Source organism: Hippichthys cyanospilos, chromosome 12, assembly GCF_059441005.1.
Source record: "Hippichthys cyanospilos isolate Australia breed blue-spotted pipefish chromosome 12, RoL_Hcya_1.0, whole genome shotgun sequence".
Taxonomy (NCBI): domain Eukaryota; kingdom Metazoa; phylum Chordata; class Actinopteri; order Syngnathiformes; family Syngnathidae; genus Hippichthys; species Hippichthys cyanospilos.
Window position 1 is genome coordinate 5,700,412 of NC_142380.1, and position 127,683 is coordinate 5,828,094.

Consider the following 127,683-nt stretch of genomic DNA (forward strand, 5'->3'; position numbering starts at 1 on the left):
GTGATAGTTACAGTACGAATGTTCAAATGTTTTGCACACACAGTTAACACAGGTCCTATGTATATATATATACTGTATATATAAAATCAAACTGAGAGCAGCTGCAGCACACCAGAGGAGAAATGATTAACTGATCTTTTTTCCCTTTTTTTTTAAAATGAGAAAAACACTGGCTAAGTTCACTTGATGCGAGTTGCATAATTGCTGAGGCAGCACAAAACACATCCCAGATGCAAATGTGTGCAAATACGTGATGCGCATCAGACAAGTCGACCATACGCAAAAGATGACATGAAGTATGATATGTGAAATTTCGCACGCGCCTGTTTGTCTCCAATACAGAAATAATGTAGCGCTAATTGAGGATAAATGAACAGCAATGGAGGAAAGCGTTGAAGCGTGGCGTCCGTCTCCACGTCTCCCCTTTCATGTTGCAGCAAAAATATTTCAAGTGTACCTGGAGACATAATGGAGTGTGTCCCGCGGCCTGTAGTAAAAAGCGAGGAGCTAGTTCAATGGGGTGGGGGGTGGGGGGGTGTGTAAACATGACAAATGCCTGCCATTGATTTCGACTTTAATTACTCTGTGCAGCTCTGACAAAGCCCATCTGACGCTGTTGTGAAATGTAAATGGAACAAATGACACTTGGTTGCGCACAAGAAACCCAGCGCGTCTGCAGTTTGCATTGTTTACTTTGTTAATATCCAAATTTGCGCATTAAGGTCAAGTGGAACCCCCAAAGTGGAACACGATCCATTCAGTGACGCAGGTTGCCTTCAAAGTTGGGCTCGTTACTGTAAACACCTCTCGTAAGAAATATGCTAACTGTTCATTGGTCGCAGGCCTATCATAAAACCTTTACTATCTCTACAAGCAATATTTCCAGTGACTTTTTAATAATCCTAGCTGTCACACCAGCACAAAGTAGATGTTGAACACCGTGTAATGAAATGAAATAGTATACAACTCAAGTAAAAGCTGTGAGAATCCAGAGAGGCCGGTGACGAGATGTGACACTGCGCTGGTCATCAACCTCGATGACCTTTTTGTTGGCGTCTACTCGAAGTGATTTGCGTGCAACGATCGGACACCCTTTCTTTTGCATGACTATCGGGTATTTATTTTAGTAAACAAAAAAAAATGCGAAGAAACAGCTAATCCTTTAGACGGTCACTTGGCTGAAGTCTCACGAGATTTCAGGTGATTTCGAACATGAGCGTAGTTTTCAATAAAATGAGAATTTGATAATCTGATCAATTTATGGGGCTGCAGAAAGTAAGGAGGAGAGACACATTCTTATTATGTGTAAAGTTATATATACTATAAGAATATTATCTATAATAATGGTAAAAGTATACCTCAACCTGCATCCTTGTTAACATTAACAAAAGAAAAACAATAATATAAATCAACAACTGGTAATACGTTTTACAGTGTTTATATGGGTTACAGCTTAGTCTAAAGCTGAAAAAAAAAATAACCAAGTGCGTCAAAGTGCCTATAATATTAAAAAAAAAAAAAAATCTTATTTTATTGCAATTACACTTTACAAAAGCAAAGCCGCTGTAAAACTAAAATGACAACACAGTCGCTCAGAAAACAGGTGAGCCGTGATTGGTTGAATCCTGTACTATGCTGAAAGGAAATAGCAAAATGGCCTCACACTGAAATGGATAAAACAGGGTGCGTTTTGCCGCTTCATTCATATTCTACAAATGTTAATAACACCACTGAGTTTAGATAAGTGGGGGTGCATAAAACATAATTGCAAGGGGTGTTTAATACCACTATTTTGCAGACCGATACCAACACGCCAGCTCTTTTGAAAGAAAAATCCATCTATTGGAATCATAGCATTTTTCTTTTAGACATCAGGAAATGAATGGCAATTTTCTATCCTTCCAACTGGTCATTTTCTGTGATGTGATTGTAAAACTGCTCCAAGACAACAACCAACACAAGTATCTTATTTTAGTATCAAGAAAATATTGAGCTTGAGTCCACTCCCACTGAAAGATAATCATTGATATATGCAGTATTTTTCTTCCACATCATTCTGGCAGTATTTTAGTGTAAGCGATGGAACGCTCCGGTAGTGTGATAACTAAGTGCTCATGCCATGTTGAACTTTGACATGTTGTCACCATCCGTGTGAAATTTCAGCTCCCTAGTCTCTTCTTTCAATGGCCGCCTTTGATGTGAAATGCTTTTGATGTAATGATCAAGGGAACGGACCAAAAAACATACCAAAAAAATCATCGTGTTTCATGAAAACCATGACGATGCGTTCCGCACGTCCAGAGGTGTGGCGAGACGCTGACCACACCGATGAAAAAGTTGTGGCCGCGCCCCCGTCGTGATTAAAGTAAGCGATGGACTTCTCGCAGCCGACTCATTTTGTATTTGCCGAGGACTATTGTTGTGGCATCAAGTTTTGTCAAGTGCGAAGCCTTTTCTTTGCTCGGCTAACTCTTATCTGGCTAATGGGAGTTGCGTGCATGTGTGTGTGTGTGTGTGTGCGTGCGACTTGTAATTCTTAAATTGTCTCACGCCAACAACTTCCTTAAAGTTGCTGCACTTGGGTGCGTGCCGGCTTAAGCTCCATTGCCTTTTCTTGTTTTGAACTAATGCATTCTTGATCACCGTTTAATGAAACTATATACCACATGGCGATTTCACATTAGATAAGCCATGTGAAACCCCCATCAGCAAAGAGGGATCTGGATGAAGGGGTGGGGTGCGGCGGCAAGGGAGGGGGGGGCTGATAATCCCGCAGATGAAAACCTTACAATGAACAGGGCTTCCTCTTGCAATTGCCGGGGTCTTTTGAATCCCGAATTCAAATTGTATGTTTATCCCGGAGCCGCGGCGGAGGCCCACAGGTAACAAGCGGCGGCGGGCTGGCGGCATCTCTCTGCGACACGCATCATCAAATACATCCAGACAAAAGACTATAACAACTGTGAGTTGTCATTTGTGGGAAAAGCACTTAAACAAGATTGACCACGGCTTGTAGCTTTAATTGCCCACAGCTCTTTTGTCTGCATCTCGAAGGGGGAAGCGTTGTAACCGGCGGCGTGCTAATCCACAAACAAACAGAGCTGGCGTTTTTTTTTTTGCAATTTTATTTGGCCAATCCTTTCGTCACGCGCTTCGTTGTCGGCGTTTTGTCACATCACCTTTGCTTCTTCCTCGCTGCTACGCGAGCCTCTGCTAGTTATGGATATCCCAACGCAAGTTGCTCATTATGAGTCCATTTTGAACTCCCTTGGGAAGAAAGAAACCCTGCAAGGGGAAAAATAGAGCACAAAATGCTTAGTGCGTTCCGCAATGAACAATAATACAGTCAACAAGTTTTGAGTGAAACCGAATACCTCAAAAACTGTCCAAATTGGAGATCCGCGTTTGCATGTAGCAATCTATTTACCCCTAAAAACGCCAGTGACGTTAAGGGATCTTCTCAAATAGTGGGGTCCCCCGGGGGGGCGTGTGGTGCTTCCAATACTCACAGTATAAAATTACATTTACTGATAGCTGCAGAATCCCATTAAAATCTCACCTGGCCCCATTTGAGAACCCATTTGAGGCTCAAAATGTTCTACAAAGTTTCCTAAAACAAAGTAAGGTCTATTTTTGGATCTAAAGTTGTAGTACTCTATTAAAAAAAAAAAAAGACACAAAAGGAGTGTGTAGACTAGAGCCTCAAAATATTTGCTTGCTGAGAAGTGTACTTGGAAGGAAGAAGAAGCGCCTCAACCAAAGTCTAAACCACGGGTGTCAAACTCAAGGCCCGGGGGCCAAACCCGACCCGCCACATCATTTTATGTGGCTCGCGGAATGCGAATTATGACTTAAATATTCTGACTAAAATACCAAATTTTCAAGTTGTCTTTAACTTTAAAACGTTTTTTGGGACGCAACAAGCATTTTCTATGACTAATCACACTTTTGAACAGTTTTAACTGGCCTCTGATTTCAAAACTAAGTAAATGTGTGACAATCGTATTTAAATTTGATTTAATTTCAGAGTCATAACGGCCCTTCGACGTAAACAAGAAGTACACTTTGGCCCACGGTTGAAACATGTTCGACCCTGGTCTAAACTGTGAGGAAGACATGCTAACAACTAGGGCAGCATGCTAGCACTTTAGAGGTTCCACTGCATGCACACAATGAGACGTACCTGGTGATTTTCTTCCGTCTTCCACGCCGCCATCGGAGGCAAACGCCGGCCGGTGAAGGCACACCTTTTCTGCGATTTTTGTCGGGAGGCTTTTCTTGAGCGTCTCCAAGTGTTTTAACTCTTCTCTCAGGTGACAAATTGTTTTCAGGCTAAGTGAATTAAAAACACGGTTGAGGGAAAAATGTGAAAGCCGAAGTAGCGCGGCACGTGAAAAAGACAAAACGAGCAATCACGACCGAGCAACTTTTTTCTTTTTTACTTTGTTTCTTGTTTTAATTTACTTAAAGTAGACATGTGATGGAAAAGTGACTTTGTAATTGCTTGTATCCAAATAGTTGGCCTGCCCAGCTCATCAAGTGTGAAATTAAACAACCACGTCGTTCGTGTTAAATCTTTTGTTATCTTCTTATTTCTAAAAACACGCCTGTTGAAACCTTCCAAATTTTGCCAAATTCTGAAGTTACAATTAGCCGGTGATGGTTCTCCAACACCCCGAGTTGGGTTTCGAATCAAAGCTCTGCAAAACACTCGAGATTGTCACTTTCCTAATAGTGACTTTGTAATTGCTTATATATATATATATATATATATATATATATATATATATATATATATATATATATATATATATATATATATATATATATATATATATATATATATATATATATATATATATATATATATATATATATATATATATATATATATATATATATATATATATGTGTAGTGAAGCACTGTTATGCAAAAACTTCCACATCCTCAATAAGTGTCGTGCCCATGTTAAAGCCAAAAGGTAAGCAGAGCTGCATTGAGTGTTTCAGGGTACACAGAAAAGCAGCAGCTTGATTCCCCTGCAAAGTTGACAATGTGGCATACCAGTGGGCGGGGTAGGAATTTGTATTTTAAAACAGTGTAGCGTGTGAAAAGAAAATGTCTTCACTTGCCCCCCCCCCCCACACACACACACACACACACACACACACACACACACACACACACCGTGCTCTACTGCCACAAGTGGAAGCCACTCTAGTCACAAGAGTCAGGCTCCACCACCGGTTGTCATGGTAATGAAATCTGTCCTTGCCATTGGTCCGTCAGATCCTGGAGCATGGCTTTCTCGGCGCTCATGTGGACCACAGACAGAACAATTTCAGCATGACAAATATTGGGGTCCTAAATTTGCTGATATATGATTGGATTTTTTTTTTTTGGGGGGGGGGGGGGGGGTAACTCTTAACAACTCTTAACAGTTTCACTGGATTCTGAGAAATTGACCTTGTTGAACAGACTGCCTTCAATATGGTTTGTTTATAACTTTTTCTCCAGGCGTCTCGTCGGTATTTTTGATGAGGGCCAGATGTTCAATAAGGTTTGTGGCCTTTCTGACGACACTGTTCATTTTTTTGACAGCGGTGATAGTGGACAGCTACCAGCATTTATATACAATTATGAAACATGCAAAACATGCGCACCAGCATCACTGTGTCCGTACAATCAAGTTGGCCCATCTCGTCCAATCAGATGGGCAAAAAGTTAGCAGTGGTTTTCTTTTTCGTGTGCTTCTTTTTTGTGATGTGCTTTTTTGTCTGTCCTTGAATTGCAGTTGTGCTCGGCTCTTTTGTGCTTTTGTTTTTTTTAATCTTTTGTGATGTGTTTTAACTTTTTTTGTTTCTTTGTATTTTCCAATTGCAATTCCTGATTTGCAGCTGCGTTTAATCTTTTTAAATGTGATGTATTTCTTTTCTATGCATGTTTCTTACACGTGTTTTGTTGGCGTTTAGTTTTTCTATGTTTTTTTTTTCTTCTTACATCTTTTGTAAGGTGTTTTTGTTTGCGATGAACTTTTTGTGTGCTCGGTTATTCGCTTTCGCGATTTGCACTTCGGGGCAACTGTAATGTACTTTGCACCAAAAGAAAACAAGAAAGCACCTTGAAGTGATGCAGCGTCTGCGCCTGGCCTGCTGAGCCCGCGCTTGATCATTTCCAAGCTGATAGGAAACATTGAGCTCTGTCAAGCAGACTTGAATTTCGGTGTATCACAAACAAACACGTGTCACTATTTAATGAAACAAAGCCCCCTGAAATATACGTGAAGGTAGAAGCATCGCGGCATGAACATCGGGAAGCAGCAGATGTACTTGGAACAAACACTCGCTCTATTTGATTAATTTGACTCTGCAAAGTAATTACAAAGAATTATTTGGCTGTGAAACGTCTTCTGCGACTCCGTACTCTGGCTTGGGAGTGTGGTCGTATAGACTGACATGTTTTGTTTTGCAAAGTGTCAGGAAGAGGGGAGTGAGCTCCAGGCAAAGCCAAGGTGGGCAAAGGGCGCCATCTTGAGGTAGACGGTACATAAAGACGTGCCAATCGTTTTCAGCGATTTGTGCGAGAAATAATGCATGCAAGTACCAAGTCATATTTCATGTTTAACCCTTGATGATTAAAACACCAGATGATTAAAACAATACAAAATTCGAAATGCAACAATTCTGGAATTTCTATGTGATTGCAGCTGGACACATGAGAGTTTTTGTGCAAAAATAATCATTGGACCATAAAAACATAACAATTTCAACTTTTGAGATATAGTTTAGTAGGATTTATTACATTGATTTTCCTGCGCTTTTGCAACATTCCATTGAGTGGCGGTCAAACTGTCAGCAAATCTTTGTTGACTTGTGTTTCACCTCAAGACAGTAGGTGGCGGTAGAGACCAGTAAATGGCTATGTCTTAAAATGTCATCATCACGTCTACAAAGACAGACCATACCATGTTTGATTTTTTTGTGGGTGTGAATAAATTTAACCCACGTATGTATGGATAGAACTGATGTCACTGAACAATGTGAGTGGTTAAAGGGAAAAAAATAACTTTAATTATGATGCCTTTAAAAGCATTTACAAAATTGGGGAAAAAAATGGAATGTGTATAGTTCACAAAGTGTGTGTTGTAAGTGTGATGCAGCTTCCGAAGGCTGCGTCAACTGTTCTGTTCACTTTTATAAATGCTTCATGAATTTTCCACATACAGTACTTGTGGATAACACTGATGGAGACACGCGATATCCGAGGCTTCCGCAAAACTTGATGGGCGGGTCATTTGAATCAGGTGAGTTCGAGGAGGGAACAATGGAAAACAGATTGCCGATGGATGACTGGATGAGGGATCTCCGGGACCCAGAAATAGCCAAGTCCCACAGCGATCTCGCTTAACGCTTAATTAACTGGGCTTATCAAAAATGAATGAGCTCAGCAGGGCTTGTTGTCACTGCACAAAGCGAAAGTGAATATCGACTTACTCGTCAGTCAAACGAGTGGCCTATACGCTAAGTGACCCTTTGCTTGACGCGGTTTTGGTTTACGCTGAGCTGAGTCGGCAAGTGGTCCACCACCCCCTAAAAGTTTCACGTGAATTATAAGCGCCATCAAGCTTCCTCAGTCGGTTGCTTGGCAACAAGGAGCTGCGCGCTAGGGTCCGGAGGCGTTCAAGAGCATTGCCGACGGTTGGAAAAACAGGAATCAACAACCAATACGGTTTGTTTAACTGAAACATTTTGCCTGTTAGTCAATTCTATTCTATTCTATTCTATTCTATTCTATTCTATTCTATTCTATTCTATTCTATTCCTTGTGCGTATATTTCTATTCGTTACTCAAAAATGAATTATTAACCATTATGAGTCTGGAATCGCTTGTCAAATTGACATTGTTTTTTAGGGGGGACATATGAAAAACCAACTACTGCATCAACATGATATGAGTTTACGCACCGAACTGTATTTTCCATTGATGATTCTTCTTGTTTTATTCTTAATTCTTGCAATGTGTTTTGTGTTCAATAAAGAGCAATACAGCACAAAACTAAAAGGATGTATCAAGTTACTCAAGTAACAAGGTACTGCACGCGCATGTTCGGTTTCCGGGAAAAATTATTCACAGTCGCAGTACTTTTACTTAAAAGTCGATTTAACAAAAATATATATTTTTTTGTCATATGACCAGTTTTGAATGTCTCATTTTGTGATTTTTTTTTTAACGCATCAATGAAAACGTTTCCAGCTATGGTATGTATTACGTCATTATCAGTTAGTGGAAAAAAAGAAACATCTGCATAGTTATCTTTTACTTCAAATGAGAAGACCTCCATTTCTGTTCCAAACGTGAAACGTTCTGCGGACCCCCCCCCCCCCCCTTTTTTTTTTTTTTAAAAAAAACAGACGCACAGTGACGAAATTCCGCATTACGTCATCTCGCTAGGCTACCCGTGCGCGTGTGCGCGCTTTGCAAAGCTGCAAGAAGCTTCCCGACAGCACTAGCGAGGACGACGAGGGGGGCGGGGGGTTGCACGGCCGCTCGAGGTGATGCGTCGCCCGGCCACGGCCACGGTCACGGCTACGGCCACGAAGGCAACCTGAGAGCGGGCTGCAGCCAGGACGGCGGGCCGTGTCACCGGCGAGCTTCCTGGAGGGACGGACGATGTGGCGTCACGTGCCCCCGAATTCATCGTGGTAAGTTAAGTGGCCGTGCAGCCGCAGCCAAACGGCGACCTGCATTCGCGCTGGAAATGACATGTACTTTGGCGTTGATGTAAATAGCGCGTTTCGTGTTCGGGATAGTCTTGCCAGGTGTCTCGCGCTGAGCACGTGACCAATAAGAGCCTGTTGCCTGCTTGCGATTTTACCTATTGAGCACAATGATGGATTTTTGACATGCATGCAAGTGCATAGGCGGGCCATTGCTTGGAGCTCTTATTTCTAAATCTCTATCGTGCATCAAGTGACTATGTTGGGGTCTTGTCCCGTGCATGCATGCTGGCCACCTGTTAACTTAGTGCCTTGCCACAACTTCAAATTCAAAACTTTCCGTCTTCAATTAGGCATTTTCTGGGCCATCCATCCAAAACAAACACGTCCACTCGGCTTAGTGTTAAACAATGCAAAATGTCTCAGATAATTTAACGGCATCCGCGTTGTTGCTCGTTTCTTTATTTTTACTGTCATTTTTTTCCATCACTTGTAAGAAGCCAGCTTGAGCTGCTGTTAACCACAGCTCACACTCAGATGCTCACATGCCTTGCTGGCGTAGTTCCATGTAAATCATTCTTTACACATTTCCACCGTGAATTGTGGATGGACGTCATGTTCAAATAATGACAATCCAGACATGTAAAAGCCACCAAATGTTTCTTTTTGGCCCAACTATGACGGCCATCACTGATCATATGGCAACTTTCTATGGATAAGTTTGTGCCCCCCCGCATAGCTCAGAGGATGGTTCTGGTGTCACCATGCTAAAATAACTCCCGGCCAATGGGTGTCAACAGCTGCCATGTGCCGCAAACACCCAGCGAATCCAAGCTGGCGTAAGGGCGTTTGTGTACACAAATGTCACACCGCCATGTGCTCGACAGATGACAGGATTGAACTTTTGTACACAAACAGACCCCTTGCACCCTTTATCTAGCGGGCAGAGATGGTTACTGAAAGAATGGACAATTTAGACAGCAACTCAACCTCGAAAGAAAAAAAAAATTGCATGCGCATCAGTACTCGTGTGACTGTGGTTTTTGGCTGGTTAAGAACAAACTTCCCAATATCATAAAAAATACGATTAGTAAGAGAGGAGTCCTTTAATGTTTTAGCATCTACAAGGAGGAAATCTGAACAAAATTAGAGTGAAAAAACTCACTTGGATCATTCATATTTCTGTGTGACATGTGAAGTTGCCAACAGGGGAAAACACACCCCAAAAAAATAATTCAGAGGTCAAATGTTATATCGTATTAAGTGCCGTTTCGAATCACTTGAACTGGGAAGTCCATTTTTGTTCCCAATGATATATTCTTTTTAGGTTCCTTCATATTTGAAGCTTCAAAGACACAAGTTCCTGGTTGTGTATTTTGTGCATTGATTATTAGAAATGTCATAAGATTGACAGAAACCGTGTTTTCAACCGTAATTATGGGTGTGTTACGGTGGGCCTGTCTCATCCAATGCTCCCAGCGTGAGAGAGAGGGGTTGCTCGGGGTTGGGGGGTGAGAGAGAATAATGCGAGTTGGGTGCATGCCAGGAAGAGGCTTTGGGGTCTTGCAAAGGGAGCGCCAGCAAAGCTGCACAAGAATGCGGCGCCTTCTCATTCGCCGGCTAAAGATAGCGGCGGCGGTGGCGGCGCAGGGCAAGGCGGCCTCTTCGCTCGTGAAGACGGGGACTCGGCCTCTTCCCGTCACAGCTTTGTAATAAGTCAAGACGAGGCGAAGGGAAGGAGCGGCGGTATGGTGTTTTATGAAAGGTACCCTGCGTGCGCACGCCATGATATCTTTGGGCTGCTTGAAGGTCCGCTCAATCTGCGTTATTTCCAGTTTACCAAAGGTCTCCTGGCTGGGGCGTGACGCGCAAGCACCGGTATCGTAAGCGCATAAGTTTGCATTCATATTGGCTCCGCGTGACAGGTGATAAATGGGCCGTGCCGGGCCGGGCCAGGCCAGGGAGGCCGTGGTCTGACGATGAATCAAAATCAGATTTAATCAACCGGATACTGATTTGAAATCATTTCTAAATGTAAACTTAACATTCATTGCTTTTGCGAAGCTTGCTTAGCGCCTACATTGGAGTAGGGCCTCGTCTCATTTTGCCATGTGTGCAAAACCTCCTTTGGCTCCTTTTCAAATGCTCCATCTATAAAACGACAAACGAATCCAATGAGTTTGATTTTATGGGCAACTCTCTTAGAAAGACGGATCAGATATTGACTTTGTCGTTCAATTTTGCACTTGATGGGGTGCTCGGGCTGGCACTAAGTTAATTCCATATTAGCTGTTAAAGGGTCTATTTATCAATAGAGTATATGCCCCTTAAGGTCTCCTGGGATTAGGAATGGGCATGTGTTGATGGCTAAGGATTCTGTGTCTTATTTCGACTTTTGAAGCCTGCGAAGCAAAATGGCGTGTGCCCCTCTGTTCGTACTGGCAACAAGTTGAACTATATCCACCTTCAATTGAGGATTTCGTTTACGACGTTACGGAGATTAGGATTAACAACTGTACCTGATTGTTGAAAAGAGTTATTTCTTTCTTGATTTGACAAGATTGCGGGGTCACTTTTTGCATGCGGTGAACTCCTGTTTTCATGTTTAAAGATCCACCGAATGTAGCTCGAAAAAGGTAAGTTACTCAACAAATGACGAACGACGGGTTCCCTCTGGAAATTGCCAATTTTGTTTAGTGTATTGTACTGTATGTACTGTATGCGCAAATTTCGCCATGGAATTATGAGAGTTTGATCTGCGGTCGTGCTTCCAGTCCATGCTTTTATCAGTTGCCTTTGGAGTCTTGCGGGAATCAAGGCGAAAACATTCTGTGGTCAGTCATCACGCCGGGGGTTTTATGAGGACGGCGCTAAAAATCAGGAGTGCATAGATTGAGTTTTACTCTCTCTCTTTGTCAGAATGATTGAAGACTGCGGGTGGAGCAACATGGCAGACAGAAGGCAACTGCTTGTGGAGATGAGTAAGTTCCTCTATCTATGCCTCTTTGGAAAAATGGACGTTTTTCCAAAGTCAGACAATTCTGAAAGGATCCAATTGGCGTCTTATCCAGAGGATGACATCACTTCCTTTACCAAATGCCACCTTATACCTGAAGCTCCCTAAAATGATCAAATAAGCGTTTTTCATGCGTGCCATTTTCTTTGAACGTCATCGTTCTTTGGACCCCATTCATATATTGGGGTGTCATCTTCAAAATGCACAATTTTTAGAAATGACATTCGTTTTTGAAAAACACCTAAGCCCACTAAGCAATGTGGTGGTGCTACACGCAAAACCAAAGTCCATTTTTGCGTTGTATTTGGGATCAAAAGTTTGAGAACTTTTCTAGTTTTCAACCAACCCAACAAGCATTTTTGGGGTATGCTTGCCTGACCCAGGGAACTCTGAGGCACATGTGCCAACCGCTAGTACAGCAGGCTGCCCTCACTTGAAACAACCGCAACATTCCACAGATTACGCTTGAATGAACCCAATCTTTGCGCTTGCTGTTGACGCCGCTCTCACGATTGTGTCAAATCAAATGAAAGAAATATCCGCTTCGGAAAGGAATAAAAATGCAGGGAAAATATATGAGTGTGAAAACGTGAACTCAATGACTTTTTAAGCCCTTTCACAATAAGAGTTGAAAAGCCCCGGTGAATTCGAGTTAATTGCTGCGCATCTAGTTGTGGGTCCATTAAAAATAACGTCACACAAGAGTGAGAGGCGATTTGGATGGCGCCTCTCCTCCGCCGCACTTCTCAAAATGTTTCCTCTAAATCCGGGAATACGCATTCAGATTTAAACATCTTCAAACGAGATGACGTGGGAGAAAAATTGGCGTGTTTTTTGTCTTCTTTTGGAGACACCCATCGTGGTCGCTGCGGACGTTGATCCTCCTCTTCCACGAAACACTCATAAGACATACAAATTGCTTTTTAATTCCTGACCAAAAAGACTTGAGCTTCGGTTGTGTTAGCTTTCATTTTCCAATCACGGAGGCCGCGCATGGGTAGAAAATGCTAATTAAAACCGTTTAACAGCTCTGATTGTTGACGGATCATCTTCCCAAGAAAAATAACTCCAGAGACCACTTCTCCTCAAATGGTACTATAAAAAAGTTATTGGGTCATGTTGAACTTTGATCTGTTGTCGTCATCTGGATAAAATTTCAGCTCTTTCTCTTTGATGTGACATGGATTTGATATAACGGTAGCGTCCGACAAATCTTTTTGCATCAGGCTCGATTGATTGTGTGCAGATACACTCATCAATATTGAATAGTTTTACAACAGTCAGCCCAGATTGCTTTCTCTCTAATTCGAATCGGTCACAGCTATGCAAGCGTATTTTTGCCGCGGTGGAAAGTGGCTAGCATATGATCTCGCGTCAATGGCAATGGTGAGAAGCAGGATTGGTAACACATTTTTTTGGTGGGTAATTTACCAAAAAGTCTTTTTCAGGGGCTCAGGATTTGGACTCTATTCGATTGTCGACGTACAGGACAGCCTGCAAGCTGAGATTTGTGCAGAAGAAGTGCAACAGTGAGTACAAGGTGTCTCGTCGATGCCCCGTTGCCGCCACCTACCCTTACCCCCACTTGCTTCCCAGTGCACCTGGTGGACGTCTGGAACATCATGGAGGCCTTCCGAGAAACGGGCCTAAACGCAGAGGAGCCGAATGCCGAGCTCCCCGCCGACCGCCTGCAAGCCGCGCTGTCGGCCGCGCTGCAGCAGCTCAACAAGCGCATGCCCACCACGCACCAGATCGACGCCGAGCGCTCCGTCAGCCTGCTGCTCAACTTCCTACTAGCGACCTACGACCCGTGAGTCTTACCTGCGGCTCTGCGCGTAACGGGACGAAGTACTCAAGGGTCAAATGTTGTTTTGACTTTGGCTTAGGCTGAATAGGCACTTTTCCCTTTTCGTGTGCGCATATTGGCATATTGTTACCATCTGGGTGAAATTTCAGCTCCCTAGTCTTCTTTCAATGCTCTGTTGAACTGCCTTTGATTTAAATGTCATATAATTGGGCAAAATATGAGGTGTGTATAGGGTTACCTGTGAGCACTTACAGTATCTCTAAACTTCGATTGAATCGTAAGCGTTCAGTGAATCGGTTTTCGTGGCTCGACGATGCCTTTACTGCGGCGGTCGAGACACTCTTGACTCATCGTGTCAATTCATAATGACACACCTCGCTTGGCCGTCACTATCACATTACATCATTGGCCAAGCAATGCTGCTGGGAATTTGGTGTGTGCAGGAGTCAATATGTGACTGAGTTGGTAGAACGTTCTGCGATTTCTTTCTTCATGTTTTAATCCATGCTAACTGTGTCGAGCAAAAAATAAAGGGGTCAAATGAAAATGTACAACATGGATTCCCGTGTATCACAGAACGTGACGGGAGTCAGCATCATCACTGCATAATTTGCAATGCCAGGTTGAGCCAGTAAAACCAGTAAAAAACATACCTGTCTTGAATTTAAAAAAAATATTTTGCACTCAAAACAGTTCTTTGAATGTGCATATGAAACTGGTGGAGTTCAGTACTTCTAACAAGGTTAAGAACAGCTTTGAACATTTTCATTTGTCTAACGGAGAGCTGCGGTTATATCCTGGAAGTCTAATTAAAGTGAAGCCTGTTTTTGTGACGTTTGTTTTTGTAATGTGTGTGAGCATAACATTTTATTTTTATCATTTGTAGAGATGGCCATGGCAAGATATCTGTCTTTGTTATGAAGATGGCCCTAGCAACCTTCTGTGGAGGAAAAATTGTGGATAAATTAAGATGTAAGCAGCATTTTTTTTTCACTTGTAATTCTAAAAAGTCATTGGATATGTGCATTGAATTTCACAAACTGAGTTCAACAAGGTGCCATGTTTTGTGTTTACGAGAGGAGGTCATACCACGTAATACTATAGACGACTCCAAATGTCATACACAAAAATGCATTTGGGCTCGTACGAAAGCGATGACATCATCTCGCATCTGGGCCGGCCGAGAATAAAAAGTGATGAATTCCTCGCTGTTTTTGTTTTTTCAACAGCTGCTTGTCTTCACTTCGTGGGCTAATTGCACTGTGTGCTGTGCTGTAATTATCCGCTAATTATTTTTACTCCTCGGTGTGATGTTGCCCCACAGATATTTTTTCGCTAATATGCGATGCGGGGGGAATCATGGTGCAAGCACACTTTGAGCATTTCCTGAAGGAAGTTCTCAAGCTGCCCGCGTCCGTTTTCGAAGGGCCCTCGTTTAGCTACACGGAGCAGGCGGCCAAGGGCTGCTTCACGTCACAGGTGAGCGTCCAATCACAAAGCGTCGTCACGTACCCCCCGCCCATCCCTCCTGTCACTCGCTTTGCATTGTGAGCAGAAAAAGGTCTCAATCAACGTTTTCCTGGACACATTGATGTCCGACCCGCCTCCTCAGTGCCTGGTGTGGTTGCCGCTGATGCACCGGCTGGCCAATGTGGAGAACGGTAGGCGGCACACACACTGGGGAGCAGCGGAAGAAGCTCCGTGTGGCATGTGGATTGTGCATGTTTGCTCTATGCCCGTGTGGGTTTTCTGCGGGTGTTCTTCCTGTGCCCGTGTGGGTTTTTCCAGGTATTCCGGTTCCTTCTCACATTCCAAAAGATGCAGACTGGGTACAATGTATTGGACTATTTATGATCATTTGTGAGTTTTTATGACAAGTCCCAGAAGTCTTTCCTTTATTCCCCTTAAGGATGCGTGCTTTTAATGGAGGAATGGTTGTCTGCGTAAAAATCCACGCGCGACTGGCATGACGTAATCTCATCCGGGGTGTCCTGATATGACCGTCAATACATCCTGTAGAAAAGGCGCTGTGGCAAAATGTGAGTGTTGACTCCTGCCTTTATTTGTGCGTGTGCAGTCTTTCACCCGGTGGAGTGCTCCTACTGCCACACGGAGAGTATGATGGGCTTCCGCTACCGCTGCCAGCGCTGTCAGAATTACCAGCTCTGTCAAGACTGCTTCTGGAGGGGGCATGCCGGCGGTTCCCATAGCAACCAGCATCAAATGAAAGAGTATACTTCATGGGTGAGGGAGGCGAGCGGCGGACGGACGTCAGGGTGGCACCACTACCTCGTGGTCACGGCGTTTTGTAACCTCCATGCGGGGCGCGCCCCCATTGTCCACTTTCTTAAGAAATCGCCAGCCAAGAAGCTATCACATGCCCTCAGCAAGTCTTTGAGCTGCGCATCCGGCAGAGAGCCACTTCATCCTGTCTTCCCTGACACACCAGAGAAACCGCTCAACCTGGCCCATATTGTGTATGTTTTACCTCGTCTTCTTTTCCCTCATACTTTACATATATATGTATCGGATTTGCACATCTGCAGAAACCAATTTTTACGTAGTCCCTGAGGTGCTTTCATGTACCTCCATTTGAGAAGCTCTGTTCTATCCTTGTCCTGATAAATCGGTACCAGTCACTGCCTCCAGTAAGTCTTTACTGACTCCAGTCAATCCCGTGGGTCAGATAATCAATGAGGCTTAATTATGGCCGTCTACAACAATGTTACTACTGTTGGTTTCTCAGTTCTGTGTCTTTGTGTGCGAGTCTCCCTGCTTTTCTGCTAAATCAGATGCCACCCCCTAACTGAAATAGTATTAGAAAGCCAAAGTGTTCCCATGAGAATTTAGTAGGAAATCCCATAAAAAGTGAAGCTTAGATGCTTAAATGCATTTTGCATCTGCAGGCACACAATTGGACTTTATTGTGAGAACTCACCAGAGACTTCAAGTGGATGGAATTTAGCCGCCTATTAAACTCAGCAAAGGCCCGATTATCAGATGGCTGTAATAGGCTTCACACGATCAGGATTTAGGTGAATTAAAAAACTAAAACCAATACCAAAATTGGATCATAGATGGATCATTTACAGCGTTCTACCCTCATTGGTCGATGGCAGGAGAGCAGGGCAGAAGTTGTAATCTACTTCTATCCCAACTCCCATGGTTGCGCAGGGGGCCAATCACATGTCTTGTAGGCATGCCCGAGAGCTGTGCTTCCTCAAAGTCACACACACACTTGAGTAATGGAACAACTACAGAGCGTTGTAACTCTCTTACCTAGATTTCCTTTGTAATAAATTGGAATTTCAAGTGTAGGCTTTAATTATATTTGATCAGCTACAGGCTTCACTTTAATTAGACTTCCAGGATATAACCGCAGCTCTCCGTTAGACTAGAGCCAAAGAAAATGGGAACTGGAAGGGACAACAGTACAGTTACTCTATAAAGTTTAGTAAATTTGTGTACTTCAGTAATATTTCTCTTAAATTTGTAAAGAATAAATACTTTTCACATTTAAAAAATGTAGGTACCCACACACACATGCATGAAAATTCCGTCGGGGGAGGTGGTGGGGGGATCTACTTTGTGGTTTTTCACGTATTGCATGGGGAGGATCACTGTAGCAATGAAAGCTTACAAAATTGTCTTCATGTTGAAATGATGGGAGCAGCTTCATGTAATCAGCCCATAGCCAGGGCTGATATTAAAGTAGTGATTTGCCGACATGTTGCGCCAGCCTTTTCATGACAACAAAAGAGTTGCTCCCTCAAAAAAACAGCAGCAAAGCAAGCAAGGTAACATGGGAAACAAATGAAAAGGGTTTTTTTTTGGATTCAGGCCATCTTTGAATGGCTAGCTGACTGTTCAACTAGTTGAAGTTTGCAGTTAATGAGCCGGCTTTTCCTTGTTCCGCGTTTTGAAGGTGTCTCTTTGCCGCTTGTGATTTTTCCCTTTTTTCTCTGCTTTGCTCTCTTAGAGACACGTGGTGAGTGCTTCTCGGCTTCTTCGACACCTCCCAAAGAGTGTCCCTTAGAATCACGGTGTACTTTTTCTTCTAATCCTTGACCGTCAGCCACCGCTCGCCCACTCCTCCTTCGCTTCTTTCGCTCCTCTCCCCCCTTCGTTGCACGTTTGCCGGCCCGATAGGACTTGCCGTCGTCATTTTTGTGCCTGTGGTCTCCCCCAGGCCGCCGAGACCGATGAGCGTCCCCGGCGAATGCTCCTTTTCCCGCTCCATGCCAACTTCTGGGAATCCCTACTCCAGCAAAAAGTGAGTACAACTATCCCTGCCCCGCCTTTTTTTTTTTAGACCTTTTGGGCTGATTCCAAAAGAATTGCACACTCCTCCTGCTTTGCATTCCAGCAGGAGTCACGATATGGCTCAGCATCTGTTGAAAGGCAGAGGGTAAGTGGTTGCACAGAACTGCCCCCCCCCCCCCCCCCTCCCCTCCTGCGCATGTGTGCACTACCTGACAAACACGAGTGTTAAGAGCACAACAATCAAAACTTTTGTCCTTGCATTAATGTGACCTTCACCTTCCGGCTGATGACGACACCCAACATACGGTACATTTTGGAATGGATAGTCAAGTTCGGCCCTCATGTTTGTGTTGAAGGGTGTGCACACTTTTGCAAGGTGATGTGTTTTATGTTTACTGTTATATCGGTTCCATTGAGTTCCACGGGTCAATTTAATGGTGAAAAGGGGTTTTGGTCTTATTTCTTTCTATCCAAAGAAGCTAGCATTTGAAGGTATCAGCACATCATAATCGTGTGGGGTTTTATTTGTGTGTGTGTGTGTCTTGAATAAAGAGTGCACGGCAAGCAATCGTTTCAGTTGAGTCCGATCTTATTCAATAGACGTGTTCTTCCATGAAACACTTTTCCCTTTCGTGAATGATCCAAAAAGATGATGTGATGAGTCAGCGGTATTCTCGACGAACAATTCATAATGCATCAAATCTTACCCTGCCAAGACTGCCAGTGCCTAGACCCAAATTTAAAACCAGGATTCCAAGTTCGAGCAGTACAGTGGACAGTTGATACTGAATGAATCACAGCATTTTTTATTTTTTTTTACAATGAAAAAAAGTTCACCTGTGGGCACTGAAGATTTTATGTATATTTGGAATTCTTTACCATTTTTTAGGGCAGTGGAGGAGACATGAGATGAGCGGTCCGGTAGCTAGCTTGTGCTTTGGCGATGTTAGCCGTTGAAGAAGAGGCTATATGAATGCGCACACTATGGAACGGAAGCGTAAACTTGTTTAGTCTTGGCTTTCTGGCAGAAACACAGCTTGGCTAATCAACATTGAAACCTTTCTCACTAGCAGGAAGTGCATGTGAGGTGTAGTCTGTGAATCTCTGTGTCACTTTTCCAGTGTTTCAGCCAATGAATCCTATTTGGGTTTTTTTTTTCTATTGTGTTTGTGAGGTTCCAGTGCAACCTGGATGCAGTTGACAGACTGGCCGATGAGCACATTCTCATTGGCCTCTACGTGCAAGTGCTTCAAAAGCACCCCAAAACATGGTTAGTGGCTGTGCCTCTCAATGAGCGCACTGCATGAGTCGGGCAAGGAAGGACGGTTTACAAATGCACAACAAGTTGCCCTTGCTGACCATTGCAGGGGTTTTTTTTTTCTTTTGAAACAATCTTACTTTTGGGGCCTTTTTTTCTACAACAAAATGTGACTTCCTTGTCCTAAAAGAATGATTTGTTTGGCTAACATTTAAACTATTGTCATGATAGAACTGACCTTTTTTCAGATATTTTTCATTATATAATACTTTGATTTTTGCATTTTGTAAAATATATATATATATATATATATATATATATATATATATATATATATATATATATATATATATATATATATATATATATATATATATATATATAAACTTTTCAGTCTATTTTAAAAAATGGGACTTTTTGTGTTTTACTTAGAATACAAAATTATAATTCTTAAAAATCCCTCCTCATTTAACATTGTTAAATTCGAACTTTTTTTAACCACTACGTGTATTTTTCAGTAAAAAAAAAATATTATCAATCAAATCCTCTAAAAATATTTGTATTTTAAAGAAAAATAACCTTTTTTTCCTAAATATATGGCTGCAACTTTATTTTGTCAGTCTTTTTTTTTTTATGTAGACGATCAAATCACGTCAGTGCAAAGCTCTCCACCTCGTGGGTACAAATCTGTTGGAAATTGAAGGGGAAAACAAATTTAGCCCATCTTTTGTTCTCATGTATCCACATTCCCAAATACTTGAGACAGATGAGCTTTTGTTGCGAGCTGATTAACACTCACATTTCAGACGCCTTTGTCTCCAAAGAAAGTCCTGCTCAACACAACTTTGTGCCAGCTAAAATGTGTGTGAGTGTGTGTGTGTTTGTTTTTTGTGTTTTTTGGACAGGCAGGTTATGTAATCATGTACTCATTCTCGCTCGGTTTATTTCCACACTGTGCAACAATATAAAAATAGAGATGCCTGCGTGTGCACTAATATGTGTGCCTGCTTGCCTCCCTGCCTCTTAATGGAACTTGGCTCCATGTAGAGGAAAGGAACAAGCCTGCAGTCACACACATCTGCTTGAGCGGAGAGTCTACTTCCTGGCATCTCGCCAGTTTTATTTATTTATTTTTTTATCTATACATTGCTGTGGATGAAAGGTGTGATTGCCATCTATATTTTCCTCTCCATCAGCTTACTGGAGAGCGGCAGGCATCAAGACGAGGAGCACAGCCTCATTGCCCGCTACGCCGCTCGCCTGGCCGCAGATGCTGCGGTGAGACAACTTTTCAGCCCCTGCCAACTTTCATCACTTGCCAAGCAATAAACTCGCAGCATGCATATGGTAGTATCGGGCACAAATGCATAGAAAATACCATGTCAGCTTTAATATGAGCATTTTATTGAGCGGTAAATATTTGAGAATGCAGCTAAAAAAATGGGGTCTTGTCCAGAGACCACTTTGGTGATTGTTGTTTTGATAGGTCACAGGCCACTAAAGACGTATTTCACTCAATAAAATGTTCAATATTGTCCCCTCCTTTGCCTGTACATGGAGCTACTTTTGCACTTGATGTTTTTGTGTCTTTCAACCCCAAAATGGAGGCGTTGACCCGGTGACTCTGCTTCAGGCTCAAGGCGCGGAGCTGCCACGCTCTCCGGACGCCAACAAACAGCAGAGGCAGCTCATTGCTCAGCTGGAGAGCAAAAACAGGTGAGCGATTTAGCAGCTGCACCAAAAAAAAAAAATCCAGCCATTAAGTGCGTCAAAATCCATCAAGCTCTCGCTTTCTGTTCAGAAATTACCGTCTGCATGCAAGCCACTGAAAATATCTGGAGTGATCCGTTGTGCTCTAACTATTCGTGTCCCCCAGTATATTGGAACTTAACACAAAGCGCAACGTGTCAAAAAGCCTTTCTGTCTCCTGTTGTTGTTGATTTTTCTTTTTTTAGCATTTTGGCATGAAGGCAATTATTGTCGCCAGTTAGGTTGTAAATCGTTCAAATTCAAAAGCTCACCACCAATTTATTAGAATAATTTGCAGGCTGCTTCAAAATGGCCCCCTGGCCATTGTTTGGACAACACTGACTTGAATTCTAGTGAATGTATATATTTTTTGGTCTATGAAGTGCTAAGCTTCCACACACCAGGTCCAGTCTATCAAATTGCACATCCATCCGTCGTCTTGGCGGGAACTTCCCTTGAGCCTCATCACCGTCATGAAGGGGCGCCATGTGCCATAAATGTCCTCCTTTTTTTTCTTTTTTAAAGTCTGTTTGTGCGTGTCACACAGAGAAATCTTGCAGGAAATCCAGCGGCTGCGCCTCCAGCATGAGGAAGCCTCGCAGCAGCTACCGCCGCCGCCCGACATGGCCCAGCATAACCCCGCGCTACTGGCTGAGTTACGACTTCTCAGGTAAGCGCCGCACTCTTTTCCCGCCGGCTTTGGGTGCGTCGGGGCCGCAACCATTCCTCGTTGACCAAATTAATCGGCAGATTTATATAATGTCAGGCTTACCGTCAACCTGTGTGCCCGTTCCCTCACAACTTACAAATCAACGCACTGATTTGATCATAACTCATTCAATCCCAAAGACGTATTTTTACGTTTACGTCCAGACATTCAATTCCATGTACAGTATTTATTCATATTTTCCCAATATTTTTAGTTTGGCTACAGTAGGGTTAAAAAATGTGGTACAAAATGAATTATTTACATAAATTACTTAGCAATAAATTAGCAATAAATTACTATACTATACTATTACTATAAAATAAATTAGCAATAAATTACTTTAGTATCTAATTACCTAAAGTAATTACTTCAGGTACTTAAAGACAAAAAAAAAACTGCTAAAAATTTAGCTAATTTAGTACCATATATATATATATATATATATATATATATATATATATATATATATATATTAGTGAAAATAATCCTGTATATTTTGTGGCTGTGTCACTTTTAAGGTTAAGAAAGAGTTAAATGCAGATTGCTTGGTTCTGTACGGCCGTGACATGACGGTGTCATCAATCTGCGGCTTCTTTCCATCAGGCAGCGCAAAGATGAGCTGGAGCAGAGGATGTTGAGTCTGCGGGAGAGTCGCAGGGAGCTCATGGTGCAGCTGGAGCAGCTAATGACGCTTCTCAAGGTAGCGCCCTCCATCTTTTTCACGTCATGCCATCTTACCTTTTTTTCCATGCAAGTTTGTGGAAACGGGGTCACATGTATCATCATCAAAACGGATCAGGCAATTTCAAGTCACACTTCACCAATACGGACAGATTTTCCATGCTTGCCAGGCCCTCGTAGTTTGGACATGGTTACGGTTGAAATCGCAAGGTTTGGCACAAACTGGGCTTGAGAAACTTCATCTGTCTTTCCAAGGAGTGGCCTGGGGTGTCTAACTAAATCAACATGACTCCAAAGACGGACGGGTGCATGCCTACTACATGCCGGACTAGATCCAAATACTGTAGACCTGATGTGCTGTTTTTTTTTCACAGATTGCCGAGGAACAGAAACAAGCTGTAAGTGTGAAATAAAGTGTGAGGGAGATGTTTTGAAATAAATATGGCGTTTGCTGCCAGGTGAGGGTCTTGTATACAAAAAGAAATGGAGCAATTAAACAGTGTCAGGATCAAATCCAATCTGCTTTATTTCCTCGCTGATTTACATTATTTACTCCACTGTATTTGGGGAGGCACAAATCTTTATATGAGGCATTTATTTGCACAACTATATTTTGTGAAAATACCTGTCAAATTATTTCATGGCCAAATATGTAATTGTGTGGCGAACACTGCAGCATGTTCTTTAACAGAGGAATCCTTCATAAACAAGGCACTCAAGAAAGGCCTTTACATGGAAAAATGCACACTTCCTAATTTGGATATTGATGTGTTTATATATTTATGACGGCGGCTCGGTGAATAAGTGGTTAGCACAATCGCTTCACGGTTCAAGGATCCGAGTTTAAATCCACCTCGCTTCGGCCTTTCTGCGTGGAGTTTGCATGTTCTCCCCGAGCCCGCGCGGGTTCTCTTGGGGTACTCTGGCTTCCTCCCACACGCCAAAAACATGCATGAAAAGTGTAACTAATTTGTTCTTAGGTGTGACTGGGTGCGTGAATTATCACATCACAGTGTGCCATGCAGTTGGCTGGCAACCAATAGCGATTGTTCCCCGCCTGTGACCCTTGTGAGGATAAGTGGCTCTTGAAAATGGGTGGATGGTTGGATTAATGGATGAATGACAGATATGGTAATTAAGCCAACAAAATATAGGCTGTCGGTTTATGTCTGAATTAATTCGAGATGGATTCATGATTTCCTCAGAAAGATGTGCTGATTCGATCTTGCAGACTCAGGGTCCCGGCTCTCCGCGCTCATCTCCCGGGCCCGGCGCGGGCAGGCCCATCCCCACGCCCGTCCCCGACTCGGCCGGCACCACCCCGACCTGCGCGCCTCAGGACTGCCTCGTTGCCGTGGGGGGCAACGTTCAGGAGGCCTTCACTCAGGGTAGCGCAGCTGGGCGCCAGCCCAAAAACGCAACAGCGTGCTCACCTGCTGTCAGGCCAACTTTTGCTTTGCTTCTCTTTGCTTCCAAGGGCCCAGGAGGAATTTAAGAAACCACCTCCTCATCGCTGCAGACTCCATCACCAACACGATGTCTTCGCTGGTCAAAGAGTTGAATTCGGGTACAGGCAAAATGGCCCACACGTTCGCTTTTTGGTTTTTGTGTAGTTTTAGTCATTGTTCATATTTATAATCATAAACAAAGTAATTGACAGGTAATTGAGCCTCGAAATAGCGTTCTTGCTTGACTGTCAATTTGGAGAGTTTCATCAAGCGCCATGTTTTTTCTCTCAGAGGGCGGCAGCGAGACCGAGAGCACTGTGGACTCAGATGTCGGCCGAGGCGCCGCCTCCCTAGATTCCTTCTTCAGCTTTGTTGAGAACAGAGAGGACGGTTATGGGAAAGAACTGGAACGGCAGCTGGAGGAACGGCCAGAGTCGGAGGAGCCGCTGAAGTGTGCGCAGGAGGCAGACAAAGGCCGTGTGGTGAGTGCTATTTTTCGAAAATATAGCGAGCGCTTTTCCTCGACGGGATGGCCGGGGGCGGAGTCGTGCGACCACATTTTCATTTAGTCAGGCAGACTGTGCCAGGAGTCTCACCTGGTGGATGTATTTGACATTTTTTGCTCCAGGTGACGCTGCAGCAGTGACATGGCGCATCCCCAACACTGGTGAGCATGCCTTACATTTTTAGTTGACAAACACACACACACACACTAATTCACATTTAAGTATTCCTCAATTCTTATAAATTCCTTTTTTTAGCCTGTAAAATGATAATCAAACAATCTTTTGAATTCCAAACACTTTAATTTTGAATCTACTAGTGTTTATAAAAATGGTGCAACAAATTTTAAAATTTGAACATAATAATTGGGAAATTACAGATTTTTGTTATTTCATTTTTTCTCCAAAATGAACATTAAACCCATATTGTTTTGTAAGGATAAATTTTTATCCCTTGTGCAGTATTTTCTCCAATCATTTGATATTTACAGCAAAGAAACTTCTCATCAAAGGAAAATCTTTGGAAGAAGGCATTAGGGAGCTGAAATTTCACCCAGATGAAGACAGCATGTCAAATTTATCATGGCACGACCACTTATCACAAACACGATTTTGTCACCTTCTGGCTAAAATACTGCACAATTGATGTGGAAGAAAATGGCCCAAAAATGATGAAAATAATGCAAAAGGATTCAAATATATCACTGAAATACACGGGGTGTTTTATAACTTTAAGGATGGTTGGATTTAAAAAAAATAAATAAATAAATTCTTGACCTGGCCAGATCTTTCCTAATCGGGCTATTTCTCTAAATATTGCCTGCATGACTTGAAAATGTTGAATGATCTGACACTCGTGACATGATTGTGTTGTTGTTGGCAGGTGAGCAATAGCAAAAGCAGCAGCAGCAGCAGCAGCAACAAGTGAGCGCAACCTCAATTGCTAAGATCCTAGAGCTTACCATATACTTTGTGTAAAGAACCCCTATATTTTTAGCCAACCTCATATTTAAGGTGAAACTGTGAGCCGAAAAAGACAAGAGATTAAATCACGCCCAGCACTCTACTATTATTACACCACAGGTGCCATATCAAACCCATGATTGTTGTTGTTGGTTTTTTGTTTGTTTTGTTTCGTACAAGAAGAAGCCAACGTGTAAATGGCCTGTTTGTTTGTCTCTCATATCATTTCGGATACACAACAATGCCTTTTGAGTTGGATTTTGGAAATACACAATGCCAAACGTGCATGGTGACATTTTACCACAGCAGCGGAACCTCTATGTTTCTAATGAAGTATCAAGCACTTGTAGGATAAGGGAAGCAATATTTCCCATAGGAAATCAATCTGTCCTTGCCGCACCAAAGCATATATGGAAAATGAATAGGAAACCTCACTTTTATTTTCTACTATTAAAACAAAGATATGAAAAGTGAGATTCCGCTGTTGTGAATTTGCAATGATGTTGTGCTTTATTTTTTAACCTTGATTTGATGATGCCGATGCACACAGCCTTAGCTTCTTGGATGACCTTTCAACGGCGTTGACTCAAAAGCAAGGCCAGTCCCTTTCGAAGGAAAACAAAAACTGTTCAATCCAAAATTCAATATGTCATCAAATAATATTGTTACTGACATGTGTTAGTTATTTCCACTCATAGTGGCTACTACTTAACCATATGTGTGTGTGTGGGGGGGGCATTAGCTTTCGTTTTGTTGCTGCTGTTTTGGATATGGACCCAGACATTAATGCCACAGATGGTCATCTATAAACAATGGCGTCTTTCAATTGCTAAGTAAAAAATTACCACTTGTTTTTATTTGTTTGTTGTTACTCTATGGACAAAAACAAAGGTATCAATTCAAGAGGGCGTTTATGTGACCAAGGCATGTTTAAGTTAATAGGAAAGGACACTTTGTTTCTCTGTGCTTGCTGCTATTTTGGTTAGCAACAGTCTTTAAATGAGCGTTTATAAAACGTGGTAATGATGCTCGAGGATTAGTTACTGGTGTTACTCAGTTGTGAAAAAGACATTCATTTGAGGGGGGAGTTTATATTTTTCAAGTTTATTACTTTCAAGAGGGGAAAGGTGTCTGATTGTGAGGAACTACTATGAAGTACAGTATGTACTATAAAATACAAATAAATAAATAAAAAACTACAGGCATCAAATTAACAAGTTTTGAATCAGGTTGGTAATTGAATGTTATCCCATCTTTTGTCATTATTTGATGTGCCCCACTCGCATTCAAATGTAACATGCCTGCTGTCCATTCAAGACTTGACGTAAGCAGGATGTTGTGAGCAGATCAAGGAGCTTATGTGTGTTTTGGTTACCACACTCAGAAGTGATTAAAAAAATCGTGCAAAATGCACCTTACACTCTCATTTGCATATCTTGAAATGATAAAATATGCACCATATTGTATAGTTGGGACTTCCCACAAGGTTTTTTTTTTTTTTTTTTTTTTGCATGGCGGTGATGCATAATAAAGTGTTGACACCAAACCATAACTCTTGCCCGGGAACTCCTTGCTATTTCATTTCAAGCACGACACACTTGAGCTGCTCCGCTTCAGCGGTGCACATTTATTAGCTGTCGTAACCGCACAGCAAGCTATCTGGAAAGAACACACTACTGCTCCCTGGCGTTCCATTTGAGTGTTTTTTTCATGTTTTCAAATTTACTACAGTATTTAACATCAAACATGTGTTTTGCAATATATTTTTGTTTTTTCATCAAGGGCATTTGACCTGCATATACCAAAACGCCGGAGGGAAATTAATTGCTTGTAAAAAAAAATAATAATAACAATAAATAAGATACATTGGTGGAGACGGTATTTTCAAACAGCACAATGATTTTTTAGGACACACCCAACAAAAATCTTAATAAAATATTGATAAATTTAAAGCCTGAAAGCGTAATTGTGAAAGCAGTCTGTTGTTACAAATCATCAACGCATCCGTAGGCGATTGGTCCGTCTGCTGACATACGTTTTACAACCAACCAATCGGGAACTACACCGGTGAAAACCTCTCCAATTAGACGCCGCTGCTCGCCTCACCGATAGAAGTGAATGGGCGTGGGAGGACTCGAGTGACTCAGCCGGAAAAGAGCTTTTTTTTCCCCCTACACCTCGTAACCCTGCGACTCTCGAGTTAACGGGTGAGTTTGTGCGTTTTTGTGTCGCGAATTTACTTGGAATTGCAGCGACGTTGAAACATGCAGAAATTTGAATGTTTTCCATTTGTGTAGCGCGGGTGGACATACGTGGGCTGTCACGGTCTGTCAAAAGTGTGACAAGGAGTAAAACGGGAGCATTAGCGTCATCTTTAAGCCAGCTGCATGTTACTCGGTGTTGTGCGTGGTCTGTGTTGATATGTTAATCGATGTGAATGATCGTAGTAGCCGGCTGCGCTCACGTGAAGTTAGCTAGCTTCCTTGCTACGGCTACATCTGCTTTCAAAACTACAGGAACTACACTATCGCCTTTCCCTCCATTAGGAAAAGGGCGCATCTATTTCTGAGCAGCCGGGGGTGCTGGCCAGCATACGACTGATAAGATGACGCCTGTCAAATGTCCGCTTCTATTTTGGGCTTCAAGTTGAAGTCTCATCATCGCCAAACACTGCCGTTATGAACAGATGAACTAGCCTAAATGATTATCAATAATACACACCCGACTTCCCCCCACTGGTTGGTGATGATTTGGTTACGTCTGAAGTTAACCGTATGGGTGCATGTTCACTCAGTTGTGGTTATTTGTTGTTCATCAAGGAAAAAATAGCATTAAATCTAGTTGTTATTTAATCTGTATTCATCCACCTTATACAAATGAGGGGGGAAAGGCAATCTGCAAAACCAACCTGTCTACAGACAACATTGTGAACCCCAATTTCTTCATTGTTATTTTTCTCCGTCTCCCCCCCATGAGATCAGGCCAGAAGCGAACAAACCCTTCACCCTACCTGTCATTTGACCAAGACAGAATGATTGAGAAAACATGCTAAATGGTTTTAATTTCCCGAGTTAACTTTTTTGTGGATATGATGATGCCTAACATCAGGTGACATCTGTCTGACCTTTAAAACCTTTACCTTGAGTTTTCCATCCATCCATTTTTTTAATTGCTTATCCCAGCTGTCTTGGGATAGAAGGCGGGGTACACCCTGAACTGGTTGCCAGCCAATCACAGGGCGTAGAGACGAACGACAATTTACACTTACAAACACACTTAAGGGCAATCTGGAGTGTCCCATATACCAACCATGCATATTTTTGGGAATGTAAGAGGAAACTGGAGTGTCAGGAGAAAACCCTAATAGGCACTGGGAGAACATGCAAACTCCACACAGGAAGGCCAGAGTTGAAATCCGATCCATGACCTCCGCATGTGAGGCGGATGTGTTCATCAGTTCTGCATGGTGGTGTCTTCCTTTGATTTGCAATTAGGGAATTTGAATTAGGCATATATTCTGCTAGCCCCCCCCCCAAAAAAAAAAAAAAAAAATCGAACACGTTTTTGTCAACGTTTAATTCAGTTGACGGCTTGCTAATTGCAGTGAAGACTTACAAACTACCCAGGCGTGTTAATGGCAGAGCTATACAATTGATTTTTTTTTTTTTTTTATTGTCGCTTTGCATTCTTCTTGCCGCGGGCATTCCGGTGTCACTTTGCATTGGCCATTGTTGTTGCTGGGAGTGACGTAAGATTCCCGCTGAGCGGCGTCGTGCTCACGTGACCCGGCGCGCCAGCGACGTCACACCTTGGCGGATCGGCGAACGAGGCAAAGAGAAGAATCCCCTCCCCGGTTCTTGCTCTCCTCGGCGGCTTCTCTCGTCGGCACAACCCCGGTGTTGGCGTGTCTTTTCATTTCATTTTATTTTCCCTACGACCGAGAGTGCGCGAACAGGGCGTCTGTTCCACGCTTCCGAGACGCAAATGCCCGGTCCCACCCAAGCCCTTTCCCCGAATGGAGAGAATAACAACGACGTCGGGCCGGACGGCACCAACGTTATTCCGTACAGGAAGAATACAGTGCGCGGGGAGCGTGCCTACAGGTATCATTCCGGAGCTTCCGAATGTACAATGTGCGCTGGTGTCGTGGCCTGGTCCTCCCGCTCCTCCTCCTCCTCCTCCTCCTCCTCCTCCTCGTAGTCGTCTGCGGCGGGCTGTCATTTTCGGCCCTGTTGGCAGCAGCCACCGCGGTGATCCCGTAATCCTTGTAAAACTGCTTTCTTTGAAAACAAATTGCACTGTGACGTTAAGATTCGACTGCAGACGAACGCACGCTCGTTTAGAAAAAGAAAATAAAACATCTTTGCACGTTTGACGGACCCAGGCCGGGCTGCGGTGCGTTGAAGCCGGCTAACGAAGCAAGCTAGCGCCGGTCGCTTCAGTCCGCTTTGTTGACAGACTCGAACGGTGTCCAAACGGACGTTATGACGTTATGCACAAAGACAAGTGGCATTTAATGTGTGGGACTTGGGACCTAGTGATATATCTTTTTTTTTGAAAGACATTGTTCATTTCATGCATCTTGATTATGATCATGACATTTATTACATTGTTTTAAACACTCTTTGTTTGGATTTGAAAATATTTCAACCCATTACAACTTGACAAAGATTCAAACATTCCAATCTTAAAATTCGGGAAAGAACATCTACAGATTTTTCAGGTTTCTGTCAAGTTCAACATATACTAAATTTTAAGGTTTTGTTTTCACTTGCTCAGGTTTTGCCTTTTGAACATTAGATAGTGGTTGTTTTTTTACTTTGGATTACACCTGTGTTTACAAACATGAAGAGTTGAATCTGAAAGGAAAAGGAAGCTACTGCACAAATACTGGCCATTACTTGAGACGTGAGCCGAGGGAAAATGTTTTGTTTCGTCGCACTGGTTTTCAACTTAGTATGGTGCTTTTGTGCTTGCCAGCTGGGGGATGGCGGTCAACGTGTACTCTACCTCAATAACCCAGGAGACCATGAGCAGGCATGACATCACGGCCTGGGTTAACGACATCCTCTGCCTGCATTACACCAAAGTGGAGCAGCTCTCCTCAGGTGAGGAACATTGGACGTAGTCATCATTGGTGCCCAGGGCCACTTCTGCCCAAAACTTCACTCCGGATGCCTCCTTGCGTGCCCGCTGCTTGGTCATGCGCTCTTTAGCGCATGGCACGCACGCGACCAGTTTGCTTGCCTCTTGAGTCGTTTTGATGAGTAAATGCAAACAGGTGGCAGGCTGTGGTCCCCTGCTGCGACCAAGTCGTAATCCCGTTCAAAGCCACTCTGCCAGCACATGTTAGCATGGCAGCTAATTCCTTCACTTTGAGCACTTTTTGTCCTGACAAGTTGCTCATTTATGGTGGCTTGCTGCTGCTAAATGTGCAGGTAAACATTAGTGTGACCATTTAAAATAGTGTTATTCTCAAGAAATTACCATGTTGAACGAAGAGCTTATATATAAAAACCTCATCAGAGAAAGATGTAAAGAAAGAAAGAAAGCTTGCATGTGCAGTTACATTATTGAGAAAAACGATACCATTGCATATGCTCCCAATGTTCAAAGTATTTCGCATGCCATGTCCTATTTTTCTGTCCTTGTTTGACATGCTTAGGGGCAGCCTACTGCCAGTTCATGGATCTTCTTTTTCCGGGCTGCATCAGTCTTAAGAAGGTCAAGTTTCAAGCCAAACTGGAGCACGAGTACATTCACAACTTCAAACTGCTGCAAGCGTCTTTCAAAAGAATGAAAGTGGACAAGGTGACTTTTGACGGCGCACACAATCAAGGCTTGATCAGGTGTTGTCCCTTCTTTCTAAACTCCTTGACTGCTCTCGTGCTAGATTATCCCAGTGGAGAAACTGGTCAAAGGAAGATTTCAGGACAATCTGGACTTCATCCAGTGGTTCAAGAAGTTCTTTGACGCCAACTACGATGGCAAGGAGTATGACCCGCTTGATGCCAGGCAGGGCCAGGACGCCATCCCGCCGCCAGACCCCGGCGAGCAGATCTTCAACCTGCCTAAGAAGTCGCCCCATGCTGCCAGCTCCCCGACTGCAGGTAAATGCCTCTCTGCTTCTCCTCTTAGCTATACCTTAAATAATATATATCTTGCTTTTAACGTCACGTGTTAATCATCCTTGCTATGGCAGGTGCTTTAAAAAAAAATGGATCGATGAATGGTAAAAGGATTGGAGTATAAATGCTAAGCTTCGAATGTCAGCTAGCCTGAGACGCTGCGTCTCAGTTTGTTTACACTCAAGACCAGTGCTTCTAAATTATTCTTTTGCAGCCCCCGACTCGCCCCGCTGACTCAAGCTCATTATATATTAAAGTTTTTTAAGAATATGTCAGACTGTATCTTTTTAACAATAACAAAAGGGGAAAAAAGCAATATAAATTAACTTTCAACAACTACTTATACTTGTTATAGGTTAGTGTAAATCTGAAGAAAACAAAAAAAAAACACAATGTATAACAAAGCTTTATTACACCTTGTACCCCTATTCTTTTTTTCCTTACAGGAGCGTCAAGGTCAAGCGCCACAACCCCAAAGTCAGCGACACCGACATCGAGACCCTCTTCAGCCAAAAGAATCTCTGTGGGATCAACTCCCGCTAAAGGAGAGAAGGAACTGGAAGCCCAGGTCACGCAGCTTACTGACCAGGTAAGCCTGACACAGAAGCACATCTGGTCTACAGTCCCATCCACACTTTGTAATGTGTTTTGCCAAAGAAAAAGAAAGATGCAGGAGGGTTAGGACTAAGATATGCGGACTCATTCTGCACATTTTGGTTTTTGTCCCATTGATGCCATCATAAATAGTCATTTTCCATATACCGTAAACCTGTTGTTTTATCATGCATTTCTCACGTTTGTGTATAAATCCCTTCAATGGGGTCTTGACCATCACTCAAAAAATTACCTGTTGCGGTGAGACGTTTTACATGACTAATCCAGTAGGTGGCGTCAGAGCCTAGTCAGTGGTCCTTTATTTTTGGTCAACCAATGCCATTCATGAGCATTTGAGTACATTTTAAATGTATTTATTTAAGAATTGTCATTTACTTTATTGCATAATATGTAGGCTTTTTTTTTTATCCTGTACTGAAACAAATACTCCCTCTAAAAATAAAGTGCGTACAAAAAAAATCTAAACCAAAGATTCTCAAAAAAGGAAGAACCAACAAAATTTCTCCTAAAACTAATTCAAGCTAGCTTGATTTGAAAAACAAGAGTCAAAGTGAAACAAACTTACTTAAAATAAAAAAAACTTACTTAAAATGAAAACTTCCATTCATCCATCCATCCCTGTTGCTGTCAGATAACGTTATCTCTAACATGAATATCTGCGAGTGGATGATGTTCTTAAACTGATGTGAATTCATCAATGTAGGACTTTGAGGCCAATGATTGAGTCTGTAACCTTAACCTAATCAATAAACCATTCAGCCTTTGAGCACAGCGCCTGCCCTTTAAAACGTGTGCCGTTAAATGACCTTTGAGGAGGAATCCTAGAATTAATCAGCTGCTGCAGCTGTTGTTTATGCAAAATTGAATTGCTTGAAAAGAATCATGTGGGCTCTCCTGCCGGCGGTGTTTTCACTTGCAGAAGCAGCACTTCATACAAGAAGCGTATAGGGTGCTAGTAAATGGATTGTAGCGCCCCTTGCTCTTATGTTTTCACATGGAATGGCTGGCAATTTACGGTAATGGGTCAGCGCGGCCATACTTTTGATATTGCACCGCACATCAAAGAAAAACAAACAAAATTTTGTCCACCAAAAATAGAAAACCTCAACAAGAGATCTAGCTATACAGTAGCTTTTAAGAAAAAAAGTGGCTCTTGAAGCAGGTTGGAAAATGCGAGACTGTTAGAAGTTTCAATGTCAGCAAATGTGATGTCCCGGAGAGAAAAAAAAAGGTGAATCCGCAATGGCAAAAGTAAATAAGGTATTTTGCTTAATAAATGCCTTGTTACTATAACTCAATTTTACTTTATATATGAATATTAATGCCCCATTTATATGTGACTTGACTTGGTCTTTCCATTGTAGGGAAAAGACATCTTTTATCAATGATTTTTTTTTTTTTTTTTTGCCCTTTGTTATTGGTTGCTAGGTGAACACATTAAAGGTGGCGCTGGAAGGTGTGGAAAAGGAGCGGGACTATTACTTCAGCAAACTGCGAGAAGTGGAGCTCCTGTGTCAAGAACAGGGTGAAAACAACGCTCCCTTCGTGGAGCGGCTCATGGAAGTCCTCTATGCCATGGACGATCAGGTGAGCGACGACAACGCCATGCTGCGTAGTGCAATTGCCTGTTAAGGCAGATGACGCGAGGAGTAAAAAAAAAAAAAATACTGGTTTTGACAGATTTGGATAGTTTTTCTGTCACTTTTCAAATCGTAATATATTGTCGGTTATTGGCCAATGCCTAGTTAGAAGTCGTTCTCTTTTTATAGATTGCATGGTGCCTTTTTGTGGGAGCAGTCATCTCAGAATTATTCTTTTAAAACTATTTTCGAAAATGTGCCAATAGAGTGAATATTAGATTTTGTCAGCAAACGATTAGGAAAGCTAAGCGTTCATAGCTTTCAATGCTTTTTGATTCTTTTTTTTTAGGAGCGTGCCGAGGAGCTGGCTGAGGGAGACGGGCCCGACGTGGACCAGGAAGGACACGAGGAGGCCCTGGACGATCAGCAACAGCAGCAGGAAGAGGAGGAACAGGACGAATACTGACTGAAATGAGAACTCTCCATCTCCATAGAGACTGAAGCCACCTCCCAAGTAGATGCACCATCACCTTTTTTTTTTTTTTTTTTTTTTACTTTTTTTGAAATACTTCCCTCCGCTCGCTGTTGAGTGTTTTTTGTGACTTTTTGCTGTGGTCTCAAAGTGGAGCTCAGACCATCACAAAGACTGTCAAAAATGTTTCACATGATCAAATGCTGAAGTTAGTTAGTTTTATTTTTTTGATGTCCACAATATTAAACACAAGATCGCAATAAGCAAAAAGCCCAGAAAGGGCTCGTAGTAGCTCTTATTTACCCTTCGTCCCAGCCAACTTGTTGCACTGACATTTTGAGTGTATTGGACAATCTGTCCAGAGACCCTCTCCGTATTTATTCTTATTCTCGTTTTCAAGCCTTAGACATGCTACATTTCTACGCTCGGGGTCCGCGTGAAGACGGACACTGCAGACAACATGAATTGTGATTACAACGCCATTGTATGATTTAACTGGTACCTATTTGCAGCAACTTGGCGACGTGCCACAACGTTTTTTTTGATAAGATGCCTTTAAGGTCAGAAAGGACAAGGCATTGTTTTTTTGGTCGTAGATTTCCAATGCAACATTTTGAAGTTTTCGAACCTCAGCTTGTGATCATTCTTAGCGGTTAGTTTCTGGTGTTAGCGGTCAGTCCACTGAGTGTTTTGTCACGCTATATATCTATATCCCAGTACGTACATTGTATACCCTTTCTTAATATTGCATTATTACTAATAGACAATTGGGCAGTGCACCATAACTAGTCATATATTAATGTATAAATGAAAAGGAATGTAAAAACATGTTTGCTGTCAATAATTAATGAATGGTTAATGTACATGTTTTTTTTCTTCCATGTCATGATGCATTCCTTGGAAAAAAAAACCTTTATTTTGCATGTTTGCATTTTATTTGTGAATAACTTGACCTTTTTACATATTTAATAAGAAAAGCGAGTATGTTATGTGAGCTTCTTTTTTATGGTTAAACTGCTATTTGAAAGTTGTTGAGATTCGGACAAATTCGCTGTAATAAAATGTTGGAATCCACATTGTCATGTTGTCATCAATATTTCTGAAAAACATTCTAATTTCGTTGTATACCAGCTATACAATGTCAATAAAGCTATTTTATTCTATTCCATTCTATTCTATAAAAGGGAAGGACATGTGTGACATTGTGATAGTCCAGAAATTTTCGGAGATCATTAAAAAAAAAGTGACAGCTTCAGGTTTCTGTCGGCGCACAGATAGCGTAAAATCAAACGCATCACAGCGGTAGTTTTTTTTTCTTTTTTTTCCCCAGGAAACTAAAGGAGACAACTGTCCCGAGAAACTACAATCGATAATAGTTATATGGCGCCATTTTGGCTCCACTGTCATTCAAAGGAATACGAAAGTTATTTCGATATAATCGGGGCACGCTGATGAGTAAATCAAACGCGTCGTAGCTAGTTTATTGTAAGTTCTATCATTACCATAACATTTGAGTCCTCAAAAATGCGACACTGTGAGTTAATTTCACATTCTCAGTTCGGTTACGTGGTGTCAAAATTCCTTTAAAGTCGATTTCGGCAAGAACGAATCTTTTCGTATGTCTTCGAGAAAGGTAAGACATTAGCTCACAACAACAGAGGCTAATAAGCTAGTTGTACCCGAGGCTCACTTGGCAGCTGCGTTAGCGTTTCTGCTTCTGCTACTTTCAAACGCCGAGAGTTGTATTGAATTAATACGGGCGTGTTTTGGCTTTTTTTGTGTGTGTTTTTGCAGCGTAGAAAATGGTCCAAGGATTTAAAGTGTGTTTCATTCCCGGATGATCTTGAACATAGTTTTAGAGGAGTGAGAAAACCATCCGCACTTTCGACATCCTCAGCCAGGCAAAATTGCGGAAAGAGTTTTTTGGTAATAATTATATATATCCTTTTTTTTTGTCACCCCATTATGACGGTTAGAGATGACATTTGGTGTTTTGTTGCAGGATACGACGACGTCAGGAAGAAAACCGTCGGTAGTAAGAAAGTTGACGCGTTCACCCATTTCAGGTACATTGTGAAGAAAAGTGGGCATTTAAATTGGTAGTAATTTAACTATTTTAACTAATGACAAGCAAAACATAACAGTACTCAAACTAGTTAAGGGACTGTAATCTATATCATTTGTACAGGGTGAGCTCTCTCTCTCTCTCTCTCTCTCTCTCTCTCTCTCTCTCTCTCTCTCTCTCTCTCTCTCTCTCTCTCTCTCTCTCTCTCTCTCTCTCTCTCTATATATATATATATATATATATATATATATATATATATATATATATATATATATATATATATATATATATATATATATATATATATATATATATATGCTTATTACAATTGTATTCACAACACAGTTTCGTCCTGTAAATTGTGTGTCTACTCGTACATCATCCATCTATAAGGGAAGAAAAAACAATTACATTTTGACAACTATGCTCCTCACCCATCACAGAGCACCCCAACAAGGAGCCAGTGGACATTGCGTGGAGCTCCTCCAGCGATGACGAAAGCCAACTGCAGCGGCCTGGCCAACCTCAGGTCGCACCGAGGTCCCTGGCCCTTATTCACACCTACCCCAAAGCACTACAAACTCATAGCACTGAAGAAGGTACATTGGGAATAAATGTTGATGCCATTTGGAAGAGATTTAAATGCATTTCTTGTTTAATCTCAAAATTTTCCTCATGTCTGCCTTCACCTTAGATAAGCTAGCCATCATAGAAACAGATGAGTCGGAGCGGGACGTGGAAGAAGACGATAGCCAGAAAATATCCGACTGTGAGTCGCCGTCTTGCGATGAAGAATCCCAAGACCTTCCAGCTGAGCCTACGTATGTGAGTGAATTTCTTGCATGTCAAACTAAAAAAGTAAAACTCACCTGTATGTATGACAATTTCCCAAATTTAAAGGAAAATGCAACATACGCGTCTTTAGAAGTCTCGCAAAATGTGTTTTACAGCAAGCATTTTTTTTAGGTTGAACTTGTTGTGTAGCAAATCCCATCTGGGGGGCTGCAAAAATTATTATTATTTATTTTTTAAATTAAATTACCAGCCTTTGAGAATGTTCATATTGCCATTTAATTTTGTAGAGAAAAAAGCTGAACACACACGTTAAAAAAAACTAGTCTTTTCAAATGACAACTTTCTAGTTTTAAGAAACACTAAAGGAGTAAAAAGGAGTGATCACACTGAAAAGCTGTTGCACAAAGTGGATGGACATGAATCATGGCTCCAACACAAGAGATCTAAAGTGAAAACAAAGGAGAGTGTAATGGAGGTGTTGGGATAGCGCCCAAGGATTTTCAAACTTTTCAAGGTTGTTTAAGGCAAGCATACCGGTACACCAAGGAAGACATCAAAGAATCAAGACAAAAATCTATAAGCAATATGCCTTGAAAACAGAAAATGCACAGCAACACATATGAGGAACAAATGGGAGGAAACTGGAGTCAACATCTGTGACAACTAAAAAAAATCTGAGAAAACTGGAGCCAGATTGTTGAAGAGTAGTATTTGTCACTCATGAAGTCCTTGCCTCAGAGACTACCAGCTGTTAGAAAGGCCAGAGGTGGTGCAACAAACTACTATTGGTCTGTTTCCATTTTTTTCCCCTTCTGCTTGGTCTAAAAAGTAATTTACTGACTACCGCATTTTATTTTAGAGTGACTTAAAGCCCTAAATTTGCCATTTGAAATGACCATTGAGTTTTGTGTCATATCTGTGGTCTGCTTTTTTTTTTTTTATCAAAGTGCACCAACAAAGTGCACCAACATCCTCCAAGACTGGTGTAATCATAATTTCTGCTAGGAGTATTTTTCTGCAGCTAAGGAGTTGAATTGTAACGCTGGCAGCTGCGTTTCTAAAGTTCCAAGCCACCAATAGATGGCGCTATGTATCTTCTTAAACTTGCAACTCAGTTCTTCCAGACACTCTTGTAGTTAAGCATGTACAGGTATATTTTTCTATCTTCTGTTCGTTATTTATATATCATAAGGTAAGTTGATTTTTGAAGCATGTGATTTTTATTGGTGATTGATAACATTTGAGCAATTGCATTATTTTCTATGCGGTGAGCTTTTTTCCACTAGATGGCGTATAGCATACTTGCCTGCAGTGGGTCCAAACCCAGCCTGCCTGCTTTGCACTTTTGTAGAAGTTTCTGGTCTGATTCCAGAAGGTCAAAGTTCACAAGCTGAATTTGCAATAAAACGCTGGCCGACGCTTATCCGCTGCAGCGATTTATTCTGCGTGGTGAATGTTTGTAGGGTGAAGAAAGCCATGTGGGATTCTTTTGGGAGACGGTGAAGGAGTCCAGCTGTGCTCTTGATGACATGTTTAAAACTTTGTTGGTTTTTTTATTATTATTTGCGATATATGTGCAGTTCTTATGGACATTGAAATAGCAGATTTTTTTATTTGTTTATCTTGTGATAGCAGCCTATTTATTTGGACAGATTCTTGGAACTGAATGTTTACTAAGTGGTTCCCTTTTGACAGCGGGCCATTTATATAGGTTGCTAGTTGGACCTGAATGTTTACCTTATCACAGCTGCCCGTTTTAGCTGCTAACTAGCAAGGATGGAATGTTTACCATCTGGCCCATTTATGTTTCTAACTATTTGCGTCAGAAAGCTTCCCTTGTTTCCGTTATTGCAGCAGTCTTTTTTTTCAGCGGATGACTAGTTGGGTCTGAGCGTTCATGATATACAAAATGTTCATTCTTCGGCCAGCCCATTTATGCTGCTAACTAGCAGCTTCGAATGGTTGTTATGTGTTTGTTTTGTTTGTTTTTTTTCGTCAGAAAAGCGCACACCACTCACACGAACCACCCCCAAAAAAAGAGCAAAATGGATTAAGGAAAAATTTCTGATGATCACCTGCTGATGAGTTGAATCGGCCCATTTTAGCACTTGACTCGTCGGGTCTGAACAGGTGCCGTCTGGATCCCCTCTGACTGCAGCCCATTATTGTAGATAAGTGTTTACTTCACTAATTCAGCAGCCCATTTAAGCAGCTGACTCGTTGACTCAAAGTTTACCGTCCATGTAATTCCTGCTAATAAGTTGGTGCTTTGAGTTGTTCATTTTTACAATCGGCATGAGATTATTCATATTTTTGCCTTTTTTGGCATCATGAGGTTCTGGTATTGGCTGTGTTTACCACTGTATATGCGCCATATACGTGGATGGTGTCAATGCTGAATGCTGGAGGCTTTGCTTGTCTTCTTACAGGTGCTCTGTTTGTGAAAGGCTGGGCTGGGCTGGCATGGAGGGAATGCGCAAGGAGTGGCGTGCGCCCGCTCTTTTTTTTTTTTCCCTCCCGTTGTAGGTAATTGGCCTGCCGCATTGGAACAAATTACTGTTGTTCTGTGGTTCTTGTTTCCATTTCCACCGTGAAAGCATCCCCTTCTCTCTTTTGGTCTTTCTCGCCCGGTTCACAACATCAGATGGGCAAGCTTTTTTGGCGGACTGGACCGTTTTCAAGTGCAAAGTGGAGTTTTGTGCGGAAGCTGTCAAGTTGGTTAAAAGGAAATGCATCGACAGATTAGCATCCCTCCCTACTTCCTCTTGTCACACTTATTTTTGCTGTTATCAGCTCTCTGGACTCAACTGAAATTGAAGATGGTGTTGTCCATAGGTGTGTTTGCTCAAAGATCTTCAAGAACGACTAAATGCAGTTCCTCAATCGATGATTCCTCAAGAGTCATTTTTATTTGTAGACCCCTATCAGGACGCTTCCTTTTGTTCAACTTTAGCCGAGGAAGAGCAGTCAAAAGTATGTACTTTACAGTACACATCGACATACGCAAGAGTATTCATACAAACAGAACAGGAAAGGGTCATGCACAAATGGGGAAAGCATTTACATTTTGTATACAGTGGAACCACCAGTGAGATTTTTTTTTCTGTGATGTTGACTATTCTAAGTTCAAAACAAATTTTCCCAGAGGAAATAATGAGTTAGTTCCACAATCAAACTATATCTGTCTAAATAATCATAATAATACAATATTAGCGTTTAAATTACTATCTGCCTTGGTTGTGTAGCGACAACTGTAAAATCCAAGTAAAAGAAAGCATAATGATTTGCTTTTTAAATACAACTGACAGACCAGACCGACTCAGATCAAATGGAACAGGTCTTTGCAGGACTTTTCTGACCCCTAGTGGCGGGTTTCATAAATTACTGCATTTTATCAGGATGAGTAACGATTTCTTAGAAATTCGCACAATTTTATATAACTATTTAAATATGAAGGTTTCAGTCCATTTATTCATTTAACTCGTGGGATCTGATTACTTTTTTTTCCGCGATATCAGTTCACAGTTAGGGCTGCGAATCATTTGAGACTGGATGTTTATCTTCAGTTCTCACAGCAGCCCATGGAAGCAGATAACCCATTGGTTCTGAAAGATCCGGTTCCTTTCTGACAGTGGTCCATTTCTGCAGCCAGTGTTTGGATATTGATATTCTCAGTGTACATATCTTTTCCATCGAATGAGATCCTATTTGTGAACTCAACTCGAGGAACTGTGTGTTAACAGTTGTATGTTCGTTTACACTCCGGATCCCCAACAAGAATTCACTTGTGCATTTCATGAGTTCATGCTGAATCTTCAGAATTTGTACCTAATCTAATATATATGTCTGAATGCTTATGAACTGGCTCTCCTCTGACAGCAACCTATTTATGCATTTAACGAGTCTTGTAAAAATATATTCACACGGCAGCCCGTAAGCAGCAATGTAGTTTGTCTTTTTTTGTCTAATTGTGTATGGTGTAGCCATCACAAAGTATTAGCTTCACTATTGACGATTCACACAATTTATTTAGTCACAGTGGGGTTCATTTCTGCTTCTCTGGTAACCATCACGGATAGACACAGATGACCTCTGAGCCTCTTCGACACTCTCAATGATGCTTTCAACTCCCACGTTGGACTCAAGACAGATTCCAAGCAGGCAGCACAACACAGCTGTTTGCTTCACACGTATTCCCAGTCCTTACTGGAAAGCTCTCATGGACGCCGCCAATCCTAAATCAAAGCGGATCTAACGGGATCCAGAAGGACAGGTCCAGGTCCCGAAAGTTGAGCACCGGCTGGCTGACTCACTTGAGCGGAGCTTGCCAGATTTGTGTTGTACTTTTGCCGGAAGTATATACTGTAGGAGGAGCTCCCGGGGCCGTGTTGCGTTTCAAGGGCCGTGTCCCAGATGAGGCCCGCTGAACCCCCGAAAGCAGAGCCAGGCGCTCTTGAGGTTCACTAACCTCCACCCCACATGGCCGGACTGGTGCCACGGCGTCAGAGCGAGATCATAAACATCTTTTTTTTTTTTTAACTACTGTTTGTTCAGATGAAGTTGCTCGCCGAGTCTCACGCGGTGTACTCTGAATGCTTTCAGCGCCGGCTTGAAATGCATTTTTGATCCCAGGCCAGGAACACAGTGTTCCGCTCACACTCGCTCTAGCTCTAGCTTGCTCCTCCTCTCTCTGTGGCTAACTACGGCGTGACGTCGGCGAGCTGGCGCCCGGCCCAGTGGGGTCAAGTTGATTCAAATGGGAGAGCTTGGTATGCTGCTCGTGTCTACACATGATAGGAACTCAGGTTTCATGTGGATTTTTCCATGAGACCTGATTGCATCAGTTGCAATGAGTCGTGACGCAGCAAAAAAAAAAAAAACAATAAGGAAAAAAAAACGCCTGGGACCATAACCTAACTGCGCATATTCCACATTAGAGTATTGATTTCATAAAAATGCAATGACCCTTGTACTCTTCTAGGAACTGGCACGAATATGGAAATCTTCGAGTGATATAGTACCAATCAAAATTTAGGAAACACGTTCACCACATTCATTTGGTTTCAGGAAAAGTAAGCTCATGCTCAGCTGTGAACTGAAAGTCATTTCAGGTCATGACAAGCGTCGGCATCAGAAAGCTGGCTGAGAAAATAGCAAATGTGCAAAGCCGTTGTCTGGGGGGAAAAAGGTGCCCTGTTTGATGAATCAAAATGATAAACTATTCTGTTTATCATGTCAATTACTTGAGTTGAATCTACAATTGGTGACATTTGCAAAGAATAACTTTTAACTGAATTTGATTGTGTTTTTGTTTTTTGTTTTTTTTTAACTTGTACTACAATTGGAAAAATGATTCGGTTATATATCAAGTTACATTTTTTGTAACTCTCACCAAGTTGTTTTTCTTTCCCATATAGGCAACTAGTTCCTATTTGAGCAGTGAATGTTGACTATGTTTTGTGTCTTCTTGCAGCCAGTTGACTAAGTCCTTTTTTCCCTTTCCTCTCAGCCGGACATCTCGGGCTACGCGTCCGACGGTGACACGGCCGATGACAAGCCGACCGCCAGCCGACTGGCCAGCGACAGCGAGGGCAAGACAGCATCCATCAGTGGCTGGGTGCGATGTGCTCAAGCTATGCTCCAGACACCAAAGAAGCTTTTGAACAAGCAGTCCAAGACCCCCACCAAAAATTGGACCAGAAAGAAAAGGACCTTCCAAAGGTGAGAGGGACCTTAGTGGGTAGTGATGGGCGGGGCGCATCAGCGCATTTCCACTTGAGTAACTGTGAGCCGACAGCCGTTTCTACATGCATGTTTGATAATTGGGCTTTGCAAAAGTAAGACAGCGCCTTACCTAAAGACATCAGGCTTTCCACATTTTCATCAAACGCACCAGCTGCCTAAAGGTCGTCCGCATCGTCAACATCATCTTCATCTGTGGTTTTGTCGGCTTACTGAGAATTTTCTTCAGCTTCAAAATATGGCCCATATGGCTATCACACTTCACCATCTGTGTGTGTGTGCATGCGTGCGTGTGTTGAACAGCGGAGGCCTTGCGCAGAGGCTCAGTCAACTTGACCGCAGGCAGAGGTCAGCTGTCAGCTTCTGGAAACACCGCTCCACTTCAGCCAACTGGACACAAGGCCAAAGTAAGTGCAAAATAGACAAAGGCACATCTTCACCCATTCACACATGTAATCCTTCACATTCTTAGCCCTTTTCCCATTTTAGACTTTTACTCACAGTTTGCGCTAAATTGGAACTGCGCAAATATAACATGATTACAGCGCTGTCGTGAGCCACCAAGGCCATCTTTGCCTTCGGCACAGAGTCCAACGAAAACTTAATATTGCAGCATTAGTGTGCTATTTCACACAGTGACGCGGCATCCAACATCCTACGCCACAATCACTTTATGCAGCATGGCCAAATCTTTTTTCTTTTCTTCCCTTGTTTAGGTGAGCATTTCGAGAGGCTTTGCTGAGGAAGTATGTTTTGAACTCTGAACTCGCTGTAGGTCACATGCAGGAAACTGCCTGCCTACTATTTGTTTTCCTTTCCGCGGTGTACCAAATCTACAAACAGTAACTCATGCTTGACAGTTGATGAGTGGAACAGAAAAAAAGGAGGGGGGCATTTAGTGGCATAGTCTAACGCAGATCATATCTAACGCGTTTATCCATATTGTCACTATCTCACATCATACTTCAAGCTTTTCCTAACAGATGAACACCTTTAAGTATCATCCTGTGTACCGAAATGCCAACAAGAAAAGAATGTACTTCATTAAGGCTCACAATCATGATTATTTCGAAATGATGAAGCTGTCCATTATTATTTTCAATGAATTGTATAAAAACAAGTTTTAATTTCCACAGCTTCATTTTAAAAAATTTCAAATGGACAGTGCAGGCAATACACAAACATTAATCCACTCTGATTAATGATGTGGCCTAAAAAAAAAGGCCAACCGTTGTTAAAAAAAATGTTTTGTCGAATAATGAAACAATGTGAATGACACTGACCATATCAATCATACCAAAGTTTTGATCAAATTTTGTAAGGCTGGCAGTCTTGCGATGAAGTGGGTTTTTAACGTTTTCTGTGCCATAACTTTGCCCGAATCCCGTCCCAATTTTGTGATGACTCGCTGGAAGTTAGACCATTCTGACGTCTTTGCCATGTGGGCTTTAATACACACAGCAGGAACGCAGCTCTTGTTTTGACAAATGCTTGTTGACAGAAAATGTAATGATGATAGCTCTCTTGTGAGCCTTTGCTAGTGTTTAAACGTACGCCTCTCATATCCCCCCCGCGGCCGCGCTCATGAAGTCGCTAACACTCACAAAGGCGTATTGTGTTCAAGCTGGCATGCCGCCATTTCACAAGCCAGCGCAATCAACTTGACGCGCGCCCTGCCAAGTTGCTTTCTTTTTGATTGGCCGCTCGCGGGTATTTTCAGATCCTCTCTGCACCCCTCTCTTGCCTATGTTGACTACCGACTAAGTGTCTCACGGCAGCCTCCAAAGGGACCTTTGAAATGGGCTGGGCACGCTGGTCGCAGCAAATGATCGAAAGCTTCCGAGATTCATTGTTTGTCTTGCTGCTGCATTCTCCAGCGGACGTGCCTGGCGTTCTGGTGCTGGAGGTGCTGGAGCTTCAAGAGGAGTGCGGGGCGCAACTGCTGCGCTGCCGACACCACCCCGTCCCCGCCCACTCTCTTGCCCTGGTGTTGCTCTGCAGGGAAACGGTGACCCAGCTCAGTCCGGCGCCCGCGGACATCATCCATATATACCCGCCATGGTGAGCGCAGGGATCCGTTTCTGCTGTGGCCTTCCTTCTGCTTTTTTGTGGCCCGTTGGGGGCACTCAATTCTGAATTTGTGACTATGGCCCCGCTCAAGTGTGGATGAGGCCACCCAAATCTAAACCGTTTGTTAAGCCATACTCAAAAAAGACTGGAGGGCTGCACAGCGTGTCCTGGTCTTTGCTATTTTTTGAAAAGCTCAACATGCATTGAAACGACTCCACAAGCATCAACACCAGGCACTGACCACACAAATGTTAATAATACTCGCAGTATCAGCCAAATGTTCATAAACAACTTCAAATGGCCTTAAAAATGTGCAGGTCAAGAAATTCAAGCTAGAACTCTTAAAAAGTTAGAATCATTGCAGGCCTTAAACTCTCAAATTTTAAGTACTTTTTATGAATGTTTTTAATTTTTTTCTGAACAAATCTCGTCAACGTTTTGTCATATCAATGACATAATTTCTGCAGATCCTTTCAAAATGACCTTGTTTTTATTTGTTAGCTGACTCCGATACACATACATGCACGTCAAGCTGGCGTGAACGAGTAATTTCCGGCAGGATTAATGCAATATACATACAAAATAAGTCCAGACCAAGTGCTTATGCCTGCCAAAAAAAACCTCACTCATAACGACTCTAATTGGTTGTAACATGCAAAGCAATAAACACTTGAGCAACAGGTTTAAGCGCTCAAGGGCCTGATTTCTTAAAAAAAAAAAAGGCATTATTTTAAGGGCACCGCTGGCCTTTGGTTCGTAATTGGCTTGTTAGTATTTCTATGTATGTTAACGGCTACCTAGAGCTACTATTTTCACGTAGCAGTTCATAAGTGAAAGCATTTATTGGTAGTGTTTGAAGATGGAGCGCAAGAAAGAGTAAATACAATCCAACTTAGCTAACATTAGCCTCTGCACACCCAAGCAAATTGGGGCGATTCAATTATATTCAGTCTCAAATTTGATGTTTGATTCTGCTTTCAAAAATATATTTAGAAGTGACTGGAATATTTAATACGTGAACTATTGTGACATGACCTTGAGCCCTTAGTACCTACTGCTTTTGATGTTTACTAAATATGAGGTCTTAAGTTTTATTGTTGCGTTAACAGTAGCATGACCTTGAACGTAGGATGTTACATACTTGACGTCCGAGTGCACACGTTATGTTTGAAATTGACGACATACAAGTGGCGTCCGTTGAAGAAAGTACTCTCTGTGAACTGCAAGAAGGGGAACAAGTTGCACCAATGTGACAGAAAAGTGCTTATTTTGTAAAAACACGCTCCTGCATTTCCCTATTTTGTATATATGTGTTTTTTTTGTATCTGTGTGTTTGTGTGTGTGTGTGGGACCAATTCATTTCTGGGCAGCAGTTAAAAAAACAAAGCACTTGGAGGCAGTTGCACAACAACACAAAAGTTCATGCTGGACAAAAGGGGAACAGGAGGCACTGAGCGAAGACAGCTGTAGGGATTATTATATATATTATATAATATATTGATGTTGTAGTTAATGTGTTCACAAAATCAAGCACGTCTCCGAAAATGAGACTTGAGACTTATTGACGTATTCAAATTCTACACTTAATTCTCTTTAAATTTATATATGATACATGGAGGTAGCCCAAACAATGAAAAGTAACAGCAATTTGATCTTTCAAAGGTGCGTGTCATCTACTAATCCCTTATTTTCACACATTTCGATTACAATTCAAACCTCTTGGATGTCGGGAAATGAAAATCAAGACCTTAAAGGAGGTTTTTTAACCTTTTGCCTGCTGGGAAATGGATAGTCGAGACCTTAAAGAGGTTTTTTTTTGTAGAAATCCTAAAATGAACCGCCTTGTCGAAAATTAATATTTTTGTCAATACTTCAAAATAAATCACTGTGTAATATAGCCTGGTTTTTGAAAATGTATCACACACATACCTATACAGTATATATTTAATCTTTAAGATGGATAGAATAATATTGTTTTCCGATTGTTTTTAAACTACACAGTTCATGTGGCACATTTCCGCCAAATGCAATTAGAATTGTCTTGAAGGTCTTGCGAGTGTGGCTAAAGTTTGCTGTGAGCATTCCTATCTGTGACGGCGATATAATAGCAACTCGCTGAGATTGAAAATGCATGCATTTGACAGACCCACTCAAAACCTAACGTGTATTCGAGGTGTGGCAGGAGTCAGGCCAGGCCAACTTAATGTAATATTGAAGCATACTTGCGTGTTTTCACTGTCTGGACTTTTGACACTTGTGGTGTTTGAATTTGACACCCCCACGTGCAAGTGTGGCGTCAGGTCATGCGAGCTGCTTCATGTATTCTTTCATTGTAAACACACGTGTTACTAGAAATGTATACACGCAAATATAAATAGAACGGTGTAAAATGGGACATTGGCATTGGCATGAATGAAATGCAGCCTTGAATGCTACGGCTGCATCTCCTCGGTGTCAAGCCATGCTTTTTTTTTTTTTAACCCTGTTTGCTGGCCCCCGTATCAACAGCAAAGGCCCAGATGCGCCTCATCCAGCTCGGCCGCCTTGTTTTGGAGCAGGAAGAAGGCAGATGTCGGGAGTCGCTAGCGCACGCTTTCTAGCACGGGCCGCCGGAAGCGTCGGGGCCTTCTCCGGGCGCTGACGTCAGCGACAGCTCCAGGGAATGCTTGACATTCCTCTTCCTGGCAGTTGTTAGGTCATTTCCAGCAAAGCGCAGGGGGGGCGAAACACTCGATTATTTTCCCCAGCCTTTAGGGAGCGCCAATAATGTGAGAGGGAGCCAAAAGAAAGTGAGTGGAAACACATGGCGCTTTCAGCACCTTTTGGCGATACAATAGAGGTCCGTTCACACGCTCAGATTTTCAAATCATTTTCCTTCTCAAAAGCATATGAATATGTAAAAGAATACATGGGCAGGACTTTTGTAAAATAACTCTTTCCAAGCCCTAAACATCCTGTGCTGGCTAGAACGGCTCCGCCCACAACTAGCCGATCCTTTGCCATGAGTGGGCTGCATTCGGAACGGAAATACCTGGAGGGATTGCTCACCTAGGCGCAGCCGGCCACACCTTACCTGTCAGCTGCCCACTCACCTGTTCCCAAAGAGGAAACAACTTCCGCCCCGCTGTACGTTCTGCTCCACATGACTCCTGTAGCACGCATGCCCACGGCTGATCTTGGGCCAAGCGCTCAGCACCAGAAATGTGTCACGCTTATACAATGACTGTTGTGATTTTGGGCTTTTGGGAGAGGCAGTGGAAGTCCCTGCTTGCTTCATAGCTGCTGAAAATACACTTAATTTTCTGCTAAAAAGCCTGTCACTTGTTCTTGTGTCGAGGGAATGTCAAACTAGGGACAGCAATGGTTTAACTCCCTCACAAGGCAAGAGAAGGCTCAAAGAAACATTGTCAAAAGGGTTGTACTTGAGATCAGATGTTCATAAAAGAGATCCTAGTCTTAGATTGAACTCGCCCTCCATTTTGGGGGAAAAACACATGCTCAAAAATGTAACCAATGGTTACATTATTGTACGAATGATAAAACAAACCAAAATTGCAAATCAATTTTCAAAAATAAGGAATGAATTTGCTTGCTCCCCCCCCGAAGGGTTTATTGGTTGAACAAAAGGGAACGGCTTTGTTTTTGATGACATTCCCTGCTTTGTCATGGGACAGCAATGCGAAGTCATAAAAGCATGACGCTTGGTGGACAGGACGTCTCACAAAGAGATAAGCAAATAGCGGTAAGTGATTTGGCTTGCAAAAACTCCCTTTTGTCCAAACATGGAGGTAAATAACCCTTAATGTAGGAACATTTAAAATGTTAGAACACTCTGATGGAATGAACCCTCAAAGTGTATGGCTGGGCTGTGAAATCGTTTTGGATTTCCCCGCGTAGGCTTGTACAGGTGAGGCAATGAAAAAACAACAAAAGAAGCACATCTACTTCCGCTCAGACATTTACTACATAAATCACGATAAGTTCAGTCGCTGCTTTTGCACCATAACTAAGGCACCGTGGTTTTGCCTTCAGCCCGTCAGGCAGATTTCTCATCATACGGAAACCAATGTCGTGTGCTTCTCTGCTCACCGAAAAAGTAAAGTCAAAAAAGTTACTTAATCTTGCAATCTGACTGCAACACCGAATGCGCTTTTTTCGCTGTTTGCAGCCAAGCTGTTAGTCACTACATCCACACTGGCATAATTTTACCTTTTTAACCCTCCCAACAAATTTATTTCAAAGGGAAAAAAAAATCATCCGGACAAACTTGAACTAAGTGAAAACTCCTTGTATTATTCAGCTAGCCTTAATATAAATAGAATGAAAATATGTCATAAAAATGAAATGCTTTTTCAAGGTTATTTTTAATAATCATAATTAGGATTCATTTTAAGTATTCCCATTAAGAGAAAAATGTAAATGAGAAAATGATCTATCCACCCCCCCGCCCCCACGGCGCAACTCTTTCCCCGAATGGTTAATTGTTTGGACAAAAATCAAGCGGCATTTGACTTGAATGACTTTTCAAATTCCTGCGAGGTCAAACATTCAGAGTCGTTTGTGTGTGATTGAGTCAAACGCTGCCACTTGCTTGCTTGCCCTCCAAATGCTCTCTCTTTTCATCTTTTCGTCATTCAGCCGCTCTCGTCTGGCCTTTGTCCAAGTGTGCGCAGCTTGACGTTATTCTGGCTGCTTTGTGCGCACGCTACCTGTTCAATGGCACAAGCGGAAGCATTGACTGGCATCTGGTTTTCGGCAAGTCCAACAAACCTTAGGGTACATTTGGACTCTATCCAAGACAATAGATACATATAGCATTGAAAGACTCAATTGCAAGTGAGAATAATATTTTCCAGCAGCGCATGTAAACAAGCCTTGAACCAGTCCGCATGCGTTTTTTGCACCCACGTCAGAGACATGCTGCGACCGGTCGTAGAGTGTACTTGCAGCTGACTCAGCAACAATCCTCCATTCTCTTCTACTTGTGACAGGTGGAAAGATTTAGTCGTAAATCATTGCCACTATAAACAAACTGCTGGGCTGTTTTTCAAGATTTGGGAAAAGCCGCTGCTCCATCGCTCTCTCGCGCGCAAGGCCAAAGCTGAAAAGTTTGGAGAAATAACTGAACAATGTCCACTTTGGCACATAGACGCAAATGTAATTGAAGCCGCTGAAAGACTAGCGCGTATAGTCGTTTTCCTGTCTTCGGCTGTGTTTTTCTGATCTAATGTGGGAGGCCTTCAAATTTGCCTCATACCGTCCCAACTGCCTTTAACATGAAATGTCAAGTTTGTGTATTTGTATTTCTTTGCAAACAGCAAATGTGATATATTTTTTCCTGCATGGCATCCTGCAACAAACAGTGTGTGGCGTGCATACGGATGAGGGATCATCGCATTGTTGTGGCTGCGCAACAGAGCCGAATGCTGTCCCCCAACAGCGAGTGAGCAGGCTGCTGCCAGCTTCCACACTGTTAGGGTACTCATGCGCTCCATCACTTCTTAACGGGGAAGGCAAAGCCCATTTTCTTTTGCCAAAAATATGTTGTATGCGCCACAGTTAGTCTTAACACAGGATTCTCATTGTTGTGTTTGTGGAATTGGAATGATGGTTTTATTCATCTGAATGAAGTTTTTATCCCATTTGAGTGAAGTATTTATCCCATTTGAACGGGCCGTCATTTTGACATGCCTGTCAACTGAAAATAAAATCATCGATGCATATTTTTTGTATGGAAATGCGCACAAACCAATGACCCCTTCAAAGGAGATAACTCTAATATGTTTAGAATTGGAAAAAGGTTAAGTCAAGGCTCACTTATTCTGTTTAATGCTCCTGTTTACAGGCATTAATCTCCTGAATATTGCTAATATTTGTGTTTTCAAAGGGTTATGAACTGTATGTAAAGGCAGCCATTGTGGCAGGCTTATTCTCTGGTGGTTTTCTTTCATCTCTTGATGGTTTCACGTCTTGATGCGCATTTATGGAAAATGATGAACCTCCTATTTTTCTTTGCAGGCAAACTCTCTCTGTGGACGGCCTCGGCTGCGATATTATCCTCAATGCTCACATGAGCCAGAAAGTCGGCCCTGCTTCCCACGAAGCCCTCGCACCTCCCGGGGGCCCGTTTGCGGTGAAAACGCTCGCAGCGTACTCCCTCTGCCAGACATTTGGACGGCTTGCTGAGAAAATGGAGACTGAACGGGTATGCCAACACTCAGTGGACACGAAAGACTCAAGTCAATTTGCGCAACTCGATGGCCCTCAGGTAGACACCCGCGACACGTCCGGCGAGAGTGCGACGGGCTCGGCCGTCCCGGCGGGACAGTGCCGTTCCCTCCTGGAAGCCGTAGAGGGCCTGGGCCAGGCTTGTTCTGTGGGGCAGGATGTATTGGTGCTGATCCAGAGGGTCTACTCTGTCCCTGCGCCTCCTGTGTCCATGCCTAACGCGGGACTGCGTTCACGGGCCTCCTCTGGTCCTCCTCCTCCTCCCCTAGAGCAAAGCAAACGCAGGTACTCCTTAGCCGTCCCCATGCAGGCTTTTTTTTTTTTTTTTTTGGGAGGCGCGGCAGCATAAAAGTCTGCAAGACATTAAGCAAAGAGATTGTTTTTTGGCTGCTATGTAGGCCTCCTTGGTGGCACAATGTGTCTCGGCACTTAGGCTATTGTTTGCATCCCAGAAGGCCTGACAAAGCAAGTCACACTGCAGCCATATGTCCTTGCTTGACAAAGGGACACAAACATGTCTTATTGAATCCAGCCACACTGCTGGTGACGCCAGGGAAAAAAAAAAGAAGAAAAAAAACAAGGAAAATAAAGCCTGTATGATCTTTTGGGAATGTCATGCACCAGCAAGTCAGAGTTGAATGGTTGCCCACTTGCTGGCTGGAACAGGTTTGTAACCGTTACCTGAATTTTCCAAAAACAACTAGACACCGCTGCTGCATTCATGACAGCTGCCAGCCATGACGATCGATCATTGCAAATCGGCAAAATCCATCAAAGTAGAATCGCATGCTGTGGGTATTCCACTGAGTGGAACGGCATGCTGTTAGTGATAGACCCATTCTGCTGTTCTCAAACATGATTGGTGGAGCCACTTTTCGGGTCTTCTCTGCATGGCACAGTGTGCATCGCTGCTCATTTTGCTGGTTTGATGACAGCGTGGGTTCCAAAGAGGCACGCGCACTTTTCCACAACTTCAAAGTATCCCCTGCACTGAACCCAAAAGCTTGTCACTGTTGTGAAAGGGCAGAACATTTATTTCTGACGATGACTTTGTCTTGTTTGTTCATAGAAAACTGTGGGGCTTGAGCTTATTCGATTTGTGTCGCTCTTCATGAACTTGGACCGAATATCTTTGTGCTGAATGAAAAGAAAACAAAAGACTGGAGTAGCCTAAGAATATGCGGCCGTGTACTGCAACACTTTACATGGCCAGCGACAGGCAGCAGGTCCAAACGCAGGGTGCATTATTGGAAGTGCAAAGTTTCCCAGTTGTAACTAGAAGTCCTAGTAGTCCAAAGTCCGCGGCCTTGAAAGTCCGCTGGCCGGTAGTGCTTCTGCTACTGCTGCGTTAGTTAATGAATGCATGAAAGAAACAATCCACCGTGACTTTGGCACTGCTTGTTTTCATCCTGTTCCGAGTAATAAAACGGATGTTCTGGCTTTGGTCACAACAGGGCCAGTCGGGCCCGCTGAAGTGCCGTGACGCTAGGTCAGCTGACGCATGGCCGGCCTGTCTTGAGCTTGTAATCCAACACTCACGCCTGCCATGCTTCTTCTGTGCCTGGTAAACAAATGCCCCCACCCTGGCCGGAAACACTCCCCCGCCCTCACTCCCTCCCTTTTATCGCCTCTCTACTTAAGCAGAGTCAACAGGTTGGGTTGGTGTTTACGGGATGGAGGTGGGGCACGCTGATAAAAGTTCCTGCAGCCCTCTCATTATTGCACATTTGCCAAGCGCCCACACATTGACCCGCACTTTATCCCTTTCCTCTCAGACTTTTCTCAAGGCTTTTTTAATAATGAAAATTTTGTTTATGTTTTGCCATGCTACTTTCTCCCTCAATTAATGAGAATGGACTTGTTTTTGTAAGACGATTGGGAAACAGGTTGTTCTACATAGTGAATTCGTGCATCAATAAAACTATAGGTTCAAAAATCCCCAAATATCTATGTCCAGGCCTCCTCCTACATTTCATACGAAAATAGGATGTGTTGTTCCTGCTGATATTAGATCAATTTCGGGCAATAATGAAGGCTGCAAAATCAGTATCGGAAGTGAAAAAGTGGTTTGGAAGCACTCCTTGGAAGAATTGAATCTCACCAAAAAAAATATATCTATAAAATTCTATTCTAAAAGCACCAATCAATCAATGAGCTATCTTTCTGCAAGCAGTTGAGCCAAGCCCTAAATCATGAAGCACATGAACAGCGGTAACATCACCCAATAATAGTGTGTATATCATCTCGACTTGTGCTCCTCCTCGTACTTTTCCAGGATCATGGTGAAGAGCGAGAAAAACAAGTGAGTGCTGGTGGTCGCGCATGTGCGCGTCCAACGGCAAGGACACGTTGCGCCTCTGGCGGTGCGTCCCCAGCCTCCATGACTCAATTGTGTGTTGATGATCTTTTTGCTATGACGAGGGCCGTATTTAGGCCCCCCAATAAACAAGAAGATCCAGTGAGACGGGGCTTTCTTTTGTGCGAGTGGCCGCGGGAGGAGGAACACAATGTGCTCCGCGGATCTTCTTTCAGCCCTGTTTATCGGCCTCCTCGCGCCCATTGGCCTGCGGCGCGCCCAGAGGAATCCCGCCTGCCCCCAATCAGGCCTCTCCGCTCCAGGCTTCATGCGCGGGTCACTTACTCAGCGCCTTGCCAAGATGTGCGCGCGCGGATCGCACTTCCTGGAAGAAAAGTTGCGCTGCTGAGAATTCTGTGCTTGCTCACAACAACAAATTCCTCAAAGCGGCCTGCGCAAGCTAGGAAGTGCATGCAAGGAGGCGGCTTGCGCCTGCTGGTGCTGGTGCAAGCCGCCTTCTCGCGAGCTAGTAAGTGTTGTCTCTTGGGTTTGGATCGACGACCTCGTTGAGAACATCTTTCCAACTTCTTTTACTGACATCAAGCATTAACAATGAAAAATGGCTTAACCTCCCTTCATGCTAGGTTTCAATTCACAAGCGGCGATAGTCATGAGAACCATTTTCATGGATTCACTGTTGTTTTCAACGCATGGTGAGAATGTCCAGGAGGTTGTATTGGAGACACCAGGGAAAAGGCTTGGTTTTTGCCATGTGAAGTGTAATTGTAACAAAATAAGAATTGGCATCATTTTTGCATTATGTCAAGCAGTTTGATGCACTTGGTTATCTTTTTCAGTTTTAGACTGACCTGTAACCATGTATAAATGCTGTAAAAAAGTAGTTAATAGCTGTTGAAAGTACACAGTTTTATGTATATATATATATACTCAAACAATTTCTATTGATAATACAATTTATAGGCAGCATGACAAGTGGGTGAGCGCGAAAGGGTTTCTGTTTACTAGGAGGGGGGGCTTTACAAACTATAGTTGAGAAGTACTGCTGTAGTTCAACTTCTGTTTTTAGTGATTCATAATTTCATAACTTATTGTCAGTAAACTACATGCATATCCTAATCCTTACTGAGATCGGCGCTTCTCATGTCCCCATCTACTGCTGGTCCAATGGCAACTCTAGCTTTCATTACCTTGATGACCTCAACAGAACCGCACGCACCTAGAAAATGAAGACTAAAAGCCAGCACACAAAGTCAACATGAAAGCATTTTCACTCATTCAGGCAGTACTTTGTTTGAAAATATGGCTCAGGTGCACAAAGGTTTGATAATTTGCAAGGGTGAAAGGTCAGGGTTGGCCATCCACCGCAGACTGCCAATTATCCCATTTTGGGGAATATGTCCCCTTTTAACATCAGCTCAGCCATTGTTTGATGAGGAACAAAATGTTCTGTTTCCCTCCTGACCGCAAACGAATCATTGAGACAGCACACTACTTGGAGCATGTTTCAATGTGTGACTGGCAAAATATTTTAGGATGACCAGAAATGATGGCCACGCTTGACTCTTGTGGTGTCAAGCCACTTGTGTCGGTGACACATTTTCCCAAATCACTCCCAGACTGGGCGGGCTCTGTTCTCGCAGCTACCAGTCCATCTTGATCTTCTTCTTTTCCCAAAATGGATTTAAGTGTTGCATTAATTCAGCAGGTTCTGCGGGCAGTGTTGTTTTCACATCTATTTTCACATCAACAAACACAGGAGCCTACCTAGTGTTTGCCCATGGCTATGCATGTTTATAGCCCTAAACCCATCTCCAAACTTTCCCCGTGCCTGGAATTTTTTCACAAGCATGCACATACATGACGGGTGCCCCCCACCCCGTGTTTTTTCCCACAACTTCTTCTCCCGCCTTCTTCCGTTCGCTCGTCACAACGGGGAATTGAATCTCCACTGATTACTCCCGCAAGCTGATCCGGCAGGCCCATGTCAGGACTTGAGTCTAGCTGGTGTTTGTCACTGCTCTGCCACATGGGCCGGCTCGAGTCATTTTAGGCCAAAGGTCCTTTCTGTCAAACTAGTGTGTGTCACTGAAATATCTTCTTGCAACGCACTGTGGTTGCTAAGGTTTTGGGGAGGTCTGTGATTCTAGGAATGCAACTTGGTTGAGCAGTCTGCCAGGAATTACATGTGCTCAGACTTTTAAGTTGACAACATTGGTGCGGATGGAATGTTTATAAAAGGCCCTGGAGACAGAAAAGTTTAGAATATTCGTTGCATGAGCTCCTAGATGACGAAAAAAGTTGCCCTTCTATACTTTCACCTAAAGGGTTTCCTTTCACTTTTTTGTCGTGCTACTCCCTCCACTGTTTTCCACCAGTTTTCACCATTCTTACTTGAACACATTTCAACCATTGGCGCCAGGTGTGCTTGCATTTTGCTCATTCGAAGAAGTCAGCATTTACCCCAATTTAAAGTTAAATTCTCAGTTTCTTCTCAAAAAGATTTCTCCTATGAGTTATTTGGCATTTATTTCAGGGCCACGTTCACTTTTTTTGTTCTTTTTTTTTTGACGCCATGATTGTCGTTCCCAGGCTTTGCGTGCTGGTCCAGGACAGTTTTGGTACCTTCAGCGTGGTGCAGCTGCACCTGCTGGCCCAGGATGAGCTGCACCAGTACTACCAAGCGTGGCGTGGACATACCTGCATCCTGAGAGGCGTCAAGGTGGTGCAGCGCGTTACCCGAGAAAGGTAAGGCCTGCCTGTTGACGATGTATTGCGTACTTTGGGTTTTCATGAGGCTCTTTGGCGCTTTATCTTATCCGAGGCAGCTATCGCTCTAGGAATAGATGTAACGGGTGGGATAGCTGAGGCGGAGCACTTCTTGAAGTGCTATGGTCACGCGCAGCACTTTGCGGCAATATGCATAAGGTCCCTTCAGCAAGCCGCTCGTGCTCCTGCCTGTTATTTACGTGTAAACTGATAGCAAGACGGCGCGCTCGCTAGTTCCTAGGGAGCCACTGCGGTCAGAGTCCCAGATTAGCAGCAGTTAGAAGAAGCGGGTGACACGAGAGGGTATGTTGATGTCCCGGGTAGATGATGTTCCTCCAGGTGCTCGGTGACTCATCAGCCCATTTGGCTGCAATGAAAATACATGTGGCGCTTGGCTCAATCAGGCTTTCTGTTTTCTTCGAGGAACTCTTTTGATTCACTTTCTCAATAAGCGTATTGGAACAATTTTGTTTACCATTCAAAAAGCATTTTTCCATTAGATATGAATGTTTGTCTTGGAAAGGTCATTGGTGCGGTGACCTCAAGGTGAGCGTGTCTGCCTAGTACTTAAGACTTCGCTTTCGGCGTTTGTGTGTCATTCACACGTTTTTCTCAGGCATGCGCCTGCATTCCGAAAACATATATGTTAGACTCATTGAAGTAAATGGCGTTTGTCCCGCCTCCAAAATTCACACGTTAGGAGACAGCTCTCTTTAACCTGATAGACTTTTCAAACACTTGGTCAGTAACTTTTTAAAATAACACACATGCACAGATTGACTGAAATATAATTGCCTTAAAAAAATAACATCACTTTGTGACATTGCCATTCAGCCTGATGCCAGTGAAATTGAAAAAAAAAAGAGTTAAGTCTTTGGCCATAAACGTAAGAAAACGGCCAAGACATCAAATGTTAAATAAATAAGTCAAACAATTGAATATAGTTTGAAACAGAAAAAAAAATCAAGCATTTGAGACTTTGTGGCGAAATTAGCAATTGTCTTTCAGGCCATACCAAACAAAATGGGTTGGAAAAAATATAATGTAGGCATGATCAGACAAAATAGACTCATTGTTACATTTACAACACACAACATTTTTTTTTCTTTTTGGGATCTAAATTCAACATTAAAAAATATGGAAAGAGTTCCAACAGCAAACCCTTATTGAGTTCAAGTTCCAGTAAGGAAATTTGTTGGATTTAGAAAGTGATGATTTGGCCTTCTGAACATTATTTTCCATCCTTTAACATTTGTGAAATAATGAAGTAAGTCTAAGTCTGAAATTGTACTTATATCTGCATGGAGGTGTCAGTCATTCAACTCGATCTAAAAAAAAACAAAAAAAAACCCAGCAAAATCGAAGAAGCGCCTTTTGCTCAAATGTCACGCGCACGAGATCGTAAATGTCAACATGTACTGGGCCTGCGAGGCGCCTGCAATAGCAATTCGTATTACTCATGTTGCCATCACTTCCTAGGAATATCTGTCAAGTGCTGTTTGATGTACGGCACGTACGTAAAAAAAAAAAAAAAAAAAGGTCCGGCCCATCCACTTCACTGAAATGAATCTTCATAAAATGCAAAACTCCAAATTAGCTGAAGATGAAGCTGCCAAGTACGTCTGACGCTTGTTACTCATCTTCAAGCGCTCTCGCTGGACTCGAAGGGGCTGCGCAACCGGTTCCGTACAAAGGAGGCCTATGATTCCGAGGCTGACTAAGACGCTGATAAGACGGCACGCCACACAAGATGAATGAGCGCCATTCAACTCATGACGACACCTTTTTTTTTTTCTGTTTCGGTTGCCTTTTTCCTGCTTCTGACAAAGTTTGGTGTTTGGACCATATTAAGACTAAATACTTGGCATACTTAAATGCTGAACTTGAAGTCATTTTAATAACGTTTCAGTCATTTGCAAATACTGTTTTTCAACTTCTTTCCTCATCACATTTCCGACAACTAACACAACAAAGCCCAAAGCTGTTATTGTTGCATTTTTGACAACTAAATACAACGGTAACAAAAAAAAGTAAAACATTCTGGATGGATTTCTCAGTTCCTGCAGTGTGGCCGAGATAAGTGCAATGTATTCAGTGTGTGTAGTGTACTGCACATGCTGAAGCAGGTGTAAATTTACTGGTTGAGATTAGGATGCAAGACAGAATGATGAGATTTCATTAATGAGGGAAGATCTCTGCTCATGAGGAATTAGCATTAAGCAATTCATGGTCAGTGCAGTATATCGTGGGTAATATTGGGTCCAACTTGAATTGACTTGTCTTGAATAAACTTCAGTTATTGCGTTTTGTACTGTTTATTGGTATGGGTATGCTCCATTAAAACTAAGTGTGATTTAAAAACCACACACCAACACGCCACTGCAGACAATTTGGAGTCTTCAGTAACCGCTACCAAGAAGAAGAAAAAGCCTGTATGTTCAGGGAGAGCCCGCACAGTCATGAGGAGAACATGACCGGAGTCCGCCTCACATGTGCCAAGCACGCGAGCGGAGCGGTCTTGCCGCCGCGGCCATCTGCACCCTGATGCCATCCGTCCTCGCGTAGGATGGGATATGGTTTCAATGATGACTTCTTCATGTTGATCGTAGCAATGTGAAGCAACTGATGAGCAAGTCAGTAGAAAGCATATGTGAGCAGTTTTAAATGCGCCGCCTCCCGCCTGCTACGCTGGAAGTGAAAGTTGCACTAAAGTCCTTTTTTTCAACAGCAAAGAAGCATGTGGCCCATTCTCTGCTAACTCCTTCCTCCACATCCTGTCTCGCTCTCAGGCGCCAGGATCTTTTCAGCCTGATCGACAGTATGTGGCCCCCCCTCCAGCGCCCTGGCAACACAGCCAGCGTACCCAGTGTAAGTGGTCCCAAGTCTCGAAGGCTGGATGCATCATTAGATACACCTGCAGTACTAAACACACATGCTATATATTTTGACAAAAACATGTCAAGGGCATGCAGGGGAAGTGGTATCCTTTCAGGGCATTGTTGGACTGCCAAATTTCGACTCGAATGCCGGCCTCATGACTTTTGCACTGGGAAAGAACTCTTTGCGGTAGATGATGCACGCATGTTGTTTCGACTCAATAAGAGTGACTTCCTCAAGAGTGGTCATTGCTGCGTGGTTGCCAAGCAACCATGAGAGCAAAAAAACAAGGTGAATTTGCAACATCATTCCAACGGTCACTTTTTGGTCCCAGGGCCATCCTCCCAACTTTTGCTACCTGCTGGCGAGTCAAGAGTGCGCCATCAAAGCCGTGACAGAAGAGCCCGGCCTCTTCCCGCAGCACCTCCCGCCTGCAAGGCGAACCTTACGAGATATACTTCAAGTAAGGCACTTTTCGCCCAGGCAATAATATCAGAATCAAGTTGCGCAACTACCAAAAACCACAAACTTCTGTTTTTTTTTTCTTCACATACAGAGTGACCACAAAACATGTTGCTGCAGTTTTACTGCCACTGTTGTTTACAAGAGAATACAGGTAGGAAGATTAATATTTTTCCATGTAATCAACTGCCTTTTAGGTTGGGTCTCAACATGCCTGAAATATCAGCAGTTTCAGTTTGTGCATGTCTTGCTAAAAAAAAACATTGACTGGCTTTCACAATTGGAATTTTGGAGTCCAATCAACAGTTAAAAAAAGAAATAATACCACCATTCTGTCCAAAAGATGGACTTCTATTTAAGGACTGTGCAGTCAAGCTCCACCTGGCCTAGGAGGAGACAAAGTTTGTATATCATTGATGCCCATTGAAATGCAAATTCACATTAAAATTCCACCAAAAATGCGCCTAATCAAGCCACAACTATGTAAATACGTTGCCAACAAACATCCAACGTTCACAGCTTGAACAATGTTGTGTTTGCTGTAATTTTTGCAAGTTTGCAAGTCATATTTGCAAGTCATAACAAGTCATCCTTATTTTTGGAGAAGATGCCATATATCTCTTTATCCCATTTGTGTAAATTCCAACTGCTAGAAAGATGCCACAATGCTAAATGAAGATTTTTATTCTTTCTCTTTGGTGCGTCAGCAGTATTTAATGATTCTTTAAACCAAGAGTTGGTTTTGAAGCAGTCATTGTGAGAACCTTCCCGTGCATGGCCTTTGCCAGGCCGATTGAAATGCTGTCAAAGGTTCCTTTTGAGGCCCGTTTTGATTTCTGCTTCATTTTGACTTGAGGATAAAAGAATTAGGTGGCCACAAGCAACTGGGGCCCACCTTGCGCCATCTTACTTGACCCCAACAGCGATAAACTGGATGGAGAGAATCGTGGCGCACAAATCCATCGATTGGCTAAACCTTGAAACTTTGACCGAGGCGAGATAACGTGCGCTTGTGGACTTTGCGATGAGACACGCACATGCTCTCTGCCTGGCCCCCTCCCCACCCAGCGCAAAGAGAGCTAAAATTTCCCTTGTAGCGCTTAGCTCTGGAGCTTGCACACCGTGATGCTCTTTTTTTTCTGCCCTCAGAGGCGTGACGCGGGTCAAGGCGGGCTTTGGCTGGTGCTGACCGACGCCAGCCTGCAGGACGACTGTCCTCTCGAGCCCTGCAGGCGAACGCTGGCGCTGCATGTGAGCGCTTCCTGCGCGCTCACTTCCTGCGTGCGCCGAGCGCTGGATGAGGGCGCCGGGTGCCGATTGGCGTTCACAGACGTCATCAAAGAACACGGTAGTTTTCTTTTCGCTGCTAGATCGTAATGCGTGCTACACGTTCCGGTTGCTGTGATTATTAAATACGAGATTTCCTCAAATTGTGACCATAAAGTTACACTGCCCATTTGAATACCTTCACCTGACTTTATTTATTTTGTAAAATGACTGCTTTTGTTCTCACGTGCGCCTACCCGTCATATCCGTGTTTACAAATGCAGAACACAACATGAGCCGATTACCGGCCGGTGACAACATGAGCGAAATGATAAAATATTGAATCTTGCAGTGGAAAATAGGGCTCACATGTTTCACAGAGATCCTTTGCTTTTTCTGTCCCCATTATTTTTCTTTTTCTCACTACACTTTTCCATCAAATTGTAATATATTTGAATGAAATTAAAGGATTAGTGGATAATGTGCAGCACTGAAAGATGAATGGGCCAAAACTTTAAACACTTAAACGTTTTTCTCTAAACTTTGCAACATTCTCATTGCTTGTACCTTCGTCAATTCTTGAGCTACCTCCATGTATTGAATATCATTTCTAAATAAATTAAGTGTAGACTTAGTTAATGTCTCAATTGTCATTTACGGGGACATAAGCGAAATGAAGGAAAATGCCTCAATCAAAATGTGGTTGTACAACTTCTTTTCAAGGAGTACAGTGAAGAACCAAAAAAAAAAATTCAGAGTAAAAGACAAGTTTTAGTTGCAGAATCTATCTTTTTTTTGGCAATCATTATGGTAGGACATTTACATTTGCATTGACATGTACCTCACAAAGAAAAGGTATGTCTAAAAATGAAGCGTGTGACCTTAAAATGTGGCCGTAAACATAATATACATGTTTCAGCTTTACACTGGGCTGGATCTCATTACATCACGTTGCAGTTTACAAAGCAGCAACAACTCAGGCCAATTTCATGATTGCATTTTATTCACGTGATGTCCGCTGGGACTCGCTTTCACCAATACGAAGGAAATTGGGCTAGTTTGATGTAGAAATAGAATGCGAGGAGAAAGTGGTATTTCATAAATAAAGCAAACTGCTGGGAAAGCAATGTCAAATTGTTATGTTTACCCCCTGATTTATTTATGATTTAGTTGCCCTTGTTTTCACTCTCATTGGAGTGCACATTTTCAGGACATTTCCATTGTAATGTGACTTTTCTTCTTCAAGATATCCTGTTGTGCGTGGAACATTCCATCATTGAAGTTGCGGACGGCGCAGGCTCCGACCTGACGCGGGAGCCCCCAGCCGGCGCCGTCAGACTGGATCCTCTCCATGCGAAGGTCACGCCCAACTCGCTGTGCACTCTCACAGGTCAGTCCGGCTCTCTGAGTTGGATTCCTTCAAAAATCGTTTTTTTCCGTGCTCCGTACACTTTGGCTTGCATCCGTGCGGCACCGAGATTTGCCTCGGCGCCGCGACGGGCAAGCCCCGGGTGAAAAGCGTTTGCTTTCTTTGAATCTCTCCAACTGTGCAAACTTGGGGGGGAAAAAAAGTGCATCTTCAATCAGATAATAATGTGCATCTGTGGACGTGTGCTCGTTTCATTGGAGGTGCAAAGTGCGCGCTCACGACCCTTCTGGCTTTTTCTTGTCGGCGTGTGTTTGCTCAGCTGGCTCAGAAAATAAATACCGCATTATCTCAAGTGTGGATTCTATCTGCTGGAAATGATGAGTGGTGCAAGGCCCGGGCCTACAGTATGCTACAACTTATCAATTTCTTATTCTAGGCAGCCTACTTGTGTTTTTTGTTTTTGTCTGCTTATGTCTCAAAAAGTTGTCATGAACAAGCGCATTTTCATGGCGAAACTTGAATATGATCATCCAAATTGGGTTCAGTGCGCCTCTCAAAAAGGCGTGCTGGATATTTTTTGTTGCATCCTCACCGTTCAATTGTGCATGAGGCTTTCCGTTGTGTCTCGACAGGTGCGATTGTCGGCGTGGACGAGAGCGCGTCTTATTCGTGGCCCGTGTGCAGCCGCTGCAGAAGCCACCAATTACAATCCATACCCCCGCCAGGGTAATTTTCCAAGACCAGAGAGCATCCCGGTGCCTCTTGTCATCGACTGATGTTTAATTTATTCGTTTCTAAATTGCGTGCGTCTTAGTTGCGGTTTCCAGTGTGGCGCATGCAAGTTGACGGTGGACAAGCCAATCACCAAAGTGCAAATGGTGGTTTTCCTGAGCGCCGCTTCTCTTCAAAATTGCACCATCAAGGTGAAAGTGAGTGGCTTTTATTTGTTGACTATTTCTGCAAATCTCCGCAAATTGCTCGATTGAAGCCAATCTTCCGCTGCTGGTTAATACATGACCAACACACCAATGCACATAAGAATCTTCCTTGGGTGGGATCCTCCTTTTTTAGACCGCGAAGATTGACTTGTGCTATGCCGCCATTTTTGAACTGCTAACTTGTCACGCTAGCATGGGAAGCTAGCTTGCCGACAACCAGGATTTTGCAAGATATTTGACTGATTGGTTTTGATGCTAATTGTCACATTTTGCCGCTATGACTTTTTGAAGTGAAATCCTCATATTGGATATTTTGCTTTTTTTTTTACAGTCTTGAAACCCTTATACAGTTGCGAAATATCTATAAAAAGCAATCTTAGTGGTGTGTGATGGTATTACACGGCAAACACGGTCTGCCGTAGGTGATAAATAATTGAACCGGCCTCACTGAATGACTGGTTTAAGTGTGGAGATGAAATCAATGACATGCCAAAGCCAAAACAATGCCGCACCTCAAACAACTCCTTTGTTCTTTTCTTTTTTTTTTTTTAAAGTCCGTAGTCATCATACAACAAGCTATGCCAACTGGTGGTTGTGATTGATTTAACTCTGATATTTGATACGCCATGTTGCTCTAGCTGTCACAACAAAATTTGCATAGTCACGCTCACTTTGTCATTCATCCTTTCAAGTTACTCTAAAGTATCAAGATATTTTTCAAAAGACACACACATACTATATATATATATATATATATATATATATATATATATATTAGTTTTTTTCAATTACAGGCACTTTGATGCACTGCCTGTTTTTTTTTTTTTCAGATTTAGACTAACCTGTAATCTGAATAAACTTTGTAAAAAATAGTTAACTATCATTGAAAGTTGATTCATATAGCTTCTTTTCTTTTGTTAATAGGACGCAGTGAGTGAGTGACTGACTGAGTGTGTGTGTGTGCGTGCGTGCGTGTGTTTGTGTGTATATATATGTGATGTGTTTTCAGGTTGGTTTATGACTCTCTGTCAGTCTCATGTCTCTATTCTAATCCACATAATATATATGTGTGTGTGTATGTAGGTGTGTGTGTGTATATGTATAAGGTGTTTTCTATCTGAGCACGTCCAGTATCTTGTTATTGTGTAACTTTGCAATCAGTCTTTCAAAGCGGTAAACGCATCAGCGCTCTCTGTGCTGATATGCAAGTTGGGGTCAATGTGTCACTCAGCATCTGGTGCACATTAGTGGTGAGTCATTAGTTTTAATTTACAGTCTTAAGAGGATTATTAGCAACATTATTGTCAACACACCTTCTTTTCTCCCCCACCGCACAGCTGCAGCAAAGTACGATCATGTCCCTTCTTGACACGGCCGTCCTGGAGCATACAGTGGAGGTAGGCTTTCTTTTTTTTTTTTTAACAGTACGCACACTTTGTTACATAACAGTGGGCTGAGGCGGGCCGCTTTGATTGCGCCGCATTGATCATGTGCAAAGTCCCATCTGGCGATAAAGTGGATTTCATACACGAGTTGTGATTGTCCGCTGCCGATATGTGCATGTTTTGGCTTCATGATGTATCGTTGTAGAGCAGTGTAACTCAGGAAGCTTTTTGGTTTTCAATCAGATGAGACCCAGCAACATCTTGTCAGTGGAGCCCTGCTTTTTTTTTGGGGGGTGGGGGGTGATACAGTAGAGCAGACAGCTACGTAGCACAGCACGTGTACGTACACGTCAACAATTTGGATGATACACAATGTGCAGTCCCTATTTGTACACGTCAATAATGACGACGATTTAATTACCGATAAGCACAAAAATTTGTACAGGGATGGGGACGACACTCAATAACTGGCTAGGCCAGTGCTTCTCGATTATATTTTGCAAATCCCCCCCCCAGGAAAGAGAAATTCTTTGCCCCTCCCCCCATTATCTTTGAAGGTTGTATAAGTATACCAAACTGTATTGTTTTAACATTCACAAAAGAAAAAAAGCTATATAAACTTTGAATAACCGTTAATGACTTTTTACAGCGTTTATACAGGTTATAGGTTAGTCTAAAACTGAAAAAAAGAACCTGCATCAAAGTGCCTGAAATTACATGGCAAAACCAAAGTGCACAATTTGAGAAGGAATGAGCTAGTCAGCTAACCCCAAAAGGCTGGATCCACACATTGACGGCAGGCGTCCAAACGTTCAGTCGGGTTCCGCTGCAAAGGTTGGTCCGAATTGAACTAAACTGTCATCAAGCAAAGCCGACGTGGCGCCGCCACACTATTGGCCAAATGGGGCCCATACAACAAAATACCTTTCTAATATCAACAATTTGCAGCTTAAATTGTCACATTTTCTTTGACAAACCGTCAAGCAAAAAGACACTTTGCTCACCTTATCCAATTTGTGTCTGGTGGGAGGGTAATTTTTTTTGGACAAAAGCGTCCACTACTTTGCTCAAGCGCTTCAATTATTTTTTTTTTTAACTGGTGAGAAATGAGAAGCATTTGTTTGTCTAATAATTACAACTGTTGGCATGTAATTCTAAATTTGTGTGCGTGTTTGTGGTTTTAGCACTCGGAGTATGAAGTGTCCAGCGTGCTGGGGAAACAAGTGGGCCCCCTCGCTCTTTACGTCCGCGTGATCTCCAGGAGACCCTCACTATGGATCAGCCTGGAAGAAATCTGCCTCTGAGGGTTTTTTTTTTTTTGTCTACGCCCCCCTTCCGAAGGCCTCTTGGTGACTGCATGAGGCCAGCACCGCAACAGGAAGACTCCAAGCGGCGGTTGACAGGCACAGCCTGGACCAATGGCGCGAGTCCTGTCAAAGCCGCCCACGTGCATTTCAATTGTTTCACGTTTGTTAACAGAAAAAAAAAAAGTTGTGTTCCTGTCCAAATCTAACCACTTCTCAGAACAGTATGTGTTTTTTGTTTGTTTTTTTTATTGTAGCATCCATTAACAAAAACGTCTCATACAAACTATAGAAAAAGAAGATCATGCTCTGGCTCGTATACAAAGTTGGGAATTACAAAAACGTGTACCTTAGCAGGTATTTATGACATCATGTAAATGCAGTGGTAAAATAATTTAGGAATACAAAGAAAGAAAAAATAAATCCCACGAAAAATATGGCAGCAACATCATCATTTTCCAGTGCCATTATGGTCAGCTTAAAATACATCTGTTACAGATGGTAAAGAGCAAACGGTCTCTGAGGTATGTCTTGAAAAAGTTTGTCGGGGTTGTGGGCGGATGGGTCACCGAGCCTCGGCGCTCACGCTCCCCGCGAAGGAGGCGCCGGGCACGTGCTTGAAAAAGTCCCGTAGGCCGCCGAGCTCCCGGGTGAGCTGCTCGATGGTCTTGTGCAGTCTGTCGTTTTCGGAACTGAGCTCGATCAGCTTCTGCTGCATCTCCAAGTTGCGCATCTTGGCCTTGTCCCTGCTCTTGCGCACGGCGATGTTATTCCTCTCGCGCCGCTGCCGGTACTCGACGCTGAACCTGTCCAGCGCCTTCTTATTGGCTCTGTCCCGGGTCGACTTGCGCGGCGAGCCCTTGGCCGAGGCGGCGGGCTCCGGCGTGGCGGGCGGCGTGGGCTGCCCCGCGCACGGGAGGCTGACGGCCGTCTGGGCGCACCGCTCGATCTGACGCGGCAGGGACAGGGACATGGACATGGACACGTCGCTGTCGCTCCAGTCGGACTCCTGCTTGATGGGCGCGCCCCCGAACGCGACTGCGGCGTCCGATCTCCGCTGCGGGGCGCACTGAAGATGCGCGGCGCCGTGCGCGGCTGCGACGGCTGCGGCTGCGCACATGTCCGCTTTCTCCTGCTTGACCGTGTTGAAGAGGTCCAGGAAGAGCTCGTCGTTGCACAGCTCCAGGTTGGGCACGGCCGTCATGGACTCGATGTACTGGCTGAAGTCGATGGCGCTCTCGTCGTCGTACATGGCCGGGGCGCTGAGCTCCGCCATGGTGGCGGCGGCGGCGGCCGACGGAGGCGGGGGCGGCGGCGGACCCCCCAGCTTGACGGCGCTCTCGTAGAAGTTAGCGGGTTCCATGGTCCAGCTCATGCCGCATGGTGGAGACGCGCCGCGCGGGTCCGGGCTGTAGATGTCACACATGTGAACGCTGCGGGGGGAGTTTAGGCTTCTGGTTCCGCGGGTGACGTGCTTCTAGATTCGGACGCTTCCGAGTTCTGACACGGCGCTAACTTTGGCGCACTGTTTTGTATCTCTGGCTCGTGACGTCACGCGTACCCTCCCCCTGACTGGCCAGTCAAGTTGGAAGTGGAGTCACGTGATCTCCCGTAACATCGCATCCGAAGGGAACAGGGGGCGTGCCCTTCCTTTTTTTTATGTTTTGTTTTGTTTTACTACGACCGCATGAATGGCTCCCGGAGTTGTTTACATAGAGCTGGAACGTTTCGGATCCAGCTGAATTCTGTCCCCCGGACACTTGATCGGCATCTAACTGCGAGGGGGGTGCTGCGTTGCTGTCAGGGCCAAAAACAAGACCCCCGCTGGACCCCCCTGACAGCCACAGTTGAAGAGAACTATAGTAGTTTAAGACAGGGGTGATTCGAGAGCCAAGATCGTTTATTTTGTGTGTGTTTTTCATTTTCACATTGATGAAAGCGACGCAGAAAACTTTCTGGTCTTTGGCGTTCGGATAGATTGCCATAAGGACCTTGGCACTTCCACCGGTGTTTTTATTGATTCCATGAAACTTTTCCTGGCTAAAAAAAAAAAACAAAAAAAAAACTGTCACCTTCCTTCGAGCTGACATCACGATTGTCCTGTTGATGTTCTGAGAGGTCAGGGTGAGGTGCGAGTTTGTGTGTGACAATTTTTAGTCCCAGATGAAGCACCTCCTCTCTTTTTAGAGAGACCCCTAATTTACATTGAGGGCCGCTACTTAAATATACAGTCATTCGACATTTAAAAGAGTAGTACCAAAACTGACCTATAGATGACAGCATACTGCCACAAATGATCAAGTCGGAATCACATTCTGCTTTATTGGCTAAGTAATTTATTGCCTTGGTTTGTGCAACTCTAGTAACTTAATCAAAAACATCAAATAGTATACAGTAAGCATCGAGATGGAAAGCCCCTTGTGCTGCAGGCCATAGAATAAATCAAACCGTAAGGGCGTTGGTATCCTAGAAGTGTCGTTCGTCGGAAATCGTGTCAAGACAACACAAGTTTCAGCCAGTGCGGAATAATAACAAGCACATCTTTTAGACGTATGGAATTCAACAATGAAAATGGCGCCATCGCGTGGTAAATGTGCACAGTTGCAAGGTTGATGACACAGAGTACTATTTAAATACAAAAATAAATACATGTCAATCTCAATATCAATTAGTTACATTATTTCGATAAGGTGAGAAATGTCTAAATAATCATGGCGAAGGAAAGACTTATAAAGATGAAGCCTAGCAAACAAGCGAACCCGTTTGGACCAAACCAAATGAGACCGTGGAATCCGCATATTACCAGATTTATTTAAATAACATAAATTGTGAGTAATAGCTATCAAATATGATCAATTAAGACGTGAGTTGTAAATTTAAAATCCATTGCGTGTAGACGTACGGGCTTAAACGCCAATTTGACAGTGATAAGGACAACATCCGCAATCAAATCCACCCCTAATAGTAGTCGATCCAACCGGAAACGCGCAAGAAACTTTGGTGCCTCATTGGTCGAAAGTACCCGCGAAAAGTACGTCACACACAGTTTGGCGCCACTGTAGCGATCTTCTCCACCGAGTCGATCGACGCGTAGGTTAAAAGTGGTAAGAAGTGTTTTACTTCTTGTTTTTATTTTATTTTCTAGTCGAATGACTCCCCGTCCAAGTCAGTCAGCACATCCTCTAAGCTTGCCGTGCACATTCCGCCATTGTTCGGTCGTTGCAACGCCGAAGCCGCGAATGTATTGTTTTTTCTGCAGCCTCGTGTGGAAAATGGTGGAAATCGAACTTTTCCCATGCAAACATGCTGTCAACTGTTCGATTAGCACTTTACAAGTAAAGCACGCACTGGATGATTGTGTGAACCGTATAGTAGATTTTTCGTGTTTGGATTTTTATCGCAATGAGATGACTCTTATGACAACGTATTGACCGCATATTGAAGTAGCATTTTGATTTCAATTCAATGTCAAGTCCCAAAACCCCTAAAATGTTAATTTACATTGAAAACCTTATTTTTGTGTCATAATGAAGTGCTATACGATGTTTTCCTCCAAAATTCAGTAGTTGTTATCCTTTAAACAATAACGCAATATTCGTGTCTTTTTTTTTCATTTAGTTGTTTACATTTTATTTCAGATTTTGAACGAAATATTAAAGATAATATATTTTGTAGTTGTCATTTACCATGTCGTTTAACAAAGCACGTTTGTATTTCTGATCAATGACATTTTATTGTAGCGTTTTATTATTAATTGGTTTCTATAGTATATTCTCTATTGACCTTGTTCAGTGTTGATTTTAACTTGGTTTTAACTTTTGTTTTAACTTTTGTCTATTCAGATGTTTATAATTGTAGCTGTTTGAAGAGACTTTTTTTCTTGTTTGATTACCAGTGTAACACAGTAAATATGATGTTTGGCATGTTTTGGTTTAAAGAAATGATATATATATACACATACAGTATATATATGTTTACATAGTTAGATAGATATGAAATAAAAGTACAAATTTGATTTGATTTGGCTTTGTGTGAAGTCTTCCTCTTTTTATTGGTGGTTTCATGTGTCCAGCTCGAGTCTCCACGATGTCTTCTCCAGCATCAACCCCAGGGCGCAAAAGAGGAAAGAGCGCCGACCTGTCCGCAGGTACGTCGCAGTTGTAGCACGCCAACGGTTTCGTCCGACTTGTAGTCATTTATGTGGCGGTGACGCAGCCAGCAGCGACGGCCCGGCCTCCTCGCCGGCATCGCGGCGGCGCAGAGGCCAGGACTCGTCGACGGGGGACCTGATGCCCATGCCCCCCTCGCCCGCCACCGATCTGCTGAGCCCGGTGGCGCCGCAGGACGTTTCCCTCTTCTCCAGCCCCCGAGCATCAGGTGAGCGGCGGCGCCGCCGCGCCACGCAGACTTGATCTTACCCGACGTTTTTTGGGAACAGTGCTCCCCAATGACATGGACACCAGCTCACCTCTGGTGTACGGGACGCCCCGGAGCAGCATCAGGGGCACCCCTGCTCGCCAGCGTCCCGATCTGGGCTCCGTGAGAAAGGCCCCTCAAGTGGATCTTCATTCGGAGCCGGTAAGCCCCGCCCACATCGTTTGAGGGAGTGCGACGTTTCATTCGGACGGGTTTGTCGTTCGCAGCCGAGCGGCGAGGGCGCGCTGAACAGCGAGGCCAACGCGGGTCAGAGGTTGGTCATCTGGGGGACTGACGTCAATGTGGGAACCTGTAAAGAAAAGTTTCAGGTAAGCAAATTCTCAATTTGCTTGAAACCATGTTTTGCATTATTAATTTTCCCCTCAATCAAAGCTTTTTCATTTGAAAGTATTGTTTTATGGTAGAACTTTGTTCCAACTAGGCAGTGCTTCAAGTATTTTTTGCAAATCTCCTCGGAAAGAAAAAAAATATGCCCCCCGCCATGGTGACTATAAATAAGATAATTTTAACATTAATAAAAGAAAAAAAAGCAAAATCAATCTACTATACTTTATGGTTGGACACTGTTTATACAGCTGCAGGTTAGTTTGAAACTAAAATAAAAAGGTGCATCAAAGTAAATGAAATAATTGTTTGTACTGTAATAATTTGAAACATTTGATGCTAATAAAATAAATCAATAATTAGCAATGAAAGTAAATTGATCTGGAACAGCAACGCAGGAGCAAAGATATCTTAAATGTTTTAACCCGAAGAAAAATGTCTAATACATTGTGTTGATTTTTGTAAAATCTAAACAACCATTAATGTATTTAAAAAAAAAAATATTGTTGATAGCAATGTGAAGTTTAAAACTGCAAACTTTTGACTATGAGAGTGTCACTGTACCCTCTGGTGGTATGGACATGCAATTGCACTCCGCACACAAGCGCAAAGCTTGTTTTCAGGGTCTCCGCTCTGCCATGAGGGGCACACTTCACTTTGGAAGCACTAGAGCTTGCGAGCACGAAAGGCTAGAAGTTGCGTGGACATTCTTGAAGCTCGCGCGCTTTGCCCACAGAGGTTCCTGCAGAGGTTCGTGGACCCCAACTGCACGGAGGACGAGAACGCCGGACTGGACCTCAACGAACCCATCTACATGCAGAAACTGGAGGAGGTAACCACCTTGAGTGCCCCTCCTTCTTCTGCTTGGACGATTTGTCATAGCTCAAGCTTTGGTCCTCAGATCAGCGTGGTGGGCGAGCCCGTGCTCAATGTCAACTGCGGCCACGTGCGAGCCTTTGACGCCGAGCTCTACAGGCAGCTGGTCAGCTACCCGCAGGTTAGATTCCGTCGCAAGTCGGCACGAGCAATTAATCCTTTACTTTCGATTGGCTGTTAGCATTCAGTTCCTGTAGCAGTTCACAACCCTTTGTGTTATCTGAGGTTGTTACGGCATTCTTTTCAATATAAGAAGCGAGCAGACTGAACCACCGTCCGAGTCCATCCTTGTAAACACAGGAATATTTCTCAAATGGGGAGGATCATGTAAAAGATCTGATGTCTTCAGCTGATTCAATTAAGAGTGCACCGGCTAGAGAAAACTATTAATCGCTTTGACTCGTTTATTAATTGTGGTCTTTTGGCATGTACGCACAATCATAAACTACTGCTCAACTTCGGGTATTTATGGTAAAATGAACTCGAATCATGTCGCATGGAAACGGAAAAACAGCCTTGAGCGGATTCAATGGTAACACGAGCGATGCGTTCACTGACCGCTCATAATGTGGAAAATCTGAAACGTGCTTAACGGGCAACAAATATATCACTTGTGGATATAAACACAAAATATTAAGTTGACAGAAGTTGATATTTATTATGCCTTGCTATAGTTTTTACGATGTTGCCAAAGTGTTGGTGCATCTTATGCATGGTAACAAAAAATACCCGAATTTGACACCAAAATTAAGAGTGCGTCTTAAATTTGGGGTATTAGGGTACCACTGGCCTAATTGAATAGCATTACCATCTATAGATAACAGGACAGTTATATTTAGGCATCGGATACTCGCGGAAGCTGCCAAGACTAATTCTATGCCTGGCGATACTTCAAGCAGATCATGATGCACATGCTTGTCGTTATTTTTATGGCTCAAAACTGTCCAGGTTTGAAATTTGCCATCATTTCCAAAGCTGCCAATCGTCAACGTAATACTTGGTATGTGCCCGGCGCTGACGCCGTCTCCCGTGACAGGAAGTCATCCCCACCTTCGACATGGCGGTCAACGAGCTCTTCTTCGAGCGCTTCCCGGACTCCGGCCTGGAATACCAGATCCAGGTGCGCCCCTACAGCGCCGTCAAGACTCGCAACATGCGCGCCCTCAACCCAGAAGGTGAGTGGGACCCGACGGCGCCACCTCGTCTCGCCGCCGCCGCCTCAACCTGACGCCGCCGCCTCCTGTTTGGCGCAGACATCGACCAGCTGATCACCATCAGCGGCATGGTGATCCGCAGCTCGCAGCTCATCCCCGAGATGCAAGAGGGATTCTTCCAGTGCCAGCTGTGCGCCTTCAGCACACGCGTGGAGGTGGACCGCGGGCGCATCGCCGAGCCGGCCGCGTGCCGCCACTGCAACGCCGCCCACAGCCTGGCGCTGGTTCACAACCGCTCGCTCTTCTCCGACAAGCAGATGGTGCGTGGACCTCGCCCGATGCCGCGTGCGCGGGCGGGTCACGGCATCTGTCGCTTTCCTTGCATAAACAGATCAAGATCCAGGAGTCGCCGGAAGACATGCCGGCGGGCCAGACGCCGCATACCACCCTGGTGTACGCGCACAATGATCTGGTGGACAAAGTTCAGCCTGGGGACAGGGTCCACATTACTGGTGAGTAGGAATGGGAATGGATAAGATGCTTTCAAAACTTGGATTGCTAGATGACAGCACTAACACAACAGTACCATGAATGATTGCATTGACCAGCAGAGAAAAGCCCCCTCATGGCCATTTAACATTACAACTAAGTTCAAATATGTATCAATTGGAGTCCCCGTTGTACCCGTTGGGTTGCAGGAATCTACCGGGCGGTGCCCATGCGAGTCAACCCGCTGCAGAGCAACGTGAAGGCGGTGTACAAAACCCACATAGACGCCATTCACTTCCGCAAGACGGACGAGAAACGCCTTCACGGCCCGGAGGACGAGTCTGAGCAGAAACTGTTCACAGAAGACCGCACACGCATCCTCAAGGAGCTTGCGGCCAAGCCCGACGTCTACCGCCGCCTTGCCTCCGCCCTGGCGCCAAGCATCTATGAGCACGAGGACATCAAAAAGGTGCCCTTAAGTCAGAAAAAAAAAAAAAAGTCTGAAGTTAGAGTATTTTAATCAGTTGGTTCAAAAACCAAGTTTTCATTCCTATTGGTTTATCCAACAAAAGCATATTAGTTTTGAATTGCCAATGCAAAAGGTAAACGCACCAGGAATTTATTTGATTTGTTTAATCTCATTAGAAAAATCAAAAAGGTTGATATTTTTTCCCCAAATTAAAAGAAATTATTCGATTCAACGTGGGTATAATAATTTTGCTATTTCGTTGTGAATTCTGAGGAATTTTGAAGTAAACCGTTAGATTCGGGCAACATATAACATTTAATAAACAACAAACAGGAAGGAAGACAACTAGGTTCTTTTTCTTGCGAGGAGAACGAACAGGAACCTGACCTTCTCGCTCCTTCCAGTCTGGTTACAGAGCCTTTTGTCATTGGTCCTCTCGTAAGTCGTGTTCATCTGTTTGGGCGGGGCAGTTACTCAAGAGTGCTGAATTCTTAGAATTGCCTACATAAAGGGACATAACACCTTTGTGGGTGTTTCGGGTGAGAATTTAGTATTGTAAAGTTGAACTCCTATGATACAGCCCCTTTAACAGTCAAATAGTTGGAAGTATTAATAGTTAATTAGGTGGAAGTGCAAGATCTTGAACTTTTTTCCGTTTGGATGAGAACTATTGTCTTTAAAAATAGTAATAACATTAATAAATAAAAATTCTTGTCAAATACGTTTTTTATGGGGGGTAGCTGACACCCTTGACTAATGCTTATCTGATATAAGCCAATTGAGCACTGTAGTTATAACTGTGACCATCGGATGGCAGTGTTTCCACACAACAGATAGTACCTACATACAATTCAAACTATAGAACGGAAATCAATCTTGCATATGATTCCACCCATCTTTACATGGATATAGCACAATATTTCCAAAATATTTCCCTTCCGGTGGCGGCAGGGCATACTTCTGCAGCTTTTCGGCGGCACCCGCAAGGACTTCAGCCAGACGGGGCGCGGCAACTTCCGGGCCGAGATCAACATCCTGCTGTGCGGGGACCCGGGCACCAGCAAGTCTCAGCTGCTGCAGTACGTGCACAACCTGGTGCCCCGCGGCCAGTACACGTCCGGCAAAGGCTCCAGCGCCGTGGGCCTCACCGCTTACGTGACCAAAGACCCGGAGACGCGGCAGCTGGTACTGCAGACGGGCGCGCTGGTACTGAGCGACAACGGCGTCTGCTGCATCGACGAGTTCGACAAGATGAGCGAGTCCACGCGCTCCGTGCTCCACGAGGTCATGGAGCAGCAGACGCTTTCCATCGCCAAGGTGCGCCCGCCCCCGCCGCTCCCGCTCTTGGCGCCGCCCGGCGATGACACCGCCTTTGCCCTCTTTTGAGCGCAGGCGGGCATCATCTGCCAGCTGAATGCGCGCACCGCCGTTTTGGCCGCCGCCAATCCCGTGGAGTCGCAGTGGAACCCCAAGAAGACCACCATCGAGAACATCCAGCTGCCCCACACGCTGCTATCCAGGTTTATTCCTCCACATCCCTTGTTTTGCTTTTCCTATCCGAGACCTCTTCGGAGCGCTATTTGTGCAGGTGTAAAGACAATAAATCAAATCCAATTTTTCCATCAGGTTCGACCTGATTTTCCTGATGCTGGACCCCCAGGACGAGGCGTACGACCGTCGGCTGGCCCACCACTTGGTGTCGCTCTACTACCAGAGCGAGGAGGAGATAGAGGAGGAGTTTCTGGATATGGCCGTGCTGAAGGACTACATCGCCTATGCGCGCGCGCACATATCCCCCCGCCTCAACGAGGAAGCCGGCCAGGCACTCATTGAGGTACCAGAGTCCGCCTGTTTCTTCTGCTCGGCAACCGTGCAAATTGCAAACTTACAAGCACAGTTGCGGCGAACAGCAGCTCGTTTCGGCTGAGGTAATAGCGTTATTTTCAATAAAAGAAGCAAACGGACTGAACCACTGTCCGATTCCATCCTTGTTCCCAACATAAACAATATCAGAATTTGGCCCCAAAATGAAGAAAGCAACCTATACACAGGTGCATGTTATATTTGGGAAATTGTGGTAAATCTTACACATTTCCAAGGAATGTTTAAACTGGAACATTGAAGTGTAAACACAGTCAAAAAATGCATAAAGCGCACACACACATGCACAGAGAAATAACTAGCTACTATGAGCAACAACATTAGTGTTCAGTAGCTACTACTAAAAAAAAAAAAGGTGTCTTTAATGTATGGCAATACTTTCTCCTTATTGAAGTTAACTGGTATGTCCGGGAAGTTAATAAATGCGCCGCATTTCTGGGTCATAGTTTCATGAACTGAAATGTATACGAAACACAATCTTGCATAACAGATTCATTGTACAGACCTAAAGTCAAAACAATGTTTCAAACTAAGATTTTTGTGTCATCATTTGCTTTTAGCGTACGATTTGAATGAATAAATCGCTTGCACATAGTCAAGCGAAGCTTCCTGGGATGCCTTTCCATTCAAACAACATAAGGGCTTATTGCAAAGTGACAACCTCATCCTGATTGGCTCTTGATTTAAGATGGAGATTGATTGTGATGACGTTAAATTGACAAAAATTCTCCATGCCATTTTTTTCAAGATCCAAGCATCTTTTAACAAACACAAGCAATCAATTCATCTCTATGATGTATCAGGCCTACGTGGATATGAGGAAGATAGGGAGCGGCAGAGGAATGGTGTCTGCTTACCCGAGACAGCTGGAGTCCCTGATCCGCTTGGCCGAGGCCCACGCCAAGGTGCGCTTCTCCGAGACGGTGGAGCCCATCGACGTGGAGGAGGCCAAGAGGCTGCACAGGGAGGCCCTCAAGCAGGCCGCCACCGACCCCAGGACGGGCTTCGTCGACATCTCCATCCTTACCACGGGTAGGCTTCGCGTTACCTCGCCGCTTCGCTTTCCCGCCATCGTTGCTGGCCTCGCTTAATGTACGGTGCGAGCCGAGATCAAATGAAAGCTTTGAACATTGCCGCCACTGTTACCGCGTTAAAAGGCGCAGTCTCAGGGACGTTTGACACCGAGATTACGGAGCCTGACAAACTACATGCAACAATGCTTTAAAAGCCTTGCTCAAATCTCCAAAAATCAAGTGGGATCCGCGAGATGGCGTGATTGTGTCCTAGTCAGGTGCTTTTCTGCCGACAGGCATGAGCGCCACGGCCCGTAAACGTAAGGAGGAGGTGGCCCAGGCCCTCAAGAAGCTGATCCAGGCCAAGGGCAAGATACACGCCATCAAGTACCAGCAGCTGCTCGATGATCTCCGCGGCCAGTCGGAAACGGTAAACGGATATATAATGTGTATATATATGAAATATTTTTCATCTTAATGTTACTGAGTCATCTGGTTTGCCCGCCTCCCAGGCTGTAACCAAGGAGTTATTTGACGAGGCGCTGCGAGCCCTCACCGATGAGGATTTCCTGACGGTCACCGGAAAGACGGTGCGGCTCCTCGCTTGAGACGCCGACCTGACTTGACGTGCACTTGTAAAATACAGCGAGGCTTGTTATATACAAACGTGTTTCTGTTGCTCTTCAGTATGTTGCGGAAGTTCCCCCTTTTTGACACTTTGGCTTGGAAAAAATGGTTGTTATTAGAGCTATTGTTTGGAAATTGTCGCTGTACTGGTGTTGCTTATTTCTCAATGATGCTCTTATCTGTATTAAAGCAATAAATAGCTGCTCACTCAGGCCTCTTTTTTTCGTTTTTTTTTTGAAAGATGAATTACCATAGCTCGAGATGGGTTATGACAGACACTACACCCCACCAAAAACAAAAAATGTACCATTTTGAGAAAATTCTGATTTCACCGGTCTCAAAATGTGTTAAACTTGAGCCTAACAAAAAATAACTATTTGTAACAGTTGGAATGTGTTTTCTTTATTAACAGCTGCTGTACAAACTGAATTTGGCCTCAGTTGGTCAAAAGATTGCTTTAAAATAACAATGGCGTTTTAGATGATGCTAGCGAATATCACGTGACTGAACCCAGACAACAGGTAAACCGCGATTGGACGTTACGAAGCCCCAAGCAACTGTGACGTCATTTCCAATCGACAGCAAATTGCAAAACGTGAATCAAAACGGCTTCATTTTGATGTTTGATTCATTCCATTAGCTCAGAAAATGTCGTGTTTAAGGGCCGGAAGTAACTTTTTTTATTATAGTAAGTACATTGCTTTTGGTCGTACTTAATGGAGCGGAACCCGGAGGAAGAGGGCGTGTCGCCGGTGCCGCTGGCTTCCCCGGCTTGCAGTGACGTCACACTTCTCCGCGCTTCTGGACTGGGCTGAAGAAGATGGCGGCCTCCTCAGGTCTGTGTGCCAAACAAACGAGCGTTTAGTCAGCTTTCAAAAAAGAAGTTTTGCGGGCGAGCCCCAGCTGGCAGTCGGTCCTAGCTGCGCACCGGTTCACGACGCTCACGAGAGAATCGGTAAATGGAAAAAGGCAATGGTGAAAAGCGCCATGCAACGCGACTAGCTAGCGCCTTGCTAACGAGCAGACCGTAGCCGAGGCGTTGTGGCCGGACAGGATGACTCGTCAGCGTCTGGCTTCGGACACGAACCAACGGCGAAGGCGGCGGGTGACGTGTCTTTTTTTTTCCCCCACAAACAAACGTCATCGACGTAAGAACTGCCGCGAGCATATTGCCGGAGCGGTATCCGTCCACGGACCACCGTCTCGACTCGTGTGGCTAATATGTTAGCTTGCCCCGTTATTCGCGGTTCGTTTCATGCTCGTCAGATGACGATTGCGGCGTCTTCTCGCCTGAACATTCCTTTGACATTTTTTTGTCAGCTACTCTTCATCAGGTCTTAATATATGTTTACACGAATGAGATTATGATTAAACTGTGTTACCATCCAAGGTTGCTGGGCATTATCTCAGGAAATAGTCAGAGCCCCCCCGTGCCGTTTTCTGTTAAAAACGTTCCCGTTTCATCGGCGTGAAACGAACCGTATAGAAAGCGTGATCGTGGCACAGCTTCATGTTTAGCATAGTCAGGTGTTCTGTTTCTCATGCGTAAATAACATGGGGCGAAAATAGCATAGCAGCACGCCCAAAATATAACAGCATAATTTCCACGGTCTTTTACGAACACCCCCGGTTCCGTAAATATAAAATAATTACTTTCAAAATTCAGGCCGCATGATGACTAGGTTTGAGTAATTCTATTTTTAAACGACGTAAGTGGGAACACTCACTGCTTACTTGTCTTTCGTCATTCATGAATTTTCCCCTTGCTAGCAGTAAAGTTTTGGCGCCATCTGGTGGCATTTTAACGACAGCGATGAGCTTTATTTAGACAAAAGTAGTCCTTTTCTTCCACGGCGTTATTTGAGTCACCTAGCACACAAAAAAAAAAAGACTAGACAGGATTTTTGAAGTCAGCATGATGAGATCTAGTCATGCATGCTCCTCCATCCATTCTATTTAGTACTTCAGTGTTAATCTACATTCCCAGTAATTGACTTGTGACTTTGGCTAAATTCACGCTGGATTATGCCCACTTCCGAATCTTTGGTAAAATCAGGACACACATAGATACTACACTTTGTTTTCCCTCACACTAAATATTTTCAGATTTCTTTGCCTAGTCGTGTTTCTCTTTTGTTTTTCTCCAAGCTGCTTCCGCTTTTTTTTTGTGTGCAGAATTGTGACGTTTGCCGCTTGATGAATGCGACCTGACCGTTGCGACTGAAGTCGCATGTCAAAAGATCAGATACGGATGGGATTTAGTATCACATACCCAAACGGCCTGTGTAGCATTTGAAAAAATCTGATCTGTGTCGTTCACTCTGCCATTAAAAGATCAGATACAGGTTTTATGGTGACAAAAAAATAGAATTGTGTCACTTCACAGGACATGGTGATGATTAAATTGCACAATTACTCTAAATCTCAGCACGATGACTTTTAATCTCTTCATGATACTTTAAATCTCATCACAATGACTTTAATTGATGATGGCTTTAAATCTTATCATGCTGACTTGAAATCTCATCTGTTTTTTTTCTGGGTGAACCCTAATATGGGTCACATTTGTTTGCAGATTTTAGCTTTGAGCAGAGGAGCTCTGCCTCTGTTGGTTCACTTAATTTTCCAAACGATATGCGGTGATTCCACTAATGCCATAAACATAAAAGATTGACCGTGAAATTGACAAGTTATTAATGCCACGGAAAATTACTGCTGAAGGTTCATAGTTGCCGAAAGCCTTACAGTTACATTCCTCTTTAAATATTATCAAGCATCATTTTGCAAGCATACCATTTATTACCAAATCTGTGGACATAGTATTAAAGTGCCGAAAGCTGTGAGTACCACTAGATGGCAGTAATGCCTAAGGTACGGAATGCATTATCTTGTTTTAGCAAGGAAACTGGAAATAAAGCATTCTTGATTTAATCCGCCCTATAATTTTTTTGCGAAAGTTTAGGGACAATTCAGTTGATCTCCTCGCCCCCTTTGTAAAATGGTGACAAATATGATAATCATTAGCTTGTAAGAGTTGTCACCTTTGCACATCATCATTTGTAACACCCCCTGCAACTGTCAGGCGGCTGCGTTGCGTGGTAAAATTCCTCAGCGAGAATATTTCGTTCCTTGAACGTCCCTTCTTGTGACACTTTGAGTGCTTTGGGACCCTCTTATTAAGTGGGCTGCAAGCGCCACGTCATAGCCATTACCCTGCAGCTTTTGTTGAAAGGAAATCAGCAGTCAAGTATCCTTGTGCTTCCCCGTGGCACAGCTCTTTATGAAAAGCTCTTTTTGAGATGCTCTGGTTGTTGCAAGCAAAAATTGCTATGTGCACACTTCCATGTGCAATTCTTAGCTTGTGGGGAGTCCCGTTTGTTGGGTCTTGGAGAAGTTCAAGCTAAATGAATTGAGGGACATGAAGTGCATCCATGCTTTGGCAACAATGACGAAGATAATAATTTAGAAGAGCTTACTACCTTTCATTCAGAATAAGAGAAATGAAGCGTTGTGACGATTTTGCCATTTTGATTTGGAAAAAGTCAAAGCTTCAATGCCTAATAAAATACACAACAGTGGCATCTGGTGGTCAGCTAGAGTCATAGCAGGTATAATCCTCAGTGATTCACTTGAATTGATTACACAATATTCCAATATAACGGCATACAGTTTCAACTTAAATGTGTCGTTTTTGATTGTGGCAGGAGTTAAGGTCCCCCGCAATTTCCGCTTGTTGGAGGAACTGGAGGATGGCCAGAAAGGTGACGGCGATGGCACGGTCAGCTGGGGCTTGGAGAACGACGACGACATGACTCTCACGCATTGGACCGCCATGATCATCGGGCCAGCCAGAGTAAGAACTGCTCTTTGGATAAAGGTTGCGCCGTATGGCACCTTGATGTTCCAACACTATTGCCGTTCATCTTGTGTCCCTATTCAGTAAATTTTAGTTTCATTCTTATTGAAAAGGTTGTTTTTATGGGGTCTTAGTGTTTGTAGAGATGCCCTCACATGACCGTGTTCCTCTGCTATTTTTTTTAAATATATTTTGTGTAGTTATTAAATACAATATTTCTTTTGTCTTTCTTTACGTCTTACACATAATAGCCTGTAGTTGAGGAAATAAGGACAAGGCCAAATGTTTTAAAAAGCTAACATTAAAAATAATGTTTCAACCCTGAATCACATTCCTCTCCACTTGGCTACATGTTCATCAGAGACACTTCAATACTTAGAATATTTTCTATATGTTAAACGGTGCTCTTGTTGTAGTTCAAGCATGTTTACAATGTGTCTAAAGTGTGTATGTTTGGTAAAACATGTATATATGTTTAGCCTGGGATGCTAACTGAATTGGCAATGTATCGAGGTTTTAGAAGTCACGGTTGTTTAAAACCGTCCAAGTGTGCCAAAACCGGTAAGTTTTTTTTTTTTTTTTTTTTTTTTCCCCTCCTGCATCGTCTGCCTTAACAAGCAGCTGCAGAGTGGAGCTCTTATTTTGTATCCCACATGACTCCTCTTCCACTGCAGCAGTTCCTTTTTTTGGTTTGTCTGCTTCAGTACCACAATAAGTTGGGTACTGCAGCTCACTACCACAGGTAAAGTGTATCAATGAACACACACACACCTGCATACATATAGCATGCAGGGCCTCTTATGGCAAATATTCACCTCGTTGCCTGGAACGCAGTCCCCGCGGGGATAAAAAGTATGCAATGCAAATCCACTTTGACTCACCTGTCTTCACAGACCAATTACGAGAACAGGATATACAGCCTGAAAGTGGAATGTGGACCCAAGTACCCTGAAGCAGCCCCAGCTGTTAGATTTGTTACAAAAATCACCATGAACGGGATAAATAATTCCAACGGGACGGTAAGCGCGCTCCTCTCAGATTTCCTCCGCGGCGTCAGTTCAACCGGGGTCACCTGTCCGCGTTTTGTGTTTGTTTCATAGGTGGACTCGCGTAGCATACCAGTATTAGCCAAATGGCAGAATTCCTACACCATTAAAATTGTCCTTCAAGAGTTACGGCGTCTTATGATGTCCAAAGAAAATATGAAGCTTCCCCAGCCACCAGAAGGACAAAGCTACAGCACTTAATTGCCCTGGATTGTTTTGACCCTCTGTCTTAAAACGCCTACATAGAAATATCATTTCAGCAAGAAAAACAAACAAAAAAAACTAAAACATCGCACATCAACAGTATTGTCCATGCAGAGCAGGATTGGACGCTGGCATTATGGCCTGGCTCTTACAAAAAAAAAAAAAAAAAGTTCCTGTCTTTGGGGACAAATGATGCCAAGATGAGCAGTTAATGAAGTGTTGAAGCGTTCCGCTTTCCCAATGACTGACCACTCATCAACTTGTTCGAACACATGACAAGACCCCCCCCCCCCCCCCCCCTTTTTCACCTTCTACATTAAGATGGCGCCATACACAACTGTGACCCTTGTCATGAGGTGAGAACGTTTTTTTTCTTTTTTTTTTTTTTTGCTTTGTTTTAAAGAAATATATAAATATATATATGTGTATCATGTGTTTGACACAATACCAATGTTTCTGTTCTGGAGATCTTTCTGACTTGTAACAGACGTTGAAGGCTGTTCTGTTCTGTTCTGGGGGAAAAAAAAACATCAACAAACTTACATTGAACTTCTAGCGAAAATGGCAGGTGTATGAAGTTATGATTTTACTGAAATAAAAAAAATCACTGCGACAAACAGTCAGGTTTGTGGCTCTTACTTGCTCCATGATCTCTGTACAAAAGGGAGATTTTGTCTCATTTAAGTTATTGGATTCCCCAAATTGTAGCCATTTAGTACCACACTGGTTCTGAAAGAATGAAGTAATTGTGCGCCCAAGCAATTACCGAATAAATACTCCGTTTGAGAGAGAATATTTTTTTCAAAGGCTTTTCATATGCTTGCTTTCATTCTTCATCTAATTATCAAAAGCGCAATCATTCAATAGCTTTTGCTGCTCGGCCCGCTTGCTTAAGCGCTTTCAAATGATTGTTTTTGTTTTCGACAGGTGCAATCTTGAAGAAATTTTCCTAGTTTGATTCAGCAGCAGTCAAATGGTCATTGATGTTTTCACAGATTCTGCTTGGCATTTAATATCATCCCAGTAAACGTTAATCTCATTGGAGCAGGCAAGCAGAACCGTCTTTTCTCTTGGGCTTACCGGTGTTTTGTTAGATAAATGTATTGTTCAGGAGTGTTTGTGTACTGCTGTTTATGAATGAAGCCATTTGTCACGTGTTAAACACATCCCTGCTGATGTCGCTAGTTTATGTGTAAAACGACAAAACAGCCTTGCCATAAATGTTTTTGTTTAAGGCAACCATACAGTATAAAAAGGTTTAGGGGTGCGGTATCCCTAGCTTGTCAACAAGCATACTTAATGTGCTTTGTTTGTTTCATATTTATGACCAAACAAAATGGAAAACATTAGGCATGTTGTTTGATGTCATATTGTGAGCCACAAGGCCTCTGATCATGTCTCCACCCCTACCACTTTTGCCTGGTCCCTCATGTTTTGCCCTCCCTTGTCATGTGGATTGCATTCCCCTAGAGGGCGCTCATTCTGCACCCAGTGAGCCCAATAGGCAGACCTCGAGTGCACGCTGTCACGCTTAAGCCAAGTGACATGTTTAGCACTTAGGCTGCAGGAGGTCGCTAACCTTATGTGTCTTGCGCTAGCGTCGTGTGAACTTGTTTCCCTTAGCGTGCGTGCATGGGGGTGTCAAATGAGTCAGTGTTTTGCCGCAGAAGATGACCCCCTCCTTCACAAGAAAAAAAAAAAGGCAGGATTTTGATTCAAGTATCTGCATGGTTGCGCTTCGTCTCTTTTCACTTGATTTGTTTAGGCCTCCTCTTCCTCCACTCTTACAGAAAGTCATGAATAAGAAATCTCCGAGTTGCCTCCACTCGAACACCAAAAATAATATGAAAAGAGAGCCTCCCGGGCAGCGCTTTTATTCAGCATGGTCGCTCAAGCCTTTATGTTTTCCAGTTGCCAATCGGTCCTCAAGGCCAGTCGCGCTCGTCTTTTCTTCGAACCTGATACGTGCGCAAAGGCCAGCGGCTTTTGCAGCCGTGCAGATTGAGGCCTCTGCTTTAATTGACGCCGTGCCCCCCCCCCCAAATCTTTGGTGCTTAAAACTGCTACAAGTAGATGTATGCATCCCTCCAATCACAGATGATTAGATGTGTTTGTGCGCAGACTCAGATTCCAAATGGTATACGCCAGTGCTTTGCAATTATTTTTTGCAAAGCCCCCCCTCACTCACTGCGGTGACTATAAATGAGATCATCCATAATTTTTCACTTATTCTCACTAATGTCGCTGGCTTGCTGGAGCTATGAAAATGATATCTGTGTACCTACAATTGTGTCCTTTTAAACATTACCAAAAGAAAAGTCTTAGCAACGTTTAGCCAATGGTAACGTTACTTTTTAAAGGGGATTTATACATGTTACAGCTTATTCTGAATCTGAAAAAAAGTAGCTTAAATTCATCAAAGGGCTTGAAGCTTAAAAAAAAAAAGGTACTTGCGTTATGGGATTCCAGTCTAAGACGATCATCGAAGTCATTGAAAGATTGCAAATGTCAAGTTGGCCACTAGCGCCACCCGGTGGTTTTAAGGTGCCAACACAAAAAAATCTATTATGCCCCATTGGCAAGTTGCCATTGAAAGGGTTAATGCAAAAATCGAGGGAAATGCATTATAAAACATCAGGTTTTCAATATGTCCAAAATTGACAATATTTCCGAATTTGAATGGCAGTAAATGATCCCAACATGGGCTAAAATTCAACACCTATGGGGTGTAGCTCGCAACCTGCACACATCAAAAAGCCTGATTTAGGGTCGACGATTCTCTCAGGGGTTAAAAATAAAACATTTCAATGTTTTGCCTACTAAAAAATGTAAACGCATTTTTATACTTTACATGACAACCTTCTGGTGGACCAGATTAACTCCATTCGTGGAACTGAACAAGCCCGCGGGCCCTATGTTTGACACCCATGTGTTATCCGCTTGATGCTGGCAAAAAAAAATATGTAAATCGATCTGTATTAATGATAATATCTTAAATATTTTAACCCTGTATCTCAATTATATTTTGCAAAGCTGCCTCTTGGAAAGAGGAAAAAAAATCCCTGTCACTCATTACTGACATTTGTTACTATACACTCCATTACTACAAAAGAAAGCATCCCCCAAACAGATGTCTAATTCTCTCTGCCGTTAAGTAAATAAATGGGCTATTTTGTCTTTCTTTACGATATAGCGTCTGTAGGCTTGTACAGGCCGGAGCCGCAGCAGCTCTTTCAGGTCGCGTGCAGCCGACAGACTGTCGGAGGCGGCCCTCTGCTGCCAGACCGCTAACCTTTCACCTTCTGGGGCCAAAAGGTCCACCTTCTTGTTTGCGTTGGTACTGTAAAAAAAAGCCTTCTTTCTTTCTGTTTCCACGCTGGAGAATGTGACCTATTCTTACTTGTTAGGGCCGGAGCACCAGACGGTGTCGAGTTATTGGCGCCCCCTGGGAAGCCTGGAAAAAAAAAAAAAAAGGAATATGAACTCCAGAGACCATTCCAAGGCAATTAGTAAAGCACTGATTGCCTTGGAATTCAATGACCATGTTTATCTGAACAATGCAGAAAAAGTACTAAGGTAATACCCAAAATTGAAAAGAAAGCAATCCAGTTTTTTTTTTTTTTTTTCTGGGCGTTTTTAAGTTTTAACAATCATAGAGAAGGTGGCCCATCTCTTGCCTTTTACCAGGCAATGTCAGCCATTAGTTCTCAACCTTTTTTTTATTGATATACCCCCTACAAAATATCTTTTCAGCCAAATACCCCTTAATCAGTGCAAAGCCTTTTTGAGGAAAAAAAACAAGACTTAAAACATCCCATCGATCTGATTGATTAAACTTTATACACTTTCAAACTTCATTTGCATTGCTCCACAAAAAATAATCAACCTCAAGTGTACTCTTTTTAGATCATAAAAGAAATATGTTATCAAAAAGAAATAACTTCATTATCAATACATTTTTGTCCACAAAAAATATTCAACATAAAGTGCCAGACCTGTTCTCAAAATAAATAAATATTTGTTCACAGAAATACAATAAACATAATGCATTCTGTTTTGGGATTACTGTAGAGATCTTGTCACAAAAATAAATACCTTAATCATTGGTCATTGTCCCCCCAAAAATAACAAAGTGTCAGACCTGTTCTCAAAAAGAAATAATTATAAATAAATATTTGTCCAAAGAAAAATATTCAACATTTGGGACGATAGTAGAAATGTGTTCACAAAAATAAATAATTAACTTGACAGGTAACGAGCGGTGGCACATGACAAGTTGGGTCCAACCATTCTAATATGGTGAGAAAATAACAAAAGTGAATAACCTGCTGAACATAAAATTTGTTTTATGAACGCTGGAATGGATGCTGTCAAAGTTTTTACTTTTTTACTGGTGAATATGATCGGACCCGTTTGTCCCTGCGTTCAGCTTTTATTCTTTGTCTTTGTTATTGTGCACAAGCATTGATTCTTTCCATGGATATCAAGGACAAAGAAAGAAAAAAAAAAACTCAAGAGTAACATTCAGTTACCAGGCAACATGAACTGAAATGCCTTTGACATCCACAAGATGATTCACACATTTTATTTTGTTAAAAGTAACATTAATCTCATGACAAGATTGAGAACACAGCAAACTGATTGCCGACATAAATATAATCATGTAGCAAAATGACGTGAGCAAAACATGAGAGGAGTTATTCAATCAACAACCCTCATGGTGTCAATCAAAATCCTGAGTGAATTTCTAACAGCGTTTGATAGCTCAAATTGCTCTGTCGCATCCGTTTTGATGGCGTCCTTTTTCCTTGTCAAGTCGCTGTCAATCAAATTCCTGTGGGCTGTAAGTGACAGTTATGTGATAGAAAAATGTCCCAACTTTTGTCAAACGGATCCTTCTCAACAGCTGCGGGATACATTACGGGATACATAATAAATACATTTATTTTTTGCAATTTAAGGGGAAGGTTATATTGGGATATACGGGGCACCAAAAAGCAACTAATTTAATGGGAACAGGCCATAGAAATTCAACATACAAGTGACACTGATTATTTTAAGTCAACACTTCTCAAAAAGTGCGAAGGGCCCCCCAGGGGGGCGCAAGGTGATGCCAGGGGCCGCGCGGACGACCCCAGAGAAAAGACTTTGTTTTTGTCACGTGAAGTATGATTGCAATAAAATTTTCATCTTCTTTGTTTGTTTCAGGCACTTTGATGCACTCGGTTATTTTTTTCCGTTTTAGACTAAGTCGTAACCGTACAAACGCTGTAAAAAGTAATCAATATTCATACTGCTTTTTTCGTTTGTTAATGTTAGCTAATAGAACGCCTTTAGGCAGAGGTTTAGGACCTTTTTTCTGGGCCCTTTCAAATAACGGCTCAGATTAGGAGTCTCATACGGAAGTTTAGGATGCGTTAAGCTGTCTGCAACACAAACACTTATGTCAGCGAGGCCACTGAGGACTCTCTTTCATAGTCAGCAGGCGGCCATGAGTGGAATTGACGTCTTGCGACGCGCAGAGCTGTCACACCGTTTCCAAAGAGAACATCTAAAAAGAGAAACGCGGCGGAGCACAATAGCTGGAAAGCAGGGAGCGCGCCGGTGCTTTCCTCTTGTCGTTGGGCCGCTCGGCTTCTTTTGTGTAAGCGCTTCCGTCCTGTGAAAGTCCCCGATGGGCCGGCCGGGCGGTGGATTGTCCACCTGCTAGAGAGCGTGTTGGGGCTGAGGACTGCCGACCCGCTAAAGCCCACTGAACCCCCGCCCCGCTTCCCTCCCCCCACTGGCGCCAGTTCACTCTTTGATTATTTGTCTTAACAGTTCATTTAGCGCCACCGCCGACACGTGCGCCAAAGCTGCCTTCACTTGCTCATGCATCACCAACAAATGGGACCCTAACGTGCCCCCCCCCCCCCCATACACACACACGCCTCCCCCACGCTGATCTTCTCACCTAACTCCCCCATCACCACACTAAGGTTCTCAAACATGGGTCCGTGGACTGGCTGGGGGACCACAAGTCCAAGTTTGGGGTTGTGTAATGTTGCATTATTTCAGGAAATATTATTATTAATATGTCACTAAAATATTCTCCAAACTAATTTCCAATTTAATACATTTTGTTGTAACTTTATTTGCCTCTATAAAGTCTCTCAACTTTTTCCGATAAAGATTTTCCTCTATAAAAAAAAAAGGAATTTTGAAATCTTGTGTAATTCAGAAATACACATTGTAGTTTTGTTAATGGTTTCTGAGATTATGTAGTTGGTCCTTGGAAAAAAAATTATCCTGTGTATGGGGTCAGTGGAACAAAAATTTTTGAGAACCCCCACCCTGGATATTGAGTATTTTCCCTATAATCTATAATCCACATGCTGATTTCTTGCTCTAATCCAGAGGTGTCCAAACTTTTTTTAATTTGAGGGCCGCATATGGGTAAATATATATAGACAATATATAATTATAGAATACAAGGCCCACATTAAAATTCATCAATTTTAATTTAGTAAACACACGAAAACAATCAAGCAACCAATTACACTAGAGCGCCAGAATTGAATATTTTTAAGATTGATTCTTCTTTCTAATATTTCATCAATTATTTGAATAATCTGATGTTTATTTCAATAAAGTGTGATTGTTTTTTTTCTCCTCCAATTAGTGTATTTACCATTTTTTTATGTTTATAATTGTTTAGTGATTTTAATATAATTACTGAAAAAAAACAATTAGTATAAAAAAAAACTTTAAAAATTTCAACAGAGGTGTGAAGACTTTTTATAAACACTGTATGTAAAAGTCACAAGTTAACAACGTTGTAAACTCGAAGTTTCAAGCAAGCTCATCCTCAGATGTAAATAGTTTCTTCCACTCCCCTCTACTCGATTGTATGTTCAGAATGTGAATCAGTGCCTCAATATCACTGCCCTTAATGATCTATAACTGTTTTTATTGCCTACTATTGTCTACTTTATTATTTGCTCTATTATGTGGAATATAAGTGCTCAGGGAAGTGAACAGAATTTCATCTTGTGGCATTACAATGCATATGACAATAAAACTCTTGAATTAAGTTAGTGTGACAACAAAATTTAGGTCAAGTCCACTTGCACATTTTTAAATAGCTTTCTTTTTCGCATATGTTAGGGGCCACTGAAAAATAGATGGCAGCCCCCGGGCTGTAGTGTACTGTGGACACCACTGCTCTAATCTCTTCCACATCTTGCCTGCTTGAGTTATGTGTGGCCAGATCGACCCCGCGTTTGCCTTATTAGGCAACATATCATGACGTTGAGGACCGCAAAATGGGCGCCATCGCTCCTCACAAGAATGTGAAAACAGTATCCTTAAATTGTACCGGCCATATTTCCATCAGGGTCTCAACAACAGTGATGAATCCTGTTCACCTCTACCTTGGCACACCTTCTAATAGTATTTCAATGCATTTACACAGGCCCTGAAGCTAACACTAGGCGGAAAATACACACCGACTGAATGAGAATGAAGCCGATGCTATGTGATAGACAGTTAGAGAAGTTACACACAGGGTGATGCAAACAAACATTGCGACAAGTCACGTGGTTTCCAAAACTAATGCTAGGTGAAACTGACCAAATAGGAATGAGAGGCGTTGCTAGGACGTGGAATGGATTTTCACTTTTCTACCTCAAAGAGCTTTACACTTGACTACTCAATACATTTCGATGCTAAAGCTAATGACACTATGCTGCTAAAGCTAATCCTAGGATGTGAATATTCTCTTATTAGCTATTTAGAGTGTCAAATTCCTACTACAGCTAACATTAGCCACCAAATACCTACAAAGCCACTGTTAGATCACAAGCGTGGCTTAATTAGTCATTAGATGAGAAGGAGTAGTTGACGGTTAAATTACTTCCTATTGCCAGGTGGCAAATATTAGCCAAAAGCCAGAACAAGACTGATGGCTGGTAACGCTCTCAAAAACTATCCGTTAGACAAGTTGCACAGCCGATTGTGATAATGCTGTGGCAAATACTTGATAAGGCTGTTAAAGCTAATGTTTGGTGGCAAAATGCTGACTAGCCAATGCGAACTTGCACGGCTAGTAAAGCCAAAGCGACATAGCACCTGCTCATAAACTAGCTTTTAGATGAGTCGCACAGTCGCTTCAGGTGACACTAACTGCAATATATGTACTAACCTAAGCTTCTACAATGCGGTAAAAACTAACAAATAGTCGGTGAATCTTATGGCTGCAAAATTCTAACAAATCCGTTGAACATGTTCCTACAGATGTCAATCAATCAATCCATCAAATTTTATTTGTATAGCCTTGAGTCACTGAAGTCTCAAAGGGCTTCACAGGTGAAAAGACGTAATGTCGATAGACATCTTTTCGTTACAGATACACAACAGCATCCCTTGCTCAAAGCTCCCCGAAGGCGAAGGAAAAACTCACAAACCCCAATTTGGGGAAAATCAGAAACCTTCAGAAGGGACCACATGTGGGAGTATCCCCCTTCCAGGCTCAACAGGTGGAAGTGGATGCTGCGTGTACCAAATACAGACTTGAGATGAGTCAGATGGCTCCTCATGCTAACGTTAGCTGGAAAGATCTTACCAACTAGTTATGAGACGGGGGTTTATCTGACGATGATGGCAATACTTGGCATCTCACCATTGGTTTAGCCACGCAGGCGCTGGCTAACGCATGGTAACAAATACTCAAAGGAGGAACTGAAGATGTCTTAGTGCTGCCTATAAAAAGGCAGCAAATTCTTGCTAACAAGGAAGCGTGCGCATCAAACAGCTGCTAAAGCTAACGTTAGATGTCACGTTTAATTGTGGTTAGCAGAACATTGTTTTTGTGGGATAGAAACATTCAAAGTACACCGAGATGCAAGTCACATCGGGCCCGACGAAGATGGGTCTGCGGCGACGGGCTGCGGTTGCGGCAGGTTTTTTTTTTTTTTCCACGTGGCCACTTGAAAACATGTCCAGGCGACCGCTGGAGACAACGTCCCGGTTTATTGTGCAGACGAGCGAGGAGCCGCGTCCAAATATTTCCACGGCTCCTGCGGCCTCGCGCTGGCATAGCGGCGCGGTGAGCTCATGCGTGCGCCGCCGCCGCCGCCGCTCCGTCTTGTGATGGCTCAGCATTTTTTCGTCTCTCCGCTCGCCGCTGCCGCCAAGTATCAGTGTCGCAGTCCTGCTTTTGAGGTCTGAGGTTTTTAATAAAGGGCCATTATGTGTCAGTCTGGCCAAGTGTTGAAAAAATGCAGGTTGCGTTTTGCAGTTTGACTTCATATCCGGAGCGTTTAATTCCGCTTCTTGGCCAGACGGCTTGACGATAGCGCCATCCATCTACTGAGATACGCATCCTCTAAAGAGAGGCTTAAGTGTGCGAGACGCTAATGGAAAAAGTCAGTCTACGTCGTAAACAAAATGTCTGGAAGCACATTTCCTTCCACTGACGGCTTTGCTGCGGTGCCCTTTGTAATTGTACGTACTCTTTTGGATTGCTGTGTACGTAAACGGGGAAGAGATAACCGTTAGCAAGATTACAATAAAATTATCATTTGTCATCAACGGCTCATTACGCAGCCATTGGGCGTGTCTATTTTAGCTGCCGGAGCTAGCATGACGTGGCAAATACTCGCTAAATGGCTTGAATGTAGCCAGAGTTGCAACGAAAATGTGTCGTTTTTGGCTATGTGATGACTTAGGCATGTTTTTTGACGCTGGTGTGAGAAACGTCAATGCGACCATGGCAACAAGTAATTACGAACACGTTGGCGATCGGTTGCGAACCCAGATGAGCAACAGAGGAAACTCGAAATTGGCTGCGTTCATCAGCGTTTGCTTAGAAATGGGACGGGGCCTTAATTTCAGCTGACTACGAGCAAGAGAAGCTGCAGTAGGTTTGCAACTGAATAAACCTAACAGAATAGTCCTAGAGGGCGGGGTATCATGGAAATCCAACTTTTTGGACTCGCCACCATGTCGCCCAGATGCTATATAGGGCGCGGGGATGACAAAGTCAGTGGTCAAGAGGGACGGAAGGAGATGGACTTCTCAGGGGAACACTGTCTTCTTCTTTGTGGATTCCCTCCTCTTCCTTCCTCGCATTGTCCTACATCCTCTTCTCTTTCGCTGCCACAATAGCGGGCAGCAGTGTCGGGCACCAATGGGGCAACTGTGGAGGAAGGGACCCCGGTGCTCAGACCAACAGGAAGTTGCATACATCTCATTCAAGCAGAACAAAAGAAAGAAGAAGCTTGAATGGCCTGCTTAGTGCCACGCCTTTGGACCCAAGTGTGATAAACAAGCATGGACACAGAAAATATAGTGTTGCTCGTTTTACTTATGCTGTTCAAGCCATTGTTTCTGAAATATTGAGAGTATTCGAACACTGGGTTGTTGCTAATGCTAATGCTAGGTGGTAAAAGAGTGTGATGGCAACTGAAGCTAGTTCCAGGTGGAAAATTCTTTTTTACAAGCTTTCAAATGTGGCAATTCCAAAATGAGGCATGAGGTGAATCTGGTGGTTGCTAATGTTAGGTGTTAAATATTTGTAAACTTGGGGGCCTTCAAAAGAGTGACATGGTGCTACGGGGCACATGATAACTAGCCGGAAGAGCTGCACGCATGCTAAAGCTAATGCTAGGCATCCGCTACTTATGTTATTTGTATTTCTTCATTGTCTTTCTTGGTTTAACTTTTTCACTGCCGTTTTCACTGTCACTTATTGCATGACTGATTTTAGCCCAGCACTTTGTACGCAGCAATGGCTGTTTTAAAGTGCTACAGTAAAAAAAAATTTGAGCCAAGCCAGATTGTAAATTTTTGCTAAGCATCTGTTGGATGGCTCACGTGGTTGTTTTAAAGCCAACACCAGTGCTGCAAAGTAGTCATTGGAAGAGTGACACTGCTCCCGAATCCTACACGCTACTCGCTAACTCGCTGTTCAATGAGCAACACAGCTGACAAAGCTAATGATAGGTGCTAAATAGCTACTTCCTATTGAGGCATTCGATGTGTGACTTGCACAGCTGCTAGCGCTAATACTAGATTTAAAAAAAAAATGTACACGAGCTAGAAATTACTGTAAGATAATGTTCATTCATATGATAACTTAAAATTACATGATACATAGCATTATACTCCCAGTGGTAACTTGTTGCTGCTACTCATGTTTGCAAAAACAACAAACCCTGAATTATAAAATAATAAATGGGCAACGTTAGTCATTTGTCATCATATTTTAAATACACACCAAAAAAACACTTTTACAACTAATAATCCTCCTTACACCCCCTCTGGCTTTGGCAAAGGAGCCAAATGTCAGCATTTTTCCACACCATTCTTCTTTCTAATAATAATAATAATAATATAATAAAAGACCTGATGGCTGCACTCAGTGAGTGGGATTAGGCTGGTCATGCCATATAAGAAAATAAACGGCGGCCAAAACGGGCAATTAAGTGGATCCCAGAATGAGAGGCTCCAGCAGGACGCAACGATACTTTATGAGCCATTTCCTCTGCCTAACGCCAGCAGAAGGAATGCTCACTTTTCCGCCGCACACACTCACACGTATATACACACACACACGTACAGACTTTAGTTTTGTTTAGTGTTGCAACATTTATGTGAAGTAATTAAAAACATCCACTGGTAATTTAATAGTTCTCACCAAGCAGAGACATGAAGTCTGCGCTCTCCCTACCCCCTCCTCTCTCAGTGCTTCTCCCATTGCTATATAAATAACCTGGAATGTTGCAAGTACACAGATGATTTTGGCCAGAATGCTGCGTTTTTTGCAACAAGTCCTGTTCTGTGTCACTTTGACCCTCTCGCGAGCTTGCCGACTCGCAAGCTGCTCAATCGCTAGTGCGGCGCTCCCGCCGAGGTCACTGGAAACTAAAAGTCGTATTTTCAGGAATATCATAAGCGTCGTACAGATGTCCTCGCTCGACCTCATTTTAACCGGCGGCGAAGGCTGAATGCAGCCATTTTTTTCTTCCTTTGTGGGGCTAAGGCTTCTTATTTATATTTTGCAAAGCCCCCCAAGAAAAAACCTTTGCGCCCTCACCACACACTCACCAGGCCGACCAAAAATATGATTCTTATGTAGCTATCAAAATTGTATACCTAAACTGTGTCCTTTTTAATAACAAAAGAAAAGAGGCTATATTAATCAACTTTCAACAACAGTTAACTACTTTTTACACTGTTTCTATAGATTACAGGTTAGTCTAAATCTCAAAAATATAACCAAGTGCATCAAAGTGCCTGTAAATTGAAAATAAATATATATATATATATATATATATATATATATATATATATACACACTCACACACATCCCCAACCTGATTTTATTGCTATTGTACTTCACATGGCAAAAAAAAAAACATCGGCCCACTATTTCAGAAAGACCGGTAATAAAAAATGAAGTTAAGCGCCTTATGTTCTTATTGGTTTATAGATGCCAACTCTGAAGCGAGCAAAAACCAAGAATATAAGGAAAAAGTTATCTGTTTATGGCAGCCCGATCATTTGAAGGAGGATGAATGACGAATTACGACGCGTACATCGCCCTACATTAGCCTTTTGGTGAAGAACGTTCTCTGCGAAAAGCCCATAGAAGCCTCCCAGCGTGAATTCATTTTTATTCTCTTCCTGCTGCCTTCAAGAGGGGAAAATAAATCAAAGAATTTGGAAAGAAAAAAAGTCATCGCCAGCCCACCGGTGACATCAACGCGGCGGCAAGCGCGCCGGCTCTTTAATACTCTCCGTTTCCCATGCAGCCCGCAAGTAGAGCGAGGTCGCCTGGCGCCACAGTCGTCATGCGCGTCCATCACTGGCAAACGACGCTGACTGTTTTTCTTTCTTTGTTTTCCTTTGCAGGATGAGCTCAGCTCCTCCTCTGGCGCTAAGCGTTTATACTACCGACATCCGAACGCTTTATCTTGGCCGCGTTGCTTCAATAGCTCCCAGTAGGCCCGTTCTTTTGGAGGACGGCGCTTGCACATGTGCTTTGTGTTAGCGCTCCCAACGAGACGCGCTCAACCTTCAGCCGTTGATTATGTTCTGCCATTGACCCGAGGAGCCCGGAGACTCCAAAAGTTCGCGTTGTTTGGTGACAACTAGATCAAGGCGGCTGGGCCTCACGGCTGTTAGCTTACGCCGGGAAATGGCTAAACCATGCTAATGTGTTTGTCTGTGGGAAGTAGCTAGCTAGCGAGACTTACAAGCTGCGGTTTATCATCTGTGTGTCGTTCACTGGAAAGACAGAAAAATGACACAAAAGTGAATTTTTGCTCAAGGGCGTCAACAATGATAGTGACCACAACAAACCTGTTGTGTCTGTTTACCTACAATGGGGAATGGCTCAACCATGCTAACGTGTTAATCTCTGGAAAATGGCTAGCTGGCCGCGCTTAAGTGAATGTTTGGTTAATGTTGTGAACCAGTGATAGCAAAAAAAAAATCACTTAACCCTTATGCAGTAATTTGTCTAATCCTTTTTTCTTCACATCAAAGGAAAGGCATTAAAAGAAGACAGTAGGGAGCTGAAATTTCACCTACATGGTGTCAACGTGTCAAAGTTAAACATGGCGCGACCACTCATTTATCACAGTACTAGGTGTGTGCCATCCGTTGGTTAAAATACCGTGAGAATGATATGACCCAAAAATGTCCAAAATACTACATGAGGATTAAAAATGTAATAGCTTAGCTCACAAGTTTTGCGACAGGAAATAACCTCTTTACTTCCTACATTCTTCCTAAGGCATGCAGAGGTCGTCTTTTCCAAATTCATGTTTTTGCTCAAGATATTTGTTTGTAGTTTAGACAAAGCCATCTCCCTGCATCATGTCATTCTTAATCGTATTCTTATTTTTCCTCAGATCAGGTTTTGAGTTTTTTCTTACCGTTCTGGGAGCTTGGATGCCTTTGTGAATTTGTGATGTTCTCTCTGATCCGTTCACTCGTGAAGCCCTTTGAGACGCCGTTGTGTTAAGGGCCATATAAATAAACGTGACTTTTACTAACTGCATTTGCGGTCGTCGTTAGTCGTGGCAAGTTTGCTGTCTGCAACAATGAGTAGATGTTCTGTCAGTTAAGCTTTTCAAGCCTAACTCACTTGTTTGCAAGATCATGTTAGGCCTAGTGTGTTGACTGACACCATCCTGTCACTTTGTTATTCTTTTTGTGTCAACTAAGCGGAGCTTTTAGATTGGATGAAATTATTTATAGTCCGCTTGTGGCTGACGGAGCCATTCATTTTTAATTAAGTAGTCCACAACAGAGGCTTTGCGACATTGCATCTCATTTGAAAAAAAGTCTTTGAAATTTCTTCTGTTTGTCGATCGGTGTTGTTCCTAAATATTCGGATGGATTGCAAAAGTTATTCAATGGATTTCGACGGCCAAAATGACTTTCAAGTGGAAATGAGGAGGAAGCACATTTGTGTTGTGCCATGATATCTTGAACTTCATAACGCTTGCACACAAATTGCTGACCGCATTTCTGCCAAAATGTGTTAACAAAAGCCAAACAGGCTACATCAATTAAAATAAACATGACTACTAGCATACCGTTGTTCTGCCTTACAAGTGAGGAAAGATATATAGTACATACATGTACCTCAAGATAGTTATCAACCGTATTGCGTCACAAACAGCTCAAGCCAATATTCTCCTTCAGATGGCCAGCCAATTGTGGGGCACCATTTTTTGACTGGCTTTAGCCATCTCAGATAAGAGCGGCGACCGTCTGGAATTTCCATATCTGCAAGTGCCGCTAACTGTTACTCAAGTATGCCTTAGCACAAATTATGATGAATAATAATCATCAACAGATTGAACATGCTTGCATGATTAGGACCGGCATATTTTCAACATAACACCAACACAATACTGCAGAGTAAAATGGCTGTTCAACCTCAAAATGAATGCTTTGATAGTCTCATATATATATATATATATATATATATATATATATATATATATATATATATATATATATATATATATATATATATAGAGTTTGCATGTTCTCCTCGAGCCCACGTGGGCCCTCTCCGGGCACTCAAAACATGACCACCTGGGCTTCACACAATAGGAGCAGGGAGCAGATTGGCAGACACAATAAAGCAGAATAACGAGTACAGGTGGGCGCTATTCCACTGACGAGACACTGACATGAGGAGAACAAAAACACGAACTTGTACAAAACCCTACAGCAAGAAAAGACAATTAAGAAAACAACAAAAGCCCAAAACATAAAAACTTCAACACAGACCCTCAGACAACAAATAACAACAGAACATAACACTGCTCCAAACCATAAAAAAACTAGTGTGATTGTCAAGGATGAAGCGGAAAGTAGGGAGTGTAGGTACTATATAAAGAATATGATTCTTGGAAAATAAAATTCTCACGGTATGAGCAGAACAACATAACACCCCTAGAGAAACGTTTGTTGTGGATTTGCCAGTGTGGCCCAATGTGAGGACTCCAGAGCCCTTTCCTAATTGATCCAATTATCAGCAATTTTCGTCTCGCTTGTTCCATTTTCCAGCAGGAAACATTGACTTTCCCCCAGCTGGAATGAGCTCGCTCATCGATATTTTGAAGTAGCCCGTAAACGAAATTGCAAAATGTGCAATCCATCCGCATTGGCTTGCACTCACTCAAATCGCCTTCTTAATTATTAGCATGCAATCAAAAACGCATTGGTGCAAAGTGATTTAGCGATGTATATATATATTTTTTGCATTTTATGCATTTTGGCCGGTCCTAAATGTGTGTGGGGGAATGACCTCAGGGAAAAGGCTTTGTTTTTGTTGTGTGAAGTGTAATTGCAATAAAATAAGGATAGGCATTATTTTTTTAAAAATTTCAGCCACTTTGATGCTCTTGGTTTTTTTCAGTTTTAGACTAACCTGTAAGCTGCATAACTACTGTAAAAAGTAGTTTGTTGAAAGTTGATTTATATTGCTTTTTTGCAAATGTGAAAAAGGATAGTTTTAAGTATACCGCACTAATAACATTTTCAAAGATAATAATCTTATTTATAGTTGGCGCCGCAAGTGAGGGAGCACGAAAGGTTTATTTTCTTTTCTGCAAAAGCCCTGCATATTTCTTGCAAAATATAATTGAGAAGCGCTGATTTAGGCACAAAATTCCCAGCAACGGCTGCCTCTGTCCACTTGTAAACTTGTATGATTGAAAAGTATCAACTATCTTATCTTGTATTTAATTTTGTGTATTGTGTTTTTATTGTATTAAAAAAAAAACATCAGATCTTTATGTGATGAAAACCACATTTAGTTTCAGGATAATTAATAACATGCAATACTTGTTAGTCATTTTCAGATTCATCAAAAAGCTTTCAGTTCATTCCATTCAGCTTTGAATGTCTGCTACTCCGATGTTCGGAGCCCATTTTCAATTATTTGAGTCATACTGCAACCCATTGAGGCAGCAGACCGAACTAATTGTGGCTTCTATTGGAAAATCACCAAACGAAATGGTGATTTGATTGCTAAACATCGAAAGCTCCTCCGTGAGTGACTGAAAATCCAATTTTCTTTCCTGCCTTTTGAGTGGCCCCAAGAGTACATTTTCTTCACCTGTTTGGCACTTCCCGTGGATATATTGCCAGGTATTCTTTGGAGTAAGCCGTCACCACCTTCAGGAAGACAAAATATTCGAGATGTTGCTGGCTACGCTTCCGTAATCGACTGCCAGGTGTAGAGCACGCCGGGAGCGAGTTGCCGGGTATAACGAGTCCGACCAGGGAGGATAGACCTCCAGTGTTTGGGGAGGCAGAGACCGCAGCCTGGAAGGGAGAGGGGGGGCGGGGGGGTGCAGACTGTAAGTCCTTGTGGCCCGACTCGCCTGGCTTGGGTGGCAAAGATCACCTCGTCGTGGACATTCATCAACCTGCCGAGGAGGGCCGACTGACTGGAGCCAGGGGCCGCGCCGACCCCCCTCCCCGCCCCGGCCCCCCCTCCTCCCGCCTCACACCGCTCAATGAGATCCAGTTGGACGGACCCGGGTCAGTGCAAATAATCAGGCCTGCGACGCCTTGCCCCGGGGGCCGTTTGAATGCGGGGGATCCCAAAGGAAACCGGGGGTCGCACTCCACAGCAGGAAAAGGTCGCCACATGGCCGAGGGGGTCAACAAAAAGTGACATTTTTCTCTCTTTATAAGAAAAGGCTTGTATGCAGCGAACTGGGCCACCAAAACATCTGAGTCAATCTACATGAACTTTAACATTTACTTTACATAATAGCCTCTTCAAATTCCTTTCGCAATGGTTTGGAAGCTCGGCTAGGCCCAGATCAAGAGCCACTTTCGAGTGGTATCCGAACGCTGAGATCTGCAGGTGCCACGCCCAAGCTTTCACATCATGCTTTCAAAGGTAAGCAGAGCTGCAATGACTTTTGATAGAGCGTCTGATAAGCAGTTGTCAAAAGTACTATTTGCCTCATGTGTTCATGTGCTACTTACACACACAGTGTAGCATATGAAGCTCTGCCGGCTCCACTCCTGTTCAGCCGGACTGGCAGTTGGACGACCTGCCAGCTTCCCTTTGTGATCCTCACTCTGCGTGACTTAATGGTTCGTACACATTTCTTTTTTTTCTACGTTTTTTTAACTATAGTTCCATATCGTTTTCACACTTGCATCCCATTGTAGGTTGTTACATGTCGACATGCTTTCTCCCTCTAATCTGTCATCAAAGGGTGACTTGATGTTCTTGACTTTTGTTCACAGTGGTTTTCTTGTCCAGTACGTCTTTTTTTACACTTCATGATATAATCACAACAGTTCAGTCCGCCGTTTTTGGATCTTAACGTTGTCATAGATATTACCGGAGTTAAGCTCTAAAGTGAAAAGCCTTCAGAGGCATCACAATTGTGTGATTCTAATCCTGTGATGACATGTCATTGCCGTGAGGTACACAGGAAGTGATCCATTTACACTTCAAGCGCAGCAGTGCTTAAAAAAGCCCATTTTCTAATGTGTGAGGTTGCTGGAAAAAGACAACTTCCTCCATCGTAATACAGCGCTTCTCTCACTCACAACTCCCTCCCATGAAAAGTCCTTCCTGCCGAGTCATGTGACCTGAGAATAGATGACTTGGCTTTTCCACTGAAGGCAAAAAAAAACACAAAAAAAAACAGATGTTAATGCATTTTAGTGCTCTGGTCATTCCATGTTGGCTCACTTTTTTTATGTCACTACTCATGCTGCCCAGCAATTGTTGATTCAGCAAAACTATTCCTGTGAGCTGTCAATCAAGAAGCTTGCCCACAGGCTGCATTGAGCAGTTGCTTTTTTGCTCTTACAACATTGAGCTACTAGCTTCTGCTTCACAAGGATATCAACCTCTCCATTTATATGTATATAATTACTCCCCATATTCTGTTTATGTCATATTATATCCTTTTGGTTACGCTCATCCTAGTGTAGTTTTAAATGAGAGTTTTTATCCAATCAGAATTCAGCTAACTTGTGTTGCCAGGCTGTATGAAATCCGCCCGAGGCCTTCAGACTCAACAGTGTGGGCGTCTGTGTACTAAGTGAATTGGCACTTATAGCTAATAGACAGTTGCGAAAGCTAATCACATCACGAGTTGGGGACAGTAAGGCCAGCTAGAAGGCCTCACATTGAACGTGACGAGTTGGATGGATTGCATGGGAAGCTTGGTTGATCTGCGTTAACGCTGTAGCATATGTCCACCAGAGCCAGACTCGGGATCCTTTTGCAGAAAAATCAATTATATCTCCTCGCTTTTCTAATCGACCTATCTAAGCGACCTATCTTATGGGAGGAAAGGTTGCGAAGGACAGTATTAAAACAGGCGCGTGTGCACCGGGGCTTAGCTCCGCGAGTCATCAGCAGCCCTGCAGCATCCCTCTGCTGCTCGGGGCCTGGGAAAACATAAGGGGACGGATGGAATGTGCGGGATGTCTGACCCGATGATACTCCAGAGTCTGCGCCCTCTATTTTCACTATGACTCACAGCACTTGTATTTACATTACAGCTGTATTGTTGCGAATAAGGCCGTGCCGCTGGGGCGTTCTCAAGTGCCTCCATTCAACAACTCTGCATCTTCAAAGTGGCTGTTTGGGTGTATGGCACGCCGGGGAGCTGCGCCATTCATTCCTTCTCACCTGAAATGAGCACTATTGTTTGGAAGACGCTTTCCTTGAGGATCCAGACAGGGGATTTAATTTCCTGCTTTTGGAGTCACCTTTGAATCATTCCAAGCTGCCAGTGAGTCGTTAACACAATTGTCATGAGCTTCAGGGTGCCACTCTTCCTTTTTGGATTTTTATTTCTTTATTTTTTCTTCGCCATCTGGTTATTGCTAACATCTTTACCGGGAAATAGACCGATGACGGGCAAATTAACATACAAGTTCAGCACGATACGTTTTTTGGTTTGTTTTGAACGGTCGGCTATTCGGTTCACAGACGATCTGTTCGATCAACATCAAACACACAAGTATTAGCGAGGAGCGCAATGAGTGCTACCACGATTTTGTTATTTTGTTCTGTTGTTAACAGCTCGATCTTAGTCGGTGCCATCCTAGTTGTTCAATTTCCCACTTCTTCAACTTTTTTTGAGGGCATTAACACCTCCAGCCTCCTAGATGCTCATCAGTCTCACTCCTCCCCTCTTCCCCCGGAGGCCTCATGGGATCGTACAAATTTCCGTTGAAATTCTCATGGGCAAGGCGCACGCCACCGCAGCGCTCCTAGCTCACGGCTGGACGAGCCCGCTGATGGCGCTTTACTGTACTCGGGCGGCAGCCACTCTGGAGCCGCCGCACATCTGGTGCAGAGTACGCTGACTGAAAAATTGTGTCGTCCCCCCACCAGCCCTCCCCCGACCCAAAGCCATTTCCCCCTCGCTCCTGGCGCAAAGCAGATCTCCGAGTCTTTGGAAAGACTGGACGCTGTAAACAAAATCTTGAGAGAGGCGTTCACAGACATGCTGCCCTTAATGATGTGATAGCGGTGGCAAACGCGAGAGCGCCTATGCGTCCAAATTGACGGCTGGAACAGACCGAACGCTCGGGTCCGACTCCAAAGCCGTCAAGATTTGACTTGTGCCAAGATTGCTTTTGACACTTGACGCTTTTGCTACATTTCCTACGGAGTCCGTTTGATGGCCTCCCTTTAAGAATGTGAAACGAATGCTAATGAGAGCGGCGGTGTTCAAAAGCGGTGCAGAAAAGCACCGGGCTTCCTGCCGATGAGCTCTTTTGTAATTTGCCTTCATTTGGCAACCGGCAACCGACGTCATCAAGCCTAAAACCGCAGGCCGAAAGAGGAAAAAGACGCCGTCAAAACGGCAGACGTCAGCAGCAAAGAGAGAAGTCGTGGTTACCTTCACGAATCTTTTATTGATCAGTTAGGAACACGATGACTGCTTCACAATAAGAATAGGTTATAACTGGGGTCACCAACGCGGTGCCCACGGGTAGCCCCCAAAGATCACATGAGTAGCCTGCGGGCCTGTTCTGCAAATAACTTACAAGGGATACAAAATTGGTGATTTTATATGAATTTTACAAAGAATCATACACGTATTACATTTATATTACATATTACACTTGATTTATATATTTACTACAGCGGTTCCTTAATTATCGTGAAAAATCATTAACATGATCGGTGTCTTCACATAAACTGGTGGACCTTCGCATTACTCAGTACCAACGAAGTAGCTCTGAGTTTCAAACAGATTGGTGACCCCTGGGTTATAACATGCTAGGCTAGTGGTTGACCTGCCTGCTTGGCAATCTGGACATTTCTCTCACATTCCAAAAATAAACACGTTAGCTTGATTCAAGACACTAATTTGGCGGGAATGTCAGTTTGAACGCTTTGAACGCCCTAAGATTAGCTGGCGATCATCGGTTCAGGGCCAAGTCTGCCTCTCTCCACTAGTCTGTTAAATTTGGAAGAAAACCCCCCAAAAAAGCCAGCATATGCTAAAAAAAAAAAAAACGCTACTAAAATGTAGTCTAGGATAGTGATTCATTTTTAATAAGGATGGTTGACCAGATTCAACTGGGACAGTTCAAATTTTGAGCCCTGTGCCCTGACTCCTTGGGCCATGTCTACAGCAGTCATACAGTCGTCATAGCGATTGATCCGTTCAATTACTTTCACTGTCACATTTGCAGGATACCAAAACCAGAACTGCTTTCTGCGTTTGTATCCAAGAATCATGGGAAATGTCATCAGACAAGGTTTTTTCATTCATTTATTTTCTGTTCTACGACAAGGTCTTGATAACGATCGATAGTTCCACGCAAAAGTAAAATAAACAAAGTATACCTGACACAGTTGACTGGAAATCGACGTTTGCGCATCTAAACATCAAAAGAAACATTAATTCGATGCACCTGATGGACTAGCCACCACATTGACAGGCAGTTCTCTGTTAGATTGTATTGTTGCGGTTTTTTATTCTGAAAAGCTGGTCACACTCTGCACCTGACATAGCGACCCTAACCCACATCTTTAATTGGAGGGATTCATAAATGCGTTGCACACGTTATTATAAGTACGACGCTTTCCAAATAGTGAGCCGGCTGCGTTGCTACACAACTGTGTCCCATATTCATATTGAAAGGTTTCTTAATGATTTCACGATCAAGCTATTGAAGCCTTTCTTCGGTCGCCGCATCGCAAACTCGCCCGGCTCGACTCGAGCTGGAAGAATCCGTCGCCGAGCTCAAGCGGCGGAGACGGCGCCCCGCTGGCAGCGCTGCCAGAAGTGTCAAGGAATTCATTGTCTGCTCTCCACCTGTTATTATTCTGCTCCCAATCAACCTGCTAGCCAGTCTGGAGCCAGTGGCCATCTGGAAACACTGCTCTGTTTATAAACTTGGCAAGGATCAGCACTGCGGGGCTCCCGCCTCCCACGCAAATGTGGAAACAATTAGAGCGCAAGACACGCTGGCTGATTGCCGCGGTCAGCGCCGATCGTCTGGCCCGGTGGCCGAGCGCCGACGTCACCGATCTACTTTTGCTCCCGTTTGTTTGGGACGTGCACTTTCGGGGATTGTTTTGTGCGTGAATGACCTTTGCGTCTCACGGGGCTGCAGGCGAAATAACACAAATGTAGTTATTGATCGTTACGCGTTGTGGGCCTGAGGCCGGCTCCCCTAACCTCTCATTGTCCGCGGGCTCCAAAATGTCAAATCAATCAACGCTAAAGGATGTTAAAGAAGACAATAAAAGGAAGAAGCCAAGAGTTGAGTTGGTTCGAGTTATGGTGAACTTTTGCCTTCCGTGACCTCACTTTACACATAACCTTTAAAGAATCTTGAGCTAGTGCCTTTTGTGAACAAGGACATTATTCACGATTCTTTCGTAGTTTGTTACTCCTGACCTATCACTATGATTTTGGTAGCGCAGCGAGCTGTAGGTTAGCATGTCGGCCACACGCTCCAGATCCCTTGTAGGATTTTGCACAAAAAAAAAAATCACGCTCAATTGCTAAAACTGCTAAAATATATTCCAAAGCCACATCCTGAAAACCACCTTTCAGAAGCCATGTTGGAAAAACAATATTACCAAATCCACATTCTAAAAAACATTTTCCCGAATCCACGTTCCCAAAACCACATTCCCGGAGCTGCGTTACCCAAGCCACGTTCCCAAAGCTACGTTCTGAAAACATGTTCCTAAAGACACATTCAGGAAAACCCCTTTTCCGAAGCCGCATTCCCAAAACCAAGCTCCAGAAGCTGCGTTCCGAAAACCACATTCCCAAACGCACATTCCAAAAACCACGATACCAAAGTTCCGTACCCGAAGACATATTCCGAAAACCACGTTCCCGAAACCGCGTTGAGGAAAACCGCTTTTCCTAAGCCGCATTCCGAAAACCAAGCTCCAGAAGCTGCGTTCCGAAAACCACATTCCCAAACGCACATTCCAAAAACCACGATACCAAAGTTCCGTACCCGAAGACATATTCCGAAAACCACGTTCCCGAAACCGCGTTGAGGAAAACCGCTTTTCCTAAGCCGCATTCCGAAAACCAAGCTCCAGAAGCTGCGTTCCGAAAACCACATTCCCAAACGCACATTCCAAAAACCACGATACCAAAGTTACATACCGAAAGACACACTCCGAAAAACACGTTCTCAAAGCATTTCCGAAGCCACGTTCCAAAAAACCTGTTACCGAACCCACGTTCCAAAAAACATGTTCCTAAAGTCACACTTCTGAAGCTGCGTTCCGGAAAAGCCCTTTCCCGAAGTCGCATTTCGAAAACCAAGTTCCAACAGCTGCTTTCCGAAAAACCACACTCCCGAAGCCACGTTGCAAAAAACCCGTTACCGAAGCCGCATTCCGAAAAACATGTTCCTCAAGTCACATTTCGGAAGCTGCGTTCAGGAAAAGCCCTTTCCCGAAGTCGCATTTCGAAAATCACGTTCCAGAAGCTGCCTTCCGAAAAATCACATTCCCGAAAATCCACGTTACCGAAGTTACGTACCCGAAGCCACGTTCCAATACGCTTCTGTAGCCACGTTCTCAAAGTCACATTCTTGAAGCCAAGCTCCGAAAAACACCTTCCTCTGAAAACCACGTTACCGAAACCGCGTTCCAAAACCCATGTTCCCGAAACCACGTTACAGAAGACGCGTTCCAAAAACCACATCGCCGAAAACGCTCCTGAAGCCACGTTTCGAAACCCGCGTTCCCGAAGTCGCGTTCCCGAAACCGCTCTCAGCTGCGGCGCCCCAAAAGAAACAACGAAACAACGCAAACGTTCCCGCTTGGAAAAACTACGTGATTGACTTGCGTGACGCTTCATCACTGCGGAATATCACTCATACATCTTTGAGCTTGTTTCTCTCCGTTCCAGCTCGACTTTCCACATCGCCGGCACGCCGCACCGCTCCTGCGTGTGGGGTAGAGCATCTCGGGCGCCTTTTCGTCTGCGGCTTTCCGAGCCAATAAGGGGGAGCGTAATGAATCAAGATGATGGTAATAACGGAGGAGCGAAGGAGCGGGGGCGTCGCACGCTCGTCGCCTCCTTCTGGTCTTCTGCTCCTTTACGAGGATCCTTGGTGTTCTGTGGCGCGTGAATTAGAGCCCGGCGGTTCTGCTTTTAATAAGCGCCGATTATAGGAAATGGGTCCAAAGCTCAATAGAACATTTCCAGCTGGAAGCGTGCTTTAACAAGAAGTCAGATTGAATGCAGATAGGACATGACATGCTCCTTTCCCCCCCATTATGTTTTCATTAGGCACGCTGCATGGTGGCCGCACCGCTTCTGTTTTTCTCTCAATGCGACGGAGCGTGGACAAAATATTGTTTAAAGAAATATAAGGACGCTCGCTGAATAGCAGATCGCTTCGAATTCAACTTCTTTTTCGATTGAAAGTATCCCAGCGCCGTTCGGAAGTCGCGTGTCCAAAAAAATGTCCGTTCAGATGACATACGTGTGGAATTTAAGAAAAGGACATTCGCACTTAAAATTTTCTATGTAGGCCTAATGTTTACATTAGTACCTGAGGCAAATATATTTTTCATACCCCCCCACTCGCTTTCCCGACTATAAATTAGATTATTATCTGTTAAATTTGTCTAAGTATACCTAAAACTGTATCGTTTTTAACTTAAACCGATTGTTTGTTTTTTTTTACTTTATGTTCAGTGCAATATTTGAAACAATGCCTTTATTTGCTTGTTTTAAGTTTAAAACATGTAGCTCACTCATGGTTTGTTGGATTTCATTAGATAATGTTTTTTTTTATTTTATTTTACAAATTGTCCGATTTTTAACTCATTCTTTCCCAAGACGTATTATTTTATTTTATTTTATTTTTCGAAAGGATGGTCAAAAAATGTTTGGTGAATTAACAAATTCAGTAGTAATGTAATTGATTAGGGTTAGGTATTTAAGTACAAAAGTAATTATGTACCAAATATTACCCAAGTAATCGATTTCTTTTGGTACAGAAGTAATTCATTACTTTAGGTAATTAAGTACTAAAATAGTCAAATTAGATTAGGTGAGAAGTTCTAAAATAGTCGATCACTAAGTAATCAATACTGTCTACTTTCGTCAATGATCAATTGAATACTTTAGTACTGTACCCTTTGACCCCTCTTTTGCCAAACACGTGAAAAAAAGTACGTACTTATTTTCGGATTCGGTATTGAATGAGTTAATGACAGTCTTGTATTGTTTGCCTCGGGAGGTTTTCCCTCATTTATTTCTTTGACTTTTTGCGCAGTAGCGAATCCCGCTCATGAAATGATCAATCTCAGGTTTGCGGTACTTGTTGAAAAGGTCAGATGAGCGTCTTTCATAATATGAAGTGGCTTATGATTATGAATCATTGGCGCTCCATCACGTGACTTGCAATAAGTCTCACTTCCTTGCAACGAGGAGCCTTTTTTCTTTTTCCACTTGAGTGCGCATCCTTGTTACGCGCTCTCTCTCGGTGATATGAGCGTCTAAAAATAGAGCCGAGCCACGCTACCTGCTTGGGGAATTAGCACCCCCCTTTTTATTTTTGTCCCCGGAAAACGCATATTAGCCAGCGGATCTTCAAGTAGAATTAGTAGAATGGCTTTGTTTGTGACTTCCTGGCTTGTGGCGCCTGTGTGGGTGAGAGACAGTTTGCATTTCAAGATTTTTATACTTTGGAGGCAAATTAGTGTTAAAATGAGATGAGATTACATGGAATGAGCGCACCTGCCTGTTGGTGGCCAGGTGCGGTACTGCAGGTGCAGGTGCACTGCAGCCTCGTTCCAGCTGGTGGCAACACAACCGCAAAAACTTTTAGCGTGCCAGGCAGAATGAAATGAAGTCAACTAGACCATATGACGGGCCTCAAATCAAGTCAGTGCCATTTCTGTGTAGAATAAGCCGCAAGTCGCAAAGTTAAAGTAATCATCTGTCTTTTTATCGTGCTATCTATCTATCTATCTATCTATCTATCTATCTATCTATCTATCTATCTATCTATCTATCTATCTATCTATCTATCTATCTATCTATCTATCTATCTATCTATCTATCTATCTATCTATCTATCTATCTATCTATCTATCTATCTATCTATCTATCTATCTATCTATCTATCTATCTATCTATCTATCTATCTAGCAAATAAACTTACTTTTTGGTCCCTTGTAGCATTTTTTCCACTTAAATTGCATGAAGTGAATGGACATTTTCTGTGATATTTTCCATGTGTTCATATTTTTTTTATAGAACTCATAATAAGATGAACTAAGAATAAAAAAAAAAAAAGCAAAAATATCCAGTGGAAGGCAAATCAACTTATGTAACTTCACAACTTCTTTTCAAGGAGTATTGTGAAGTGCAAAGAAAATTAAAAAGAATAAAAACAGTCCTGTAGTGTCTGATTTTGGACACTGGGTGGCACCCACGTGATGACGTACATGACAGAAGAATTTGAAAACTCATGAATTCATGATGTCACGTCAAATATGGAAGCACTGTGTGCTAACGCCACCTCCAAACAAGTGTTTAAGAAAAGATCAGTGTACTGTATATAACCAAATATTCGAGTAACCATGTGAGAGCTGCATATTTTGTAGTATATTTACACCGAACAAACACCTTTGAAATGAATCTGTTGACGGGCGGATGTCCACGGTCCGCGCCTGTTCACTCCCAGATTGTGATGCATGACTGTATATTAACATTACTCATGATGACTTGCGATAATTTTTTGTGGCGAAGCCCCGTCCGTCTTCAGCATTTGCGAACGTAAGAATGAACGAGCAAAAGACTCTCCTCAGTCTGCGCCTCATCCTGAAGCGGGAGCTGTTTCGACCTGCCGGCCGAGTGCGCCGGCATTCAGGAATGTCTGCTGCGGCGCTGCTCCCCGCCCGCCCGCCCGTCGCTCTATTGTAGTGTCAAAACTCATCCAAACTCCGAGGTGAATGCGGCGTGTTTGTTTTCCGTGCTCCTCATCCGAGCTAATTCTGAGAAGACCCTCTCGAGTGTGACGTGTTGGGAGTTTCATGGGAGTTTTGGATCATGGCGCCGGTGGCTTCCGACGCCACGCCGCGGTCAGTGGAGCAAAGCAAACGACGCGCCATGGCGTTGGGCCTTTTTGCTTACCGAAGAATTATAAGTAGTGTGTTCAGGCATCGGGCAAAGCAAATTATTAGAGTTGCCGCGTCCAACAGGAAGTACTCAGAGGGAAGTAGCTGTGTCACACGTGTGGCCGCCGCCCCAAGACAAACGCCTTCAAGTAGCCAGTCAGAAGCTTGCAAACGCACTCTGAGTGTATTTGTAGTGACCGAATTCAGATTTTTCTATCCTTGTGCAAACTGTACCAGATCTACGCACAGATCTAATTTTTTTTTTCCCTTGGGTCCTGAAAACGAATCATATCCAATCAGTTCTTCGCTTTCATCCGACTTGCACGTGACCAACGCGTGACAAGCGGCACAATTCTGCGCTCAAAATGGCGGAAGCAGGTTTTAAAAAAGCAAAACAACCACTGACGAGGCGGAGACCGCTCAATGCAGATGTTAAGAGTTAAGGGTTAAGAGATCGACCGTCTGTGGTCCACTTGGTTGGACTGTGGGAAGGTTCCTGCCCAATGACTTCATCATTGCACTATATAGCACACTATGTTTTCTGTAATCTATATTGTTTACTTGTATTTGTCTGTAATGTGTATCTATTTGTGTATATTTGGTAGATGCAGCATCCACTTCAAACTGTGGGCCTGAAAGGGGGCTCCTCCCACCTGTGGTCCCTTCTGAAGGTTTCTGATTTTCCCCAAATTGGGGTTTTTGAGTTTTTCCTTCCCCTTCTGGGAGCTTTGGCACCTTACACCGAAAAGATGTCTCCGTATGACTTCTTTTTCAAAACAAGTCTCGACATGACCTCTTTTCATCTGTTAAGACCTTTGAGACTTCGGTGATTTAGGGCTATACAAATAAAATTTGAATGATTGATTGATTGAAGAATTGATTGCCATTCTTTGTCAAATATAATTCGAATTTCAACCGCCATATCAGGGGGTCCGTATAATTGCATTACTCAGAAAACCAATAACTCACATGGTATAATTAATTGCTCCTCTTTTGCAGTGGTATCAGCGTGCAAATGAAAATACACACGTGGGCTATGTCACTCACATTGGTACAACTGCAGTTAGAGACACATTCTGACTCGCTCAGCTAAAATACTCATCCTTTCTCTCTCTCGTAAAATGACCCATGCAGGACAGACACATTTACCTGGAAGTGACCATATGACAAGATCTGTACTTTTTTAGTTTGTTGAGCCAGAAGTCCAACAATGCATACTGGAGAATGCCCTGCATGTAAAGCAACTATATTTTAGTAAAGCAGACAAACTTTGTTAAAAAGCCAGCCGATGCTTCAAAATAAACCGCGCCATAACGATTAAATCACGACAGGAACGGCCTTGGATTGCTTTTATTTTGAAAATCTTTCCAGAAGCATGGTCGTGACAGCGGTCTACTTGGTAAACGTGTGCGAACGACAACACATTTTTTTTTTTCCAATTGATGTTCATTTATTTCAGAACTTTATTATTTTGGAATTTTGACTCTTCAAAGGCCAAGCTTTAAGTTTTTTTTTTCTTCTAATTATATATATATATATATATATATATATATATATATATATATATATATATATATATATATATATATATATATATATATATATATATATGCCACCATCCCTGGTCCTATGGGGCCCAATAACAAATTCTTGCCTTCAAACCAGCAATGGAACCTTGAAAAGAAAAACCTTCGTCTTCAAGTTCTCGTTCTCGGGGGATGCGCCACACTTAAAAGAAAAAAAAAAAAACGTTAAATTAATTTTCCACTTGAGTATCTTAGGAATGTTGTCATATTTCTTGGCTCTTTTAAGCTTTCGGCTTCGTGTCCAAACGTTAAAGAAAAACAGATGAGACTACTCTTGCGAGGCACCTGTAGCCGTGCGTGCGCGTGAAAAGATGCGGCAAGTTCGGCCACGTCGGCTGCGGGATTCCTGTCATCTCAAGGCGAGGTTAATCACCTGCAGTGAGTGAGGAGGGTGTGCGCCGGAGTGCGCAGTGGCAAATCTTAAGCTTTTTTGGGTTTTTTTCTGAAGTGTACAAGATGTTTTAGTGCGGTACAAGATGTTCACGTGCGCTTGATTTGAAGCAGGGCTTCCCGGTGGCCCACAGTGAAGGCATCTTCTGGCCTCAAAAGTGAGCAGAAAAATGGCCCAGTTGGAACAAAAGTAATGGGACACCAATAGACGGGGCATACGGGGACAAACAGCCAATCGCACTTATTATGTCCAATACACTTCCCATGCATGTTTTGGGAATGTGGGAGCCCACCCAGGCACAGGGAGAACATGCAAACTCCTCAACAAATGGAGGCCCCAGAAAGTTGGAATTGAACTCAGAACTATAAACTGTGAGGCACTTGTTTTACACTTGGATGTTTGTTACAATATAGAATTATCAGTAGTTGTGTCATTTCCCATGCATGTTTTGGGAATGTGGGAGCCCACCCAGGCACAGGGAGAACATGCAAACTCCTCAACAAATGGAGGCCCGAGCAAGTTGGAATTGAACTCAGAACTATAAATTGTGAGGCACTTGTTTTACACTTGGATGTTTGTTACAATATAGAATTATCAGTAGTTGTGTCATTTCCCATGCATGTTTTGGGAATGTGGGAGCCCACCCAGGCACAGGGAGAACATGCAAACTCCTCAACAAATGGAGGCCCGAGCAAGTTGGAATTGAACTCAGAACTATAAATTGTGAGGCACTTGTTTTACACTTGGATGTTTGTTACAATATAGAATTATCAGTAGTTGTGTCATTTCCCATGCATGTTTTGGGAATGTGGGAGCCCACCCAGGCACAGGGAGAACATGCAAACTCCTCAACAAATGGAGGCCCCAGAAAGTTGGAATTGAACTCAGAACTATAAACTGTGAGGCACTTGTTTTACACTTGGATGTTTGTTACAATATAGAATTATCAGTAGTTGTGTCATTTCCCATGCATGTTTTGGGAATGTGGGAGCCCACCCAGGCACAGGGAGAACATGCAAACTCCTCAACAAATGGAGGCCCGAGCAAGTTGGAATTGAACTCAGAACTATAAATTGTGAGGCACTTGTTTTAAACTTGGATGTTTGTTACAATATAAAATTATCAGTAGTTGTGTCGTTTCGCACCACAAAATAAATAAGCACCCCTAAAATCTCACTCAAAGCCCTTAAAGTCATTTTCCTTAAAGTAGTTGTAAACAAAGCGCAAATTTTAATCTCAAAATGTTCATACGGGGGCGTGGCACTTTCAAATCTCCGCACGCTGTAATTTCCCATCTGGTCTTCAGGTGGTTCGGCAGCTGGCCTCTGGCCCGGCCCGGCCCGGTGGCGACCGAGGCGGGTCGGCGGCGTCACGTCTGCCGCGGCTGCACCTGCCACAGGCGAACGCGCCCCGGGCCTCGCAAAGTTGCAATGGAATACCGGAGCAGGTCCCTGCCTGCCTACCCCGCCCCCTCCAACCTAACACCACCTTCTTCCATCGCATCTTTCTAACTCAGCCTTGTTTCGCTGATAGCCAAAGAGGCCAAAATAAAAATGTGTAGTCTGGAACATTTTCTTCCTTTGGACCCCCCCCCCGCATTATCATATCCAATTTCCTCAGGCCCCGCGTGTACGCCTGCAGCATTAATATTTGATTAATATTAAAGCGCTTCCTTTGGAGAACTGCCACTTTGTGGATTGCAATTTGCAAACACTATCAGCACCTGAAATGTCAGATTTCCATAGCAACCAAAAATGAAGGCGGGCGAGCGAGCGCGGTGAGTCACGAGCCCGCGCGATAACCCTCTGCGTGCCCAAACTGATATTATTTGGAATTCCTTCGCTTTTATCGCCATCCTCCTCCGCATCATCTCACCATGACATCATCGCGGCGCCCCACCCGCCCCCGGTCCAGTCCAGTCTACTCAGCCGGGTCAGTTGATGAGGCGAGCGTGTCTGGATGGCGTCTCTGGGATCTTCCATAATGGATCTCCTTTCAAACGATATCTGTTCCGTTGGGGGAGCTTATCGCACCCTTTGATTCGGGACCGAGCAGTTTCATCAGGTCTACGGCTTTATGGCGGCCATGGATTGTTGTGTCCTTGTATCTATTGGTGTTGAGTTGTACACCTGTGTCTGCACAACAAGTGTATCGCGGCGGCGTTGGCTGCGCCGGCCCGGGCTTGTCGGGCCGGGCCCTTCGGCCTGGAATGTGCCCATGAGACAATCAGGTGCAACAGGCGCGTGCCGGCTTGCCGCAGGCCCAGATAACCTGCTAACAAAGAAGACACCCCCCCCTCCCTCCCCTGACCTCGTCCTGGCAGAAACCATGTGTGACTTTTCAGGGCGGAATGGCGGCTGCTTTGGAAACGGGCGTGACGTCAAAGTGCGGCCTTGACGCCGTGTGTCAGGGTGCTGCGTGCTGTCTTTCTTCTTTTTTTTTATACGATTGGTTTCGCCTGAGGCAGGGAAAAAAAACATTTTTGTTTGAAAAAGGTCAAAAGCGATGTTCGCGGGAAATGCATCAACACACATAATTGGCTCATCTATCAGTTTTTGGGGCCACCGTGATTGAATGCATTGTTTTTGGCGCCGAAATTTGCTCAGCTGTGTTATGAGTGGTCGCAAGAAAAATGTCAGGAGAGAAGCCATCTGTTTTTTGCTGTGTTAGCATGTAGCCACCCAATTTACAACTGCTTCACTTATATAAGTGATGTGTTTTCATAAAAGTTTACGTCGCCGAGATTAGTTTGGAATTATTGACAAAAATACTAACTTTGTCAATTTTCGAGTTACCTTCCTTCCTTGTTTATCATTTGAAAGTGAATCAAGTTTAGAATTAGAATATATAGAATACAGAACATATTTTTGGAGTCATAAGCTTAAATTTATGAAAATAAATCGTATATATCTACTCAAATAAGTTATTTTTGGTTCTAATAGTACTAACAATAATGAAGCTATGAATTCCAGTCACAACACTTGACTGATTTTAGAACATATATATTTTTATATATATATATATATATATATATATATATATATATATATATATATATATATATATATATATATATATATATATATATATATATATATATATATATATATATTGCTATTGTGTGGGGGTCAAAATGTCCACATTTCTTTTGATAAAGCTAGAATGTTTAAGCCAAAAGCAAACAATTAAAAAAAAAAGAAATCTTTGTTTTCATGTTTTCACGAATTGTGGAATCTGCTTGAATGGTTTTAGGCCTGCTAGCAGCTCACAGGTGCCACAAATTACAACACACAGGTGCAAAGTGCTTCTCATTAGTAGCGTGAGCCGCAGGAAAAGAAGATGATCATTTTCAAGAGGCTCATATTTCCTGATTGTCATTCATTGGAGAGAACTAAAACATTTGAGGTAATTTTTCTCAAATGTTGTAAAAACTATGACTGTAAACCTGTCATTTTCTTTCACATAATGATGCCACACTGTATTGTACGCGTTCCTGCCATGTTGAACTTTGACATGTTGATAGGTGAAATTTCAGCTCCCCTTTCCCTGTGCTGTGAAATACCTTTGCTGTAAAGATGAAATGATTGGACGAAATACCGGACAAGCATTAAAAAAACTGAAAGGAAGTAGCCTGAGTCAAACGCGGATCGGGTAAGTCCATTTTTGGTTCCGTGCTTTTGTTTGATCCCATTTTGTTGTGATTTTGCTCCCACTTCCTGCTTGTAAATAAGTGCCGCACTGTTATTTTTCTCGGCTTTGCCGACAGTAAGTAATCCTCAAAAGTCCCAAAAGGATTAATATCTGCAAAGAGTCTCCCCCTTCCCCATAAGCTGAGCAACATAAACACGCGGTGGCAACGTGTTGATGCGAGCCGTAAATTCAAGTTGGATAACACGAACCCTGTTTTATTTTTGTTGTGTGATTTCTGGCCTTGAGGGGGGCTATTATTTAGCGGCGTAAGTTGAGGCTCGATGTGTGTGTTTTTCTTGTCTGGGCTTTCCTTGGTGGCGTTGAACAAAGTGTTCCAGTGTGCGTCGGCCGGGAGGGAGCCGCCATTGCAGACACGCTGTCTGTACAGGGAGTTCCTGTCCCTGGCCCAAACCCGCAGACCCTCGGCGCAGAAGGACAAGGTCAAACATGGCCTCCCCTTTCACTTAACAACTTGTCATGCTTTGCCTTTTTTTTTTTTCTTCGTCGCGATCCATTCCGAGCAAGCGGCCAAAGCGCTGTCCGATTTGAGACGCAAACAAACACCGGCAGGAGATGCATCAAAGGAGGAGCTTGTCCCGCTGCTTTTTCAAGATAATTGCTCATAATTCCCTTCAAAATTGAAGTTTGCTCACTCCTGAAGAAATGTGGTCTCTTAAAAGAAAACGGCATGTTGATGGTCTTCTTTGGGTCATGCTCACTTATTTTTTTTTTCCATGACTTCATGCCAAATCATTCAAGTTGGGTTTCATCTGACCACATCGCTTTCCATGTTTAAGACGGGCCTGAACTTGCAGAGCAGCATGATTTATGTTTCATCGTGTATTGGTATACTGATCAGTCTCAGCAAATTAGCATGTTGTGGCTTTTGCCGACGGACATTCCGAGCTAAAATGCGCTCTGCGATAGTTTGAGAAAAAAAAATGGTGGAAAAATATGCCCGAAGTTGAAGTCACTGTGTAATGCTAAGATCATTTGGATCACGTACTGATTTTGTTTGAGTGGCTTGCAACATCCTGTTTTTTTGTTTCTATTCCTGTTGGCTTTGGTGACACACTCCAGCGACGTTCTTAGAGCGTCACAAGAAGACTCCTTATTATGTTAGCTTCTCCTGGCGTTGTTCTATGGGCAAACTGCGGCCCAGTTGGCGATTAAAAATCAAACAGTATTTTGCTCATCTAATTTTCTGTTTATTGGAATAGTCATTTCAATAAATAGTTAAAAAACATTCATACCCTTTGGTCCAAAAAGTTTGACCAATTATACCCTTCTGTCATCTCATGTACACATTTACTTAATAATACAGAAATGCTTCACCTCAAAAAGCGTTCAATTATTTCATGACACTCCCAATTGTTTTGTAAAACCAATAAAAATGAACGTGTTGCATATGTAAGGCCAACAAACAGCTTAAGTTTAACAACATCCGCTAGCCTAATGCTAACACACATTTTGAGACACTTTGCTAATGAGTAATATCAATATATAAAGCAATGACAAAATTTATTTACAGAAAATGTAGTTTTACCATTTCTAGGCCGCATAAGTGACAGGTTGTAACATCAGATTTTTCTCAAACTGTCTAGTGACAGCGTCATCACAGCTTCAACACAAACTGAACATGCCTGCGTGTTTAGAAATAGCACCAACATATTTTCTACTTAACACCGACATACTTGGATTGTTAGAATACTGCACCAATGCAAAAGTAAAACGCCCGAGTGCATTTACTAGTGAAAAGTTCTCCATGAGGTGAGTAAAATAGCAGCTCCAACTCAAAATTAATACTTCAATAGCGTCTTCTTCTGTCTCCTTTGTTTACTAGGAGATTGCCCCCCTGGTGGCTACTAAAAAAACTGCAGCCAAGGCACACTGGACTAGAAATCACGGCGTGAGAAGTAGTGGTCTATAGTCCGAAATTTGACAAGCTACTCAGCCTTTACGGCTTCACCAACTTGTTAATTGAGATGATGCGGCTCAGCAGACCACGTTCAGAGAAGCTCCAAGAGCAGACGCCGCCCGCGCTGCTGCACGAGCGATAAGACGAGCCCGGCAGTTGTTGCAGATAAAAAGCACATGAAAACAGCACAGGTCTTATCAGATTGCCGTGGACTTTGTAGATGCTCCCTAATCTTTGTCTGTGTCTCACTTTGAAGAAGCTTTCACTTAATTCCCAACCCCTTTGCGGTTCATCACCTGGGTCATCAGGGAATTTGTGCAAGGCACGCTTTTGTCCATAAATGAGATTTAAAAGCTGCGCTGACGTTAAAAGCAAATGCTTTCATCAGCCGCGAGCGCTAAATCACCGCGGAAGGCAATCTTCGGCAACAACTTGATTAACAATTAGCGTGAGGGCTGACCAACGGCAAATGTCAAAAAGAAAAAAAAAAGAATGGAAATGGTGCATATCAAAGGCATCCCTATGAACTCTAGCTTGTCACATGAGAAGCAGAAAAGGAAAACAGTCTTTATCCACCAAGAGAACGTAAAAAATCCTACAAAACACCAGCAAGCGTGGAAAACTGGACCTAGAGATCTAGACTCGGAAAGTAGACTCGGACAGAAACTGGGAAGGGTTTGCCAATCTAACAATGTGACACCGAGAATTTAGAGCTTAAATTTTGTTTCACCTCAATCAGGCTTTTCTTTTGCCTTGTAAAGTGTAATTGGACATCCACACCACCAGGTGGTGCAGCAGCGCTCCCATGAGCAAAGTCTGTGCGGGAGTTTGAAACTTTTTAAATTGTTAACAGCATTTTTTTTTCTCCCCTGAATCACACTAATGAATAATGACATTTAGAACAAAAACAGCACAATGTTTTATACCTCTTTCTTAGGGTTAAAATGTTTAAGAAATTGGTGCTCCTGTGTTAATGTTCCAGATCAATTCATTATTGTAATTTATTGATTTTTATTTTTCAGTATCCAACGTTTCAGTAGGTCAAAAATGTTTGTAGTGTCAATAAGGATGAACATTTTTATTCCAGGCAAGTTTTTTTTTTTTTTTCTGCTTCAGACTAATGCGTAATGTGTTTAAACACTATAAAAAGTTAACACGTCGAAAGATTTATGTTGCTTTATATCATTTATTAATCCTAAAAAGAATACAATTTTACAATTATACAATTTTTATAAATAATGATCTCATTTATAGCCGCCGCAACAGAAGCTCAATTTAACAAAATGATTGGAAGAAGTCATCTGTTGAGGAGTGTCATATTTGGGGTTCATGGTGAACATTAAAATAATTTTTGGAAGATGTGACGTGCCGGCCGTTTTAGTTTCGGCTGAGCGCTTCCGTCCGCCCGTGCCGCCGCATCTTCCCGGCCGGGCGGAATGTGACCTTTGACTCTAACACCAGTGTCATATCTGAGGACGCCAGCAAACGAGACGCTGATCTTTGACAGAGGCTCTTCTGACATTTTAAACCTGGCAGCCTTTAAATATAGATCCATGTCCATAGAGATTTATTGGCCCTCAAATCGTTAATAATTTGTATTCTGCGGGAGATTCTCAGCGGCGAGCTGACTGCCGTGTCACATGATGTTTTTGGAACCGCGTTCATTATACTTTTTTTGACGGGAAATGTCTTCCTATCTTACCTAGCCAGATGGAGGACATTTTGAAGGGCGCGTCCAAACATGTCCCCTCCGTGGTGACTTTGGAAATAATATTTTGCACACCTTATTGGTGATGCAAGCAGATGGAGGAAGAGGACAGAAAAAAAAATGGTGTAGTCAAGCAGTACCTATTTGGCAGTAGCAGATTTATTTTCAGGACGTATCCTTCGGTTCTTGTTGAAAAATTCTTCCTAATTGGCGATGGTTTATTGGCTAATGGTTTCATTTTTCAGCCCTGGATATTTTTCAAGCAGATCAATGAGGAAAAATATCTCAGCACACACCGCAGCGTAATAGTTCACAAGAAACTTTGCGATACATCCATCTTTTTTCGGCTTTATAAAAAAAAAAAAAAAAAATCACATGCACACTGACTAACCCCTGAGTCCTACATTTTAACCAAGCGTTATGAGATCTTATTATTACAGGCTGATTAAAAAGATAATACCATATTTTTGGAATATAAACCGCAAAATATTAACAGAAAATACATTTTTGGCACATATAAGCCACACCGGGCTAAAAGCCGCAGGTTGTAACATCAGAATTGTGCGCAGGAAGATGGGGCATGGAAATGTTTCAATAATAATTCATATTTCATGATACTGCCTGGTTACAGCAACATCATGCACACTGAACAACGTTTAGATATTAGAGCAGCATCAAAACATAACACAGACACACTTGGATTGTTGGAATACGGCGCCAACACAACAGTAACATGCCCGATTGTGTTTACCAGTGAAGCTTGCCCCTGGTGGCTAGTAAAAAAAAAAATAATAATAATGCAGATAAGCCATACTGGACTATAAGCCGCAGATTTCAAAGCGTGAGTAAAAAAGTAGAATAAGCGCAACTTGTCGTTCGGGCTTTTTTTCCCCCCTTCTAATTGGTAAGCTTTGCAGTTGTTGCTGCTGCTGTTTTGGATGGAGCGCGGTGAGCAGCTTCCTCTTACTGCCAGTTTTTTTTTTTTCTTTTTTTCCCGCTGATCTAAGCAAAGTGGCGTCTGCAGCTTTGTGGCAGATATGAGAGCGCCAGTGATCTCTGCATTTGAAGTGCTGGCCACAAAACTAGAAAGCGGACTTTCCCCTTGTGAAAAGTGGCCGCCACATAACGTCACTGGCCTCCAGCAGCAAAACGGACAGTAAAGACACACTTCGTGACTCTCTGACTCATAAACCGCCTTCCCTAAAAAGGACGAATAAATAAAAAGACGCTTGGGTGAATTTTAAACAGCATAACAAACTTTGGCTTACTGCATAAAAACTTTGCGAGTTGTTAAAACGTCAGCAATTTAATGACAAATAATAATGCTCCGATTAGATTCCTTGAAAATTTTGATCGCGTTCCCACATGTTTGAAAACATTTTCAAAAAAGGTTACTCCATGAACACTGAAAAAAATGTTCTGGAGTGTGTGGATTAAATTGAAATATGAATTAATCTAATCTGTCAGTTTTTTGTCTGATTTAGAGTCTAGAACAGCAGAGGTGGCGAATACACCTATGGTACATGAAGGCACCGTGCAAGATTTGGACAGGTTGCATTTTTCTTTTCAAATTAAGAGCAACTTGATTGGAACATGAAGCCACCTCTTGCTAAATTATGTTACAGTGACTCGTTTACAAAACAGTTTCATACGGATGCGCATTTTCAGGCAGACGCGCTCGAAATAAATCCGAGGATGTTGCGCCACCTATTTTTGGTAGTCGGTCAATAAAATATGCACCCCTCGAGATATCCATGCAAATTTCAGAAATATGATTACTATCTCTAAAAATTATACCTAAAAATCTAGCAATTTTTACATTAACAAACGCCACAAGTCACATTTCAATGACTGCTAACTACTTTTTACAGCGTTTACGCATGTTACGGGTTAGTCTAAAACTGAAAAAAAAATAATTGGGGGGAAAAAAGTCTGAGAAGAAATGGACTAGTAAGTGTGGCGGTCACATGACATAGCACTGAGTAAAAGGCTGTCCAGACACGCTGCCCGAAAAAGTGATCTCATGCTCGACAACGCTGTCCAGATTGCGTCCCTTGCTTCACTTCAAAGCGCGCTGATAAAAACAAAACCCTGGGGGTGGGGGTGGGGGGGGGGGGGGGGGGGTCTTCCTCCATGGGGTGCCAAGTGGCTTTTGACAGCAGCGCGGCACCTGCTGGGTCAGCGCCTGGCCATTTGCTCCATTGCTGTGTGATGGGACACACCTTCTGTCATCCTTCTGGAACATTCCGCCTCTGCGTGGCAACTCCAGGTCCTCCGACGTCATCCGCGTTCCGCTTGCGTTGATCCGGAGTTAAAGGGGGGGGCACAGGGAAGCAAAATTCTTCACCGCTCAGAAACAATAACCGGGTCATTCTAGATTCGGAGGACAATTGGGCTTCAAAATTCTTGAAAAATAAACCTTCACTTTTCTGCTACATATTCGTAGGTCTACTACTTATCATAGGCATGGTACATTCTTTATCACATGATTTAATACATAAAAGCATCGAATCACAGTAACAGATTTGCAAATCTGCGCTAATGCTAGCCTTCTCCTCAGGAATAGAATCTACTGTATTTTTCAAATTATAAGCCGCATATAGCAATAGCACCAACAAAAATTGACTGAAAATTAACTTTTGTCATGTGTAGGCCACACTGGACTGTAGGCTGCAGAAAGATGGTGCATGAGAGTTTTATTTTCATTTAAAATGTTCATTTTAAACTGTCTGGTTAGAGCAGTGCTTCTCATTTATACTTAAATGAATGAGATTATCATCTACAATAAATGTATAAATATACCTAAACCTGTATCCTTTTTAACAGTAACAAAAGAAAAAAGGAATTTTATTCACCTTTCAACAACTTGTAATTATGTTTTACAGTGTTTATATGGATTACAGCTTAGTCTAAAACAGAAAAAAGTAATCAATTCTTATTCTATTGCAAATACACAATTTAGAAGCCTTGGTTTAGCGCAACATCATGTCTTCAAACGCATTATGAATCCGCTTGAACGTTTAGAAATAAGAGCAGCGCTGACATATTTTCTACATAACACTGTCACACTCAGATTGTTAGAATTCTGCACCAACGCAAAAGTAAAGCGCCTGATGATGTTTACCAGTGAAGATTGGCCCCATGAAGTGAGTAAAATAGCGGTCTGATGATAGCATATTCTTCTGTCTCCCTTCGTTTACTAGAAGGTTTCTCCCTAGTGCGAGAAAAAAAAAAAAACGTCAGCTAAACAGCAAATCAGTCACAGGGTTTAAAGCTTGAGAAAAAAGTAGCAACTTATAGCTTGAAAGTTCCCTTTGCGTCCATCCGGCAAAAATCTTTTCCGTTATATGGCCGCCGTTCATTTGGCGACATCAAAACGTGGTTTACGGCCGCCGTTCTCCGAGTGCTAATCTCAGCATCATTAGCCTTATCTCCCACGCGCCGCGCTGCCTTTAAAGCCTCAACCTTTTCCCCCGTCATCAGTCAGCATCCCCTTATCAGTCTTCGCGTGAAGCAGCTGGGATCTTCGTGACGAGTCGGGACGATTTTTATGGCTTTATAACATGCTTAATTGCAAAATGTCCATGCTCCAGAGGACTTAGAAAAATAGAAGCTTCAGCCACGCTGCTGTATTGTAGAAGGAATCGGTCAATTACTTCATTGTAGCTTATTTTTGGGGCCTTTAACTGGTGTGTAAATTTGCAATCAAATGAATCCCATTTGCAAGCATTTAGGAATTAATGCATGGCCCGAAAGTAAAAAATTTCAATAAATGTACCATTAAATCGGGGGTTTTGCCATGTGAAGTGCAGTGAGAAAATAAGGATTGACATCTTTTTTTTTTACTTTAGGGGTGTCAAACGTGGACAAATAAAATTATGGTGTACAGTATTTTTATGTAACTGTAAAGCAACAACTTTAAATTTATTAGTATTTTTTTATTACTGTCAAATCGTAAAATCACAGGGTGACTATTAATTATAAAATATTAACGCTACTAATAATGATAAAACTTTTTAAGCTTTTCCATTTATTAAAAAAATTAACCTTGTTTTTATACTTTACAAAATCATTTTACAGGCCGGATTAAATCCATTTGCGGGCCAGAAGCATAAAACATTGACGTTACTAATAATCATAAACCGTTTTAAGTTGTTCCATTGATTTAAAATTCACCTTGTTTTATATTTGACAAAATCATTTCATGGGCCGGATTAAATCCATTTGCGGGCCAGAAGCGGCCCTCAGGCTGTATGTTGGACACCACTGGCTGAGACAAACCTTTAACGTGTATAAATGCTGTAAAAAAAAAAAGAAAAAAGTAGTCAACAGTTGTTGGAAATTTTTTTTTTGTAATATATTGCTTTTTTCTTGTCTTTTAAAAATGATACAGTTTTAGGTATACTTAATAATCTTATTTATGGTCGTCATGGCAAGTCTTTTTCCACCGGGGCTTTGCAAAATGTAATCGAAGAGCTGCATTAAATAATTATATAAAATTGTCATGAATGATTTTTTTCATGAATTAATTAAATGTTGAATTAGTTAAATACAGAATTAAAAAAATCAGTGTTTCATGAAATGTGTGGATCAACTGATAAAGATATGCCACTCATTTGGAGGAGTGTGCAAGCGAATGGTTTCCTCAAATGGATCTTCTGCTTGGTTACGGACTTCCGGCAAACTTCTGCATTGAGACCGATTGAAGGAATGTCGCCTTTAAGAGGCAAAAAATTGCAAGTTAAGGTTGTCCAGATCAGGATCATGTACAAAAAGCCTCGTCTTTTTATTTTTGGCCGGGGGAGCAAAACGCCTTCGGCGGGGAAGCGTCTCCTGTTGGGGCTTGCAAGGCCAGCACAATAGCGTGGCCGCCGGCTAGTTTATTCAAGCGCCTTTTGTTTGCGCTCCACGCTCACCTTTTCCCTTCGCTGATGATCAGATAAGCAGAAGCAGACAGGAGGTCGGAGAAAGCCAAAGCATCCGCCAGATTCGGTAGCGGATTCCTGAGCGCGAGAGAATTCAACCCCTAGCCGAGCACGGGATTCCTTCTCGCCCTTTAGCCCTGACGCTAAGCGAGGCGACGGACCTGCCACCGAGGGGGTTAGGCGTCCACATGGGAAATGGACGATATCACAACTGTAAAAAAAAAAAAAAAAAAAAAAAACCTCAGGCAGATTTTGTAGACGTTTCCAGCAACTGTTATGGAATATTCCATCAACTAGTAGACAATATTAACTTCAGGTACATCAAAGGAACGTTGTGGAAGCAAAAGCTTTTCCAATCTTCTCTTTGTCGATCGTCAATAACTCATTCAATGCCAGGGACGTATTTTCACGTTTTTTTAAGAGTTCGTATTGAATCGATACTTTAGTATATTAAGGACATTAATTTGCAGATATGAAAGTATTAAATCGATACTTAAGTATCTGGGATGGACTGTCCACACTCTTAACAAAAAAAAAACAAAAACGTGAAAATACGTCTCTGGCATTGAATGAGTTAATGACGATCGGCGAAGAGAAGAAAAAGATTGGAAAAGCTTTTGCTTCCACAACGTTCCTTTGATGTATCTCACAGGTGTGAAATTACAGTCCTCGAGGGCCGGTATCCTGCATGTTTTCGATCCCTCGCTCTCAAACACACCTGATTCAAACGATTAGAATAATTTTCAAGCTCCTGCAGAGCTTGCTCATAAGCTAATCATTTGAATTAGATGTCTTAGGGAGAGAAAACCGAAAAACATGCAGGATACCGGCCGTCCGGGACTGGAATTTCACACCTGTGAAAGTTAATATTGTCTTCTAGTTTATGGAATATAACAGCCACATTCCAAGTCCAACAATCTTTTCGCACGCGCCATTATTTTTCGTTCTTGTATCGGAAGACGCGACGGCAAAAGTCCACGATTAGCATTTAGTCGACTTTGTGTTCAACGCGACCCCGAAGTCGTAAAATGCGCCGGTCAGCTCGTCCGTGAATCGTTTCCACTCCCGCGGCCCGGCGGGCGTTCCTCAGAACAAATAAAAGCTCAGAGGTGCATTTTCCCTGCCGGCGCTCTTAATATATCACAATAAATGCGCAGACTTAAAATGGCCCTTTGCGAGGCTTTATCAAAAGTGAAACGGCCTCCGACAACAATAAAACGAGGGCGGCTTTATATGCATGGAAATAATAAGCAATGGAAACAAAACCGTTTTGACTAAGTGTGCTGTGAAAGAAAGTGAGCATTTATCTGCTTTCTGCGCCAACATAAAAAAACACCAGCGGTTTTTTTTTTGTTGTTTTTTTTTAAACTGAGTAAACACATTAAGATGCAGGCAGGTAAACGCAAGCGACGGGGCTATTAATTCAACTAAACGAGCGAGGGGAAGCTCGCGCGCAATTACAAAGCAAATCTTGTTGCACTGATGAGACGTTTAAAGTTCTCTCCGGGTTTGCGTTGCAATTCCTCTGCTGTTAATTTGCCTGGCTGAACGGAAGGAGCGCTAGGCCGGCCCGATCCTTGCGTGCGCCGCCGTCCTTACTGGCAAACTCATTTTGAGCTTACTTATCGTGTGAAGGCAGTTCACACTTATCTTATTGCGGTCAGCCATTTTCTTTTGTGTGAACAATTAAACCATCAAATTTCCTGAAAAAAAAAGCTAAATTTTCATGTTTTTTTCTGTTTTTTCAACCTGTAATTTATCTGTTTTTTTTACATATTCAAGCCAGTCCAACTTTCAACTGTTCAAATTATATGAAAATTCTCCTTTTTTACCTTTTGGGTACCCGCAAATAATTCCTCATTTTTAAGATTATTGCATCTAAAACGTTTACATTTCTTCAGATTCAAGCCATTAAAACATTCAACATCTTTTCACATCATCTGATCGTATTCCAATTCGTACAATGCATTACATTCAGCCCTGTCGTTTTCACACACAATTTCATTTTGTAGTTATCTTTATCTGCTTGTCTTCTGAAGCGTTTCAACTCAATTCCAATCTATTATTTTATTTATTTCAAAATGTTCCAATTATTCATGCGACGACTGCTTCTATTTTTGCTATTCCAAAAATGTACAGTTTTCCCCAAATTTTCAATTTTTCTACAAAAGTTCAGCTCTTACATTTATACGGAGGGATGATTTTCAACATTTTGAAAATTCATACATTCCAAGATTTTCCTGAAATTCTTCATTTTTTACCTAAAATTTCCAAATTCATTCCCAAAGGTAGAATTCCCCATTCATTTCCAATGGCAGTTTTGGCATTTCATATTTAGAATGTTCCCATTTCTCAACATTCAGCTCATTCATGAGAAGAAAGTAGAAAATATTTCCAGGACTTTTTCAAATCGAGTAAATTCCATGGCAAATAGTAGGCTGAAAATGGCTTTTGAGGCAAGGGCAAGCGCAAACTCAGTTGGGTCTTTCAGCATTTTGGGAAATGCAAACACTTTAGAAATTGTTTTTTTCACACTTTGATTAAGTGGCAACCAAAGCCTCAAGTCTGACAATTGTTCATTCATGGAATAATTCTTTTGCGCGCAAAAGTGCCTGAAAGCCAGTCCCCCCACTTGTAGCCACTCAAGCACCAGAACACATTTTAATCAAGTTTAAGAGTGCATCCGCCAACTCAAAAGCTCAAGGCTTGCCCTCACTCATTTTTTTTTTCCATCTTTTTCATATGCAGATCCACCCACATGAAGCAAATGAAATAAAATGGTGTTTCCAAATGAAATTGCCTCAGAGAAAGAAAAAAAAAAGCTGGGCCTAGAACAGCGCCCTGAGGAACTCCTCGCCTTACTTTCCAAAGCCCAATTGGATGCATCGGAAACTGTTCCGTTAGAAAATAGAAACAAAACCAAAAAAAAAAGTCAGATCATATGGCATTTTTGCCGACGTGTTTTTACCGCGGGCACTCATGCGGAGACATGATCAAAGCAAACCTGATATATCGCACATCGCTTTACTCAGTGATGCAGCAATCGGCTGGGCTGTTAGCGATGAGGACCACGCACTCAGCATCATCTCCGGTGCATTTATCTCGTTTTTTCAGACCGGCGCTTTCGCCACTCCATTTCCAAGACTCTAGTTATGGATTTTTCAACATGGCTTTCGGGCACCTTATACTCATTTGACCGGAACAAATCAGGAAGAAAAAAAATGAGGGAATTCAGGTCAAATTGGGATTTTTATTGTATTTTATCAAGGCTTTTAGATTGCTGCCCCACTGAGAGGAATTTTAAAAAATATCTACATTTTGTAATGTTACCAATTAATTTGCGTAAATTTAAGATACATATTAGCATACCATTGATGCTAATTTACATTTGAATGCGATATTAACGAGCGACGTTCCTCTGTGGTTCACCGACCGATTTGAAGGTGAGTGCTACTTCTTTGGTACTTTATGTGAGGACAAGATCATGTTAATGATTCCCTCACAATAATTAAGGAAACGCTGTAGTAAAAATCTAAATTGTATAATGTACAGAACATGTGCTATATGAGTAATTGTTAGTGAAATTCCTCGAAAAATCACAATGTTCTATCAGTTGAAAGCTAATTACAAAACAGTCCTGCGGGCTACTCGTGTGCTCCTCAGGGGTTCCCTGGTTCCCGCGGGCACCAAGTTGGTGACCCCTGCTCCAGGCGCTTAAAGTCCAATTGATGTCCTTGCACGGGTTGGTTGGAGGACTTAATTGGATTTGTTCCGCTTGACGGTTGCGTAGGAATCACACTTGCTGATTCATGGTCCAACTAGCGGGGGCTTTGCCCTTAATGCCCCCAGCTCCTCCAGACACCTCTCTGCGCATCATGTGAGGACACTTAGTCCACATGTGAGGGAATGTAAGACACAAAAGGAACAATTGTGCGTCTGTGGAGAAGGTTTAACATCTCTGCTTGCCCTGCAGCCGCAAGGCTAAAAAAGAATGGGGAAAAAAAATCCATTTGGTTAGACATGTCACTCATTTTTGTCAGCCATGTCATTTCCCCATTAAAGGTAAGAAAAAAAAAGGGGGGAATCCTACGTCAGACTTGGCCCCTGAAGGTACCACACTTAAGTAACATGCCTGTAAGATTTCTCTTTTAGAGCAGAAAAATACTTTTTTTGTTTGTATTAACCCTTGTGGGGTATTTTTTCCAAACGAGCCATCAAAGACATTTCATATCAAGGGTAAAGCATTGAAAGAAGATACTAAGGAGCTGAAATTTCACCCACATGGGGACAACATGTCAATTTTAATATGTCCTGACCATTTAGTTATCACGCCACCAAGAGCGTGCCATCCCTCGGCTAAAATACTGTGAGAATGATGTGGAAGAAAATAGAGAGAAAAAGAGAATTTCAAGTGGTCCCCTGGTGCCTTTTTTTTTTTTCCTACGAGGGCCAATGATCCGAC

The 127,683-nt window shown here is 42.9% G+C and overlaps 6 protein-coding genes across 18 annotated transcripts; 5 read left to right on the plus strand and 1 right to left on the minus strand.

Annotated features, from left to right (window-relative positions):
* Nucleotides 1-8,466: 8,466 nt before the first annotated feature.
* On the plus strand, nt 8,467-25,966 carry dtna (dystrobrevin, alpha). Of its 8 annotated transcripts, none has more exons than XM_088429611.1 (22): nt 8,467-8,703; nt 11,638-11,699; nt 13,183-13,263; nt 13,331-13,544; nt 14,428-14,513; nt 14,866-15,020; nt 15,097-15,202; nt 15,619-15,785; nt 15,894-16,018; nt 17,731-17,814; nt 17,908-17,949; nt 18,979-19,074; nt 20,259-20,340; nt 20,696-20,778; nt 21,359-21,481; nt 22,124-22,220; nt 22,576-22,599; nt 23,433-23,589; nt 23,679-23,768; nt 23,941-24,131; nt 24,278-24,316; nt 25,036-25,966. In XM_088429611.1, the coding sequence occupies exons 2-21, from the start codon at nt 11,639-11,641 to the stop codon at nt 24,293-24,295; spliced, it is 2,082 nt and encodes a 693-aa protein (XP_088285737.1). In that variant the 5' UTR covers nt 8,467-8,703; nt 11,638; the 3' UTR covers nt 24,296-24,316; nt 25,036-25,966. The 8 variants fall into 8 exon arrangements, with proteins under 8 accessions (XP_088285737.1, XP_088285735.1, XP_088285736.1 ...); XM_088429609.1 differs by lacking the exon at nt 8,467-8,703 and adding an exon at nt 10,335-10,483; XM_088429610.1 differs by lacking the exon at nt 8,467-8,703 and adding an exon at nt 10,335-10,483 and having other exon boundaries at nt 17,911-17,949.
* Nucleotides 25,967-27,218: 1,252 nt separating this feature from the next.
* On the plus strand, nt 27,219-34,984 carry mapre2 (microtubule-associated protein, RP/EB family, member 2). Of its 2 annotated transcripts, none has more exons than XM_088430112.1 (7): nt 27,219-27,322; nt 30,096-30,223; nt 30,781-30,926; nt 31,009-31,225; nt 31,690-31,832; nt 33,287-33,445; nt 33,788-34,984. In XM_088430112.1, exons 2-7 carry the CDS (start codon nt 30,103-30,105, stop codon nt 33,902-33,904), a joined length of 903 nt encoding a protein of 300 aa, XP_088286238.1. In that variant the 5' UTR covers nt 27,219-27,322; nt 30,096-30,102; the 3' UTR covers nt 33,905-34,984. The 2 variants fall into 2 exon arrangements, with proteins under 2 accessions (XP_088286238.1, XP_088286237.1); XM_088430111.1 differs by lacking the exon at nt 27,219-27,322 and adding an exon at nt 28,751-29,218.
* A 238-nt stretch (nt 34,985-35,222) lies between these two features.
* On the plus strand, nt 35,223-65,931 carry spidr (scaffold protein involved in DNA repair). 4 transcript variants are annotated; one of them, XR_015867461.1, is made up of 21 exons: nt 35,223-35,543; nt 35,705-35,836; nt 35,913-35,976; nt 36,419-36,574; nt 36,670-36,800; nt 42,280-42,491; nt 42,816-42,919; nt 44,390-44,573; nt 50,601-50,787; nt 50,851-51,095; nt 55,717-55,872; nt 58,683-58,761; nt 59,105-59,233; nt 59,327-59,386; nt 60,382-60,580; nt 61,745-61,888; nt 62,500-62,593; nt 62,682-62,796; nt 63,967-64,055; nt 64,143-64,202; nt 65,375-65,462. XR_015867461.1 is itself a non-coding variant. In XM_088429636.1 (20 exons), exons 1-20 carry the CDS (start codon nt 35,529-35,531, stop codon nt 65,492-65,494), a joined length of 2,586 nt encoding a protein of 861 aa, XP_088285762.1. In that variant the 5' UTR covers nt 35,224-35,528; the 3' UTR covers nt 65,495-65,931. The 4 variants fall into 4 exon arrangements, 3 of the variants coding, with proteins under 3 accessions (XP_088285763.1, XP_088285762.1, XP_088285764.1); XM_088429636.1 differs by lacking the exon at nt 63,967-64,055 and having other exon boundaries at nt 35,224-35,543; nt 65,375-65,931; XM_088429637.1 differs by lacking the exon at nt 65,375-65,462 and having other exon boundaries at nt 63,967-64,194.
* On the minus strand, nt 65,724-66,993 carry cebpd (CCAAT enhancer binding protein delta). Its single transcript, XM_088429639.1, has one exon. It carries the CDS (start codon nt 66,918-66,920, stop codon nt 66,060-66,062), a length of 861 nt encoding a protein of 286 aa, XP_088285765.1. The 5' UTR covers nt 66,921-66,993; the 3' UTR covers nt 65,724-66,059.
* Nucleotides 66,994-68,522: 1,529 nt separating this feature from the next.
* mcm4 (minichromosome maintenance complex component 4) lies at nt 68,523-76,977 on the plus strand. Its single transcript, XM_088429527.1, has 17 exons — nt 68,523-68,598; nt 69,567-69,641; nt 69,710-69,871; nt 69,933-70,072; nt 70,138-70,239; nt 70,992-71,087; nt 71,157-71,252; nt 72,168-72,306; nt 72,385-72,605; nt 72,677-72,797; nt 72,984-73,243; nt 74,195-74,560; nt 74,636-74,763; nt 74,870-75,077; nt 75,928-76,156; nt 76,434-76,567; nt 76,650-76,977. Exons 2-17 carry the CDS (start codon nt 69,581-69,583, stop codon nt 76,743-76,745), a joined length of 2,559 nt encoding a protein of 852 aa, XP_088285653.1. The 5' UTR covers nt 68,523-68,598; nt 69,567-69,580; the 3' UTR covers nt 76,746-76,977.
* Nucleotides 76,978-77,440: 463 nt separating this feature from the next.
* ube2v2 (ubiquitin-conjugating enzyme E2 variant 2) lies at nt 77,441-82,489 on the plus strand. 2 transcript variants are annotated; one of them, XM_088430087.1, is made up of 4 exons: nt 77,441-77,600; nt 80,469-80,617; nt 81,514-81,639; nt 81,721-82,489. In XM_088430087.1, the coding sequence occupies exons 1-4, from the start codon at nt 77,585-77,587 to the stop codon at nt 81,865-81,867; spliced, it is 438 nt and encodes a 145-aa protein (XP_088286213.1). In that variant the 5' UTR covers nt 77,441-77,584; the 3' UTR covers nt 81,868-82,489. The 2 variants fall into 2 exon arrangements, with proteins under 2 accessions (XP_088286213.1, XP_088286212.1); XM_088430086.1 differs by lacking the exon at nt 77,441-77,600 and adding an exon at nt 79,316-80,372.
* The last annotated feature ends 45,194 nt before the right edge of the window (nt 82,490-127,683 follow it).

Coding starts and splice junctions, on each gene's coding strand:
- ube2v2 (XM_088430086.1), top strand. CDS start 80,318: ATGCCTAATAAAATACACAACAGTGGCATCTGGTGGTCAGCTAGAGTC. Junction 80,618..81,513: donor TGATCATCGGGCCAGCCAGA/GTAAGAACTGCT, acceptor CTGTCTTCACAG/ACCAATTACGAGAACAGGAT. Junction 81,640..81,720: donor TAAATAATTCCAACGGGACG/GTAAGCGCGCTC, acceptor TTTGTTTCATAG/GTGGACTCGCGTAGCATACC.
- spidr (XM_088429636.1), top strand. Junction 35,837..35,912: donor ATTGCGGAAAGAGTTTTTTG/GTAATAATTATA, acceptor GTTTTGTTGCAG/GATACGACGACGTCAGGAAG. Junction 58,762..59,104: donor ACACAGCCAGCGTACCCAGT/GTAAGTGGTCCC, acceptor TTTTGGTCCCAG/GGCCATCCTCCCAACTTTTG.
- mapre2 (XM_088430111.1), top strand. CDS start 29,100: ATGCCCGGTCCCACCCAAGCCCTTTCCCCGAATGGAGAGAATAACAAC. Junction 30,224..30,780: donor AGTGGAGCAGCTCTCCTCAG/GTGAGGAACATT, acceptor TGACATGCTTAG/GGGCAGCCTACTGCCAGTTC. Junction 30,927..31,008: donor AAAGAATGAAAGTGGACAAG/GTGACTTTTGAC, acceptor CTCTCGTGCTAG/ATTATCCCAGTGGAGAAACT.
- cebpd (XM_088429639.1), bottom strand. CDS start 66,920: ATGTGTGACATCTACAGCCCGGACCCGCGCGGCGCGTCTCCACCATGC.
- mcm4 (XM_088429527.1), top strand. CDS start 69,581: ATGTCTTCTCCAGCATCAACCCCAGGGCGCAAAAGAGGAAAGAGCGCC. Junction 70,240..70,991: donor CCTGTAAAGAAAAGTTTCAG/GTAAGCAAATTC, acceptor CTTTGCCCACAG/AGGTTCCTGCAGAGGTTCGT. Junction 71,253..72,167: donor AGCTGGTCAGCTACCCGCAG/GTTAGATTCCGT, acceptor CTCCCGTGACAG/GAAGTCATCCCCACCTTCGA.
- dtna (XM_088429609.1), top strand. Junction 14,514..14,865: donor AATTGTGGATAAATTAAGAT/GTAAGCAGCATT, acceptor GTTGCCCCACAG/ATATTTTTTCGCTAATATGC. Junction 23,769..23,940: donor GGTCAAAGAGTTGAATTCGG/GTACAGGCAAAA, acceptor TTTTTCTCTCAG/AGGGCGGCAGCGAGACCGAG.